The sequence below is a fragment of the Oncorhynchus tshawytscha genome, linkage group LG01, assembly GCF_018296145.1.
Source record: "Oncorhynchus tshawytscha isolate Ot180627B linkage group LG01, Otsh_v2.0, whole genome shotgun sequence".
In the NCBI taxonomy this organism is placed as follows: Eukaryota; Metazoa; Chordata; class Actinopteri; order Salmoniformes; family Salmonidae; genus Oncorhynchus; species Oncorhynchus tshawytscha.
Window position 1 is genome coordinate 38,038,814 of NC_056429.1, and position 144,179 is coordinate 38,182,992.

At 41.5% G+C, this 144,179-nt stretch overlaps 3 protein-coding genes across 6 annotated transcripts; 2 read left to right on the forward strand and 1 right to left on the reverse strand.

Annotated features, from left to right (window-relative positions):
- Positions 1-14,811: 14,811 nt before the first annotated feature.
- LOC112260434 (pituitary adenylate cyclase-activating polypeptide type I receptor-like) lies at positions 14,812-68,574 on the forward strand. The gene is made up of 14 exons (XM_042327950.1): positions 14,812-14,846; positions 14,965-15,154; positions 16,758-16,866; positions 35,850-35,954; positions 57,586-57,686; positions 62,944-63,041; positions 63,262-63,394; positions 64,464-64,617; positions 64,860-64,920; positions 65,073-65,142; positions 65,307-65,398; positions 65,600-65,729; positions 67,260-67,301; positions 67,693-68,574. Exons 1-14 carry the CDS (start codon positions 14,812-14,814, stop codon positions 67,978-67,980), a joined length of 1,608 nt encoding a protein of 535 aa, XP_042183884.1. The 3' UTR covers positions 67,981-68,574.
- Positions 68,575-80,855: 12,281 nt separating this feature from the next.
- On the forward strand, positions 80,856-97,839 carry LOC112250281 (cytochrome P450 2J2). 3 transcript variants are annotated; one of them, XM_024420311.2, is made up of 10 exons: positions 80,856-81,176; positions 81,390-81,582; positions 83,175-83,219; positions 83,457-83,606; positions 87,518-87,678; positions 93,672-93,848; positions 94,293-94,434; positions 94,682-94,869; positions 95,197-95,338; positions 97,154-97,839. In XM_024420311.2, exons 1-10 carry the CDS (start codon positions 80,976-80,978, stop codon positions 97,327-97,329), a joined length of 1,575 nt encoding a protein of 524 aa, XP_024276079.1. In that variant the 5' UTR covers positions 80,856-80,975; the 3' UTR covers positions 97,330-97,839. The 3 variants fall into 3 exon arrangements, with proteins under 3 accessions (XP_024276079.1, XP_024276087.1, XP_042176916.1); XM_024420319.2 differs by lacking the exon at positions 83,175-83,219; XM_042320982.1 differs by lacking the exons at positions 80,856-81,176; positions 81,390-81,582 and adding an exon at positions 82,818-82,941.
- Positions 97,840-105,936: 8,097 nt separating this feature from the next.
- LOC112250292 (terminal uridylyltransferase 4) lies at positions 105,937-126,944 on the reverse strand. Of its 2 annotated transcripts, none has more exons than XM_024420343.2 (29): positions 126,802-126,944; positions 124,943-125,491; positions 124,622-124,773; positions 121,848-121,964; positions 121,373-121,550; positions 119,804-119,892; positions 119,272-119,323; positions 118,820-118,889; positions 118,450-118,576; positions 118,026-118,145; positions 117,645-117,830; positions 117,125-117,299; positions 116,206-116,777; positions 115,778-115,928; positions 115,448-115,534; positions 115,214-115,317; positions 115,037-115,094; positions 114,796-114,899; positions 111,802-112,005; positions 111,556-111,633; positions 111,219-111,396; positions 111,082-111,129; positions 110,890-110,972; positions 110,518-110,633; positions 110,089-110,249; positions 109,654-109,751; positions 107,059-107,665; positions 106,535-106,711; positions 105,937-106,348 (listed from the first exon to the last, which is right to left on the reverse strand). In XM_024420343.2, exons 2-29 carry the CDS (start codon positions 125,403-125,405, stop codon positions 106,260-106,262), a joined length of 4,644 nt encoding a protein of 1,547 aa, XP_024276111.1. In that variant the 5' UTR covers positions 125,406-125,491; positions 126,802-126,944; the 3' UTR covers positions 105,937-106,259. The 2 variants fall into 2 exon arrangements, with proteins under 2 accessions (XP_024276111.1, XP_024276101.1); XM_024420333.2 differs by having other exon boundaries at positions 110,497-110,633.
- Positions 126,945-144,179: the final 17,235 nt, after the last annotated feature.

Here is a 144,179-nt window from a genome sequence, read left to right on the forward strand (position 1 = left end):
TTCGTTTAATATTAAAATACATGCAATACGCTAGGCTCTGCTCCTTCAGGGGGTGGGGGGAGCTCACTGCCAGAGCATGCATAATGTTAAGATAATAATAATTACAGGCAGAGGAAGGTATGCTACACCAACCCCCTGCAGGAAGGAAACACATATGCATGCGAGTAACGACATTACAGCAATAGCATGTCACCAAAAACACCAAAACATACTGTAGCTTGCACCCAGCAGCCACCAGAGAAGTGTTTCCAGAACCTGGTGGACTAAGTAGACCGCCATAGAGTGATGATCTAATTGGTGCAACATCAGCTTATGCTATCAGGTGACGCAACACTCAGGTTTTCTGTCTGAACCAGCTGTGCTTGATTTTCTGTTTGCTTCCTCCACCTTTTTATTGACCTTTTAAACGGTTGGGTATATTTGCTAATACAACACATTTCCTGAAAGCTAAAACAATCAGGAACACATCCGTTTCATCTATTTCCCTCTACAACCCAAGCTCTGCAAGATACGCTTGAAGGGACTGTGGCAATAATCGCAACTGAAAACAATGCAGATCTTTTTTTCTACACACACAATTATCTAAGAGCACATCTTCCCAGCTTCCCACTGCACTGAGGCTAGGTAACACTATCACCACCGATAAATCCACGATAATCGAGAATTTTAATAAGCATTTCTCTACGGCTGGCCATGCTTTCCTCCTGGCTACCCTAACACCGGTCAATAGCTCCGCACTCCCCGCAGCTACTCGCCCAAGCCTCCCCAGCTTCCCCTTCACCCAAATCCAGATAGCGGATCTTCTGAAAGAGCGGCAAAACCTGGACCCATACAAATCAGCTGGGCTAGACAATCTGAACCCTCTCTTCCTAAAATTACCTGCCGTCATTGTTGCAACCCCTATTACCAGTCTGTTCAAAATCTCTTTGCTATCGTCTGAGATCCCTAAAGATTGGAAAGCTACCGCAGTCATCCCCTTCTTCAAAGGGGGTGACACTCTAGACCCAAACTGTTATAGACCTATATCCATCCTGCCCTGCCTTTCTAAAGTCTTTGAAAGCCAAGTTAATAAACAGATCACTGACCATTTCGAATCTCACTGTACCTTCACCACTGTGCAATCCAGTTTCCGAGCTGGTCACAGGTGCACCTCAGACACGCTCAAGGTACTAAACGATATCATAACCGCCATCGATAAAAGACACTACTGTGCAGCTGTCTTCATCGATCTGGCCAAGGCTTTCGACTCACCACATTCTTATCGGCAGACTCAACAGCCTTGGTTTCTCAAATGACTGCCTCGCCTGGTTCACCAACTGCTTCCCAGATAGAGATCAATGTGTCAAATAGGAAGGCCTGTTGTCCGGACCTCTGGCAGTCTCTATGGGCGTACCACAGGGTTCAATTCTCAGGCAGACTCTTTTCTCTGTATATATCAGCGATGTAGCTCTTGCTGCGGGTGATTCCCTGATCCACCTCTACGCAGACGACACCATTCTGTATACATTTGGCCCTTCTTTGGCCACTGTGTTAACTAACCTCCAAAGAGCTTCAATGCCATACAACAACTCCTTCTGTGGCCTCCAACGGCTCTTAAACACTAGTAAAACCAAATGCATGCTTTTCAACCGTTCGCTACCCGACTAGTATCACTACTCTGGACGGTTCTGACTCAGAATATGTGGACAACTACAAATACCTAGGTGTCTGGCTAGAGTGTAAACTCTCCTTCCAGACGCATTTTAAACAAATCCAATCCAAAATCAAATCAAATCACTCGTGCTGCCAAACATACCCTCGTAAAACTGACTATCCTATCGATCCTCAACTTCGGCGATGTCATTTACAAAATAACTTCCAATACTCTACTCAGCAAACTGGATGCAGTCTATCACAGTGCCATCCATTTTGTCACCAAAGCCCCATATACCACCCACCACCGCGACCTGTATGCTCTAGTCGGCTGGCCCTCGCTACATATTCCTCGCCAGACCCACTGGCTCCAGGCTCCGCCTTATCTCAGCTCACTGGTCACGATAACAACACCCACCCGTAGCATGCGCTCCAGCAGGTATATCTCACTGGTCATCCCCAAAGCCAACACCTCCTTTGGCCGCCTTTGCTTCCAATTCTCTGCTGCCAATGACTGGAACGAATTGCAAAAATCGGTGAAGCTGGAGACTTATATTTCCCTCACTAACTTTAAACAATAGATATCTGAGCAGCTAACCAATCGCTGCACCTGTACATAGCCCATCTGTAAATATCCCACCCTTACTACTTCATCTCCATATTGTTTTTATTTACTTCTCTGCTCTTTTGCACACCAGTATTTCTAATTCCACATCGTCATCTGCTCATCTATCACTCCAGTGTTAATTTGCTAAACTGTAATTACTTCGCTACTATGGCCTATTTATTGCTTTACCTCCTCACGCCATTTGCACACTGTATATAGACTTTCTTTTTTGTTCTATTGAGTTATTGACTGTACGCTTGTTTATTCCATGTGTAACTCTGTGTTGTTGTTTGTGTCGCACTGCTTTGCTTATTCTTGGCCAGGTCGCAGTTGTGAATGAGAAATTGTTCTCAACGAGCTTACCTGGTTAAATAAAGGTGAAATATATTTTTAAAAATAACAACTAAAACCAGGTATAAAGTATGTAGAAAACAGCCCATTATCAGCCTCATAATGTCATCCTGTGACAATTTTGGATAAAAAAGTTAAGGGTCACAACATGATCCTCATGTCAATACACTGCAGTCAATGGAAAATAAGAGCGTCAACATAGTATAAAAAAAGCCATGCATGTTTAATGGCCGTCAATCATTACGTAGGCTATACCTGTACCTGGATTATCGAGCACGGAGATTGACAAAGCAATGAGCAGACAAGTCATGGAGAAATAATTAAGCCATAGCTAAACCTTGTTCTATAGAATAGTCGGACAGTAAACAAAATAATAATCATGCAAGATCTGGAAGACCGCAGTCTATAACATACACTGTAAACAGAAAACACATCCACTTCATTTCGATATTGCTTTCTGTAGTCGGACACAACAAGCAACTGAATCCCATGTGCCTGTTTGGTTATAGTTCAAACTATAATCTTATATAGAATAGACTACTTTTGCTTTCAGATGCCATTTACAAACAAGTTACAGGAAAGAACACTACAGTAAGCCTACTCACCAAACACATGTGTTTTGTCATGGGGTGAAATGTAATTAATCATTCTCAGTGGGCATGGCAATTCTATTGTCGTGGAAATTCTACACATGGGACACTCAAAGTCAATCTTAAATGAATCATTGTTTATTAACAGCAAGCTGGAGAAGTCACAGTCAACTTTAGGAGAATATAAGAATGTATTTTCTGCTGAATTAACAAGCAAGGGCAAGGCTAGGACATTGCAATTGCATATAACCATAATCACCAGCATCCAACCAGGAGTGCAACACCAGGGTATGGCGACAGACACAGACATTGCTTAATAAAATAGGCAACAACAGCTCAGACCAATTCCAGGATTTAATCATATGGATATCAAGTATATATACACGGTACATTTGCCATGTTTTATAATGTTATGGGAATGTTTTTGGTACATTGTCAAAATAAATACTAATATTCAAAAACTCCAGGAACAGGGGGACCTAAGGTGGTCGCACCCACAGGCTTAGCGCTACCTCCACTTCTGTCCAACCATTACCCTAGCATCATGTCCACACCCGGCTCAACCCTAACCCTTTCAACATCAGCGTGTTTTTTTTCAATCTCCAGGAACTGTGGGATGCAGGTATACAGGGAACACAGGAGAGGACTGAAGATGCACCCTTGTGGGGCCCCCATGCTGAGAATTTGTGTCGGAGGTAATGTTGCCGAACCTTCATCACCTGAGGGTGGCCCGTCAGGAAGTCCAGGACCCAATTACATTGGGAGGAGTTCAGTCCCAGGGCCGTGAGCTTTGTAATGAGCTTATAGGACACTATGGTATTAAAGGCTGAGTTGTAATTGACGAACAGCATTGTCACGAACCGGATCGTAGCCCGTAACAAAAAGGGAGACAACGTGGAGATCAAGGAATAACAAAAATATATTTATAAACAAGCCAGTAAAGTAAGTGGTTTGCTTGCATAGATGTGACAATGAAGGGTGTCGGAGGTGCCAAAGCAGACAAACAAAACGGCCACAAAAATGCCACAACCAAAATCCAACAGTGTGTCTGTGTGGAGAGTCTCCTCAAATCATGGGGGAAAGATGTATTCATCCACAGGACACACAGCCCAGGTGTATCCCATTTCGCTGACAACCCTCCCGGCTCCGCCCACAAACATCCTAATAAGGAAAACAAGAGCAAAGAGAAAGAATTCGGCAGACAGAGTGGGAGGGTCATCACACCCCCCTCCATAAAACCGGGACCACCAAGGAACACCACACCAACCATAAATTCAAACAAAATACTGGCCAGGAAGCAACCTTTAAGAGGAAAGAAGAAAACGAGAACAAAAGGGAACAGACAGGAGCAACAGGACAATACAAAACATTCGATAAACAGTGGCCGGTCACGTGGACGACACCGTACACTCAGACAATGTATATGAGAGAACGCGTGTCCACCAATCAATGGGACCTGACAACTCCGGAACATGGCACACGAGAGAGTGTGTCAGCAAAGACATTATCAGTCCCCCTGATGTGCCGCACATCGAGATGGAATGCCTGTAAAAACAAACACCATTTCATTATCCTCTGGTTAGGACACATCATAGACCTCAAGAAGGTAACAGGGTTACGGTCAGTGTAGACCACAATAGGTACTACACCCTACCCAACAAAGACCTCGAAATGTTGTAGCGCCCGTATGAGTGCTAGCGCTTCTTTTTCCACCATGGAGTAGTTCAACTGATAAGGGTTAAACTTCTTGGAAAAGAAACTAACAGGCTTCTCAACACCGGACACATCTGCTTGCAGCAGTACTGCACCTGCCCCCAAGTCACTCGCATCCACCTGCAAGGTGAATGACATATCCACACGAGGAGGAACCAGCACTGGAGTTGCGGTAAGCAACATCTTTGCATCCTCAAAAGCCTGTTGACAAAGAGGAGACCCGACGTAAACCGCCTTATCTTTCAGCAAATCTGTCAGGGGAGCGACTACGGTAGAGAAGTTCCTACAGAAACGACGGTAATAATCAATCATTCCCAAGAACCGTATCGGTTCCTTTTTAGTAGTTGGCGGTGGAAAAGCATCAATAGCTACCACTTTATCCCAAACAGGATGCACTTCACCCTGCCCAACCACCTGGTGGTTCATGTTCTAGGTACGCAATGGTCGAACAAGGCTTGAATACGGGACACTGTGCTCCTCCCAAGTATCTGCATAAACCACTACATCGTCCAGATAAACAGCACACCCGACCAGACTGGAGACAACCCTATTCATAAGGCACTGAAAAGTGACAGGTGCATTATTCAGGCCGAAACTCATAACCGAATAAGAGTACAGACTGAAGGGTGTAATAAATAAGACTCTGCAATATTACTCTCCATGTACCGCTCAGCATTCAGACAACGCAGTTTCCCTAAAGAAACTCTATGGAACCGCTGACAGACGGGGTCAGCATCCCCAATTTCAAGTTTGTGTTCTATTCTACAAAACCAATTTGACCGCAGTGGCAAGTCTACTGAAAAACAAACCAACAAAGGCACCCAACACTGGCCTACCAAACAGCACAAAAGATGTCACAAAATATGCAAACAAGCACCGACAGAGTTTTCAAACACTAACTACACGTTTTCTCCCAAACAAAATACTCATACCAGTTAGCTCAACAACACTACTGTTAGGCCTACTGGCCCTTTTAATTCCATGCAACTCATAATTTAATGACGTCACAGGACAACCAAAAACACTGATACATCTCTAAGGCATTATACCGAACACATACGACTATGCAGTGAATACAAACCAAAGCACATCCCAAAATAGCATCAACGCATCATAATACTATACGCCAAAATGTCTAGGAACCAACCTTATATTCCCAGATGAGCTCCCACTTGTCACGAACCGGCTCGTAGCCCATAACAAGAAGGGAGACAATGTGGATATCAAGAAATAACAAAAAATATATTTCTTAACTAAAGTAACAGTAGTGTAAGAGGTTGCGTGCAAATATATGATAATGAAGTGTTCTGAAGGGTGCCAAAGCAAGCTGCCACGACCAAAATCCAACAGTGTGTCTGCATGGAGAGTCTCTTCAATGAATGGGGGTGGGTGAAGGTGTATTTATCCCTAGGACACACCCGAACGCAGGTGTACCATTTTGCTGACAACTTTCTACCCACCGACGTCGTAATAAGTCAAACAAGAGCAAAAATAAAGAATTTGGCAGACAGAGTGAGAGGGTTGTCACAGCATCCTCACATACACATTCCTTTGGTCCAGGCCCACTCAGCCAACTAGCTCCCTGTCCACTCAGTCGGTTTTTTCAGACTTCCTGGTAGTTTGACATGAGAGAAACATTTTGAGCAGTTTTATCTGGAAATAATATCATGGGTAATCTTTTGATTAGAATCAGAAGGACAGTTCGGGACCTTTTAAGAAGTCACAATTTGGTTACAATATCGTGGCCAATAAATTAGAACATTTTATGTAAAGATCAGTTTGGAGTCACTATTTCACGTTATTGAACCAGAGTAATTTCTTGAGTAAAAGTTTAAAATCTACTAGAATTTTAAAAAGTGGGTGTACTTACATGAAATATTAGTTTGCATTTATGTTATTTATTTGATTTTAACCTCCAACTTGAAATATAGTTTTTTTTAAATAATCACATAATAAAGTTGGCATTGAATCATATATTTGGTTTCAACAAGTATAGTATTTTACCATCGAGAAAACCTAACTCTTATGTGTAATCACTTGAATTATTTGTATTTTTAAGTTGATCCAAAGAGTTGTTATTTTTATAGTGTAGGTCCCTATATACTCCCCATGCTAATGTCCTGGCATGGCGACTAAGCCTAAAGATAATCCAGTTCATTAAATGTCTACGGTTGAGGACTGCCTGTGTTTGGACTCTATGGAAAAACAATGAATTAACGTGAATGGAAAATCAGTAACTAACAATCATATGTTAAAGATACAGATCATGTTGAGTTGCCAAATTAGAGCTATGGGGGCCTCATATCGTTTGTAGCCTATATACTTGATGAAGTATGTAGTGTATACGCACATAGTTTTTTTAGTTTTTTAAAAATGTATTTGACCTGTAAGCCTGTTTGAGGTGGGGGGTTGTCTGTTAAATAGACCTCAAGGTCATTTTCTGACACCTACAGAAGTATCTCTCCGGTCTCCAGCACTGTACCAGCAGAATGCACAAGCCTCACGGGACAATAAAATGCATGTATGCTTAGGTCTACTGCAATTATGCTTACCATGGTTTCCCTAATGTTTTAGTATTTAACATTAACAGTGGATATAAAACACTTTTATAACGTAAGAAGCCAGTGGGCAAACTACGGTCGTTCTTTATCTCCAAGGAGGACAAGCACGTCTACTACTCCGAGTGTGCGTGTGCGCTGCGCTGTACTGTACAGTAGCTGGCTTTTGAGTAGGAGGCGCGCCTCATTCACTCAGTCGAGTCCTGTCTCTTGTACGAGTATGGCGAAGTCTTGCTAGGAACTAAGCCCAGCATAACTGCGCTGGAGAAACCCCGCAAAACTTCTGAATAACGGCGACAAGAAGGGTTACAAACAGGCAAATGCCAAATCTGTGGATAATAGACTGAAAGAGAATCAAACAATACTAGTTTTCGTTCATGAGGTAGAGAAACAACTAACCAGTGTTTCATTAAATAATTAGGATACTTATTTAGAGTTATGTCAATGCATTGTACTGTTCTTTGAACCATCTGTTATACTAAGAAAAGGGGAAATTAATTATAAAGGACAATGTTACTCACTAAAACTTCGTCGTTGAAATGGATACGCACGTTATTTGCTATTTGGATGCATCAGATTGTATGGGGAACGGTAAGTAAAGATGCTTTTATAAAATTCAAAACATTATTTCGACCTCTTGCAAATCAATTTAATCATCAATATAGCATATTTATACAATGCTCTATAACACACTCTCCAAACTATACATTATTTCTATAGGTTAAATGAGAAAGAATTCTAAAAAGTTTGGGACTTAATTTCCCTGATTATTAGGCTGCAACACTGAATCTTTCATCCAGTCTTACAGATCATTGTCCTTCCAATTGCCATCATAGTCCCAGGATCCGGCTGGTTATTGTTAAGTTAATTTCCCTTGAGAAAGGATCGTGCTGAGTCTGGTGTGTTCCTGTGCCAACCATGGAGACCGGGACACAGCGACTGTGTCTAACAGTACTCCGTGCGGTCCTCGTACAGTATCACTTTTCTGAAGGCGTAAATGAGCAGCAAGAGTCCCGTTCTCCGGTGCTGACTGTGAAAGACTTGAGTGTCTCCCGTGTCTCCCGTGTCTCTATTAGGACACATGTCCTTGGCATCTCCCTGTAGTGTTCAAAGTCAAGCAAAAAGAAAGTGTAAACATATTAATGTTATCTTTCAATAGGGGAAAGACCCACAACTAGGGTAACTTGGGGGAAACGCCCCCCCACCCCCACCCCTTAAGGGAAATATTTGGTCAAATTTAAATATGTACATATTGGCGATCCCCAGAACACATTTTGAAGGGAAATAATTGGGCAGAATTTTGGTTGTTGTTTTTCAATAAAAAATTAAAACTTGCCCTTTAGGATTGTGTTCAAATCAATTGTATACCTTTTTATTTTTGAATTTGAGTAATTGACTCTTAAAAGCTAAAGTCTATGTATCTTATTTTCATTAAATTAATCAAATATCGGAGCAAAATGACATTGGACATTCTCACTAAGATGAAGTTTTGATGTATGGACCCTTTATTTTCACCCTTCCTGTAAAAAATCATCTTAAAGTGTCTCCAAATGGATTGTGTACATCAAATAAGTTACTTTTAGATGATTTGGAAAATGTTAATATAACTAACAAATTGCTGTAAATTTACAGCAACACTTTAACAGTTATCTACTGTAATTCTATATTACAGTACTGCAAAGGGCAATGCATTATAGGGGCTCAATGGCGTTCCGCTACGCTGTGAAAATTACAACACAATTGTACAGTAAAGTAATGTATTACCTTTTTTGCTATATATTTACAGCAGCATACTGTGAATTATGGTGCATTGTGGGAAAATGTTCTTGGTTGCTAAATAATCTCTGGCTCATTAACATATTTTGAAGCATGCCTTGTAAAGAGGCTAGATTTGTTGCACCCATTAGAGAGAACGCTATATCCCACAGAATACAGTACCATACCCTTTTTTGGGACTCTAAAAACCTTTTTCCTTTTTCTGTAAAAAAATGAGTTTGGTCTGTTTGCAGTATGCATGTTGAAGGGGAGGTGTCATTTACGGTCATTCACTTCCCTTCATTCCCTTCCGGAAGTTTACCCGAAAGATGAGTGACCCATTTCTTTACCTCATTATAACATCTTTGGTCTGACAGATGTTTTACGTGACACCCAGAATGCATTGTATAGTGTCAACAAACATGGTGCCACACATAGCTGGCAAATAGCTTAGCATTAGCTCATTATAATCAGTACAACCTTCAAAAAATTATTTTACACACATAGGTGTCCATTACAATCTATGCAATAATCGGAATGCATTATTTGACACCAGTACTTGAAAACATGTGAATAAAACAGTAAATACATTATGCTGCATACATATATACTGTATGCACCTACAGTAGAAACGACAACACAATATAAGGAACTTACTTTTATAGGAACGCACACATGTCTAAAGTTATTATTTGTAAGGAAAACGACAGGCACAGCAATGCGAGCGCCAGCCAGAACATTTTCCAAGATTGCACAAATGTCTGCATACTTGATCTGCACAAACATTGGTGAAGTGTGTAGGCTCTCCTCGAAGAGAGAACCCATGAAGAGATACGTTTCTCCGGCTCAGTAAAGCCTCAAACATAAATTGCCCGCAATGGGCTGAAATGGGCTAATTCTATGTGAATTAATGTGGAGGCGGATCACACCTCAATTCAAACTGTTAGAAAATACAATTTGTTAGAAAATAAGTTGAAATTGACAAGTTGAAACATATCTAGCCTATAGATAATTAGCTGTAGCGCGTATTATATGTCCTGTTGTGTAATAATCATGTTTTGGAAAAGTGAGTGCATTCTGACATCACGTGCATAAATCAACTCTTGCTGGGGCGACCATTAGAGATATTTGGAACTCGCATATGAAAAGGTTAATACATTTTGAGGGTTGCCTATACTTGTTGCACCCGTTAGTGAGATTGCTGTACCAATTTAAGTGGCATGTGGTAGTAGTTCCCTAACACTGAGAAGTGTCCAAGGGGGCATGAGACGAAGGAATGTGAGTGTGAGTGTGAGTGTGAGTGTGAGTGTGAGTGTGTGTGTGTGTGTGTGTGTGTGTGTGTGTGTGTGTGTGTGTGTGGTGCAGGCGGAGCTGAAGAAGCGTCTGTGGAAGTCGTACACGTGCCCGCCTGCGGGGCTGGAGATCGAAGGTGTCTGGCATGAGAAAGGCCGGTTGAGGTTGCCAAGGTCAGAGTAGTACAGAAAGTGTTGAATGATGAAGCTGTGAAGAGTGGTAGAAGATGGTAAAGGGTGAGGGATCCTGAGAAGATTCCTGTGAGTAGGCAGAGACCAATAGAGTGTTGGGAATAATATGTGCTTCCGTAAGGTGGGTTTCTTAGCATTCATAGCCATGGTTGTCAACTGTACTGCAGAAATGGAACTTAAATCACAGAAAATAAAGGTTGTGGTGGCAGATGCAAAGAAGTACTTGGTATTGCGAGGTTTTACTGCAGAAGAGTTGCAGGGGGTGTTGAGTAGGATTAGATGGGGTTATAGTGGAATGGGGTGGTGCTTTTTGTTTTGTTGTGAGGGCTAATAGTTGGCAGGGTAATTTTCCTTTTTCTCAATTTTGTATTACCGGAATGTTATGTAGGTAGGCCTTGACAGGCCTCACACTCCAGTACAGTAGGTGGTGGTGTATGCACCTAAAAGTTGGATGAACTGTTAGCAATTGTTGTAATTATTTTACAATACAATTTAACACTATCTTGCCATATATTTACCGCAGCATTCTGTAAATTAGAGAGAACACATTTTTAGACGTGCCCCATGTAAGAGGCGAAATTTGTTGCACCCGTTAGTGAGTGCTGTACCAATTGAAGTGATATGTGGTAGTAGTGTCTTAACAACTTAATATATTCAGGAGACAGGTCAGAGTGACAGTGTCTTAAACCTGTAGTGGTTGAATAGAGGTTAAGCTGTGTCCTTTTGATCTGTTCTGCCTTGTAATCAAAGCCAGTTTGGAAGCCTTTGTTTAAGGGTTCTAGAAGTGCAGGTGATATGAAACACCAAATACTCATACATATGCTGCAGTACACAAATACCTAGCAGCCAACTTGCTTGAGCTAAATCCCAAGTAATTAGTGAAATACTAACATGATTACAGTAGAATTGACTTCATTACAGTATATTAGGATCATTTCACAGTAACTCACAGTAACTTACAGTAACTCACAGTAACTCACAGTAACTCACAGTAACTTACAGTAACTCACAGTAACTCACAGTAACTCACAGTAACTCACAGTAACTTACAGAAAGATGGTGCAAAGATACATCCAAAAGATATCCTATAACAATTACATTATAGTTTGAAGACCAATGTATTCTAAACTACAACAACATTCCTAGTAACGGTTGCAGAAACATTGTCCTTGCTATAACTGTTGATATATATTATTAATTATTTCATTTGATTTTTTATCAACCTTAGATGAATGCAGTGACTAAGTCAATCTGGACAAGAGCATCTGGTTATGATAAATTAATGTTATGTTTTAAAAAAAAAATGTTAAAAATAAGCTTTTGCAAAGCACACTGTTGGGTAATTATTCTAATGAGCTCCGCACTCAAACGATTTGTATTTTCATCACATTTGGCGTTGGAGGTCATTAAATGATACCCGGCAGTGTGCTTTTGCATTTACGTTTTGTTCATTTATCATGCACTATTATCCAGAGTGAATTACAGTCAGTGTATTAAACTAAGGTAATCAATAATATACCACAGTCGTCATAGCAAGTAAAACTATTGTGCTGTCCTTACTGAAAATGTTGTAGTTAAGCGGGCTACTTGCAAGTCTATATTTATATTAGAAAATACATGTATTCTAATTAAACTGTTTTAACTGGTCATATGCAGTCAAAATGATGTTTTTCATGAAATTGGATGAAACCAGGTGAAAGTATGATGACCAAAGTATGACAAATGACTTTTGCTTCCACATTGATAAAGTATTATCATGAAGTTACTAGTCCCCTTCCCAATGTCAAACACTTAGATTTACTATTAAGGGATAAGGTGACATCGCCTTAACTCTCCTTAGAATACACCAAGAGTAAAATAGTATTCTCTTACCTAGTTTAAATAAGTAACGTCTTGTAACCAACATCGGAGAAGGCATGTTGCAGAGGGGCGTGGTTTATATAGCTCGATAGCTACTCTATTGATGGCAAAATTTGACTGTAGGGTTATCAACTGTAACGCAGAAATGGAATGAAAATCACAGAAAATATATATTGTGGTGGCAGCTGCAGAGAAGTACTTGGGTGTACAAGATTTTGTTGCATAAGAGCTACAAAGTGTATTAAACGATAGTGTCCCATCCTCCCAGACGGCTGGCCTAGTGTAGGGTCAGATAGGGCCAAAGTGGTGGAATAGTGGTGAGGTTTTAATGAGTGCAGGGTTAGTTGCTAGGGCAACTCTCTCCCCTTTTCCCCCATCCTAGTTTCCTTCCCCTTTATGCGTCACAAAGTTGAATGAATTTACTGAATTTACCCAGAACAGTAGGCGGACACAGCCCACACAGAAGGTGGCAGCATACACCTCTAACGTATGCTTGCGGCGAACCATAATGCCATAGAAGAAGAGGGAAAAAACTGTTTTGTTTACGGTAACATACTGGCAGTTACTGTAAAATAATAATAATGATTATTATGCGTTAACGCAGATACATTTAAACATTTTTTTTAAATATCTGTTTTTTGCATGTACATTGACTGAATGATTGATCTTATACTACACAAAAATAAATAACATACATTTTCTAAACTAATCCAATCATTTAGTTAGATTTTTGCACCTGTTACTGAAATGCTTGTTCCAGTCTAAGTGGCTTAGGTAGTATCCTCAGACTGTTTCCAACTCTGACAGTCATTATGAATGCAGGTTGCAGGTGAAGAAAAATGTCAACAGTTGGATATTCTAACTCTCGCTGGATAACTTGCAGGTGGGATTGCAAAATTCTGGTAAATTTCCCGGGTTTTACAGAATTTGTGGTTGGTTCAGGAAATCCTTCAACTGGTCCAGTGTGGCTCAGTTGGTAGAGCATGGCACTTGAAATGCCTGGGTTGTGAGTTTTTTCCTATGGGGGAACAATATGTGAAAATATACACTACTGTTCAAAAGTTTGGGGTCACTTAGAAATGTCCTTGTTTTTAGAAGAAAAGCATTTTTTTGTCCATTAAAATAACGTTAAATTGATCAGAAATACAGTGTAGACATTGTTAATTTTGTAAATGATTATTGTTGCTGGAAATGGCTGCTTTTTAATGGAATATCTACATAGGCGTACAGAGTGTCACGACTTCTGCCGGGGTCGGTCCCTCTCCTTGTTCGAGCGGCGTTCGGCGGTCGACGTCACCGGCCTTCTAGCCATCGCCGATCCACTTTTCATTTTCCATTTGTTTTGTTTTTGTTTTCTACACACCTGGTTTCAATTCCCCCATTACATACATGTTCATTATTTAACCCTCTGGTTTCCTCCATGTTTGTGTGCGTGTTTGTTTTATTGTTCAGGCTGTTTCTGACGGCTGGTATTTTGTTGCCGGGTTTTGTTATTACGCCCGTTTATTTCGTGGTACCAGTATTTTCCCGCACCGTAGTATTGTGTTTATATTGGTGTATCTTGTATTACATACCTTGTCCACGCATCTCAGCTCTCCTGCGCCTGACTCCTTTCACCAGTTGCCCACAGCCTTGACACAGAGGCCCATTATCAGCAATCATCATTCCTGTGTTCCAGTGGCACATTGTGTTAGCTAATCTAAGTTTATCATTTAAAAGGCTAATTGATCATTAGAAAACCATTTTGCAATTAGAAGGCCAGCATCCCAGCATCTTCACTGTTGATATGAGACTGGTGTTTTGCTGGTACTATTTAATGAAGCTGCCAGTTGAGGACTTGTGAGGTGTCTGTTTCTCAAACTAGACACTTTAATGTGCTTGTCCTCTTGCTTGTGCACTGGGGCCTCCCACTCTTCTTTCCATTCTGGTTAGAGACAGTTTGCGCTGTCTTGTGAAGGGAGTAGTATAAAGCGTTGTATGAGATCTTCAGTTTCTTGGCAATTTCTCTCATTGAATAGCCTTAATTCATCAGAACAAGAATAGACTGATGAGTTTCAGAAGAAAGTGCTTTGTTTCTGGACATTTTGAGCCAGAAACAAAGAACCCGGAAGTCAGTGATGGTACTCTCATGTGGTCTACTCGTTCCGAGCGCAGGTCTAAATCTTTGGTCCTTCCGTCACACCTCTTCTGATGTGGTGATGAATGGTTTCTGGTCTAGTTCTGTGAGAGTGATAGGTGTAGTGGGGGGAGGGGGAAGAGCGATGGAGAGGGAGAAGGTGGGTGGGAGTAGTGGAGGGTATGTCTATCGGGCTGGTGCTGGAGGATAGAGTGAACAAACAGGACTCAGATCCACCTGGCTTTGGTGCACTCACCAACAGTATGTGTGTTCATTGTGAGTGACTCCATGGGGGCAGATCTCTGTACGTACCTTGTGCTGTCTATGTGGAGGCAGCCATATATCTGCTGCTACCAGGGCTGGAAAACCAGGGGTTGGTGCTGCGTCTGGTGCTGGGACTGTGGGCCTGGAAGCAACAGGAACCGGGAACGAGGAGGAAAGACAACTTGAAGAGCAAGCAGACACACAAGGGAGCTCTAGACCCAGGGGTCAGGGATGGCCCTCCACTGGGGTCCGCTTGCTCCGGGTCAAGGTGTGATGTTTGGTTTCCCCTCCATCCTCTTTTGGTGGTGGAGGGTTCCGGGTTGGTTCCGTGAGTGTGATAGTGGGAGGTAGGTGTAGGTAGAAATCGAGAGAGACAGAAACGGTGGATGGTAGTAGAAAATGTGTTCATCGGCCTTTGCTGGTGCTGGAGCCTTGGTTGTCGCGTAAAAAGCAAAGTGACGCGGCAGCCAGGCTGAAGGCTAAAAACCGGGTCTGAGTTTTGTCTTGGTCTGGGCAGCTCGGGGGGCAGTGAAGATTTCGACTTCCATCTTGTCACCCTCCTCCTCAGTCGTTCATTCCACCGTTTGTTGATGGTAGATCCTGATGTTCCTTGTCTCCCACATATATAACATTTACTTAGAAATTCACTTGATGAAAGCGACAGGACTAAAAATGAACGAATTCAGCAACATTGTCTCTGTCACTAACAAATACAGTCATGGGTATTAACTCTGCAATTCACTTGAAAAGGCAAGGCGACCTGGGAAATTATATTGGAGGCGTGGCTTGGTGGGGGCAATGTTCAAGATGATACCACTCAAATTTGGACCCCTACAGGGTCGCAGTGACTCTATCGGTTTGAGAAATGACAACAAAATCACTTTACGTAACTGTACTCATATGTTACGTGCAACGGGTTTCCTTAAAAGTTTTGAGTAATGACAGCACATTGGCTTTTACAGTGCAGCCTCCACCTCCAGTCTGTTCACGTGTTCTTATAAAGTTATTGCGCAATCACGTGTGAAAACAGAGTTTTGACTGGCCACTATTGAAAAAAGGATCCCAGCTTTCTTGGACTGCGACATGTATTGCTCAACTCTTAAAATTAAGCACATGAATCTAGACAACCAGTGTAGCCTATCTGGCAAATTAAAAACATATCCACAGGAAGAGCTTCCTCCATTCACTATTCACTGTCTTGATGAATATGAGGTTGAATGAATATGTTGATGAATATGAGGTTGAAAAGTGGTGGAATTTCCCTTTAAAGACATTGGCTTTACTGTAATATATCTCAAAGATATAGACCTATCTCACTATGTACACTTCTTCCACTGTCATTAATAATACTTTCATCCAGTTGAGCAAGCACACAAAGTTTCTACCGAAACTTCAGTTTCTACTGTAGTTATAGATACTGTCACTGTCTTTGGAGAACTGTCACCCTCTCCCGTGGGTGTGTGGGTGTGGGTATATAAACAGAGCCCTAACCCAAACAGCATCAGTAGCAGATGGTGTCTATAATGAAGTAAACAAGTCGTTTTGGTGGGACTGTTTTTCACTGCCCTACAGATGGGACAGGAGGGGAGAGATGGTTGGAAGACAGGGTGATAATGAGTGTGTAACTCTCTACAGTATGTTTTGAATAAGTTAATGATACAGTGTGCGTAAAGGGACAATGTTGTATGGTGGCACTTGTCGTCTCGGTAAAGATGCAGGAATATGTTTTCACATTACACAAGTTCTGTGCTTTTTCATAGATAAAAAAAAATCTCCCCTTCCTTCCCTCCCTCTCTCTCATACTCCCTCCCTCCCTCCCACCTCCAGGTGGAGGCCATCCATCCAGACTGTGCCTTGGTGTCCCAACACATGAAGGCCCAGCAGAGCTGTATCCACACACGCAGACAGGAGGGTCGCAACCGTTCTGCCAGGACAGGTACTGTAAACCCAAACAGTACTATTAATTTATTGGATTAAGTTCTGTAAACATAATCGATGTGAAAACTTTGTAGTCACAAATGTTTTAGGTTCCCTTAACATGCATATTCAGTCTTGATTTTGTGAGACTATTTTTGATTCAGATGAAATTTACCAGAGGTTTTAGGTGAACAGGCCTTGTGGTGATAGATTTACAAATACGTCTTTCAAGTTTGACCTTGATTACATCTGACCTCCTAAACGATGACTGCACGTTTATGTTCAGAAATAAAAAATAAAAAAAATGGTGGCACAAATTGGAATTATCTACGTAGCAAGCTTTTATCTATTGTTCGCGTAAACTTTCTTAATGTTAAAATGTTTAAATCTGTTAGTGACCATTTCTTATTTGAAAAGATAATCCATTCACCTGACAGGTGTGTCATATCAAGAAGCTGATTAAACAGCATGAATATTACACAGGTGCACCTGTGCTGGGAACAATAAAAGGCCACTCTAAAGTGTTCAGTTTTGTCACATAATGCCACAGATGTCTCAAATTTTGAGGGAGCATGCAATTAGCATGCTGACTGCAGGAATGTCCACCAGAGCTGTTGCCAGATAATTTACAGTTTTTCTCAATTGCTAAAACACCATTTCTGAAACCTTGCTCCATTTCCTGAAAACATTCAACACAAAACCTCATCTTCAAGCACTATTTACATAACCTCTGACTCCTCTTGCAAAATGAAACATTCGCCTCAAAACAGTTTTACCTGTGTTCAAAATCAAACACTGCTCTCAAATCATAAACAAAGTTATCAAAATGATATACACTCTCAAGCAGTCAGTAAACAAAAATAGAAAACACACAAAATATAAAAAACACATTGTTCAAAACATACAATTCTCAGGGAGAATTACATTTTTAATTTAAAAAAAAAATCCTATTTTTCCATCATTGTCTTTTGATGAACGAAAACATGTTCTATCATAGTAGCTCAAAATTGATCAGAAATTACTACTCTGCTTTACTCTTTGCAATTTTGTTTTTTGTTCTTCCTCCTCCTTGTACCCCTATTTTTACAGTACTGTACCCTGCATCTCACAAACTTGTCCTTTGTCTCTGTGATACTGTAATTCTTGTTCTTTGTTGATATGAACCTGCAACCAGTCAAAATCTATTGAGCAGTCAGTACTGTTAATAAATGAAAAGCACAATGTTCAGGGCCATACAATTTGTCCATTGTACAGTATACAGCCTACAATGCACTGTACTACAGTATCCATTCTCAGACTTTCTCCTTCCCACCTTCAACAACCTGTTTACTCTCTGAACTGGCTTATATTGGTTGTGTTGCATCATTTGAAACAGGTTAAATCAGTTTTGAGTGGTTGTTCAATCAATGACACATGTTCTCTATTTGAATTTGATTGTTGCCACTTGTGTTTACCAGTATGGATGACGTGCATTAGAGTGCAGAATGTGTTTTGAGAATGAGAATGTGTGAGATCTGCAAATTGTGTTTTACCATGTGAAATTGTTTAACGTATTGACAACAGACTGCATAATTAGCTAAATGAGTCCTGGTAACTGAGAACTTTGTTCAGCCAATGGGTTTTTAGTGTTTTAGCAATTGAGAAAAACTATAATGTTAATTTCTCTACCATAAGCCATCTCCAACGTCGTTATAGAGAATTTAGCAGTACGTCCAACTGGCCTTACAACCACAGACCACATGTGGGTGAGCGGTTAGCTGATGTCAATGTTGTGAATAGAGTGCCCCATTGTGGCGGTGGGGTTATGGTGTGGGCAGGCATAAGCTACGAACACAATTGCATTTTTATCCATGGCAATTTGAATGCACAGAGATTCCTGAGGCTCATTGTGAGGTCCATTTTGTTAAAGGTATCTGTGACCAACAGGTGCATATCTGTATTCCCAGTCATGTGAAATGTTGTATGTATTTTATTTAACCTTTATTTTGACAGGGAAGACATGTTTATACCAAGGTCTCTTTTCTTAATGCACCCTGAATAATTAAGTGATAATGCCCTCGAAGCCAATGTTTGGAGGATATATTGGCACGATACAACAGGTTACCAACATATTCAAATAAAAACATTATTTTGATGAATTTCTTCATACTATTTCATCCTTCCAACAAATATAGTCCCTACACTAATCTTTGTATATATCTATAAAAATGATGCCAGCTGATTCATGATTTCGACTGAGAAACGCTGTCTGTCTTGTCCGGACTCTGGACATGTTCATTACTATGGGACAGCTTGAGATCGAATTTTAATATTGAAACAATGTTGCAAATGTCAGAGAGACAGACAGCAAGGTTTATACAAATATCTCCTGTTGAAAACTAAATGTTAGTCTAAAAGAAATGTGACATAATGTGTAGATGCTTTTTTATAGTGGAGATCCAGTTTTTAAATTGCCTGGCTGGGCTGATGAGACAGTGAATTTCGCAGAGATGGAACAGAGTAAATAGGCATTTTAACATCATAAATTTATCCGGGGTAACTTGTGGAATAGACTCTGGCTGGAATGCGGTTTTAACCAATCAGGATTAGAACCTCCCGTTGTATAATACAATATATATATATATATATATATATATATATATATATATATATATATATATATATATATATATACATGTGTATTACTACCTTACAAAAGTTTGGGATAACTTAGAAATGTCCTTGTTTTCCATTAAAACATACATGAAATGAGTTGCAAAATGAATAGGAAATATAGTGAAGACGTTGACATGGTTATAAATAATTATGTATAATTGAAATAATAATTGGGTCCTTCAAACTTTGCTTTTGTCAAATAATCCTCCATTTGCAGCAATTACAGCCTTGCAGAGCTTTGGCATTCTAGTTTTCACCCCATGCTTTCTGAAGCACCTCCCACAAGTTGGATTGGCTTGATGGGCACCTCTTACGTACTATACGGTCAAGCTGCTCCCACAACAGCTCAATAGGGTTGATCTGGTGAATGTGCTGGCCACTCTATTATAGACAGAATACCAGGTTACTGCTTCTTCCCTGAATAGTTAATGCATAGTTTGGAGTTGTGCTTTGGGTCATTGTCCTGTTGAAGGAAGAAATTGGCTCCAATTAAGCGCCATCCACATGGCATGGCATTGCAAAATTGAGTGATAGCCTTCCTTCTTCAAGATACATTTTACCCTGTACAAATCTCCCACTTTACCACCACCAAAGCACCCCCAGACCATCACGTTGCCTCCACCATGCTTGACAGATGGCGTCAAGCATTCCTCCAGCATCTATTTGTTTTTTCTGCACCTCACAAATGTTCTTCTTTGTGACATGAACACCTCAAATTTAGATTTGTATGTCCATAACACTTTCCCGATCTTCCTCTGTCCAGTGTCTGTGTTCTTTTGCCCATCTCAATCTTTTATTATTTTTTGGCAAGTCTGAGATATGACTTTTTCTTTGCAACTCAGCCTCCCGGAGTCACCTCTTCACTGTTGATGTTGAGACTGGTGTTTTGCGGATACTATTTAATGAAGCTGCCATTTGAGGACTTGTGAGGCATCGGTTTCTCAAACTAGACACTCTAATGTACTTGTCCTCTTGCTCAGATGTGCACCGGGGCCTCCCACTCCTCTTTCTATTATGGTTAGAGCCAGTTTGCGCTGTTCAGTGAAGGGAGTAGTACACAGCGTTGTACGAGATCTTCAGTTTCTTGGCAATTTCTCGCATGGAATAGCCTTCATTTCTCAGAACAAGAACAGACTGACGGGTTTCAGAGGAAAGTTCTTTGTTTCTGGCCATTTTGAGTCTGTAGTTGAACCCATAAATGCTGATGCTCCAGATACTCAACTTGTCTAAAGAAGGCCAGTTTTATTGCTTCTATAATCAGCACAACAGTTTTCAGCTGTACTAACATAATTGCAAAAGGGTTGCCAATAGTGAAGACATCAAAACTATGAAATAACACATATGGAATCATGTAGTAACCAAAAAAGTGTTAAACAAATCAAAATAGATTTTATATTTGAGATTCTTAAAAGTAGCCACCCTTTGCGTTGAAGACAGCTTTGCACACTCTTGGCATTCTCTCAACCAGCTTCATGAGGTAGTCACGTGGAATGCATTTCAATTAACAGGTGTGTCTTTGTTAAGTTAATTTGTGGAATTTCTTTCCGTAATGCGTTTGAGCCAATCAGTTGTGAAGTGACAATGTAGGGTTGGTATACAGAAGATCACCCTATTTGGTAAAAGACCAAGTCCATATTATGGCAAGAACAGCTCAGATTAGCAAAGAGAAACAACAGTCTTCAAATTTCAAGAACTGAAAGTTTCTTCAAGCGCCATGATGAAACTAGCTCTCATGAGGACCTCCACAGGAAAGGTAGACCCAGAGTTACCTCTTCTGCAGAGGATAAGTTCATTAGAGTTAACTGCACCCCAAATAAATGCTTCAGAGACTGTGTGAATCAGGCCTTCATGGTCGAATTGCTGCAAAGAAACAAGTACTAAAGGACACCAATAAGAAGAGACTTGCTTGGGCCAAGAAATACGAGCAATTGACATTAGACTGGTGGAAATCTTTCCATTGGTTTAAGATGTTTGATTCCAACTGCCGTGTCTTTGTGAGACGCAGAGTATTTGAATGGATGATCTCCACATGTGTAGTTCCCACTGTGAAGCATGGAGATGGTGTGGGGGTGCTTCGCTAGTGACACGGTCTGTGATTTATTTAGAATTCAAGGCACACTTAACCAGCATGGCTACCACAGCATTCTGCAGCGATACCCCATACCATCTGGTTTGCACATAGTCCCACTATAATTTGTTTTTCAACAGGACAATGACCCAAAACACACCTCCAGGCTGTGTAAGGGCTATTTGACCAAGGAGAGTGATGGCGCTGCATCAGATGACCTGGCCTCCACAATCACCCGACCTCAACCCAATTGAGATGGTTTGGGAGGAGTTGGACCGCAGAGTGAAGGAAAAGCAGTGTGCAAAGCCGTTATCAAGGCAAAGGTTGGCTACTTTGAAGAAACTAAAATATATATTTGGATTTGTTTAACATTTTTTTGGTTACAACATGATTCCAATGTCATTGTGTTACCACAATTTTGATATTGCAAGTGCACCCTCTTAAAATGTTTTATTCTTCCACAGAGCAATGGCAGCCTCAGACCCTCAAGCAATGTTACTTTGCATTGTTAATGCTGACCATACAAGGAAGATAAATCTCATCTCCCGTCCAGCAGCCGCTGTTGACGTAAACATTTTGAAGGAACATTTTGAGTTGAACCACGACTTCCTCTTGCAGTATGAAGACCCTGACATTGATGGACAACTTACCTGCTTGATGATCATTGAAGAGTTCCCACAAAAAGCAACACTGCACATTTCAGTGGAAGAAGGAGATTCAAGTTCTACTCCAACCACTGACAGAATTACGGGGACCATGTCTGTTCCCTCAGCAACGTGTTGTATCAGTTCCCACAGCCCTATATTTCCTCAGCCCTATTTTCCCTCAGCTGGTCCTTCAGCTGGTCCTTCAGTTCTATCAGTTCAGCTGGTCCTTCAGTTCTATCTTCTAAACCATGGATCGGCAACCCAAATGAGAGATACTTTTTTCAAATTCTCTCAATAGCTAGTATTTTTGGAGCTGCACTGAATGTATCCCTGTTTAAGAGGGGGGAAGCAGAAAATATGGGCATTATAGACAACTGGATGTTATGTGATAACAAATATTTCACATGGCGTATATTTTTTACACCATTGATGTACACTCTAAAAAATGCTAGGCTGCCCCAACTGCTGGTTTGCAGACGTTGTACGATTATTTTCTTAAACACAATACCAGACGTATTTCATAAGGCCTTATTTTGAGGGCCTAGTTTTACCCTAATACAGGATCTTGAAACTCATACACATCACTTTCAACCAAACCACTCCCATCATTATCATATTTCCCAGCATACTCTGCAACAGCAAGTTGCAAGTGAATAAAAATGTTAAATTGGAAATACGGTTTATGTGTCTTTCTGTTGGGGAAGGGGTGACGTATGGGCTGGCAGTTCCTGGATTGAGGTGGCAGTTGTTTGATCGGTGTTGTGTCCAAATCAAATCATATTGTATTAGTCACATGCGCCGAATACAACAAGTGCAGACTTAACAGTTAAATGCTTACTAACCAACAATGCAGCAAAAATAAATAAGAATACGAATAATAGATAAAAGTAACAAGTAATTAAAGAGAAACTGTAAAATAACAATAGCGAGACTATATACAGGGGGGTAATGATACAGAGTCAATGTGCGGAGGCACCGGTAAGTTGAGGTAGTATGTACATGTAGGTAGTGTTATTAAAGTGACTGCATAGATGACAAGAGTAGCAGTGGTGTAAAGAGGGGGTGAGGAGGTGGTGGGGGTCACTGCAAATAGTCTGGGTAACCATTTGACTAGATGTTCAGGAGTCTTATGGCTTGGGGATAGAAGCTGTTTAGAAGCCTCTTGGACTTAGACTTGGTGCTCCAGTACCACTTGCCGTGCAATAGCAGAGAGAACAGTCTATGACTAGGGTGGCTGGAGTCTTTGACAATTTTTAGGGCCTTCCTCTGACACCGCCTGGTATAGAGGTCCTGGATGGCAGGAAGCTTGGCCCCAGTGATGAACTGGGTCGTAGGCACAACCCTCTGTCATGCCTTGCGTTTGGAGGCCGAGCAGTTTCCATACCAGGCTGTGATGCAACCAGTCAGGATGCTCTCGATGGTGCAGCTGTAGAATCTTTTGAGGATTTGAGGACCCATGCAAAATATTTTCAGTCTCCTGAGGGGGAATAGGTTTTGTCATGCCCTCTTCATGACTGTCTTGGTGTGCTTGGACCATGTTAGTTTGTTGGTGATGTGGACACCAAGGAACTTGAAGCTGTCAACCTGCTCCACTGCTGCCCGTTGATGAGAATGGGGGCTTACTCGGTCCTCTTTTTCCTGTCGTCCACAATCATCTCCTTTGTCTTGATTACTTTGAGGTAGAGGTGGTTGTCCTGGCACCACATGGCCAGGTCTCTGACCTCCTCCCTATAGGCTGTCTCGTCATTGTCGGTGATCAGGCCTACCACTTGTGTCCTCTGCAAATTTATTGATGGTATTGGAGTCGTGCCTGGCCGTGCAGTCATGAGTGAACACGGAGTACAGGAGGGGACCGAGCACACACTCCTGAGGGGCCCCTGTGTTGAGGATCAGCGCGGCGGATGTGTTATTACCTACCCTTACCACCTATGGGGCAGCCCATCAGGAAGTCCAGGATCCAGTTGCAGAGGGAGGTGTTTATTCCCAGGGTCCTTAGCTTATTGATGAGCTTTGAGGGCACTATGGTGTTAAATGCTGAGCTGTAGTCAATGAATAGCATTCTCACAAAGGTGTGGATCTGTTGGGGCGGTATGCAAATTGGAGTGGGTCTAGGGTTTCTGGGATGATGGTGTTGATGTGAGCCATGACCCGCCTTTCAAAGCACTTCATAGCTACAGACGTGAGTGCTACGGGTCGGTAGTCATTTAGGCAGGTTACCTTAGTGTTCTTGGGCACAGGGACTATGGTGGTCTGCTTAAAACATGTTGGTATTACAGACTCGGACAGGGAGAGGTTGAAAATGTCAGTGAAGACACTTGCCATTTGGTCAGTGCATGCTCGCAGTACACGTCCTGGTAATCCATCTTGCCCTGCGGCCTTGTGAATGTTGACCTGTTTAAAGGTCTTACTCACATCGGCTGCGGAGAGCATGATTAGTCTTCCGGAACAGCTGGTGCTCTCTTGTATGTTTCAGTGTTATTTGCCTCGAAGCAAAAGTATCGATTCTTTCCATTAAATCTTTGACCAATCTCTGTCATGCTCACAGACCTGGTGGAGTAGCATGAATTTCAAGTAATTAGCAACCAAGCAGTTGTGATTTCAAATCCCAAGTGAAATATAGTCACAATTAACCAGCATTCAGCAGCATACTGTCCTTTTACAGCAATAACACCTTAATTCAGTAACTTGTTGTTGTTTACCGTACTTCCACTGCAACCAGTAGCCTGTAGTGTACCGTCAAATTACAGGATTTAAAAAAAAGTGCTGGTAAATTGTTGGTTATCTGCATGAACCCAGTCTTCACTATGAGTCATCCATACATCAATTGTCTTAAATTTTTTAGGTAGTTAGTAAATAAATGATCACAGAAATGCATAAACAAACGAACAGTAGATATAGTTACAAGGAAATGATAGCGGAGTTTCCTTAGTGGGATAAACCGGTATCGCGGCTTGGTGGACAAAAAAGACACTACAATGTTGATAATTATAACAATTGAAATGCTAACCCTTTGCACATGAACGCTCACTCATTCGGGAATAATTGCAATCAATATATATATTTACGCTCTGTGTGTCGTCGTGGTCTCTGTTGGAAAGTTTGTTTCTGTTGGAGAGTTTGTCCACCCTCTCACTCTCTGGCGTGGTTAGAATGGATAGTTCAGAGTAACATTCAGCAATGTTGTTATAGATAGATGTTTCAGCGGTTGACGGTCTTCGCGTTCAATGATACTGAATTCCTAGCTGCAGAATAGTAATTTGTATCAAAGATCTGTTCTTATTCTGTCTGTTCGATAGTCTCAGAGTTTAACCACGTGGTATGGTTAAGAATTCAGCAATCGTCTGAAACCTTAGCCCTCTCGTGGTTATCGAGGTAAGCTGGTCTCTACTCAAACCTTAGCCCTCTCGCAATTGAGAGAAGCATGGTCTGAAGATAAATTCCCAAGGTGGGGGTTATATTCATAAGAGCAGAAAGGGGCTGTCCCATGACACCAGATCAATGTATATGCTCATGGGGCAGACCTATGATTTAGTTAACTCCAATTCCCTTTGGAGTTTTCCTTCATTAAACTCGCTGTACCCAAAGAGTGCAACGTCATGACTGTGTATTTCATGGCATAAAAGGAAACATGTCAGAGAGGTAAAGAACAGGATGGTTCTTCACAACCATCACAGCTGTCCCGCCCTGACCGTAGAGAGTGTTTTATGTCTCAATTTTGGTTTGGTCAGTGTGTGATTTGGGTGGGTAGTCTATGTTCTATGATTTTCTATTTCTATGTGTTTGGCCGTTGTGTGGTTCTCAATCAGAGGCAGCTGTCTATCGTTGTCTCTGATTGAGAACCATACTTAGGTACCCTTTTCCCCCACCTGTTTTGTGGGAAGTTAACTTTGACTTTGTTCAGGGCACATAGCCTAAAGCTTCACGGTTTGGCTTTGTTTTTTGTTTTGTCGCCGTCATTTTTAATAAAGAGAAAATGTACGCTTACCATGCTGCACCTTGGTCCAGTCCTTCAGCCAGCCGTGACAGAACTTCCCACCACCAACGGACCAATCAGCATGGTAAGGTGGACTCCTGGACATGGGAGGACGATCTGGACGGCAAGGGAGTCTACACATGGGAGGAGATCCTGGCGGGAAGAGATCACCTTCCATGGGAACAGGTGGAGGCAGCTAGGAGAGCAGAGGCAGTCGGAGAAAGGAACCAGCGGTATGTGGGAACACGGCTGGCAAGGAAGCCCAAGAGGCAGCCCCAAAGAATTTTGGGGGGGGACACACGGGGAGTGTGGCAGAGTCAGGAAGCAGACCTGAGCTGCCAGAGTCTCCCTCCTGTCCGGAGCTGCCAGAGTCTCCCTCTTGTCCGGAGCTGCCACTGCCAGAGTCTCCCTCCTGTCCGGAGCTGCCAGAGTAAAAAAAAACAAATACAGTAGAAGATAAATAAATAGGTTTGTCCTTGCCCTCGTCCCCTTCTTACTCTCACTCCTCTTCCTCTAACTCTCTCTCCAAAATTGGCTTCCATTGTTGCCTATTTATAGTGCTCAAGCTCTGATTTCTAAGTGAAGAAATTAGCTAGGTGTTGTCACACGTCAGCACTGGGTGTAGGTAATCTGTAAATGAGTGTGGCATTTGGAATGGCAGTGTTTTCCAAACGAAACACAAGAACTGTTAGTTTTGAATGATGTGTCTAATGTAGAGAACTGTGTTTAGTGTTTTGCAAAAGTGTGTTTTACAATTGCAAACTGAGTGTAAAGCAGATAATGTGCTTGCAGTTTTGCAGACTTGGTTTGAAGATCAGGACATGAGTTAATGGTTTCACTGAGTGTGCCTCAAGTACCACTTTTAGTGTGTAAGCGATTGTGAAAAACTGCAATCTGAGAGTGGTTACATTTCTCCAGGCCCATCCCTCAGCTTTTTACCAAAACAGAGGCGGCGTGGCTGTTTTGTTATTGTCTCATCTGTGTATTTTCCCTTTAAACAGCTGTAATGTATTATTATATGTAGTTGAAAGCGATGGGTTAGAAGAAGCCTACATAACCAACCCTTGAAGTAAAACGTAGCATCCATATGTCAATTTTGATATTGATTTATCCTGCAATAGATGTCGCTCAATTGGTAACATACATGTTTGTGTTCTTCTACTGTCTCTTAAGTAATCTAAAAGTAACTGAATGTAATCAGATTACATTACTGAGTTTGGGTAATCCAAAAGTTACGTTACTAATAAAAAAAATGGACAGGTAACTAGTAACTACAACGGATTACATTTAGAAAGTAACCTACCCAACCCCGGTCTGTTACCTGTGTGAAGGAGGATATGATATCTGACACCACTTGAAGCTGGGATGTCAATCTTATCATTTAATTCGCTCTTCCGACTGTCCATCAACTCATGGCTGAACCTTATATCACAGCCACTAAAAGCAAATATGCCTGGAATCCATACATCATAATGCAGCAGGAGAGAGTGGTTTTGTTACTGTAGCACATATAGAGATTGATTTATAGCCAGTAATTTAAATATTTCACAGATTTTAAACAAAACAACACTTTCTCTTTGTTAAAGACGGACAAGATTAATGAGATTTCAGGAAGCCAAGCTAGAGCTCTGTGAGACGTTCACAGCGATCGGGGCAGAAGTTTTGATCAAGAGAGACGTTTAGAAAATATGCACATTTTCTCTAACAATAAATAAACAAAGATGTATTTTACAATTATAAGGAAGGTGAAATCTTATACTTAGTAATTTTATAAATACTATATTTAGACAAAAATGTCACTTCAAGCCTTATTCATGCCGTTTTGTTAAAAAGGAAATACGTCATATAAAATATTTAATATTTTTATCATATTTGTACTGTGCACTTGAGCTTGTGTCCTCAAATGTCCTCAAATGTGACTACACCTCTGCAAAAAACTAATTTTACCAGAAAGGTGAGATGTTAACCTTTCTTGGACTATTACTAGTTATTATTACTAATAACTAGCATTACTAGTTATTGTTTAAATAATTACTTTTGGAAATTAGGTAGATTACATTTTCAATTACATTATATTACATTTAAGAGTTCAATTCGATTCTTTGTAAGTCTGTTTCTCTATAGTGACCCGTTTGTGTTTCAAAATAATCCATTTTTATAGAGAGCTTTGTGAGACATATGATAACGTCGAAAGGTCATCAAATTCCTCCAGTTTCCTTTGACAGCCGCCTTGGAAAAGGTGAACATGAAAGGTGGCTTATCTGTGAGGTAGGAGTCTGTTTGTTTGTCAGGGCTCTTCAACCCTGTTCTTGGAGTCCTACCATCCTGTAGATTTTCAGTCCAACCCTAATCTACCGCACCTGATTCTAATAATTAGTTCGTTTATAAGCTGAATCGGGTTAGTTATAACTGGGGTAGGTAAGAAAATCTGAAGTGCCGACGACAGTTTACTGTGTGTGTGTGTCTTCATCCTGGCTGACACCATTACAGACGCACAAGGGGAGATGAAGCCTGAGCTCCTACTCGTCCTGGGCCTCCTAAGTGCCCCCATATCCCCTCATCCAGGTGTGTGTGTGTCTATGGGCATCCTAAGTGTGCCCATATCTCCTCTAGAGTAGGGATGAAAGATGATAACATTGAGTTCCATCAACATAGAAAACATGTTAGATTGGTGCGTTAAAATCAAAAATGATTCAGTCAAAAAGAGGGCAGTTCACAGTTCACACACAAAACAGACAAACTCCAAAATGTTATTTTCTTGTTTGGAGGCGCATGGTGAAATATATTTATTTCAGTCTAAGCCAAACTTGGCCTACGGAACCCCAAGGATTGAGTTGTTTTTTTGCCCTAACACACACACACAAAAAAGATCAGCTTTGTAGTGCTAGGTCAAAAACCAAAATGGGGTTCAGAGGACTGAATTTGGGAAACCTTGGTGTAAGCCTTCTACAGTGTGTGTGAAGGAGTGCTCAACCATTATTTAGATACAAATATACTGATCAATAATATAAACACAACATGCAACAATTGAAACAATTTTACTGAGTTACAGTTCATATCAGGAAATCAGTCAATTAAAATAAATTAGCCCTAATCTAGGGATTTCACATGACTGGGCAGGGGCGCAGCCATGGGTGGGCCTGGGAGGGCATAGACCCACCCACTGGGGAGCCAGACCCACCCACTGGGGAGCCAGGCCCAGCCAATCAGAATGAGTTTCACCACCTGTCCGGGTGGCTGGTCTCCGACCATCCCACAATTGAGGAAGCTGGATGTGGAGGTCCTGGGCTGGTGTGGTTACATGTGGTCTGCGGTTGTGAGGCTGGTTGAACGTACTGCCAAGTTCTCTAAAATGACGTTAGAGGCAGCTTATGGTAGAGAAAATCACATTAAATTATCTGGCAAAAGCTCTGGTGGACATTCCTGCAGTCAGAATGCCAATTGCACGCTCCCTCAACATCTGTTGCATTGTGTTGTGTGACAAAATATGAACATTTTAGAGTGGCCTTTTATTGTACCCAGCACAAGGTGCTACTGTGTAATGATCTTGCTGTTTAATCTGCTTCTTGATATGCCACATTTGTCAGATGGATGGATTGTCTTGGCAAAGGAGAAATGCCCACTAACAGGGATGTAAACAAATTTGTCCATAACGTTTTAGAGAAATAAGCTTTTTGTGCGTATGGAACATTTCTGGGATCTTTTATTTCAGCTCATGAAACATGGGACCAACACTTTACATGTTGAGTTTATACACCCTGTTTTGCAATGAAGGTCTACAGTAGCCTTGACAGCATTTTGTCAGAGGTCGGCTAACTTTGTCCTCCTCTGGGTGTTTTTGACTTCAATACAAAACCTAGGACACTCGTGGTTCTCACCCCCTTCCATAGACTTACAGTACACAGTAATTATGACAACTTCCGGAGGATGTTCTCCAACCTATCAGAGCACTTGCATCATGAACTGACATGTTGTCCACCCAATCAAAGGATCATAGAATGAGTCTAATACTGAATGCATAACCTACAGCTAGCTAGCACTGCAATGCATAAAATGTGGTGAGTAGTTTACTCAAAGCGAGAGCAAGATTATAGTTGAACAGTTTTGACAAATTCATTTCTTCAAACATGAAGGAGATGCAAGAGAGAGAGAGAAACACAGAGAGAGAGCTGTATGTGTTACGGCTTTCTTCCGTTGAAAGAGAGTCGGACCAAAATGCAGCGTGGTAAGTTAGATACATATTTAATGAAAAAGTGAAAACCTAAACAGTCTATCTTGTGCTAACACACACAGAGACATGAACAATCACCCACAAACACACAGTGAAACCCGGGCTACCTAAATATGGTTCCCAATCAGAGACAACGATAATCACCTGCCTCTGATTGAGAACCGCCTCAGGCAACCATAGACTTTACTAGACAACCCTACTCAGCCACAATCCCAATACCTACTAAAACCCCAATGCAAAAACACAACACAAAATAAACCCATGTCACACCCTGGCCTGACCAAATAAATATATAAACACAAAATACTAAGACCAGGGCGTGACAGTATGTTGTCATTTTTTCCACTTTCACTTACTTTGCTAGCGAATGCAGGTAGCTAGTCTAGTTTACACAAACAGCCAGCGCAAACCGAGGGATGCTATGTTAGCTAGCTGGTTATGACTATCCAACACTGGAACTCTTCCAAGTCAAGGTATGTTTTGGGTTTTACTAATGAACTGCTAAATTGCTTACTGACTGTACACTGTACTGCATGATTGTAGCGGGTTTACTAACGCATTAGTTCTATTAGCTATGTTGACTATGACGTTACTTTAGCTAATATGGTGACAATGATGTAGGCTGTGTGTTGAGGTTAGTGGTTATGATATGAAGGTTTTGCTTGGAAAGTTTTTTTTATCTGGTCACAACTGTGTTGTGCATTGAAGTCTACAAGTGAAGGGAAAAGGTGAGTGGAGGAGAGCTTGTAGATGCGAGAAGGAATACAATGAGCTGTTTGTATGTGGCTATGAAAGTGAACTGTTTGTGTGTGATCAGGGGTGTATTAATTCTGCTGATTATGTTGAAAAACGTTTCTTAAACGGAAAAAAAACGGAACAAAACGGGGATAAACACACCTGAATTCGTACAATAGAAACTCTCGTTTGCAATTGTTGAAATAATTATTGCACCCTAGATCAGCTAGATGCAGGCAAGAGTGTGCAAGGCGGTATTGAATGTGTCACTATCTGTACATGTCACTTAACTTTCACCTCATCTTTCTCTCGACCTATGTGCACCTACGTTGTAAACTTTCATTCATAGGCTAGTTCGTAGCAACCTCATGATGGGTATAGGGAAAATTCAAATATCATAGTAGCCTCAACCTATCGATGTTACATTGAACAGCCGCATATATTCCCCCCCCCCCATTTGACTCTATGCAAACTGGAAACCACATATCCTGAGGCTGCATTTATTGTAGCTGGGGATTTTAACAAGGCTAATCTGGAGAGAAAAAAATCTATCAGCATATAGATTGTGCAACCAGGGCTGGTAAAACCCTAGATCATTGTAATTCTAACTTCCGCGACGCATATAAGGCCCTCCCCCTCCATTCGGAAAAGCTGACCACGACTCCATTTGGTTGCTCCCTGCATATAGACAGAGACTTAAACAGGAAGCTCCCACAGGTCTGTTCAGCGCTGGTCCGACCAATCTGATTCCACGATATAAACACTCACTCATGCACACCACATTGACACAAAACTCACACACATTCACATACACTACATACGCACCAATGGCGGTCAGTGCTGTTTAAGGTGAGGAAGGATGATACTTTCTTTTATGAACATGACCTTATTTCTATTGCAGCATACTGTCATTCATATTATATTCACCCAGCTTAATGTAACATCGACAGGTTTAGGCTACTACATGATGCTCAAATTTTCCCTGAACTCATCATGAGGTTGCTACAACCTAGCCTATTATTAAAAGAAAGTTTACAATGCAGGTGCACACAGGTCGAGAGAAAGATTTGAGGTGACAGACAGTGACACATTGACAGATAGTGACACATTAAATATTACACTCTTGCCTGCATCTAGCTGATCTAGAGTGTAATCACTAGTCCAGTTGCAAACAAGATATTTTATTGAACATCTTCTAGGTATATACAGTATTTTGCCCCCTCTTAATTTCTTTCTTTCTTCCCTATTGGCCAGATGTTCACAACAAATCAGCATCTTGTATCACATAATGTCAATTCTGGAATGCCATAAGTGTAGAAATACAGTATAGTAAATCCAGACTGAACAATATTGTAAACAGCGTTACAAACAAAACTGGAGGTATCTGTGTATGACAAATGGAGAAATGGAAAACAAATGTAACCACTAAACATCTGAAAGTAAAGCCTGAGGGGAAAAGTGCATGCCAGAGAGGAGTGAGAGAAGGAAAGATTGAAACCTATGGAAAGTGAAAAGAAAGAAGAACAGCTTCTTATTAACAGCTCGTAAGATCTTAATTGGATCCCCCTGTTGCAGAACATTTTTTACTGTATTTGAAGTTTAAAAAGGCTTCTGAGGGCCTCCCGGGTGGCGCAGTGGTTAAGGGCGCTGTACTGCAGCGCCAGCTGTGCCATCAGAGTCCCTGGGTTCGTGCCCAGGCTCTGTTGTAACCGGCTGCGACCGGGAGGTCCGTGGGGCGACGCACAATTGGCCTAGCGTCGTCCGGGTTAGGGAGTGCTTGGTCGGTAGGGATGTCCTTGTCTCATCGTGCACCAGGGACTCCTGTGGCGGGCCGGGCGCAGTGCGCGCTAACCAAGGTTGCCAGGTGCACGGTGTATCCTCCGACACATTGGTGCGGCTGGCTTCCGGGTTGGATGTGCGCTGTGTTAAGAAGCAGTGCGGCTGGTTGGGTTGTGTATCTGAGGATGCGACTCCCGAGCCCGTACGGGAGTTGTAGCGATGAGACAAGATAGTAGCTACTACAACAATTGGATACCACGAAATTGGGGAGAAAAAGGGGTCAAATTCAAAAAAAAGAAAAAAAAGGCTAAAAAAAAAAAGGCTATCTAATTCCACCACTCTCTCAAACCAGATCAGGTGCACTGTAAACCCCAACGTGCTGATAAAACATGTTGCACTTAATATATAGTACAGTTACTTAAAGTGATTTTGTACTCATTACTCTAACCTATAGAGTCACTGTGACCCTGTAGGTGGTTCTGATTTGAGTTGTGTCAGTTCCTGTGTCAGTTCATCAAGTTCCGAGGCGAATGTTCCATGAGCACGCATTCGCATCTTATATTGACGCCTCCCACGTTCACACTTCATGTACGCTGTTGCTACTCTGTTTATTATATATCCTGATTGCCTAATCACTTTTACGCTTACCCACATATGTGTACTGTATTACCTTAATTACCTCAACTACTGTACTGTACCTTGTACCCCTGCACATTGACTCAGTACCGGTACTCCTTGTAAATAGCCTCATTATTGTTTTTTATTGTGTTACTATTTCCTTTTTTATTTAGCAAATATTTGTCTTCCTTTCAACTCAACGTTTTTCAGAAAGTCTACAGATGTAGTATTCCGCGAATCTGACTAATAACATTTGATTTGATGCACATCTCTCTCTCTCTTCTGTCTCATGCATATGGGTCTTTCTATAAACTAGGATACCAGTGAGGATTTCCTACACTGGACAACTTGTAACAGCTGTTGATAAGTCATTGATAATAATCTGCCAATTTGTTCACGTCATTACATTAAAATATAAGGGGGAATCATAACTATATTCAATTAAAATTCACCAATTCATAAGTTCTCCAGCTCCCTTATAATTATTTGTGATTATATTTTTTTATCCGTTTTTGCAAGAGATGTGTCCACTTTCATTTGTTTCCCACCTCTTCAATTGAAGGGTGTTGTGCTACTCTGCTGCAGTAAAACCATGTGTGGTTATTATGAGGACGATAACGTCTAATGTTGGCTTCAACTGGGCTTTCCAAACAAATCCTTCCATTGTAAAAGGAACCTGGTTTTTGGTCACTTTCTCATAATAAAAACAACGATGGTGAGATTAATGATACAGCTATTCATGTCTTTATTATGTGTGCCTGTGTTGGCCAAATAATGTAGATTACAGAAATATCTCCATGCAAGCATCCAATCTATGTATTTAGTCAGGCAATATCCACATTCTTTGCACATATTTTAGAATGTAAAAATAATTTCAACATCAAGGCTTAAAAAATGCATTATTCTTAAAGTGGTGAAGTGGTACACTTCATGCAGGCTTTTTGGGGAGGTGGGTTCTACAGTATATTAGGCCCTATATGTACAATTATATAAATTATACAATTGTATTACATTGAGGTCCTTGAAAATTACAATTAAGTGCTTGAAAAAGTCCTGAAAGTCCTTGAATTTGACTTGCCAATGTCTGTATGAACCCTGCTTAAAGGATGTATAATCCTAGGTCTATGTTGTTGTACAGGTGGAGCTATGGGCTAATTTGCATATATTCACTTTTATTTCTTTAAGTACACATGAAGAACTGCATTTAAAAACTTTTTTTATTTTTTTAAAACCATTTTGAAATGTTTACCCCAATGTCACACATTGGCCCCATTTATGTATAGAAAGACCCATATGCACACATGATATTAGTGTTCTGTTTATAAAAGGGACTTTGTGTCTCATGGCCAGGAGTTGGTTATGATTACACACTGTCCTTACTTTCCCTGTTCCTCCAGTCCCACTGTGATCTACATTCTGATCTACTGGTTGCATCACCACCTGGTATGGAAACTGCTCAGCCTCAGACCGCAAGGCACTATAGAGCGTAGTGCGTATGGCCCAGTAAATTGCTGGGGACAAGCTTCCTGCCATCCAGGACCTCTATACCAGGCGGTGTCAGAGGAAGGCCCTAAAAATTGTCCAATTCCAACCACTCTCTTCTACGGCAAGTGGTACCGGAGCAGCAAGTCTAGGTCCAAAAGGCTTCTTATTAACAGCTTCTACCCCCAAGCCATAAGACTCCTGAACAGCTAATCAAAGGGCTACCCAGACCCCTCTTCTACGCTGCTGCTACTCTCTGTTTATTATCTATCCATGATCACTTTTACTCTGCCTGCATGTGCCATATTACCTCAATTACCTCGACTAACCGGTGCCCCCGCATATTGACTCTGTACTGGTACCCCCTGTATATAGCCTCCCTATTGCTATTGTTATTTGAATGCTTTTTGTTATTTTAAATGTTTTTTTTGCTTATCTATTTTTTACTTAACACATTTTTCTTCTTAACTTCTTAAAGCATTGTTGGTTAAGGGCTTCTAAGTAAGCATTTCACTGTAAGGTCTACACCTGTTGTATTCGGCGCATGTGACAAAACATTTGATTTGATTTGATTGTTAGAGTTTACAGTGGACCCATCAAACCCGGCACAAATCTGCTGTCCGTCTACAGCTTGCTGGCAGGAAGTGACAAACTGTGTTCATATCCTTTCCTCCTTCCTCCTGTGTGTGTTATGCGTGCGTGCATGCATGCATGTGTGTGTCTCTCAGGGTGTCGTATTGAGTGGGATGAAGTGAGGTGCTAACATCCATTCTTTCTGTGTGTGTGCATGCATGCCTCTGTGTGCATTTCTCAGGGTGTCGTACGGAGTGGGATGAGGTCAGGTGCTGGTACCGGGCTGATGTGGGCCAGATTGTCAATGTGTCTTGCTCAGACATCTCCCAGCTCTTCGCCAACAAAGGTAATGATGTCCAACCTTTCACCTTTAACTTTGGCACTATCCTTTGACCTTTGAGAGATTGGTCCCTGAGCAGTTTTTCCTAGACAATATGCCTCTGCTTCTGCTTCCCCTTTAGGGTCTATAGGCTGGGTAATGGCATATGCATTGTGTGACAACTGCTGATGTAAAAAAAACTTTATCAATACTTTTCATAGATGGATTGATTGACCTTTAAACCTGGCCTTAACTCACACATCACAGTGGGGAGAAGTTTATATAAGCAGAACCAATGTAGCTTCTGTAGAGGTGTAAGGAAGGATGTCAGTATGTGTGTGTTTCCTGATCAATCCACTGATGTATATCGAAAGATCAGAGGTGAAAGCTTCTACTGTTGCTATTAGTTGGGTCATTAATAGCGCATGCAAACACTAAAGATATTAATCAGTTGGCGAATAAAGGCTTCTGCATGCTTCAGTCCGACGGGCGCATACCCAAACTCGTATAGGTTAACCGCCTGAGCATTTCTTTATGCTCCTTTGGCACAAAACTACCTCCATACTTCCATTGGTTTGTACGGGTTACCGTCAGACGAGTCCCGTGACACTTGTGGGGGTTGTAGAGAAAAATGGAGAACACCATCATGTTTGTGAGAGTCTCCGCTTTCCATAGTGGTGTTTCCATCAAGCTGACTTTTTGCGGTTGAAAGACTGTGCGTGATAACATATTGCACATAAAAATTACTTTTGCCGTTAAATTCAATGGAAAATGATCAAATCAAATTTGATTGGTTACATACACATGGTTAGCAGATGTTATTGTGGGTGTTGCGAAATGCTTGTGCTTCTAGTTCCGACAGTGCGGCAATATCTAACAAGTAATCTAACAATTCCACAACAACTACCTAATACACACAAATCTAAGTGAAGGATTGGAATAAGAATATATGAATATAAATATGAGAATGAGCAATGACAGAGCGACATAGGCAAGATGCAATAGATGGTATAAAATACAGTATATAGCCTCCCGGGTGGCGCAGTGGTTATGGGTGCTGTACTGCAGCGCCAGCTGTGCCAACAGAGACTCGCGCCCAGGCTCTGTCGTAACCGGCCGCGACCGGGAGGGATATCCTTGTCTCATCGCGCACCAGCGACTCCTGTGGCAGGCCGGGTGCAGTGCGCGCTAACCAAGGTTGCCAGGTGCACCAGAGACTCTGTGTTTCCTCCGACACATTGGTGCGGCTGGCTTCTGGGTTCAAATCAAATCAAATTTATTTATATAGCCCTTCGTACATCAGCTGATATCTCAAAGTGCTGTACAGAAACCCAGCCCAAAACCCCAAACAGCAAGCAATGCAGGTGTAGAAGCACGGTGGCTAGGAAAAACTCCATAGAAAGGTCAAAACCTAGGAAGAAACCTAGAGAGGAACCAGGCTATGTGGGGTGGCCAGTCCTCTTCTGGCTGTGCTGGGTGGAGATTATAACAGAACATGGCCAAGATGTTCAAATGTTCATAAATGACCAGCATGGTCGAATAATAATAAGGCAGAACAGTTGAAACTGGAGCAGCAGCACGGTCAGGTGGACTGGGGACAGCAAGGAGTCATCATGTCAGGTAGTCCTGGGGCATGGTCCTAGGGCTCAGGTCCTCCGAGAGAAAGAAAGAAAGAGAGAATTAGAGAGAGCATATGTGGGGTGGCCAGTCCTCTTCTGGCTGTGCCGGGTGGAGATTATAACAGAACATGGCCAAGATGTTCAAATGTTCATAAATGACCAGCATGGACGAATAATAATAAGGCAGAACAGTTGAAACTGGAGCAGCAGCACGGCCAGGTGGACTGGGGACAGCAAGGAGTCATCATGTCAGGTAGTCCTGGGGCATGGTCCTAGGGCTCAGGTCCTCCGAGAGAGAGAAAGAAAGAGAGAAGGAGAGAATTAGAGAACGCACACTTAGATTCACACAGGACACCGAATAGGACAGGAGAAGTACTCCAGATATAACAAACTGACCTTAGCCCCCCGACACAAACTACTGCAGCATAAATACTGGAGGCTGAGACAGGAGGGGTCAGGAGACACTGTGGCCCCATCCGAGGACACCCCCGGACAGGGCCAAACAGGAAGGATATAACCCCACCCACTTTGCCAAAGCACAGCCCCCACACCACTAGAGGGATACCTTCAACCACCAACTTACCATCCTGAGACAAGGCTGAGCATAGCCCACAAAGATCTCCGCCATGGCACAACCCAAGGGGGGGCGTCAACCCAGACAGGATGACCACATCAGTGAATCAACCCACTCAGGTGACGTACCCCTTCCAGGGACGGCATGAGAGAGCCCCAGCAAGCCAGTGACTCAGCCCCTGTAATAAGGTTAGAGGCAGAGAATCCCAGTGGAAAGAGGGGAACCGGCCAGGCAGAGACAGCAAGGGCGGTTCGTTGCTCCAGAGCCTTTCCGTTCACCTTCCCACTCCTGGGCCAGACTACACTCAATTGTATGACCCACTGAAGAGATGAGTCTTCAGTAAAGACTTGAGACTTGAGACCGAGTTTGCGTCTCTGACATGGGTACGCAGACCGTTCCATAAAAATGGAGCTCTATAGGAGAAAGCCCTGCCTCCAGCTGTTTGCTTAGAAATTCTAGGGACAATTAGGAGGCCTGCGTCTTGTGACCGTAGCGTACGTGTAGGTATGTACGGCAGGACCAAATCAGAGAGATAGGTAGGAGCAAACCCATGTAATGCTTTGTAGGTTAGCAGTAAAACCTTGAAATCAGCCCTTGCTTTGACAGGAAGCCAGTGTAGAGAGGCTAGCACTGGAGTAATATGATAAAAAAATTTGGTTCTAGTCAGGATTCTAGCAGCCGTATTTAGCACTAACTGAAGTTTATTTAGTGCTTTATCCGGGTAGCCGGAAAGTAGAGCATTGCAGTAGTCTAACCTAGAAGTGACATTTCTGCATCATTTTTGGAAAGAAGGTTTCTGATTTTTGCAATGATACGTAGATGGAAAAAAAGCTGTCCTTGAAATGGTCTTGATATGTTCTTCAAAAGAGAGATCAGGGTCCAGAGTAACGCCGAGGTCCTTCACAGTTTTATTTGAGACGACTGTACAACCATTAAGATTAACTGTCAGATTCAACCGAAGATCTTTTTGTTTCTTGGGACCTAGAACAAGCATCTCTGTTTTGTCCGAGTTTAAAAGTAGAAAGTTTGCAGCTATCCACTTCCTTATGTCTGAAACACATGCTTCTAGCAAGGGCAATTTTGGGGCTTCACCATGTTTCATTGAAATGTACAGCTGTGTGTCATCCGCATAGCAGTGAAAGTTAACATTATGTTTTCGAATAACATCCCCAAGAGGTAAAATATATAGTGAAAACAATAGTGGTCCTAAAACGGAACCTTGAGGAACACCGAAATTTACAGTTGATTTGTCAGAGGACAAACCATTCACAGAGACAAACTGATATCTTTCCAACAGATAAGATCTAAACCAGGCCAGAACTTGTCCGTGTAGACCAATTTGGATTTCCAATCTCTTCAAAAGAATGTGGTGATCGATGGTATCAAAAGCAGCACTAAGGTCTAGGAGCACGAGGACAGATGCAGAGCCTCGGTCCGATGCCATTAAAATGTCATTTACCACCTTCACAAGTGCCGTCTCAGTGCTATGATGGGGTCTTAAACCAGACTGAAGCATTTCGTATACATTGTTTGCTGCGCAACAGCCTTTTCTAAAAATTTTGAGAGGAATGGATGATTCGATATAGGCCGATAGTTTTTCATATTTTCTGGGTCAAGGTTTGGCTTTTTCAAGAGAGGCTTTATTACTGCCACTTTAATGAGTTTGGTACACATCCGGTGGATAGAGAGACATTTATTATGTTCAACATAGGAGGGCCAAGCACAGGAAGCAGCTCTTTCAGTAGTTTAGTTGGAATAGGGTCCAGTATGCAGCTTGAAGGTTTAGAGGCCATGATTATTTTGATCATTGTGTCAAGAGATATAGTACTAAAACACTTGAGCGTCTCTCTTGATCCTAGGTCCTGGGAGAATTGTGCAGACTCAGGACAACTGAGCTTTGAAGGAATACGCAGATTTAAAGAGGAGTCCGTAATTTGCTTTCTAATAATCATAATCTTTTCCTCAAAGAAGTTCATGAATTTATCACTGCTAAAGTGAAAGTCGTCCTCTCTTGGGGAATGCTGCTTTTTAGTTAGCTTTGCGACGGTATCAAAAAGGAATTTCGGATTGTTCTTATTTTCCTCAATTAAGTTAGAAAAATAGGATGATCGAGCAGCAGTAAGGGCTCTTCGGTACTGCACGGTACTGTCTTTCCAAGCTAGTCGGAAGACTTCCAGTTTGGTGTGGCGCCATTTCCGTTCCAATTTTCTGGAAGCTTGCTTCAGAGCTCGGGTATTTTCTGTGTACCAGGGAGCTAGTTTCTTATGAGAAATGTTTTTAGTTTTTAGGGGTGCAACAGCATCTAGGGTATTGCGCAAGGTTAAATTGAGTTCCTCAGTTAGGTGGTTAACTGATTTTTGTCCTCTGGCGTCCTTGGGTAGACAGAGGGAATCTGGAAGGACATCAAGGAATCTTTGTGTTGTCTGTGAATTTATAGCACGACTTTTGATGTTCCTTGGTTGGGGTCTGAGCAGATTATTTGTTGCAATTGCAAACATAATAAAATGGTGGTCCGATAGTCCAGGATTATGAGGAAAAACATTAAGATCCACAACATTTATTCCATGGGACAAAACTAGGTCCAGAGTATGACTGTGACAGTGAGTGGGTCCAGAGACATGTTGGACAAAACCCACTGAGTCGATGATGGCTCCGAAAGCCTTTTGGAGTGGGTCTGTGGACTTTTCCATGTGAATATTAAAGTCACCAAAGATTAGAATATTATCTGCTATGACTACAAGGTCCGATAGGAATTCAGGGAACTCAGTGAGGAACGCTGTATATGGCCCAGGAGGCCTGTAAACAGTAGCTATAAAAAGTGATTGAGTAGGCTGCATAGATTTCATGACTAGAAGCTCAAAAGACGAAAATGTCTTTTTTTTTTGTAAATTGAAATTTGCTAGTGGCAGACTCCACTATGCTGGCAGGCTGGCTAACAGCCTGCTGCCTGGCCTGCACCCTATTTCATTGTGGAGCTAGAGGAATTAGAGCCCTGTCTATGTTGGTAGATAAGATGAGAGCACCCCTCCAGCTGGGATGGAGTCCGTCACTCCTCAGCAGGTCAGGCTTGGTCCTGTTTGTGGGTGAGTCCCAGAAAGAGGGCCAAATCAGAAAATCTTTTGGGAGGGGCAGAAATCAGTTTTCAACCAGCGATTGAGTTGTGAGACTCTGCTGTAGAGCTCATCACTCCCCCTAACTGGGAGGGGGCCAGAGACAATTACTCGATGCCGACACATCTTTCTAGCTGATTTACACGCAGAAGCTATGTTGCGCTTGGTGATCTCTGACTGTTTCATCCTAACATCGTTGGTGCCGACGTGGATAACAATATCTCTATACTCGCCAATTTAAGCTTTAGCCAGCACCATCTTCAGATTAGCCTTAACGTCGGTAGCCCTGCCCCCTGGTAAACAGTGTATGATCGCTGGATGATTCGTTTTAAGTCTAATACTGCGGGTGATGGAGTAGCCAATGACTAGAGTTTTCAATTTGTCAGAGCTAATGGTGGGAAGCTTCGGCGTCTCAGACTCCGTAACGGGAGGAGTAGAGACCAGAGAAGACTCGGCCTCTGACTCCGACTCGTTTCTGTCGGCTGAATGAGCGACACCGGTTGAGCGTTCCTACAGCATTTCCTTCCAGAAACCGTGAGAAAGTTGTCCGGCTGCGGGGACTGTGCCAGGGGATTTATACTACTATCTGTACTTACTGGTGGCACAGACGCTGTTTCATCCTTTCCTACACTGAAATTACCCTTGCCTAACGATTGCGTCTGAAGCTGGGCTTGTAGCACAGCTATCCTCGCCATAAGGCGAGTACAGCGACTGCAATTAGAAGGCATCATGTTAATGTTACTACTTAGCTTCGGCTGTTTGAGGTCCTGACGAATCGTGTCCAGATAAAGCATCCGGAGTGAAAAAGTTGAGGGAAAAATATATATATAAACGGTAATTAAAAAGTAAAAACCGTAAAGTTGTCAGGTAGCAAAATAGGTTGGCAACAAAACGCACAGCAACTCGAAAACAAGTCTGCAAGTTGTGACCGGAAACGACGTTTGCCTTACACAAATCTGTACAAGGGTTGGATGCGCGCTGTGTTAAGAAGCAGTGTGGCTTGGTTGGGTTGTGTATTGGAGGATGCATGACCTTCGTCTCGCCCGAGCCTGTAGCGATGAGGCAAGATAGTAGCTACTAAACAATTGGATACCACGAAATTGGGGAGTAAATGGGGTAAAATTTAAATAAATAAAAAATATATATTAAAAAAATACAGTATATACCTCCACATATGAGATAAGTAATGCAAGATATGTAAACATTGTTAAAGTGGCATTATTAAAGTGACTAGTGATCCATTTATTAAAGTGGCCAATGATTTCAAGTCTGTATGTAGGCAGCAGCCTCTCTGTGTTAGTGATGGCTGTTTAACAGTCTGATGGCCTAGAGATAAAAGCCTTTTTTCAGTCTCTCAGTCCCAGCTTTGATTCACCTGTACTGAACTTGCCTTCTGGGTGGTAGCGGGGTGAACAGGCAGTGGCTCAGGCGGTTTTTGTCCGTGATTATCTTTTTGGCCATCCTGTGACATCGGGTGCTGTAGATGTCCTGGAGGGCAGGTAGTTTATAGTTTAAATACACGTTAACCCAAAGTTGATGTCCGCACCCCGCGGAAATCTAATTGTCATAATAAAAAAATCCTCATCAAAATCCGTCGGGTGAAAGCTATAGATATCTGGGGGGGTTTTGCACTGGATGTGCGCACAAGCGTCTTGGGACTGGTCGGAAGTCGGGACAGCCGATCTGACAAACTTCTTCAGTAGTGTCTGAACAGTTTGGGCTACATACTAATATGACCCCTCTGTGGAAAGTTGTTTTGCTCTAGGACGCTCACAGGCCTCATAAGACTCTGACAGTCCCCCGGTACCAGCTGAATAAATGTATGGAAGTATATATGGAGTCCCAAATATAAGAGGTTCAATACATGTAAAATAAATACATTAAATAAAATGTTTCCTGATCTTTTATCTCTCAGATATAGGACAGACACTTCAGAAACAACTTTTTGGAGATTTTTTTTGGGGGGGGTGGGGGGGGTGGGACTATCTGTTGTTCCATGTAGTGAATCTGTCATTCCATTCATTTGTATGGGATAATAGCAATAAGGACCAACATATTATTTTATATAATAATTTTTGTAGACATTTTTTATACTTCAAGGGGTCTTAATAATCTAAATCAAATTGCTAAATGATCCTTGGTATGACCTTCGTAAAACAAGTAGAACCACCCCGGCTTAGACAGGGCTTAGACTGTTTTGGGTTAATTGGGTTTCCATCGCATTTTCAACTATACTGATGGTTTTGTCATAAAAACTGTTGCATTGTCAAGCAAATGTGCCCACTCTGGTCATGGCACATGCACTCTAGCAAACAGCTAGCATCATACAGTGCGGGTAGGCTACCTACATTATGAGATTGTTATGGATAAGAGGGATATCATTTGTTTTTGTCAAACGTCAGCCAAGCATCGATCATCATATCACCAGAATAAGAATAAGAATTTTGGAAAGGAGCATCAAGCTCATCACCTTGCAAATTCACCACCCTGTGAAGTTCATCATATCGTATTGAATCTGTTCCCTAATAAACTGCATGCTTTCCCAAGTCATAGTGGGAGGACCACACACAGCTTGACATAGGCGTTTCAAAGGGCTGTCAGTCAAGGTGAGCTCATGAATATAAGTTCCCGCCCACTCACCCTTTCTTTTCAAACTTTCTGGTAGTTAGCAATGAGAGAACAAAATATTTTCAGAATGACTGTTCAGGACCTTTAATATTATACTGTAGAGGTGGAAGCCTATCATATTATTGAAGGTGTGGCTTATTGGAGACCAGGCTTTCAGATAGTTTATTTTGGCCACCCGTTAGATTTAATCTCATCATGTCAAGTTTGTACACGGCAAAATTTCAATTTACCTTAAATATTAAAGCATTTTACAATTGCTGATTATATATAGTAATAAAGGGACTCGAGGAACTCATACACCACTGTAAGCCTCACCAAAACGACAAAACTGATAGCATTCAATCATACAGTGGGATGAAAATGCAACCGAACATATGAACAGGAATGACATTTACTCCCACAGGTCGGGTAAAAAGATCTAGCTGAAAACCACACCCTTACTAAGCCACGCCTCCAGTCCAGGGTTCCTCTAAGAACCTTTTGCTACATCGAAATGTTAAAGGTTTCTCAAAGAATGCCACAACTAACCAAAGATGCCAATATGAATCCATTGACTGCAGGGGTTCCTTGAGTGACACACCAAAGAAAACAAACACTGTTATGGCATCTCTCATGGCTCCTAAAATGGTTGACATTGGATAAGGTGTTTAAACATGATACATTCATCACTGTGTGTGTGTTGTATGTTCTTAAAACGACTACACTGAGAACGTCTCCATGGAGTCAGAAACACACTCTGTGGAAGTATGTGTGTGTTGTATGTTCTTAAAACGACTACACTGAGAACGTCTCCATGGAGTCAGAAACACACTCTGTGGAAGTATGTGTGTATTGTATGTTCTTAAAACGACTACACTGAGAACGTCTCCATGGAGTCAGAAACACACTCTGTGGAAGTATGTGTGTGTTGTATGTTCTTAAAACGACTACACTGAGAACGTCTCCATGGAGTCAGAAACACACTCTGTGGAAGTATGTGTGTGTTGACCAAAATTAATGTGTGAATGCAGGGAAATATGTAGTCTGTATTGGTTTGATATGTGTTAACCAACATTAATGGGTAAGTTTAGGGAAATATTCAGTGTTTTTGGTGTGGAGGTTTGTGTATATTGCTTGTACTTCTCAATGACAGGAAGAGCAAAAGACAGAGAGTGTGTGTGTGTGTGAGAGAGGGAGATAAATATAAAAAATAAAAATGTAAAGAACAAGAGAAAGGGAAAAACCCCTTGAAGCATTATCTCAGTGAAACTTGAGCTTGGACTTAAACTTTAAGAGTGAGTGGGAGTAAAGGGCGGGGGTTGTCAATGTGAACGATGACCTCATAACTCAATTAAGAGTGGGAGCTAGCCTACAGAGCACTCCCTGGATCCCCTCCCCCGCAGACTCAGTCAACGATAAGTACACCAGAGGCACTTAGAGCCACGGAGGGAAAAATAAAGAAATAATCAAAAATCAAAGGGTTCAACTGTGAGAGTGAGGAGGAGTGTGAGGATGAGCATTATTGAAGCTTGTTAGCCACAGTTGTTCAGTCTCTACTGTCCCTGGAGTTTTAGCCTTAGCCCTCAGTTATGCTATGCTACCGCTAGGCTAGATAGTACTGCTGAGCCATCCACTCACCCACCAACCCTGTCTTACCATGGCTGCAGGGCTACAGGCCTCCATGCTATGGCCACTAGCCACTTTATGCTAATGCTAATACAATATCTAAAATCTCACTGGCATCTTATCAGTCAAGCCGCCCACTCTTCACTATACTGTTCAATACCCCACATTCATTCTCCTACCGCTCACCGTCTCACTGTGGAGCAAGGTACTGGATGGGTGCAGTTGTAATTTATTATCCATAACAGCCAATAGACAGCTTCACGGTCCCATTGTGTTAAACCCTCTTTAACCTCCTTTTCTCAGTAAGCTGCTGTGTTGATACAGGGCTACTGAGCTGTTATGAAGGTGTCATTAGTGGATAGTAATTCACTACTTCTACAGTGGGAGGCCAGAGGCAGGAGAGAGGGGGCAAGGAGATAGCATAGTGGAAGATGCTTAGTCTACAAAATAAACACAACACCTATTCTCAAAGCCATAATCAAATCTCATGCGTGGGTAAATAGCAACATCAACGCAAAACTGGGAGTGTGGACCAAGGCATTCAACTCTGGTCAGATTTCTGGGGATATGAATGAATACAAAACTACCCAAATTCAATCAACTGTAGCTCTCGTAGTTCATTGTTATACAATGGGTGGTGCTAATCCTGAATGCTGATTGGTTAAAACCACATTCCAGCCGGTGTCTATTCTACAAGTTACCACTGGCTAAATCTAAAACGTTAAAATGCCTATTTACTCTGTTCCATCTGATTGCGCAATCCACTTTTTCATCAGCCCTGCCAGACAATTTATAAACTTGATCTCCACTATAAAAAGCATCGAGACATTAACTCACATTTCTTTTAGACTAACATTGTCATGCCCTGACCATAGTTTGCTTTGTATGTGTATAGGTTTTGTTTGGTCAGGGTGTGATCTGAGTGGGCATTCTATGTTGTATGTCTAGTTTGTCTCTGTGTTTGGCCTGATATGGTTCTCTGATTGGGAACCATATTTATGTAGCCTGTTTTGTCATTGGGGATTGTGGGTGATTGTCTATGTTAGATGCTTGTGTCAGCACATTTGGTATATAGCTTCACGGTCGTTGTTCATTTTATTGTTTTGTTTAGTTTACTTCGTGTTTTCCTCATCCATTAAAATGATGCATTCACACCACGCTGCGCTTTGGTCCGCTTCTTACGACGATCGTGACAACCATTTAGTTTTTAACAGCGGAGATTTGTATAAACCTCGCTGCCTGTCTCTCTGATATTTGCAACATTGTTTCAATATTCAAATTCGATCTCTGGCTGTCCCATAGTAATGAATGTGTCGGGAGTCGGAACGAGAGACAGGCAGGCAGCATTTCTCAGCCAGTCAAAATCATGAGTCAGCTGGTATCCTTTTTATGGATACATTCAAAGAAATGTAAATTGAAAAAAGTCCAACGAAAAGAAGTGCAGCTAGTTTGCAGTCTTTCCAGCTTCAGTTTGAAGTGATTGTGTTAGCTTTGTTAGGGCTCCTCTGAATAACAGTGTCCTAAAGAGAGAGCACATTTTCTATGCCAGGTGAAATCGTGCCTCATTAGCTCATTGTTATGGATGTATCCAAATAAATGTCACTAGAAAACAGCTTAAACAAATGCAAATCAAATCAAACTGTATGTGTCACATGCACCGAATACAAGTGTAGACCTTACCGTGAAATGCTTACTTACAAGCCCTTAACCAACAGTGCAGTTCAAGAAGAGTTAAGAAAATATTTGCCAAAAAAACTAAAGTAAAAAAACAATAAAAAGTAACACAATAACATAACAATAATGACGCTATATACAGAGGGTACCAGTACCGAGTGTGTGGGGGTACAGGTTAGAGGGAATTTTTCAAATCAAATTTTATTTGTCACATACACATGGTTAGCAGATGTTAATGCGAGTGTAGCGAAATGCTTGTGCTTCTAGTTCCGACAATGCAGTAATAACCAACAAGTAATCTAGCTAACAATTCCAAAACTACTACCTTATAGACACAAGTGTAAGGGGATAAAGAATATGTACATAAAGATATATGAGTGAGTGATGGTACAGAGCGGCATAGGCAAGATACAGTAGATGGTATTGAGTGCAGTATATACATATGAGATGAGTATGTAAACAAAGTGGCATAGTTAAAGTGGCTATTGATACATGTATTACATAAAGATGCAGTAGATAATATAGAGTACAGTATATACATATACATATGAGATGAATAATGTAGGGTATGTAAACATTATATTAGGCAGCATTGTTTAAAGTGGCTAGTGATATATTTTACATCATTTCCCATCAATTCCCATTATTAAAGTGGCTGGAGTTGAGTCAGTGTGTTGGCAGCAGCCACTCAATGTTAGTGGTGGCTGTTTAACAGTCTGATGGCCTTGAGATAGAAGCTGTTTTTCAGTCTCTCGGTCCCAGCTTTGATGCACCTGTACTGACCTCGCCTTCTGGATGATAGCGGGGTGAATAGGCAGTGGCTCGGGTGGTTGTTGTCCTTGATGATCTTTATGGCCTTCCTGTGACATCGGGTGGTGTAGGTGTCATGGAGGGCAGGTAGTTTGCCCCCGGTGATGCGTTGTGCAGACCTGCGGAGCAGTTGCCGTACCAGGCGGTGATACAGCCCGACAGGATGCTCTCGATTGTGCATCTGTAGAAGTTTGTGAGTGCTTTTGGTGACAAGCCGAATTTCTTCAGCCTCCTGAGGTTGAAGAGGCGCTGCTGTGCCTTCTTCACGATGCTGTCTGTGTGGGTGGACCAATTCAGTTTGTCTGTGATGTGTACACCGAGGAACTTAAAATAGGGGGGTGTTCCCTCTGCTGTTTCCTGAAGTCCACAATAATCTCCTTAGTTTTGTTGACGTTGAGTGTGAGGTTATTTTCCTGACACCACACTCCGAGGGCCCTCACCTCCTCCCTGTAGGCCGTCTCGTCGTTGTTGGTAATCAAGCCTACCACTGTTGTGTCGTCCGCAAACTTGATGATTGAGTTGGAGGTGTGCGTGGCCACGCAGTCGTGGGTGAACAGGGAGTACAGGAGAGGGCTCAGAACGCACCCTTGTGGGGCCCCAGTGTTGAGGATCAGCGGGGTGGAAATGTTGTTGCCTACCCTCACCACCTGGGGGCGGCCCGTCAGGAAGTCCAGTACCCAGTTCCACAGGGCGGGGTCGAGACTGAATTTGTACATGTATTTAGGGGTGAAGTGACTTTGCATAGATAATAAACAGCGAGTAGCAGCAGTGTACAATACAAATGTAATAGTCCTGTGGCCATTTGATTAATTCTTCAGCAGTCTAATGGCTTGGGGGTAGAAGCTGTTAAGGAATCTTTTGGTCCTAGACTTGGCGCTCCAGTATTGCTTTGCTGTGCGGTAGCAGAGAAAAGACTCTTTGACTTGGGTGCTTGGAGTCTCTGACAGTTTTATGGGCTTTCCTTATTCATTATTATTAATTATTCATTTAACCCTGATGTCCTTACACAGCTCTCTGGTCTTGGCCATTGTGGAGAGGTTGGAGTCTGTTTGAGTGTGTGGACAGGTATCTTTTATACAGGTAACGAGTTCAAACCAGTGCAGTTAATACAGGTAATGAGTGGGGAAGAGGAGGGCTTGAAAAAGAAAAACTAACAGGTCTGTGAGAGCTGGAATTCTTACTGGTTGGTAGGTGATCAAATACTTATGTCATGCAATAAAATGCAAATGAATTACTTAAAAATCATCCAATGTGATTTTCTGGATTTTTGTTTTAGATTCCGTCTCTCACAGTTGAAGTGTACCTATGACAAAAATTACAGACCTCTACATGCTTTGTAAGTAGGAAAACCTGCAAAATCGGCAGTGTATCAAATACTTGTTCTCCCCACTGTATGTGCTTAAATAACAGAGGACATTTTACAGAGAGAAGACCATACAGTAGACTGCTGCAGAGCGGCACAACTCAGCCATGACATACCATCACATAGCATAAAACATACAGTATTACTAACAATCCCCCAAAACCGCAACTAACATTAGCTATGGATCTACCTCATCTAAACAGCCTATTGTCTTACTGAAATTGCTCAACAGTCGCTGATGCATGTCTGCAGCATGCACAGTGTGCACAGGGAGAGTGACCTGATAATCAAAATCTAGACCTACAAATAGTTTACCTGAGCTGATAGCTAATGTCTAATGGTATACGCTGGTAAGCCATGAGAGTAGAATAAAATGATGACCTGACAACGACAGAAACAGACCCCATAGATTACTATATCAGCCTGCATTTCCTGAATAACCGTTAACAGACCTTCCCGTTAGAGGCAATGAACGCTTGATCGTCAACACTGATCACCATGTGGGTGTTTAGCAAGCACAGCACATGCTAGATAATGGTAGTATCAACAGCCCATCCCAACACGCTGAAACTAAAGCAAGCCTTGATTAGTCATCGCACAGCTATACGCGTCAGCTTCCCCACCAAGGTCCAGGGTGATAACTTAAAATCTGAGGAAGAGAGGTGAGGATTAGGCAGAAGTATCCATTTAAAATGAGGCTGTACCTCTTTGAATATACTGAAAAGACCCAGTAATGTTTAGCCGATGGCAGACTAAACACCATTCAAGTAGCACAAGAGATCCTGCTACTTGACTGCTGAACAGTTCATGTAGAACCCACACATTTGGAACAGCACAAGTTGGTAGATATGAGTCACGCTCAGTGAGCTGCATCAGGGTATACGATGCCTGCATACGCACTACGCACATAAAATGGCTTACTATTATCCCGAAATGATGTGTCATCGTACTGCAATGCTCCAGCAGATGCCATGGAAGGAGTAGCTAGTGTTCACCTCTAGGCAACCACAACCTCACTGTGTGCTCTTGCAATAATAGCAACCATGCCATAACACTATGTGCAGATGATACAGAACATACAGCCAGGCATGAATAACACAACATCCACCTACTGTAGATGATGTTTACGGAGCCTAACCAGCACGCACTCCCATAATGCAATATTGGCAGCCATGCCATGTGCTTACTGTGTGTAGAAAACGAAGCAAAGAATATCAGCTAACATCTGAATGTACGAGTATTCACACCCAAATAAGAGTTGCAGCATAAACACATAATATAACTAATACATAAAACATGAGAATAACAAAATGCACAGAAATTGAATTTAAAAAAATTCTGATTGCTTAGGCACTATCTTTGAAACTATAGGCTATTTTTTGCAAAACTCTACACACTAACCACAAAACCTTACACCAAACCAGCAAAACAGTATACATCTCTGGCAAAAGCAAACAATTATTGCAAAACTCTTAACTCTTTTAAAAATGATGTTTTTGCATCAATACAGTACACACAAACCATTTGAATAAGCACACGAAGCACCAACTACTCACTGATAGTTTAAATGAAAAACACTTAACTGTGTGCAGGGTATAGCAGTTTGCAATAAAGTATAGTCATACAAACACACATAGGTATCCAAATGTGTAAAGTATGGATGTGTTTTCCGAACATAACACACTATCAATACAAATGTCACGACTCCTTCCGAAGGTGGCTCCCCTTCCTGTTCGGGTGGCGCTCCGCGGTCGTCGTCACCTGCCTACTAGCTGCCACTGATCCCCCCCCCCCTTGTCTGTTTATTGGTTAAACCTGTTGTTTATTTGGTGATTAGTTGGGCTTTATTAGCCAGCCGGCCCGCCTGCTCTTTGTGCAGGATTGTTTGTGTGACACGTTAGAGGTTAACGTGGTTTCCTGTTCGTGGGTTTTTTGCTGGACTGTTTTAGTCCCCGTGTTTGGGGCATTTGGTTTTGTGTGCGCCCTGTGTTTGTGGTGTGGCTTATGTTCGCCGTTTGTGCATTAAATAGCACTACCCCGAACTCTCTGTTTCCTGCGCCTGACTTCGCACCCACTACACCCAGATCGTTACAACAAATAAGAGGGAAAAGTTGTTGTTTTTTATTCTCAAAATGTTCTAACACTTCTCAAACAAAAAAAAGCAGTAGAAAAAAACTAAAACATTTGTGCTAGAAAAAAAGACAATCCACATCACATGCGATGTTGTCTTGAGCTAGGCAGTGTGGAAAGTATCGCCTGGAGTGCCTTATCCAGGCCTGGCATGACCCCTGACCGATGTCTCCACAAGCCTCCTCCATTGCCTGTAGAAAGGGTATGCGTTGGTGGGGCTGGAGATCATACACATTCCAACGCCATGCAGAGAAGAATTCTTCAATAGGATTCAAGAACGGAGAGTATGGGGGGGGGGGTTGAGTGCAATGAAAAGTGGGTGACCTGTGAACCAATTGCGGGCCACAGCAGCCCGGTGGAAACTAACATTGTCCCAGATGATAACGTATCTGGGATGCTCTGGCCCCTGGTCGTTAGGGATTAGTCTGTTGTGGAGGGTGTCCAGAAATGTGATAATGTGTGCAGTGTTGTATGGGCCTAAGATTGCATGATGGTGAAGGACGCCGTTTTGACTAATAGCCGCACACATTGTTCTGTTGCCACCACGTTGTCCCGGGACGTTGATGATGGCACGGTGTCCGATGATATTTCTGCCGCGGCCCCTTGTTTTTGCAAGGTTGAAACCTGCCTCGCCACTTATATTAGCTCATTATGCACTTCTAGCTCCATGACACTCTGAAAGAGACAAAACAATGTAGCACAGTACGAAAAGACAAGGATCAGTCAATATGTTGTAGCACCATACACTTCCAGAACCAGTACCAATGATAGGATAGTATAGCTTACCTGCACATATTCATATCTCTGTTGTTTTACACGGTCTGTGTTTCCTTCGAAATGGACTCTGTACAGCTGCTTCATCCTAATTATGTTGCGTTTCAGTAGACGAGACAGTGCAGAGAGACTCACTCTGTTAACGTTTTGGAATATGGTGCTATCTGCCATTATGTGGTCCTGCAGTTCTCTGAGTCTGATGCAGTTATTTGCAATGACCATATTTACAATGTGGGTCTCCTGCTCTGGGGTAAACACTCTTGCAGCAGATACTGGTTTTCTTGCAGTTCTGTAAAAACATTTGAATGGTTTTAGTGATCCTTCCCATTATGAAAGAACGGTACATATTACTGTACCAGTAAGACTACAGCACTTACAGTTACTTACCGGTTCTCAATATCCGGATGATACCTGCAACAGTATACTAGCTCATATTTGGTTGAACCCATTGCCCAGCCCCCCTCGTGCTCATCCCATGGTACATAGGAATCAGAATGACAGTTTGCGACCTTTGTTTCCCTTTTTGCACATGTCACAGTGGGGCCGAACAATTCCTTGTGTGTCCCTGGGGCATCCAGGAGGTCCACACTCTAAAAAGAAAAGGTTCCTGGAGTACCCTTTAGGGGTTCTTCAAATTGAAACTGTGGGGGAACCCCTATAAATTCTTCAAATAACCTCTTTTAATGGATCCTCAAAGAACCTTTTGAATTACTTTTTGGGGTACATTTTTTGAAATACCCCTGATATTATTATTTTTAATGATAATAATATGCATAACAATAACACAATATTTTATTTTTATTTTTTTATGATTTTAGTGGCAATGTAGAATAAAAAATCCTAATCTGCAGAGCCCCAAGTCCAGTGGGTATTTCCTCTGGTGTGTTGATGTTAATGTGTTGATGTTCTCCGTATCCATAGCCAGAATGATTTTGCAGTGCGTGGTGATTGAACAGGTTGTTTGTTATATTGTGAGGTTCTAATTCTCAGAGTATAAAATACAACGGACACTACGAAAGCTCAAACCAAGTTTACTCTTCCCAGAGGGTCAATACAGCTGCATCAGACAACAACATTTTACACAACCCCTGATATTTAACCCTTCCTCCTTGGCTGAGTCTCCTCCTACTCAGCTGTACAAGCACTGATATTTAACCCTTCCTCCTTGGCTGAGTCTCCTCCTACTCATCTGTACAAGCACTGATATTTAACCCTTCCTCCTTGGCTGAGTCTCCTCCTACTCATCTGAACAAGCACTGATATTTAACCCTTCCTCCTTGGCTGAGTCTCCTCCTACTCATCTGAACAAGCACTGATATTTAACCCTTCCTCCTTGGCTGAGTCTCCTCCTACTCATCTGAACAAGCACTGATATTTAACTCTTCCTCCTTGGTTGAGTCTCCTCCTACTCATCTGAACAAACATTGTATCTTCATGTATCGTATCGTTATAAGTGATATGGGCCATAGACTTTTCTTTGTCCCTTAACGTGACCTGACCTCGACCCCCTTCATCACTAATCCATGGCTCTCTCCCCTTATCAATGTCTGCCATATGTGATCACTTTCCCAACACTCAGTACATTCCAAGCTTAATTCCCCCACCATACACTTTCCTCCTACAGATAACCATTAACGTCTGATGTAGACCCTCTAAACCCAAGCACTCAATATTTAAATATGATACCTGATAATTAACCCTATCCCAAGTTTAAGAGTTAGTACCCAGAATCCATCAATATTCAGAGAGGTTGGAAGGGTGAAGTCTGTGAATCCCCAAAACTGTATAAGATTAACAGAACACACAACATTATTCATACCTTGGTTTTTGTGGTGAATGTGAATGAAAAAAATCTGTTTTGATAATGGTTTTCATACACATACCTTCTCCATAATGTAGAGGCCTATGGGATATTAATTGAAGAGGTAAGGGAGGAGGTTGGTAAATGTGATCTGCGAAACATACCAATACCAATTGACATACCTTTGTATGCATCCTCGTCTGTATACCTGCAGACACAAACGTGAGCAGTTCAGTCATCTGCAGCCAATACAGCTAGCCTTCAACATATTCTTATAGCCTACATATTCTTACCTCTTTGTTGAGTGATATCCATTGAAATGTGTCCAGTCTCTGTTTTAGAAAAATTTGCACAAATATGAAAAGATAGGTGGTATCATCATTAAACAATATCAATTTAGATCATATAAGGGACAAACCTTAACTGAAAAATGTAAAGATCTACTCAATTTAAGGTAAGTGCCTTAACCTGCTGTCCTTTCAAATTCAAATCAAAATGTTTCATTTCGGCAGTTAGGTGCCTGCACGAACCCCTACCAGCTAAGGAGGTTCCTTGATGAATCCCATTCAGTTATACAACTGACTAGGTATCCCCCTTTCCCTTCTTGGTTGAACCTTTTGGGGTCCATTTTTCGGTGCCAAGAACCCTTAGATTCTTCAAAGAACTTTGAGGATCTTAGAAGAACCCTTGTTGAACCCATAATTTGTATAGTGCACTTTCTCTTTGAGGCTGGATAAGCTTAGCCAAAGTACCCTTTCCCCCACCTCCACTAGGCTCATGATATGACCACAGCCTTGGATGGTACTATGGGAGGAACGGAGGCTCAGGTCTGTAATCATACAGGTCTCCTCCCAAGCATCCGGATCTAGGGTGTCCGAGTCCAGATGCTTCCCCACCTCCTCCAGTAACTCAGCCTGATAAGCCAACAATAAAGAGGTCATGTTGAGGTCTCTACTTACTTGGGCTGAGTCTTTGTACATTTCTGAAAAATGGAAGCAGTAAAGCCCTCTGCCTTTCCAGGGATTGAAGCGCTGGTGTTGTTAGTGACACGACACGAGGGGCTGAGAAGTGAGCACAGTATAACTCTATAGACGTGAGGCTAGTGGGGCGTTAGCTAGCAAGCAGCTACCTCATGGTGAAGGCGTGCCGTGGCTAGCTCAGTGCTGGAGGCCCTGGGAGGCACTGGGCTTTTACCAGTATTTCCAACATTATCCACTACTGTAGCTACAGGTAGAAAATCAATGGTAAATGTTCTGTAATTGACATAAGCTGTCTCCAATCAATCAATGTTTGGTTGTGCGTGTGTGTTTGCCAGGGGGATCGCCTGTGCCAGGAGAGGTGTAGCTCTGCGAATCTTAATCACACAAAACCTATTATTTGGCAAGGAATCGTATTTGTAGATTTTTTATTTAACCTTTATTTAACTAGTCAAGTCAGTTAAGAAAAAATCTTATTTACAATGACCTCCTTCCCTGGCCGAAACCTAATGGCGCTGGGCCAATTGTGTGCCGCGCTATGGGGCTCCCAATTACAGCTGGTTGTAAAACAGACTGGAATCGAACCAGGGTCTCTAGTGACACCTCTAACACTGAGATGCAGTGCCTTAGACCACTGTGACACTCGGGAGTCCCTTGATAGATCAGTGATAATACACCTCAAGCTGATCATCTCCAAGAAGTTGTCGTCAAAAATGGGTCAATTAGGGGCCGTTAAAGGGAAGAGTCAATGAAATCAACCATGCAAGTATATTGTTGGGAGTTCTGTGAGTAGCCCTGGCCAGGAGTTGAACCCTAGTCTCTATGTGTTTGGTGTGTGTTTCATTGTGTTCATTATTTCCTGCCACTATGGCCCTTATCTCTCTCTCTCCTCTTCTGTCATTGCACTCTGTGGTGCATCTAATCCTCTATCTAATCAGTCTGTAGAAATAATAACACACAGCCTTCTGATCCCTTAGCCCATAACAACATGACAAAACACACACACACACACACACACACACACACACACACACACACACACACACACACACACACACACACACACACACAGATGCACAGGCACGCACATATGCACACACACACCAACAGCACCAACACATGCAATCATATACATGAGTATGATCATAAAGAAATAAACAGAACAGAGAGAAGACAGGTCCCTAGGCAATTAATTAGCCTGCTGCATTCTGAACTACAGTATTTCACTGTCTAGTATGATAAAGTATTGAACACTGTTTTACTGTAAACTTTCATTGCTTTGTGTCTTTGTTCTTTAACTATTGCAACGCACTGTATCAGGGGCATCATTGCAACCCAAAAATCTGAACAGGCACAAAGTACGTGAGGATGGCTGGGGGCTGTTCTGGAGGGTGCTCATGCTACCCGTCCGTAAGTTGGAGAATTTTGCGTTCTAGAGCCATAATTATTATGCTTAAATCTTTGTAAAAAATATCTGTACTTTTTTTCCTGCATATCTAAGCATACCTCTTGAGCTGTCTATCCTCCTGACTGGTGGTTATTTTTAAAGAAACTAAATATGCTTCTCTGCATCTCTGCTCAAATCTGGGTAACATATTGAAAGGAATGTGAGTCTTATTCAGTACATTTAGTTATTACTTGCTTTTCTAAAGTCTACCAACCTGGCCAGCAGGAATGTCAGCTAAAATAGTTAGACAAGCTAGCTACTATAACTTGATTGATAGCCTGAAATGGCTCCTTGGTAGCTAGTTATGAGGTTAGGAGATTGTGAACCAATCTGGGCCAGCTAAGCCAACTTCATGAAATTGCTAAGTGGCTAGTGGTATTACAGAGAAAAAACAAACACATTTTTTTGTTCAAAATAAAAAACAGGACGATTCTAAGGGGGCAAGAGCCCCTGTGCCCCATATGGGACTGATGCCTATGATCTGGAGAACTGAAGGAATTCTGCAATTTTTCAATGCTGTAGGTCTGTCTGATTATTCTACTGTATGTGAGGGGAGAATGAACTGGCGACCCTCCTGTGTTCTGCCTGGGATAAGGAATTTGGGTAAAAGTCTCTCCTCTCTCCTCCATGACCCGGAAACCGATAAGTGGTTGAGTGGTCGAGGACTGTCATATCGTTAGTAGGCGAACAGAATACGGTCCTCCCCTCCTCGATAGCCTCCTTTTGGCTTGGAAGCACCAGTGTATCATACTGCGGAAGAGTTTTGATATCTTCCACACCCTCTTTGAATCAGCTGTTGTATTGTCAGAGAGCAATATGCTACAAATGGTTTTATCTACAAAATGTTCTTAATTTGTTTTTATCACTGTACACAGTTATTTTGGGATTCCATCATTGTAAATGTAATTTGCCTGACAGAGTGCGTGTGGAGAAGGATCGTCTCATTTCAAACAAGTGCATTTCCGTCCACGTTCCCTCTCCTCGATTACCTTTGATCCTTTTCAAAAGGAGGCGAGAGATGACGGAGGAGAGAGGACGCAGGAGGTGAGCAAATCTAGTTGAGAAAATACCTGCAGGCTACCAGCTCTGGTGGCTCCTCCTTCACACCCTCAGGGCTGGCCTATGATTGGTTGATCTGTTTCTCAGGTTACATCTTCAGGAACTGTACGATGGGTGGCTGGACAGAGCTGTACCCTACATATGAGGAGGCCTGTGAGTTCGCAGAGGAGTCAGAGACAGGATCAGAGGTTAGAGATATCACATCACTCACATACTGTACATTCTCTTTTAATCACTCTGTTATTCAGTCACTCATTGAAATGTTCCACTTTCAATTTTGTTCTGTGGGAGAAGGAATGTGATTGGTTGAGGACAGAAGCAATGTCACGTTGATTCTGCCATTAGAAACAAATTGAACGAGGAAACCTCTAATGAACTATTCAGTCATGTGCTTGTTTGAATTATCTGGGCTGTACTGTACTCTCATTGTAACAGACCCATTTCCCAGGCGCATCATGAAAAGTTACGCTTGCAGTTCAGAATCAGAAACCGGTCTGTTTACATATAAGTAAATGCGATCAAGTCCGACTTCAGATGCAGCTCGTGCAAGTAAGCAAACACGTAATCCAATGGATATCGTCTAACAACAATTGCAGATGTCATTGATTACCTGGGTCGTTCCACCGATTCGGTGCCTTTAGAGAAGTGTAAAAGAAGTGAGAAATATAATTATCATTTTTTTTAAACATCTCAAGAGGGAAAAAAAATATTACTATTAGTAAGTGCCTATTACGTGTCAAAGGAAGTAACAGGGTTGATCATACCAGGGTTGACGATTTCTTCATAAATGAGCCATACATCCTCTTGTGACAAGGGGAATGAAAGCTTGTGTGCAACAGGGTGTTGAAACTGAATGCTAATTCACAAAATAAATGAAATTAAAACATTTCTAGCCTGTCTATCTACGGGTAACAGGGTTGGCGTGTTATGCTCGACCTGCTCAGTTTTCCACCACAAAACACCAGAAAATGTCCAAAAAAGTTAGAACCAGCTCACCTGCTTTCACTCTATGATTTGACTATTAGATGTACAATGTTTCTTTTCCTTTGAAAAATGGGAATCGTCTCACCGTAACGAGAGTTCAGTTCATGTAACAGTCTTGACCTTAAAATGAGGGACAGACATACATGAATCACTCATCAAAGAAATGACTGTCAACTAACAAAATAACTTAGCCTTTACAATGATGGTGAAACGTGGATAAATGTTGGGATTAAGTGGGTTAAAATCTTCCTCGAAGTGACACAGGGATGACGGAGGAACATGTCAAAATAATGAATTTTGGCACTTTAATCAATCCTTTATTCATATAAAAAAATGTTTTATTGAATTCTCTGTGGTCTATATTAAAGCACAATTCATTTAATATAACAGGATTTAAAATTAAATATCGGTGCACAAGTTCTACTTAAAACTTTAACGGATGGCTTTTCATGGGACAACCCACCTAGGACGCTAACAAGCCAGTGAGGCAAGGTAAAGTATTACAAAAAGTGCTAGATAAAGCCAGAAGAATAATATACTTGTTGAGCAAGCTATAGCAATCGGCCTTGTGTGTTTTCCTCGGTCATCATTCATTCTCTGCAAAGTTTTTCCAGGTCCAGAGATCAGTGTATAGCTACAGTGCCTTTTGAAAGTATTAACACCCCTTGACTTTTTCCACATGTTGTTGTTACAAAGTGGGATAAAATGGATTAAATTTTTGTCAATGATCTATCTACACAAAATACTCTGTATTTTAAAAATGGAGGAACAATTATATTTATTGTTTTAATTAATTGAAAATAAAACACAAATATATATTGATGTGACCGAATCAGTTTTTCCCTGTGATTAGCTCTATTCCTTTTCTTTTTATCCTAAAAAAATCCCTTGCCGATGACAAGCATACCCATAATATGATGCAACCACCATCATCCTTGAAAATGTTGTGTTGGAACAATGTTGTGTACAAACATAACGCTTTGTATTCAGGACAAAAGGTTTACTTTGCAGCATTCATTTATGTTAGTATTGTGGAGTAACTGCAATGTTGTTGATCCATCCTCAGTTATCTCCTATCACAAACATTAAACTGTGTAACTGTTTAAAAATCCCCACTGGCCTCTTGGTGAAATCGCTGAGTGGTTTCCTTCCTCTCCGGCAACTTATTTAGGAAGGGCTCCTCTATCTTTGTAGTGACTGGATGTAATAATACACCATCCAAAGTGTAAGATGAATAACTGCATTATGTTCAAAGGGATATACAATGGCTGCTTTATTTACCCATCTACCAATAGGTGCCCTTCTTTGCGATCCATAGGAAAGTTCCCTCATCTTTGTGGTTGAATCATTGCTTGAAATTCACTGCTCGACGCAGGGACCTTACAGATAGTTGTATGTGTGGAGTACAGAGATGGGGTAGTCATTTAAAATGTTAAACACTATTATTGCACTCAGAGTGAGTCCATGCAACTTATTACAGTGCATTTGGAAAGTATACAGACCCCTTTACTTTTTCCACATTTTGTTACGTTACTGCCTTATTCTAAAATAGATGAATTCGTTTTTTCCCCCTTATCAACCTACACACAATACCCCATAATGACAAAGTGAAAACAGGTTTTTATACTTTTTGAATGCACTGTATGTGACTTGTTAACGGCATTTTTACTCCTGAACTTGTTTAGGCTTGCCATAACAAAATAGTTGAATTCGTATTGTCTCAAGACATTTCAGCTTTTCATTTTTTTATGAATTTGAAAAAAATTACTGTTTTCTAAAACATTTTTCCAATCTGACGTTATGGGGTATTGTGTGTTGATCAGTGACACAAAATCTCAATTTAATCCATTTTAAATTCAGGCTGTAACACAACAAAATTAGAACGTTTTCCCGTCGATTGTGGACTTCTGTGCACAACACAACTGCTGTCTGTGACCAGGCAAAAAAACTCTCCAAGCCAAACCTTCATACCATAACTGCTAACCGCTACACAGCTCAGATCTAGCTACTAGAACTAACGTGTTAATAAACACACAATCCAAGTGTACAACCACATAGTACAGTGTACAGCAAGGCCTGTTACACCAGCAGGCCATATGTTGGATCTCTCTCTCTCTCTCTCTCTCTCTCTCTCTCTCTCTCTCTCTCTCTCTCTCTCTCTCTCTCTCTCTCTCTCTCTCTCTCTCTCTCTCTCTCTCTCTCTCTCTCTCTCTCTCTCTCTCTCTCTCTCTCTCTCTCTCTCTCTCTCTCTCTCTCTCAATGTACCCACAGATGGGGAAAAAAGCTGTCCTCAGGCTGCTCCATTGTGTTACGTTAGAGAGTGCTCCTGGGGCTCCTGTAGACCATTGCAAAAAAGTGTTTTAATCAGCTATGTCGTGACATGTGAATATATTTAGTATTGTTTTATCTAAAAAGGATTAACTTTTTTAATGTGTCACTATTTAAACTTTTATGAAATTCACTGAGTAGGTTGATCCTCCCCTTCCTCCTCCGAGGAGCCTCCACTGCCCCACACACCCTCTGTCATCTACATAATAGAAGACCCAGACACACGCACACACACTTGCCAAGGCCATGACAAAGGTGTGTGATCGTGCCATGCATGTGAAAGTGCCATACATAAGTATTCAGACCTTTTGTTATGAGACTCAAAAATGGAGCTCAGGTGCATCCTGTTACCATTGATCATCCTTTAACTCTTTATACAACTTGATTGGAGTCCACCTGTGGTAAATTCTATTGATTGCACATGATTTGGAAAGGCACACACCTGTCTATATAAGGTTCCACAGTTGACAGTGCATGTTAGAGCAAAAAACCAAGCCATGAGGTCGAAGAAATTGTCCTAGAGCTCCGAGACAGGATTGTGTTGAGGCACAGATCTGGGGATGGGTACCAAAATATTTATGCAGGCTTGAAGGTCCCCAAGAACACAGTAGACGCCATCATTCTTAAACGGAAGAAGCTTGGAACAACCAAGACTCTTCCTTGAGCTGGCCACCCGGCCAAACTGAGCAATTGGGGGAGATGAGCCTTGGTCAGCGAGGGGACCAAGATCCCGATGGTCACTCTGACAATGCTCTAGAGTTCCTCTGTGGAGATGAGAGAACCTTCCAGAAGGACAACCTTCTCTGCAGCACTCTACCAATCAGGCCTGTATGGTAAAGTGGCCAGACGGAAGCCACTCCTTAGTAAAAGGCACATGACAACCCGTTTGGAGTTTGCCAAAAAGCACCTAAAGGACTCTCAGACCATGAAAAAAAAGATTCTCTGGTCTGATGAAACCACGTTCGCCTGAATGCAAAATGTCACATCTGGAGGAAACATGGCACCATCCCTACGGTGAAGCATGGTGGTGGAAGCATCATGCTGTGGGGATGTTTTTCAGCGGCATGGACTGGGAGACTAGTCAGGATCGAGGGAAAGATGAACGGAGCAATTTACAGAGAGATACTTGATGAAAACCTGCTCCAGAGCGATCAGGACCTCAGACTGGTGCGAAGGTTCACCTTCCAACAGGACAACGACCCTAAGCATACAGCCAAGACAACACAGGAGTGGCTTCGAGGTAAGTCTCTGAATGTCCTTGAGTGGCCCAGCCAGAGCCCGGACTTGAACCCGATTTAACATCTCTGGAGAGACCTGAAAATGGCTGTGCAGCGACGCTCCCCATCCAACCTGACAGAACTTTAGAGGATCTGCAGAGAAGAATGGGAGAAACTCCCCAAATACAGGTATGCCAAGTTTGTAACATCATACCCATGAAGACTCAAGACTGTAATCGCTGCAAAAGGTGCTTCAATAATGTATTGAGTAAAGATTCTGAATACTTATGTAAATATGATATTTCTTAAACCTGTTTTTTATTTGTCATTATGGCGTATTGTGTATAGATTGATGAGGGATTTTGTTTTTTACCTCTTGGGTAGGGGGCAGTATTTTCGTGGTGCACCTGCCTGGATGAAATGTGTTTTTCATGCTTTTGTATGCGGGGCGCTGTCCTCAGATAATCGCAGGGTGTGCTTTCGCCGTAAAGCCTTTTTGAAATCTGACACAGTGGCTGGATTAACAAGAAGTTAAGCTTTATTTTGATGTTTTACACTTGTGATTTTATGAAAGTTAAATATTTATAATTCTGTAGTTTGAATTTCACGCTCTGCAATTTCACCGGATGTTGGCCAGGTGGGACGCTACCATCCTGCCCATAAGAAGTTAATCCATTTTAGAATAAGGCTGTAACGTAACAACATGTGGATAAAGTCAAGGGGTCTGAATACTTTCCAAATGCACCGTAAGCCCTTTTTGGTTTCCAACTTCTCTTGGACACCATTTTCACCATTTTTCTATCTGTACTGTTTTGTCTTTCACTAGTTTTATTTGGTGCAAATAAATGAAACCCCCCCCAAATACTAAAACCAGTACTTCATGTTTCTTTTTGACCTTTCTCCTGTTGATTTCCAGACAACATACTTTTTGACCATCAGTCAGGTGTACACTGCTGGATACGCCACCTCCCTCATCTCCCTCATATCAGCCATTTTTGTCTTCGCTGTGTTCAGGTAACACTAGGACATACTCAGTCCAATATTAGTTCCTAAGAGATACACAGATACATGATAAATAGATAACACTGTAAGAATGGACTGCATTCATATAGGTATTATAGTTTATAATGGTACATTATATATTGTGTGGGAATACATTTGCAAACATGGACCCTCTAAACTCGCCTGACAGGAAATGAGGTCAGTTTAATAAGAAGTTAACTCACCCGTACAGGAAGTTCCACTGTACCAGGAACTACATCCACATCAACCTCTTCTCCTCGTTCATCCTGAGAGCCAGTGCCGTCTTCATCAAGGATGGGGTTCTTTTTGCTGATGAGAACTTCGACCACTGCTTCATGTCCACTGTGAGTGCCATGATGTCATCAACAAAGGACACTTACTACACAGGATTTAATGTCCCAAAACTGTCTCTAACTCCCTGTGACTTCTACCTCTTACACCACCATATACAGTATTTAGATATTCTATACCGTATCTACATTAACTTCATGTAAGTTCATAGAGTATTCCATCGATCTATACTAAGTTCCTGAAACTTTATAAGTCTTCATCCTAGCACTTTCCTCCTTTGAATGTCATTTCCTTCAGAGTGTATGACTCATCTTGTTGTATGGGAACAGTGTGAGATGGTGAACACAATCTCACTGGAACACATTTTAAGTTATTGAAACGAGACTGTGAGAGAGCGAGTCGAGACTTTCTCCTCAGTATATTTTATGCTGATACATGCTTCTAAACAGAGCGTGTCATCCAGATGAGAGAAAAGGGCTGTGTGTACAGACAAGGCGATGGGGTATTCTATACTTAGAAAGTAAATCCACAGCACAGAGAGGAGATCGAGGCAATAGAGAGTCAACTATAGAAAGGTGTGAAAGTGTGATTGTGTCTCAGGGAGTCATTGGCATGGTGGATGGGGAACCCGAGGGTGAAGGGGAGGGGTGGCGGTGGCAGTGTGCAGGTAATTTGCTAATTTAAAATTTCCTTGAATATTGTTGCACATTGCGTATTCTAATATAAAGTTAATAACATTATTATTTACATATTGTAACAAAGTGCTAACTATCCCAAAATTGGGATACGCATGGGTTTTTGTGGAACTCATACACTTGTGTAAGCCTCATTAAAACTACAAAAGTGTCAGTGAACCGGAACAGATGAACCGGAATGACATTTACTCTCACGGCTGGCCAAAAATAACTATGTGGGAGCCACGCCCCTACTAAGCCACACCTCCAGTCTTCTGATCTGACTCACTGGGTCATATCTCAATATCCCAGCATCAACAACACAACATTTTCCTTTTTAAAGAAAACAATTCAACAACTAAGTGACCCAATGCCAGTTACCCAGCAATTGGGTCAGCCAAACAACACAGCATTTTTTTTAGTGTGTGTATATTGTCTTCTCCTGCAGACGGCGTGTAAATCAGCAGTGGGGTTCTTCCAGTTCAGCATCCTGGCTAACTACTTCTGGTTGCTGGTCGAGGGCATGTACCTCCAGACGCTCCTTGCCCTCACCTTTGTCTCACACAATAAGTACTTCTGGTGGTACACACTCATCGGCTGGGGTAGGTGACCTTTCTCAATCTGTCCTCTTTCTTTCTATCTCTCTCCCTCTTTCTTTCTTTCTTTCTTTCTTTCTTTCTTTCTTTCTTTCTTTCTTTCTTTCTTTCTTTCTTTCTCTCTCCCTCTTTCTGTCTTTCGCACACATACCTATCTCTCTTTCCTTCTCCCTCTCTCCTCAACAACTCAGAGGCATGGCTTTGTTACAAAATCTTGCTGATGTTTATTCATTCTCTGTGTCTGTTAGGTCTCCCAACCACAGTATTGTTGGTGTGGGTTCTGACACGAAACTTCTATGATAACAGAGGGTAAGTATGGAAACTAGCATTTGCTTTGAATTTACTCTGAATTGATATGGTCATGTAGCCTAAAAATTCATACATGAATCCTAATGTAATACCATTGGAGATTGGTTATAATACGGTACTGTCTGATATCATCTTGTTCTGTCCCAATGTAGTTGCTGGGACGACACCGATGTGGCCTTCATTTGGTGGATTATCAAAGGGCCTATAACTGCATCACTGCTGGTGAATAGCCTAACACTCACCTAAACTTACCTAACCCTAACCTCAAATGTAACCCTGACTGTGGTCTCCACCCTAAACCTACCCTTAGCCTCAACTCCAAACCTAACCCACCCTGTGTTGTAAAGTATTCAGCCCTAACTCATCCTCTTTCTCCACTGCTTAAGGTCAACTTCATCATCTTCATTAATGTGATCCGTATTCTGGTCCAGAAGCTAAAATCTCCCGGTGTCAGGGGACACAACACAGGCCACTTCATGTGAGCCCCCCCCCCTCCTCCTCTCACACACACACTCACATACACACCCACACATATAACGATGATGGTTCAGTAACCACGCTTGCGTGATTAGTAAATCTCAGACCAGAACAGTTGTAATGGCTCGCATCAACAAATGCCTACGCATTGGCCTAGAGTGTTAATTGCTGTTTGTGTGTGCGCGTGTGTGTGTGTGCGCAGGAGGCTAGCTAAGTCCACCCTGTTCCTGATCCCTCTGTTTGGGATGCATTACATGGTGTTTGCCTTCCTACCAGAGAACACAGGAGAGGAGGCACGCATCTTCATAGAGCTGGGTCTGGGATCCTTCCAGGTAGATGTGTGTGTGCGTGAGTGCCCGTATCGCGTGCCTGCTCACTGTGTGTGTGTGTGTGTGTGTGTGTGTGTGTGTGTGTGTGTGTGTGTGTGTGTGTGTGTGTGTGTGTGTGTGTGTGTGTGTGTGTGTGTGTGTGTGTGTGTTTATGCAACATACAGAATATGGCGTGCAACGTGTGTTGGGGATGACGCTGTCTGAATAAGTGTATTTTGACGCAATACAGTTGAAGTCGGAAGTTTACATAAACTTAGGTTGGAGTCATTAAAGCTAGTTTTTCATCAATGGGAGCAACGTTCATCTGTACAAACAATAGTACCCAAGTATAAACACCATGGAGCCATGGGGCCATGCAGCCGTCATACCGCTCAGGAAGGAGACGTGTTCTGTCTCCTGGAAATGAATGTACTTTGGTGCAAAAAGTGCAAATCAATCCCAGAACAACAGCAAAGGACCTTGTGAAGATACTGGAGGAAACAGGTACAAAAGTATCTATATCCACAGTAAAACAAGTCCTTTATTGACATAACCTGAAAGGCCGCTCAGCAAGGAAGAAGCCACTGCTCCAAAACCGCCATAAAAAAGCCAGACTACGGTTTGCAACGGCACATGGGGACAAAGATGGTATTTTTTGGAGAAATGTCCTCTGGTCTGATGAAACAAAAATAGAACTGTTTGGCCATAATGACCATCGTGATGTTTGGAGGAACAAAGGGGAGGCTTGCAAGCCGAAGAACATCATCCCAACCGTGAAACACGGGGGTGGCTGCATCATGTTGTGGGGGTGCTTTGCTGCAGGAGAGACTGGTGCACTTCACAAAATAGATGGCATCATGAGGAGGAAAATTATGTGGATAGCTTGAAGCAACATCTCAAAACATCAGTCAGGAAGTTAAAGCTTGGTCGCAAATTGATCTTCCAAATGGACAATGACCCCAAGAATACTTCCAAACTTGTGGCAAAATGGCTTAAGGACAACAAAGTCAAGGTATTGGAGTGGCCATCACAAAGCCCTGACCTCAATCCTATAGAACATTTGTGGGTAGAACTGAAAAAGCGTGTGCGAGCAAGGAGGCCTACAAACCTGACTCAGTTACACCAGCTCTGTCAGGAGGAATGGGCCAAAATTCACACAACTTATTGTGGGAAGCTTGTGGAAGGCTACCTGAAACGTTTGACCCAAGTTAAACAATTGAAAGTCAATGCTACCCAAATACTAATTGAGTGTATGTAAACTTCTGACCCACTGGGAATGTGATGAAAGAAATAAAAGTTGAAATAAATCAGTCTCTCTACTATTATTCTGACATTTCACATTCTTAAAATGAAGTGGTGATCCTAACCGACCTAAGACAGGGAATTTTTACTTGGATGGATTAAATGTCAGGAATTGTGAAAAACTGAGTTTAAATGTATTTGGCTGAGGTGGATGTAAACTTCCGACTTCAGCTGTATATGATCTTGTAATGACGTAGCTAGTCAAAATGGCCTGATGTACAGTACAACTCACTTTCTATTCCTTCTTTTTAGGGCTTTTTTGTGGCTCTGCTCTACTGTTTCCTGAATGGAGAAGTAAGCAGGGGGGTTACCAACATAATTAGAATGACAGAATTAGAACTTTGATTGAATAACACTCAGTGTTCTTACTGCGGAGACGAAGATGAAAAAACAAAATTCTTATAATAGACTGCTTTCTCAAGTCTCTAATGTCCAGATTATTTTAAGTACTGTACGCCATGTACAGACCTCTCAATGTGCTTTTAAATGAGAGCTATTCTCTCTCGCTCTCTCTCTCTCCACCCATCAATTCTCTCCCCCAACTACTGTATCACTCTCTCTGACTGTGTGTGTGTGTGTGTGTGTGTGTGTGTGTGTGTGTGTGTGTGTGTGTGTGTGTGTGTGTGTGTGTGTGTGTGTGTGTGTGTGTGTGTGTGTGTGCGTGTGTGTGTGTGTGTAGGTGCAGGTGCAGGCGGAGCTGAAGAAGCGTCTGTGGAAGTGGCAGACCCAGGGCTATATGAGCTACAGTAGGAGAAGACGCACCCTATTCACAGAGAGCTCCACCGTCACACAGATCTCTGTGCTGGAGAAGTCTTCCCCCAAGGAACTGCCCTGCATCAGTGACACATACACACTCTCACACACCGACACACACACACTCACACACAGCTCTGTCTCAATCTGTGATGACACACACACCCTAACACACAACTCTGATTCAACCTGCACTGACACACTCACACACACTGTCTGAGTGAACAAAAATTAAATGTCTCTCTTTTCCTTCTCCTTCTCCTGCAATCCCCAAATATCAGATAGAACTGTCTCTAGAGAGGTCTCTCTTTGAATGTTGTTCTATAGATTGTGGTACCTGTTGTGTTGACTGATTGGCTTGGCTGGAGGGTTCCATAGACTGACGAAGAACTCTACAGGAAAATCCTTGAGTCCCTATATCGCAATTGCCACAGTTTGACCAGATTCCCAACTGAAGCAACCCTTATAGTATCTACAATATACAGTATATTTCATAGTACAATGATATACACAGCCTTGTGTGTCAGGGCATTTCGAACTGTGCTCTGTTTGGGTTGTTTGCTGGTATTTTTGCCAGACATGGGCTTTGCTGGCTGTGTGCTCTAGTCACTACAGTAGACTCTAGTGGACTGTGCTTGTATCCAGAGTAGTAAGAAATCAAACAGTGCCTGCATCTGAAATGGCAAATTATTCCCTATATCATCCATGTTCAACTGACCTCTCTCCCCTCATCAACCTGAAGTGTACAGAGAAGAACAACCACTTATCAGTGGTGGAAAAAGTACCCAATTTTCATACTTGAGTAAAAGTAAACGATACCTTAATAGAAAACTACTCAAGTAAATTTGAAAGTCACCCAGTAAAATAATACTTGAGTAAAAGTCTAAAAGTATTTGGTTTTAAATATACTTAAGTATGAAAAGTCAATTTAATTGCTAAAATATATTTAAGTATCAAAAGTAAAAGTATAAATTATTTCAAATTCCTTATATAAAGCAAACAAGACAGCATCATTAAAACATTTTTTTTTTACTGATAGTCAGGGGCATGCTCCAACACTCAGACATCATTTACAAACGAAGCATGTGTTTAGTGAGTCCGCCAGATCAGAGGCAGTAGGGATGACCAGGGATGTTCTCTTGATAAGTGTGTGAATTAGACAATTTTCCTGTCCTGCAAAGCATAAAAACTGTAACGAGTACTTTTGGGTGTCAGGGAAAATGCATGGAGTAAAAAGTACATCATTTTCTGTAGGAATGCAGTGAAGTAAAAGTAAAAGATGTGAAAAATATAAATGGTACAGTAAAGTACAGATGCCCCAAAAAACGACTTAAGTAGTACTTTCAAGTATATTTACTTAAGTACATTACACCACTGCCACTTCTACCTTATGGATTGTATTGCAACATGTTGCACAGTGCACTAGCACATCTGGAGCACTACACTGTACAATTCTTTATTTAGACCCTCTTGTTTTTTGTGATCAACAATAGATGTGTAAATCGCCATGAATGAATGAATTACAGTGCCTTGCGAAAGTATTCGGCCCCCTTGAACTTTGCGACCTTTTGCCACATTTCAGGCTTCAAACATAAAGATATAAAACTGTATTTTTTTGTGAAGAATAAACAACAAGTGGGACACAATCATGAAGTGGAACGACATTTATTGGATATTTCAAACTTTTTTAACAAATCATAAACTGAAAAATTGGGCGTGCAAAATTATTCAGCCCCCTTAAGTTAATACTTTGTAGCGCCACCTTTTGCTGCGATTACAGCTGTAAGTCACTTGGGGTATGTCTCTATCAGTTTTGCACATCGAGAGACTAACATTTTTTTCCCATTCCCAATTGCAAAACAGCTCGAGCTCAGTGAGGTTGGATGGAGAGCATTTGTGAACAGCAGTTTTCAGTTCTTTCCACAGATTCTCGATTGGATTCAGGTCTGGACTTTGACTTGGCCATTCTAACACCTGGATATGTTTATTTTTGAACCATTCCATTGTAGATTTTGCTTTATGTTTTGGATCATTGTCTTGTTGGAAGACAAATCTCCGTCCCAGTCTCAGGTCTTTTGCAGACTCCATCAGGTTTTCTTCCAGAATGGTCCTGTATTTGGCTCCATCCATCTTCCCATCAATTTTAACCATCTTCCCTGTCCCTGCTGAAGAAAAGCAGGCCCAAACCATGATGCTGCCACCACCATGTTTGACAGTGGGGATGATGTGTTCAGGGTGATGAGCTGTGTTGCTTTTACGCCAAACATAACGTTTTGCATTGTTGCCAAAAAGTTCAATTTTGGTTTCATCTGACCAGAGCACCTTCTTCCACATGTTTGGTGTGTCTCCCAGGTGGCTTGTGGCAAACTTTAAACAACACTTTTTATGGATATCTTTAAGAAATGGCTTTCTTCTTGCCACTCTTCCATAAAGGCCAGATTTGTGCAATATACGACTGATTGTTGTCCTATGGACAGAGTCTCTCACCTCAGCTGTAGATCTCTGCAGTTCATCCAGAGTGATCATGGGCCTCTTGGCTGCATCTCTGATCAGTCTTCTCCTTGTATGAGCTGAAAGTTTAGAGGGACGGCCAAGTCTTGGTAGATTTGCAGTGGTCTGATACTCCTTCCATTTCAATATTATCGCTTGCACAGTGCTCCTTGGGATGTTTAATGCTTGGGAAATCTTTTTGTATCCAAATCCGGCTTTAAACTTCTTCACAACAGTATCTCGGACCTGCCTGGTGTGTTCCTTGTTCTTCATGATGCTCTCTGCGCTTTTAACGGACCTCTGAGACTATCACAGTGCAGGTGCATTTATACGGAGACTTGATTACACACAGGTGGATTGTATTTATCATCATTAGTCATTTAGGTCAACATTGGATCATTCAGAGATCCTCACTGAACTTCTGGAGAGAGTTTGCTGCACTGAAAGTAAAGGGGCTGAATAATTTTGCACGCCCAATTTTTCAGTTTTTGATTTGTTAAAAAAGTTTGAAATATCCAATAAATGTCGTTCCACTTCATGATTGTGTCCCACTTGTTGTTGATTCTTCACAAAAAAATACAGTTTTATATCTTTATGTTTGAAGCCTGAAATGTGGGGTTCAAGGGGGCCGAATACTTTCGCAAGGCACTGTATATAGTCTAGTATGGGTTGTGTTTTTGAAACGGTGCACTCCTGTTTTCTTGGATTACATTGCATTTATTTAGAGATACAGAACCAGATTTTATAAATACCAATTTCAACTTATTTATATAAAATATCATATTTGAGCAATCTATACAATACGGTGCCATGAAAAAGTATTTGCCCCCTTTCTACATTTTAGATTTTTTTTTAATACTGAATGTTATCAGATCTTCAACCAAAAACAAATATTAAATAAAGGGAACCTGAGTTTTAAAAAATGGTATACTTGTTATTATCATTTAAAAAAAGTTTTACCCCTTTTTTGTGGTATCCAATTGGTAGTTACAGTCTTGTCTCATCGCTACAACTCCTATACGGAGTCAACATGAAAATGCCTAAAAAGCAACACATTTCAAGTTTTGGAATGGCCTAGTCAAAATCCAGACCTAATCCGAATTGAGGTGTTGTGGCAGGACTTGAAACGAGCAGTTCATGCTTGAAAACTCATAAATGTCGGTGAGTTACAGCAGTTCTGCATGGAACAGTGGGCCAAAATACCTCCACAGCAACTTGAGAGACTGATCAACAACTACAGGAAGTGCAGAAAAGGTGACGCAAACAGCTATTGAGTGTAAGGGGGCAATTACTTTTTCACAATTACTTCTTGAGTGTTGCATAACTTTGTTTATGAAATAAATATGTAATTGTCGTGTTATTGTTCACTCAGGTTCCCTTTATCTAATATTAGGTTTGGTTGAAGTTCTGATTCAGTATCACAAATATGGGGCAAATACTTTTTCATGGCGCTGTATATACCTAGACAACACATCTTAATGATTTCATTGTGATCAATCAAATATTTTTGTATCATATATGTAACTGTACTGTAGGTAATAGGTTTATATAATTAAATGAGTAGGTTAATCAAATAAAATATGACATACTTGAAATAGAAATATATACATTTTATATTTAAACAATTGCAAAGATGTGTTACATACTTTGTGTTATTACATTTGAGAGAATGGTTATTGTATTAACATATTTATTTGACTATACGTTAAAACTGTACAGTATGCGTATGTTTTCAGATATTTGTATTGTGTAGTTGAGAAAATGTACAGTTCTTTGGATTAACGTTTAACGATTAACGTTTATTTCTTGCTGTCAATAATTGCATTTCCTCACAAGGGAGCACTGTAGAGCCATATTTTATTTTTGTCAATGAAATATATATACAAAAGTATGTGGACACCCCTTCAAATTAATGGATTCGGCTATTTCAGCCACACCCTTAGCTGACAGGTGTATAAAATTGATCACACAGCCATGCAATCTCCATAAACAAACATTAGCAGTAGAATGGCCTTACTGAAGAGCTCAGTGACTTTCAACATGGCACCGTCATAGGATGCCACCTTTCCAACAAGTCAATTCGTCAAATTTCTGCCCTGCTAGAGCTGCCCCGATCATCTGTAAGTGCTGTTATTGTGAAGTGGAAATGTCTAGGAGCAACAACGGCTCAGCCGCGAAGTGGTAGGCCACACAAGCTCACAGAACGGGACCGGTGAGTGCTGAAACGCGTAATGCGTGAAAATCGTCTATCCTCGGTTGCAAAACTCACTCCCGTGTTCCAAACTACCTCTGGAAGTAACATCAGCACAACAACTGTTTGTCGGGAGTGTCACGATCGTCTGAGGAGGAGTAGTTGGAAGGATCGGTGGACCAAAAGGCAGCGTGGTATGTGCTCATCGTGAATTTAATGAACAGAGAACACTTGAACAAACCAATAAACGACCGTGGCGCTATACTAAGAACTGTGCTGACACAAGCAACTAAACATAGACAATCACCCACAACCCACGATGACAAAACAGGCTACCTAAATATGCTTCCCAATCAGAGACAATGACTAACACCTGCCTCTGATTGAGAACCATATCAGGCCAAACAAGAAACCCAACCTAGAAACAAAAAACATAGAATACCCATCCAACTCACCTCCTGACCAACTAAAACGAAGAAATAACACAAGAACTAGGGTCAGAACGTGACAGGGAGCTTCATGGCCGAGCAGTCGCACAACAAGCCTAAGATCACTAAGCGCAATGCCAAGCGTTGGCTGGAGTGGTGTAAAGCTCACCGCCATTAGACTCTGGAGCAGTGGAAACGCATTCTCTGGAGTGATGAATCACACTTCACCATCTGGCAGTCCAAAGGACAACTCTGGGATGCCAGGAGAACGTGTCCTGCCCAAATGCATAGTGCCAACTGTAAAGTTTGATGGCTAAGCTCCTTAACTCTACAGCATACAACAAATTCTAGACAATTCTGTGCATCCAACATTGTGGCAAAAGTTTGGGGAAGGCCCTTTCCTGTTTCAGCATAACAATGCCCCCGTGCACAAAGCAAGGTCCATACAGAAATGGTTTGTCGAGATTGGTGTGGAAAAACTTGACTGGCCTGTACAGATCCCTGACCTCAACCCCATCGAACACCTTTGGAATGAATTGGAACCAGGCTTAATGGCCCAACATCAGTGCCCAACCTCACTAATGCTCTTGTGGCTGAATGTCCCTGCAGCAATGTTTCAACATCTAGTGGAAAACGTTCCCAGAAGAGTGGAGGCTGTTATAGCAGCAAAAGGGGGACCAGCTTCATATTAAAGCCCATGATTTTGGAATGAGATGTTCGACGAGCAGGTGTCCACATACTTTTGGTCATGTAGTGTACATTTTCTGAACAAGAACAAAGTCAGAAGTATTGGTACTGTAAAATGTGACAAGAAAATAGAACTGATCTGATTGACTGAGAAATTGTTACCTCTTGAAAGGATCAATGGATTTATCACTTGAACTTGAGCTCCTGTGTAAACAGCTTTTTTGTTATTTAGGAGTTTAAATTGTATAATATTTCTGAATGTATCTGGTGAGATTTGGGATGAGGGATAGAGGGCTAGCCGTGTGCCAGATCTGTTTGTGCTGTCTTACCAACTTCTATTGGCATGTTCATCTTAGGCGAGAGAGTGGCCATAAATTGGTAAGAATGCACAAACATTTACGTCCTAAACATTTAATGCGACTTAAAGTCAATAATGCAATAATATTATACAACACCTCTTAAATATGTACATCAAAACAAGAAGACACGTTAACACTGCAGCAGTGAAAGCAGTGGCATGTATTCATGAATGTCAAAGGAAGCCAGGCGTCCCTTAAAAATGTGTTGCAGAATTGTCCTTCAATTCGCAAGAGGCTGAATGTATCTCAGAAGGAGAAAGCATCCGAGCGACTAAAACAGCACCCCTCTATCTCTCTACGTGTAGGCCATCTATCTGATGCTGTCTGGTTCAAACGAGTATGACATTTACAAGATACTGCAATAGTAGCTTAATTCTGTGTCTTACACTATTCACATCTCATGTATTGCCTGACTACAGTATTGTATATTGTATCTTGATATGTTAATAAATGCATGCTGTGTTCATTTTGACATGGTTACCTGCCTACTATACCCACTGTAGTGTGCGTAGGTCGCAATCCCATAGTAAGTAAATAGAGCTAACTGGCTAGCTACTATTGTTAGCTAGCCAGATAGCCACAAATAATTGTTAGCATTTTTGCCTGTTATACTATCTGGTTAGCTACATTATTACGATCAGTGGCGAACCATCATTCAGGGCAGAGCCCCACCTGTATTGAGCCCCACTTTCTTTGCTAAAAAAAACCTAAACAAACTAAAACAGTTTGGCATGTTATTTTGGCATTAATACATGTCACATATGAGTTTGCAAACAATGTAAAAAAAAATGCTATAATAATCGTTGAGTTAATAAAGCTGCAGTTGCGCCATGATTAGCTCAGTGTTCTGTCAATCATGAGGAGAGTACGTCACTGTCAAGTCTAACGGTAGACTTTGAAAATTCAAGCCCCTTGGGTGCTGCCATAGAGTTAAATTAGAAGTGCCCATCCAAGAAGGCTCAAGGTCATTGGCCACAGATAAAATGATGTCAAATCACGTTATATCTATTTTAGCTTTGATTGGACTGATCATGTCAACATCATACTTTCAAAATCTTAGCAAGCAGTCATCATCATGAATCAAGCCGACAATCTACTGGCAAATCCTTTTTAATCCATGTCATATGAAGAGAAATTATAGACCAAATGTATCGGTGCTCATTGGACATAAACATTACACAACAAGTTGGAATTCGCAAATTCAACAATGAGTGGTTTGGAAACAATCATTGGCAGTAGCTAACTGCAAGCATTGTAAAGCAATCACTAGCCTGATATTCAGTGGAGTGGCTGTGTGGTCCCAAATCTGGGATTAAGTATCTCTTTTCCAAGTTTAAAATGGTAAACATTAAACAATGGCCATGATGTCAATGAAGCATGATTTGTGCCATACTCAAAACAACTCTTAACTCGGAACGGCTGAAAACCTGACTTCAGTAAGTTCAAGACAACTGGGAATTCTGGAAAAAAACTAGCTCCAACTGGGAAATACGTTTTGAACGGTCATCCAACTCCGAATTCTCCGAAGTCAGGAACTCGGGCCTCTTTCTAGAGCTACAGTATGACCTGAAGATTAATGACGTCATCATGATTCAACCTCGTTTTTTTACGAGTTCCCCGTCGTCTTGAAAGCACAGAGAATGCCAGACTTGATGACAAAATTGGCCCACGGAGGACCGCCAAGCCACCTTCCTGTTCAAGTGAGCACAACAAGGTGAGTCCAAACATGTCTTGTATGCTGCTGCATAAGTTAACTGTAGAAAATATAACTTAAATACTGGCTGCTGCATAAGTTAACTGTAGAAAATATATCTTAAATACTGGTTTAACTCCTGTCACCTGTCTTCCTCAAAATAATCCTGCGTTCAAAACAACTGGGATCTCAGAACTTCTGATGTCAGTACGTTCAAGACAACTGGGAATTTAGGGGGAAAACGAGCTCCGACTGGGAAAAATCCATTTTAATCAGTCATCCAACTCAGAATTCCATGTCGGGCATCTTTCTAGAGCTTCGACCTTCCGACCTGAAGTTCACTGATGGTACATGCCTATGGAGCAGCGAGATTAGCAGCCTCCTCTTGAAGCTAGGACAGCAGAGTCCCGTTCCATCTTTCGAAAACATCTGAAAGACTACCTCTTCAAAGAGTATTTGAATATTATTTTTACATTGGATTCTCACTGACCTGTTGGCACAGCAGGAAATTCAAGTAGTTAATAACCAACAGTTTTTGAGTTCAAATCCCAATGAATTAGCATACAGCAAAAACACCTTAATTTAGTAGAAAAAAACACAGTAATTTATTGTATATTTATCGTATTTTCACGGCAACCAGTAGCTGGTAGTGTACCATAAAATTATAGGATATTTTTAACAGTGAAGTTACCTGAGGTTTGTGTCTCTTTGTTAACAACAACTGGTGCGCGATCTCTAATGTTAAGGATGTCTCGAGTTTTTGCTCACTTGAGTTAGAATACCTCATGATAAGCTGCAGACCATACTATTTACCAAGAGAGTTTTCATCTACATTATTCGTAGCTGTCTATTTACCACAACACACCAATGCTGGCACTAAGACCGCACTCAACGAGTTGTATATGGCCATAAGCAAACAATAAAATGCACATCCAGAGGGGGCATTTCTCGTGACCGGTGATTTTAATGCAGGGAAATGTAATGCAGGGGGAAAAAAATCATTTTTTTACCAGCATGCCACCTTTGCAACTAGAGGTGAAAAACTCATAGATCGCCTTTACTTCACACACAAAGATACATACTGTACAAGGCCCTACCTCGCCCTACCTTTGGAAAATCACACGATAACTCTATCCTCCTGCTTCCAGCTTACAAGCAAAAACTAAAACAGGAAGTACTAGTGACACACTCATTATGGAAGTGGTCCGATGAAGCAGATGCTAAGGTACATGACTGTTTCGCATAAGACATAGTCACTTCAGCCCCACCTACATGTACAGATGACCTCAACTAGCCTGTACCCCTGCACACTGACTAAGTACCAGTGCCCCCTGTATATAGCCTTGTTAATGTTATTCTTGTGTGACTTTTTATTTGCCTACTTGGTAAAAAAATTTGCCTACTTGGTAAATATTTTCTTCTTCTTGAACTGCACTGTTGGTTAATGGGCTTGTAAGTAAACATTTCACAGTAAAGTCTGCACTTTATTTGCATGTGGCAAATAAAGTTTGATTTGATTTGACATTGGTGAGCAGGATTTCAAAGTGAGGAGAGACACATGAGTAGGTCTACCAACGGAAAACATCTGAAAACACAAATGATTATGCAATTCAGACCAGAGAAATCCAATGTTTACAGTATATACGTCTGCCTTTTCCCCTACATTTTAACAGTCTAATAAGTACATTTAATATAGGACAACATCACAAACATTTCATTTAGCCTCATCATGATATGGAATATGTGGGCTATTTCAAAAGAACAGATTACCATATCTTGAGTTGACTGTATAGGCTAGTATACAAGCAATCTATGAAAGGTTCAACTTTAACGCAAGGGCATCTTTTGAGAATGTTGTCCATTTTGTTTTGAAATCAGTATTTGTCCATCTCTCCCATTTTTTACCTGTTTTAAAATGATAGGCCTTTTTCTGCCTATGTGAACTTATTGCAGTATTATAGACATTATGTCCTGGGATTTCCTATGATCTTCTAACGACTCCTGTGTAGCTTGTGAGCATCATAGAGCAAAACATGTTACACGTGGGTGCTCGTGAGAGTCTCAGCTATTTGAAATAGTTTGTAGCTCAAACAACTGATGTTTTTGTAAAAAAAAGACTCTGCCAAAGGCCCCTTCGGGATCCGCCCTTGTCTCACTAACACTTCTCTAGCTCAGCCCCCGTCAATCACACAAACTATTTGTTGGTACAAAGAAATAAACAAATCCAATGATACAACCCATAATTCTGTCGCTCAAACATACAATGTTTAAAAGGGGTTAGAAGTCCTAAATCACGCCGCCGCAATGGTGGGACTCAATGGGTTAACAAACCTATGTTTGAAGTTGCAACCTATTTCTTTCAACGCTCAATTTTCTTTTTATCTTTAGTTAAACCTAACAAATAACTAATATATACAACATTTTGTCATGTTATACCAAGAAGATTTGTCACTTTGGAAAAACATATGCACATTTCTACAATTGGGTTACAAGCAATTCAATACATTTCTTGGTAATCAATATACTAACTTGGTTCCATAACATGAAATAATGATTCCAAAAACTCTTTACATAAGACTTAAAATATGGTTACAATATTGGCACCAAATCATAACCATCTCATCAACGTAAATCTTCCCTGCTCTTTAGTATCACAGTACTTACAACAATATAATTTTAGATTTAGTGCTATCAGTGAACATCGTTAAAACATTTTTTTTAAAGATGAACTGCAATGACATATATACTCACGGGTGGCCAAAAATAACAAACTGAATGTCACGCTCTCAATAGGCCACGCCTCCAACTCTTCTGATAGGCTTCCACAGCTGTCACACCCACCGCTATGCAAAGCAAATATGAATGAGGTGTTGAAAGCAATTTAGAAACTTTCATTCAATAAAAAAAATCACATTGATCTGTCAAATTCGTTACTTGATTCCAGACAAATTTAAGAGAATAGGTTGAATGAGCCAAAGCATAATTTTTTATCATACCAATCAGAAAAAGCATTTCAGATAAACAACAGTACCATCCCACTTTTTATAGTGCTGTATTAACTGTAAAGAGAAAAACATCCATTTGTCATAGACTATATGCAATATAACAATTTAGAGGAGAGTGAAAGCCAATTACATTTTCATGCAGTATAGGCAGCCTAGTATTGTTTCAGAAGGAGTGGAAACTTGACAATAAATCTTACCATCTCAGCGGTGATGTCCATAAAACAACAACACAATTTCAGTGACAACTCCTTCTTGGTTTTATGTGCTGGTGGCTTTGATAGGAGCTGGAGGTCCACTCCGAAACAGAAGGGGAGAGGAGGAGGACCGTACCACTGCACACACTTTCGTGGTGCAAAGCAATTCCCTCAGGGCGCAGACAGATGGCCAGGGACCTTGTGAGTCTTAAACAGGTTCTCATCACTCAACACCGTTCAAGAGGCTACCCCCCCGTCTCTCTCACACTCACACTCACACTCAAACACTAAGACAATGTGCTGTGCATGCACCAACACACCCCCAGAACAGCTGTTTTGAGCTATGATGGTAGTCAGTGAAACCTAACTAGCCACACACACACACAAGGGGTAACTATGATGTAGCTCTGTTATCTGAGTGGTTCAACGTGTCAAAAAGACGGACAGCAGTCTGGATGGCAAGAACAACTGCCCGAGTTACACCAGGAATGCACAATCCCTCCATCAGTGCTCAGACTGCCCGCAATAGGCTGAGAGAGGCTGGACTGAGAGCTTGTAGGCCTGTTGTAAGGCAGGTCCTCACCAAACATCACCGGCAAAAACGTCGCCTATGGGCACAATCCCACCGCCGCTGGAACAGACAGGACTGGCAAAAAGTGCTCTTCACTGACAAGTCGCAGTTTTGTTTCACCAGGGGTGATGGTCGGATTCGCGTTAATCGTGAAAGGAATGAGCGTTACACCGAGGCCTGTACTCTGAAGCGGGATCGATTTGGAGGTGGAGGGTCCATCATGGTCTGGGGCAGTGTGTCACAGCATCATCGGACTGAGCTTGTTGTCATTGCAGGCAATCTCAATGCTGTGCATTACAGGCAAGACATCCTCCTCCCTCATGTGGTACCCTTCCTGCAGTCTCATCCTGACATGACCCTCCAGCATGACAATGCCACCAGCCATACTGCTCGTTCTGTGTGTGATTTCCTGCAAAACAGTATTGTCAGTGTTCTGCCATGGCCAGCGAAGAGCCCGGATCTCAATCCCATTGAGCACGTCTCGGACCTGTTGGATCGGAGGGTGAGGGCTAGGGCCATTCCCCCCAGAAATGTCCGGGAACTTGCAGATGCCTTGGTGGAAGAGTGGGGTAACATCTCACAGCAAGAACTGTAAAATCTGGTGCAGTCTATGAGGGGGAGATGCACTGCAGGACATACAGTTTTTCTCAATTGCTAAAACACAATTTCTGAAACCTTGCTCCATTTCCTGAAAACATTTAACACAAATGTCATCTTCAAGCACTATTTGCATAACCTCTGACTCCTCTTGCAAAATGAAACATTCGCCTCAGAACAGTTTTACCTGTGTTCAAAATCAAACACTGCTCTCATATCATAAACAAAGTGATCAAAATGATATACACTCTCAAACAGTCAGTAAACAATACACCAAAAAATAGAAAACACATTGTTCAAAACATACAATCCTCAGGGAGAAGTACATTTTTTATCAAAAAAAATGTTCAAATTTCTCCGTCATTGTCTTTTGATGAACGAAAACATGTTCTATCATAGTAGCTCAAAATTGATCAGAAATGACTACTCTGCTTTGCTCTTTTCAATTTTGTTTTTTGTTCTTCCTCCTCCTTGTACCACTATTTTTTACAGTACTGTACCCTGCATCTCACAAACTTGTCCTTTGTCTCTGTGATACTGTAAATCTTGTTCTTTGTTGATATGAACCTGCAACCAGTCAAAATCTATTGAGCAGTCAGTACTGTTAATAAATGGAAAGCACAATGTTCAGGGCCATACAATTTTTCCATTTTACAGTATACAGCCTACAATGCACTGTACTACAGTAAAGTAATATTGCAAAGGACTTAGCAACAAAGCTGAAATCTACCTCTATAGGAGGAATTATGTGTAGTCATTGTGCAACCATGGTTTTCTGAGGAGAGAAAAAAACTCTGTACAAAGGGGAAATGCATGAACTCTGAGTTGTTATGGTAATAGCACACGCCCAGTCCCAAGTCTGAACACACACAACAGTGGTTATTATGACATTACTTTGGAAGCAGAGAGATAGGGAGCAGGTTACAGAGAAATCACTGGCACGTCATTCCTCTGTTTAGTTTCTGTGTGCTTTTTTTGAGTCAGTTCCACTTGTAGTGAGATGAGCAAATTACTTCATTATTCTGTTTTGGAATGGTTGGACATAAAGACTTTTTTGATTTTCCTCTGTGTTTTCTTGGTACTTGCCGACCTCCTGAAGAACAAAACTCCAAAGAATTTTCCTCCTGGACCTTGGTCATGGCCTTTCATTGGCAACATGTTTCAATTTGATCCTGCTAAGATACATCTTCAGTTTGAAGAGGTGGGTTTACTAAACGCTAGCCTGAGTATCATTCTGTTTGTGCTATCATTCCAACTCCTTGTCAATCATTGTCATGCCAGACAAATGTTTGGCTTGTACTGTAATGGAGCAATGGAGTTGGCAAGAGCACAATCAGATATGGCACCAGGCTAACTTAATGCTGCTTAGCACTCTTTTGATGACAAACTTTATTTGTTGTTGTTCTTCTTGTAGTGTGAAAAAAAATATGGAAAGATCTTCAGCCTTCGAATTCCTTCAGCAAACCAAGGGCCAAAGTGGGTTATTCTGAGTGGATACGAGATGGTGAAAGAGGCCTTGGTCCACAATGGCGACAGTTTTGTAGATCGTCCCTCCATTCCCTTATTTGAAGATATATATTTTGGAAGTCAAGCAATGGGAAGTAAAGGTAACGTTCACATACTTTATACTTGTTACGACCTGATCTGTTTCACCTGTCCTTGTGCTTGTCTCCACCCCCCCCCTCCAAGTGTCGCCCATCTTCTCCACTTATCCCCTGGGTATTTATACCTGTGTTTTCTGTCTGTCTGTGCCAGTGTTTCTTGTTTGTTCAAGTCAACTAGTGTTTTGTCTCAGCTCCTGCCTTTCCCCAGTCACTCTATTTCTCGTCCTCCTGGTTTTGACCCTTGCCTGTCCTGACTCTGAGCCTGCCTGCTGTCCTGTGTCTTTGCCACTACTCTGGATTACCGACCTCTGCCTGACCTGACCCTGGGCTTGCAGGACATTGTCATCATCCTACAGTTATTAACTGATAATTGATTATGGATCATAATAATTTATTATTGTAGAAATATTACATATTTAGTGTATTAGTGTCAATCCTTAAAAATGGAAAGGTTGGGGGTTCGATCCCCATTCAAGTCCTACCAAAGACTCCAAAATGGGACCTCATGCCTCTTTGCTTGGCCATCAGTATTAAGGAGATGGATAGGGGGTAAGGCCCTGACAGGCTAGAATCCTGTCCAGGGTGTGTACTTTTACATCAAGCTGCCTCACGCTTGAGAAACAGAAGATGCACCTGCCCTTATTGGCTCTTCTGCCTCTGAAAAGGCTACTTTTCAAGGCTTACTTGCATCTTTGAGTGTATGGTACAAGTTAAGGCTTCTTCACTGAAAACTGTTCTTATACTTACAGTGGGGCAAAAAAGTATTTAGTCAGCCACCAATTGAGCAAGTTCTCCCACTTAAAAAGATGAGAGAGGCCTGTAATTTTCATCATAGGTACACTTCAACTATGACAGACAAAATGAGAAAAATCCAGAAAATCACATTGTAGGATTTTTTATGAATTTATTTGCAAATTATGGTGGAAAATAAGTATTTGGTCAATAACAAAAGTTTATCTCAATACTTTGTTATATACCCTTTGCTGGCAATGACAGAGGTCAAACGTTTTCTGTAAGTCTTCAAGGTTTTCACACACTTTGCTGGTATTTTGGCCCATTCCTCCATGCAGATCTCCTCTAGAGCAGTGATGTTTTGGGGCTCTCTAGCAAACTTCAGACGGGCCTGGACATGTACTGGCTAATGCAGGGGGACACGTCTGGCACTGCAGGATTTGAGTCCCTGGCGGCGTAGTGTGTTACTGATGGTAGGCTTTGTTTCTTTGGTCCCAGCTCTCTGCAGGTCATTCACTAGGTCCCCCGTGTGGTTCTGGGATTTTTGCTCACCGTTCTTGTGATCATTTTGACCCCTCGGGATGAGATCGTGCGTGGAGCCCCAGAACAAGGGAGATTATCAGTGGTCTTGTATGTCTTCCATTTCCTAATAATTGCTACCACAGTTGATTTCTTCAAACCAAGCTGCTTACCTATTGCAGATTCAGTCTTCCCAGCCTGGTGCAGGTCTACAATTTTGTTTCTGGTGTCCTTTGACAGCTCTTTGGTCTTGGCCATAGTGGAGTTTGGAGTGTGACTGTTTTAGGTTGTGGACAGGTGTCTTTTATACTGATAACAAGTTCAAACAGGTGCCATTAATACAGGTAACGAGTGGACGACAGAGGAGCCTCTTAAAGAAGAAGTTACAGGTCTGTGAGAGCCAGAAATCTTGCTTGTTTGTAGGTGACCAAATACTTATTTTCCACCATAATTTACAAATAAATTCATTAAAAATCCTACAATGTGATTTTCTGGATTTTTTTTCTCATTTTGTCTGTCATAGTTGAAGTGTACCTATGATGAAAATTACAGGCCTCTCTCATCTTTTTAAGTGGGAGAACTTGCACAATTGGTGGCTGACTAAATACTTTTTTGTCCCACTGTAGGTGTGGTTATGTCGAACGGGTATCCATGGAAGCAACAGAGGAGGTTTGCTCTCTCTACACTGAGGAACTTTGGAGTGGGCAAGAAGAGTCTGGAGCCATCCATCCAGATTGAAGCGCAGTGTTTGAATGAAGCCATTCAGAGTGAACAAGGTACAGTGGAAACTTGATATGGTTACAGTTCAATTCAAACTTTATTGTCCCTGCAAGGAAATTGATATACTTGTCAAAACAGATTTGGGTAGACACATGAGTTGCCTCTGTTTTGGATGCAACAGACATACAGCGATTAAAAACAGTTTAGATTTTCACGGTGAAAACAGATTCAGTTCAGATCAGGAGTCCAAGCACCAAGCAAAAAACATACAACAAAGCTGTATATGAGCTGTGGTGCTTACAGAGAAGTTTTGCAGACTGAAGTTCAGTGTAGCGATATAAAGCATTTTTAGATGCCCCTACCTGAGGTATTACAAAACACTAGCGTTTTTCCATATCTTTAAGGTCTCCCATATATGAAATGGAGGGTTCTGTAAAAATATTTTACTGAAAAAGTGGTTGCATATATAGATGTTGTGACACACACACCCTTTACCCCCTAAGGTCGATGTCAGCGCCCCCATGGAAATCTAATCATCATAATAAAAGAATTGGCCTAAAATATCCGCACACCTGTGGAAATCAATTGAACATAATACTAAAAAATCTCCATCAAAATCCATTTGTTTAAGCTAGTTTGTTTTGTATGGGCTGCTTCTCAAATACCGCTTCCGCCGATATCTGCCTTCCGCATCTGCAGTGAAAGGTTGCAGAGCCAGAGTGGTGTTTGTCAGACCATAAGATGTCCTGAAAATCGGTCTTCTCATGAAAACATCTAAGGAAATGTGAGACACTCATGAACAAGATGGTCTTACCGCACAAGCGTCTTGGGACTCGTCTGAAGTCGGTACAGCCGATCTGCCAGCTTCTGTCTGTAGTGTCCGAACAGTTTGGGCTACACACTAACATTATTATTTAAACATATTTTACCCCCTTTTTCTCCCCAATTTTGTGATATCCAATTGGTAGTTATGATCTTGTCTCAACGCTGCAACTCCCCAATGGACTCGGGAGAGGTGACGGTTGAGAGCCATGCGTCCTCTGAAACATTACCTGCCAAGCCGCACTGCTTCTTGACATACTGCACAATGGGACTCCTGGTCACGGCCGGCTGTGACACAGTCTGGGATTGAACCCGGGGCTGTAGTGGTGCCTCAGCACTTCAATGCTTTCAAGACTGCTGCTTCACTCGGGAGGCCAGGCTAAATATTAATATGACCCCTATGCGGAAAGGTATTCTCACGAACAAGTACATGTCGGTTGTTTTCCTCTAGGATGCTTACAAGACTCATCTGAAGGTTCCCGGTACCAGTTTAAAAAATGTTATGGTATTATGTATGAAGATAGTTTAGTGCCTAAAATAAGGGGATAACTACATTTATGGTGATCTTTCTTATATCTCTCAGATAGTACCAAAACAAATCAAATCAAAAGGAAGTTTGTTCTGAAGTGTCTCCTATCTGTTCCATGTAGGGAACCCTGTATAGGCCACGAAAGCACTTCCCCACTTTCTTTATTGACTTCCCTGAACTGTTGTCCTTGAGAACTATGATAAAACTCATTGTGTGATTTTAATATTCACTCCAAGGCCATTGAATATATTAATCTTTTGAGCTCTATTGACTTTATCCAACATGTCACTGGACCCACCCATTACCGGGACCATTCTCTGGACCTGGTTATTACCAAGGGCCTTCCAATTGACATATCCTCTACTGTTGATGTTGCTTTATCTGAATACCATCTTGTATTTTTTACTACCTTTTTGCCCATAGCAGAGGGTCATCTTGAACACATTATTAAGAAATGCTGTCTTACCTCTGAAGTTGCTACAGATTTTACTGTATGAACAATGCTCCATCACCTATTCTTCCTTCCTCTTGTCATGATTTAGTTGATAACTTTAATAGCAAAAATGAATAGTTCCAGTAAAGTTGATAAAGGCCAGATCCAAACGGAGAGCCCCTTGGATTAGTGAGGAAATGTATGAATTAAAGAGATATTGCAGAAAGGCAGAGCAGAAGTTGCAGGTCCATTATGATGTTCTAAGAGAGCAACTTGGCATATATAACAAGTCAATTAGAAATGCCAGATGACCTCATTTTTCTAACTCGATCACTAATAATCAGAATAATTTGAGAGCTCTTTTCGAGCAGTGGTGGCCTGATAAATCCTACCCCCGCAAATGTAGGTGAACTTTCCTCCACATCTAAATGTGATGAGTTTACAGCATATTTCAAAGATAAGATAACAAACATTAGGCTGGGTATCAGTGAAGCAAGACCTGATGAGAAGTTTATGTGCCCTAGCCTACCACGCAAATGCACTATGGGTTTATTTTCCCTGGTTGACACAGATATGCTCAGGAAAGTGATATCACAATTTAAGCCTTCTACCCGCCTTCTCGATTCTATACCAACCACCTTGCAAATTCAACACAACTAGTTTTTCAATGTGTGTTCATGTTTTGATCTCATTCACACACTTACAGTATATCAACAAGGACATGCGTGTGTCCTTAAATGGTGAGGAGACAAAGTAGCCAATCGTTGTTGTAGTTCTGTGGCCAAATTTCGGCCCTGCTAGAGCTGCCCCGGTTAACTGTGAGTGCTGTTATTGTGAAGTCAAAACATCTGGGAGCAACAACGGCTCAGCTGCGAAGTGGTAGGCTACACAAGCTCACAGAATGGGACCTCCGAGTGTCTTGAAGCGTGTAGCACTATAAAGTTTGGTTTGAGGAATAATGGTCTGGGACTGTTTTTCATGGTTCCACTAAAGGGAAATCTTAACGCTACAGCATACAATGACATTCTAGATGATTCTGGGCTCCCAACTTTGTGGCAACAGTTTGGGGAAGGCCCTTTCCTCTCAGCTTGACAATGCCCCGTGCACAAAGTGAGGTCCATCCAGAAATGGTTTGTTGAGATTGATGTGGAAGAACTTGACTGGCCTGCACAGAGCCCTGACCTCAACCCCATCAGGCTGAATTGAGATGAGAACTGCAAGCCAGGCCTAATTGCCCAACATCAGTGCCCGACCTCATTAATGTTCTTGTGGCTGAATGGAAGCCAGTTCCTGCAGCAATGTTCCAACAGCTAGTGGAAAGCCTTCCCAGAAGAGTGAAGGCAGTTAAGGTAGCAAAGGGGGGGACCAACTTCATACTAATGCCCATTATTTTGGAATGAGATGTTTGATGAGCACATACTTTTGGTCATGTAATGTAGTTGAAGTTCAAAAAAATTGTCTTGAGTACAGGTCATAAGTACAGTACACAAATCTGAAAAATATCTCTCATTTAAAACATGTACAGAGGTAATTGAACCACCAGTTAATGGTGATGTTGCAGGCATATTGGATATTGGACACCATATTGGATTTGGGTGGGGGGGGGCACATCATGTATAAAGTCCACAGAGGAACCTTTGAAATAACTGAGCGTTCAGTGTCTGGACCCACTTGCCTTTGAGCTGATTGCAATAGCCACAACATCAAAAAAACATAACTTTATGCACTTTTGTCAGGCAGGACCATACAGCACTGAATGAGAGCAAATTTGACCTGGAAGTTGTCTATTGAACAGCTATCAGAAAGTTACATTTGTATTCATAGTTAATATTTCCTCCTATTGTATCTGTTTACAGGTCTATATTTCCAAAATCCTTTAAGATATCCTAATGCTGTTTGTTTGTATATGTAGGGGATACAATTGACTACTTGTATTCAACATTTTTGCAATATCAGAGTTTGCGATATTGGGCCACATGAGCTTATGTATACAACCATCAATTTCATATATTGGAGACCTCAGAGGGGAAAAAACATGGTTGTGCTTTGTTATACCTCTGGTAGGGGTATCTCAAACAAATGCCCTTTTTGAGGATTGGCCACTAGCCTATATGGTGACATTTTACTTTTGATGTAAGCCATATTGCTTTTGTGGGGAATAAAGTTTCTTTTGGCCCATGCAGGAAAACCCTTCAGCCCCCAGATACTGATGAACAATGCTGTTTCCAATGTGATCTGCTGTCTTGTGTTTGGTGACCGCTTTGAATACAGCGATGACCAATTCCAAACCCTCCTGAAAACAATGAACGAGATTATTTACTTGGAAGGGGGCTTTTGGGCTGGGGTAAGTCTCTCTCTCTCTTATTCTATTTGTAGACTGCACATCATGTATTCAGTCCACCTTCTGTGGTTACTTACTTTGACTTGTTGACTACAATTGTCTACCCTAGAGGATAAAACCATATTAAATGCACTAATAGGTTTTTTAAATGTAAATATTATGGCCATCCATGAATTCAAGAATGATCAGGAAATCTGACTGGACTGAAGTTTTCCATTGAATCTAACTTTGTCAGAAACATACTGGCCATAGCTCTTTTTGCCCCAAATAAATGTAACTGCTCAGATAATTTCATATATAACGAGCTTTATAGATTCAATGTATTCAAATTGAAGGCACATAATATAAACTACACCCTTTAAAAATTGTATTTACAAAGAAAATAGTAGCCTAGTGGTTAGAGCGTTGGACTAGCAACCGAAAGGTTGCAATATTGAATCCCTGAGCTGACAAGGTAAAAATCTGTTGTTCTGCCCCTGAACAAGGCAGTTAACCCACTGTTCCTAGGCCGTCATTGAAAATAAAAATGTGTAAGTCTAGGCGTCCTGCTAGAAGAACAACTTCCGGTGAAACTGGAGGGCGCGCAATTCAAATAAAAAATCATAACAATTACGGATATTAAACATTTAGGTACATACAAGTGTCTTATATCGGTTGAAAGCTTAAATTCTTGTTAATCTAACGGCACTGTCCGATTTACAGTAGCCGTTACAGCGGCAGCATGCCATGCGATTGTTTGAGGACGGCGCCCCACATCAAAATATTTTTCCACAGGCACAGGTTTCATAAATTCACAAATAGCGATTTAAATATTCACTTACTTTTTGAAAATCTTCTTCTCATTTGTCATCCAAAGGGTCCCAGATATAACATGTAGTGTCGTTTTGTTAGATAAAATCCTTCTTTATATCCCAAAAAGTCAGTTTAGTTGGCGCCATCAATTTGATTAATCCCCTCGTTCAACATGCAGAGAAAGGAATCTGAAAATCTACCCCTAAACTTTGTTTCAACAAGTCAAAATACATTTCTATCTACTCCTCAGATACCCTCAAATGTAATGAAACTATAATATTTCTTACGGAAAGAAGTATGTTCAATAGGAACCGATTTTTAGCAGGTGCGTTCTGTCTTCATCGCGCGCATACACACATTTCCAAGACTGTCCCTGTACTAAAACTGATCTTTCTTATTAGTTTTGGAAGTTACAAGCCTGAAACCTTGAACATAGACTGCTGAAACCCTGTGGAAGAATTGCATCCTGAGCACTAGAATTTAGTATGCCTCTAATACATTCCATTGTAAGAGCATGGGCTCTCAATTTCCAGTTGGATTTTCTTTGGATTTTCTCCTACCATATCTATTGTGTTAAATTCTCCTACATTATTTAAACATTTCTACAAACGTCAGTGTTTTCTTTCCAATGGTACCAATTATATGCACATCCTGGCTTCAAGGACTGAGCAACTGGCAGTTTACTTTGGGCACGTCAAAAGGTGGAAATTGAGACTTGCCTAGTTAAATAAAAATGACATACCTCTGGTGCCAAATTCATCTGTAAAAGCACATCTTGGAGATTTATGGTTGTGGTCTTGTGACTATTTTGAGAAATCATTTGAAACTTCTAAGAATCATACTAGACAGCTTAATAATGCATGATATATGATTTATTTGTTGATAAGTACAACTTTTTTAATGGTTGAGTGGCTACCTTTTGATCTTTTTTTGCCCTGTAGTTAATGTCATTTTAGAAGCCTTTGTTAAGTGCAAGTGATATAAAACACCAACTATCAGTTGGTATGCTGTAATATATAATTACATATTCACTAATAGCAATTGCTGAATTGTTGTTCAATCTAATTCAACAAAATACTGTATTGCTGTTTGCTGTATATTTAATGCAGCATTCTGTACATTATGGTGCATTGTGGAAAAATATTGTGGGAGTGGAAAGAATCGCTTGCTCATTAACATATTTTAAGGCTTCAGTGGCTATATTTGTAGCACCAGTTAGTGAGAGTCATGTACAAATTGAAGTTTTATCTGGAAGTAGTTCCCTAACAATTGAATGTACAGTGGGGAGAACAAGTATTTGATACACTGCCGATTTTGCAGGTTTTCCTACATACAAAGCATATAGAGGTCTGTAATTTTTGTCATAGGTACACTTCAACTGTGAGAGACAGAATCTAAAACAAAATCCAGAAAATCACATTGTATCATTTTTAAGTAATTAATTTGCATTTTATTGCATGACATAAGTATTTGATCACCTACAAACCAGTAAGAATTCCGGCTCTCACAGACCTGTTAGTTTTTCTTTAAGAAGCCCTCCTGTTCTCCACTCATTACCTGTATTAACTGCACCTGTTTGAACTCGTTACCTGTATAAAAGACACCTGTCCACACACTCAATCAAACAGACTCCAACCTCTCCACAATGGCCAAGACCAGAGAGCTGTGTAAGGACATCAGGGATAAAATTGTAGACCTGCACAAGGCTGGGATGGGCTACAGGACAATAGGCAAGCAGCTTGGTGAGAAGGCAACAACTGTTGGTCAATCACCCTCGGTCTGGGGCTCCATGCAAGATCTCATCTCGTGGGGCATCAATGATCATGAGGAAGGTGAGGGATCAGTACAGAACTACAGGGCAGGACCTGGTCAATGACCTGAAGAGAGCTGGGACCACAGTCTCAAAGAAAACCATTAGCAACACACTACGCCGTCATGGATTCAAATCCTGCAGCGCACGCAAGGTCCCCCTGCTAAAGCCAGCGCATGTCCAGGCCCATCTGAAGTTTGCCAATGACCATCTGTATGATCCAGAGGAGGAATGGTCTGATGAGACAAAAATAGAGCTTTTTGGTCTAAACTCCACTCGCCGTGTTTGGAGATAGTAGAAGGATGAGTACAACCCCAAGAACACCATCCCAACCGTGAAGCATGGAGGTGGAAACATCATTCTTTGGGGATGATTTTCTGCAAAGGGGACAGGACGACTGCACCGTATTGAGGGGAGGATGGATGGAGCCATGTATTGCGAGATCTTGGCCAACAACCTCCTTCCCTCAGTAAGAGCATTGAAGATGGGTCGTGGCTCGGTCTTCCAGCATGACAACGACCCGAAACACACAGCCAGGTCAACTAAGGAGTGGCTCCGTAAGAAGCATCTCAAGGTCCTGGAGTGGCCTAGCCAGTCTCCAGACCTGAACCCAATATAAATCTTTGGAGGGAGCTGAAAGTCCGTATTGCCCAGCGACAGCCCCGAAACCTGAAGGATCTGGAGAAGGTCTGTATGGAGGAGTGGGCCAAAATCCCTGCTGCAGTGTGTGCAAACCTGGTCAAGAACTACAGGAAACGTATGATCTCTGTAATTGAAACCAAAGGTTTCTGTACCAAATATTAAGTTCTGCTTTTCTGATGTATCAAATACTTATGTCATGCAATAAAATGCACATGAATTACTTAAAAATCATACAATGTGATTTTCCTGATTTTTGTTTTAAATTCCGGCTCTCACAGTTGACGTGTACCTATGATAAAAATGACAGACTTCTACATGCTTTGTAAGTAGGAAAACCTGCAAAATCGGCAGTGTATCAAATACTTTTTCTCCCCACTGTATATAGGGAACAGATCAGAGTTAGTGATGGGAATTCTTAATCACTTCTTTGAGCCGGCTCATTGTAAAAGAGACGGCTCATTTTGTTCCCAATGTAAAGCCCAAAAGGTGGGCTACAATTATGTCAGATCATGAAAAGCGAGTTCAAATACATTTTTTACCTGCCCACATAATTTTTTTTAACGCACTGAAAAATTCAGAGTGGACCAGATTGAAATGCTCTCTCCACTATTTATTGTTTCAGCAGTGAGGAGTCACTCTCTTTCAATAATTATTAATTAATAATTATTATTACAGAAAAACGTTGTTGAGTTGAAAAAGCAGCAAGAGCTGTTCGTTCGCAAACAACCCATCGCTAATCAGATTGGCAATGGGCCTTAACCCTCTAATGGTTGAAATTGTAACCATGACCATTTGATTTGTTTTGCCCTGTAATCATGGCCTGGTTGGAAGTTTTTGTTTCGGCCTCTGATAGTGCAAGTAATATAAATCAAGTTTTCATTAAAATGCGTCAACATACAAATGCCTAGCAGCCAACCTGCTTTTTCCAACCCCTTGTAAAATATGGTAAGAACTTTTTTACAGTTACCTTGTCACTTTGACAGTATTTTACTGTTTCGTTGCTTGACATTACAGTAATGTACAGGAAGTTGGCATCAAGTTACCTTGAATATCTCAGCAATGTATTGGCACTATCCAGAGTGATATATACAGTGCCTTGCGAAAGTATTCGGCCCCCTTGAACTTTGCGACCTTTTGCCACATTTCAGGCTTCAAACATAAAGATATAAAACTGTATTTTTTTGTGAAGAATCAACAACAAGTGGGACACAATCATGAAGTGGAACGACATTTATTGGATATTTCAAACTTTTTTAACAAATCAAAAACTGAAAAATTGGGCGTGCAAAATTATTCAGCCCCTTTACTTTCAGTGCAGCAAACTCTCTCCAGAAGTTCAGTGAGGATCTCTGAATGATCCAATGTTGACCTAAATGACGATAAATTACAATCCACCTGTGTGTAATCAAGTCTCCATATAAATGCACCTGCACTGTGATAGTCTCAGAGGTCCGTTAAAAGCGCAGAGAGCATCATGAAGAACAAGGAACACACCAGGCAGGTCCGAGATACTGTTGTGAAGAAGTTTAAAGCCGGATTTGGATACAAAAAGATTTCCCAAGCTTTAAACATCCCAAGGAGCACTGTGCAAGCGATAATATTGAAATGGAAGGAGTATCAGACCACTGCAAATCTACCAAGACCTGGCCGTCCCTCTAAACTTTCAGCTCATACAAGGAGAAGACTGATCAGAGATGCAGCCAAGAGGCCCATGATCACTCTGGATGAACTGCAGAGATCTACAGCTGAGGTGGGAGACTCTGTCCATAGGACAACAATCACTCGTATATTGCACAAATCTGGCCTTTATGGAAGAGTGGCAAGAAGAAAGCCATTTCTTAAAGATATCCATAAAAAGTGTTGTTTAAAGTTTGCCACAAGCCACCTGGGAGACACACTAAACATGTGGAAGAAGGTGCTCTGGTCAGATGAAACCAAAATTTAACTTTTTGGCAACAATGCAAAACGTTATGTTTGGTGTAAAAGCAACACAGCTCATCACACCATCCCCACTGTCAAACATGGTGGTGGCAGCATCATGGTTTGGGCCTGCTTTTCTTCAGCAGGGACAGGGAAGATGGTTAAAATTGATGGGAAGATGGATGGAGCCAAATACAGGACCATTCTGGAATAAAACCTGATGGAGTCTGCAAAAGACCTGAGACTGGGACGGAGATTTGTCTTCCAACAAGACAATGATCCAAAACATAAAGCAAAATCTACAATGGAATGGTTCAAAAATAAACATATCCAGGTGTTAGAATGGCCAAGTCAAAGTCCAGACCTGAATCCAATCGAGAATCTGTGGAAAGAACTGAAAACTGCTGATTCTCACTGAGCTCGAGCTGTTTTGCAAGGAGGAATGGGAAAAATTTCCATCCAACCTCACTGAGCTCGAGCTGTTTTGCAAGGAGGAATGGGAAAAATTAATTAATTTGCAAATAAATTCATTAAAAATCCTACAATGTGATTTTCTGGATTTTTTTCTCATTTTGTCTATCATAGTTGAAGTGTACCTATGATGAAAATTACAGGCCTCTCTCGTCTTTTTAAGTGGGAGTACTTGCACAATTGGTGGCAGACTAAATACTTTTTTGCCCCACTGAATATCATAATCATGCTGCCAGGAACTATGTTTTTGTCAGAATTATCATTATTTTACTAGAAATTAGGGCCTTGAGGGGCTGCTGTGTTTGTAATTCCCTGGCCGAATTCTGGTTTCAGTCCATCCCTGCCCTAACTCTGTCCTCAGATGTATAACATGATGCCGTGGGTCATGCGTCGGGTTCCTGGTCCTCACAGAAGGATCTTCACTGGCTGGAAGGAGGTCATCTCCTTCATCAACATCAGGATTCAGGAGCACATGAAGGACAACGACCCCTCCTCACCAAGAGACTTCATCGACTGCTTCCTCAACGAGATAGAGAAGGTGACGATGATAATGACAATGAATATCAGTGATGTAGTTGTAAAAAAAAAGTAGTTGAGTAAAAAGTGATTGCCATTCGCAGTGAATATAGTTATGCTCCCTATAGTATTTTTCCGCAGTAGGTAGGTAAGTGGTGTTTACGTACAGTATATGTTTACCCTCCTCTACGCTGATGATGATGAAGTCGGACTGGAGAATAGTATTAGGGAGTGGTTCTACATAATCAAGTAGTTTTTAAAGAAAGTGGTGGGTGCAGAGCACACTTACCATCCAAATGAATGTGGATTCAGAGCTATTATTTGTATTGCAACACATGTAAACATTTTTTATCCCATTTTCTTGACACATTGGTAATTTAGCTACAGCATCATCAATTCGTTAGATTGTCAAATATTTTTAAGTCTCTAGCATGTTGAGGTTGTTTTGCTGTGTTTTGTTCCACAGTGTGAAGATGACACAAGGGCTGGGTTTAACTTGGAGAACTTGTCCTTCTGCACTCTGGATCTATTTGTGGCTGGGACAGAGACCACCTCTACCACCCTCCATTGGGGCCTTCTCTTTATGATCAACTACCCGGAGATACAAGGTAAGTGCTTCCACCGCAATGACCCCTAGAGCATTTAATCAGTTCGTCAAAGCGATTGATCTTGATTGATTAATAAAAGGTCATTCTCTTACATGGAGGCACGCTTAGACCACACACACACACACACACACACACACACACACACACACACACACACACACACACACACACACACACACACACACACAATCCGTTTGCATGAAGACTTATTTGTGTTGTGTCTTTATATCTTGTATCCCTGTTGTAGCCAAGGTGCAGGCAGAGATCGATGCAGTTGTTAGGTCGTCGCGGCAGCCCTCCATGGAAGACAGGAACCGCATGCCCTACACTGACGCAGTCATCCATGAGACACAGAGGATGGGGAATATCATACCGCTCAACGTATCCCGCATGGCCACTAAAGACACTGAGGTTGGAGGATACACCATCCCTAAGGTCAGTCATCTCATCTCAAGCATAGAGATCATACACTTGTTCTACTTAATCATGTGATCTCACGGCGCATCCACTGCATGATTCAGCGCTTTATAAAGATGTATTCCTTATAACTACATTCATGTGTAGTATGTTGTCACCATGTGGTGTTTGTACATTTAGAAGAAGAATTAAATGTGTTTGGTTATCGTATAGGGACATCCTACACTTAAAAGTATATGCTTTTTTCCTTTTTCCGTATTATTTCAACTACACATAAAAGATTGATGCCATAACATTGTGTACTTGTTGATGAGATAATGTCTGTTGTTTTTTTCCCCCCCTCAGAACACCATTGTGCTTGGCACCCTCCAGTCGATCCTGTTTGATGAGTCAGAGTGGGAGACCCCTCACACCTTCAACCCTGGACACTTTCTGGATCAGGAGGGCAAGTTCAGGAAGAGAGACGCATTCCTTCCATTCTCTTTAGGTAATACTGTGCTACGTTTGTTCCATATCAGTTGACCCCCAAATTGGTGCCAAATAAAGCTGCCCTATAGGAAATAGTACATGCACAACTCATCTTCTTTACATAGTAATACTTGACTCGGTTTAATTGGTTTAACTGATTGACTTGAAGTTGAATCATTGACTTGCCTATATAGTTAGAGTACACCGTTAGACTTTTATTTGATCAATTACTTACTGTATACATTAATGGTATGATACTGTATTGTTATGTTCTAAATTCTGGTACAATAATCCAGATGGACCCAGAGAAACTGAAAACTGCAAAAAGTGCCAATGTATCCTCTAAGCATCGAGTTCGAGGGCATTATCACCTTTATACAACGGGTTACGAACATATTCAAACAATGATTTACATACACTAATGTTCAAAAGTTTGTCCTTGATTTTGAATGAAAAGCTAATGTTTTGACCATGAAAATAACATCAAATTGATCAGAATACAGTGTAAATATTGTTAATGTTGTAAATGACTATTGTTGCTGGAACACCAGTCTCAACGTCAACAGTGAAGAGGCGACTCTGGGATGCTGGCCTTCTAGGCAGTTCCTCTGTCCAGTGTCTGTTCTTTTGCCCATCTTAATCTTTTCTTTTTATTGGCCAGTCTGAGATACGGCTTATTCTTTGCAACTCTGCCTAGAAGACGAGCATCCCGGAGTCGCCTCTTTACTGTTGACCTTGACTGGTCTTTTGCAGGTACTTTTTAATGAAGCTGCCAGTTGAGGACTGGTGAGGCATCTGTTTCTCAAACTATTCACTCTAATGTACTTGTCCTCTTGCTCAGTTGTCCCCTGGGGCCTCCCACTCCTCTTTCTATTCTGGTTAGAGCCAGTTTGCACTGTTCTGTGAAGGGAGTAGTACACAGCGCTGTACGAGATCTTCAGTTTCTTGGCAATTTCTCACGTGGAATAGCCTTCATTTCTCAGAACAAGAACAGACTAACGAGTTTCAGAAGAAACTGTCAAATATATCAAAAAGAGTTCCAACGAAAAGCAGGTGTCTCCAGGCCTTCTGCAGGGATATGGGTCAGGGAGCACCAGCAGGTGTCTCCAGGCCTTCTGCAGGGATATGGGGAGCGAGCACCAGCAGGTGTTTCCAGGCCTTCTGCAGGGATATGGGGAGCAAGTACCAACAGGTGCTTTATCATGCAGAGGTCCGCTGGCTTTCCGGGGGTAAACTGTTGGGCCGCTTTTATGAGCTTCGAACATTTCGATTGTTAGGAATGGCTCACCCATGTTGCCTATCTGGCGGTTATGTTTGATCATCTGAATTTGCTCAATGTGTCAATGCAAGTGAGGGGGTACAATAGATTTGAACGGACCAAAATGAAGAACTTGCTAAGAACATTGTGTAATATGTCACTGCATGGGTAATTGGATTTCAGTAACATTTTTGGTACTTATAAAATGGATTACCGTCAAATGGATTACAGTAGCTGTACTGCTAAATAAATTGAGGCCAGTAAGTTATTTTACAGGAAATATTTTACAGTGTACGTTAGTGTTAGTATCCCAATCCAAAGTAATTGTTCTGTACTTTACAGCATGTGTCAAGTTCATTCCAATGGATGGCCGAGTGTCTGCAGGTTTTTGCTTCTCTCTTGTACTTGATTGCTGAATTAAGGTCATAATTAATAAAGAACTCTCCTCACCTGGTTGTCTAGTTGAAAGGAAAAAACAAAAACCTGCAGGCACTGGGCCCTCCATGGAATGAGTTTGACACCCCTGCTTTACAGTGTCAGTTAGAGAAGGTTTACTGTGATTGGTTCCCTCCCCAGGTAAGAGGGTGTGTCCTGGGGAGCAGCTAGCCAAGATGGAACTCTTCCTGTTCTTCACCTCCCTGCTGCAGAGGTTCACCTTCTTCTCTCCCCCAGGGGTGGAACCCAGCCTGGACTTTCAGATGGGGGTTACACACAGTCCCAAGCCTTACCAGCTGTGTGCAACACCTCGATGAGTCTTCCACAGCTGCCCTATTCATTATGTTGCTGGGGTTTAAAAATTAATTATTGGAGGGCCAAGTGTCTGAAGGTTTTCACACCTCCCTTGTACTTGATTGATCAACTAAGGTAATTGATTGAAACTTCCTTTGCCTGGTTGCTTAGGTTTTAAATTGACACAAATGAAAAGGAAATGAAGTATTTCTTAACACCAAACAACTGAAAAGGCTGCAGATGGAGAAAACACACTCACGTAATGACACTACACATACCAATAATACTCTACATATCAAGATCTCAAACCATATGTTGTAGTCCTAGATTAAACTTGAATAAGAAGGACATTTTTGATAATGTAGGAGTGTTTTAGATTTTCAATGTAAATGTACATGATTTACAATGTAAACATACTACATGTCTTTCATGTATATGGCATATCTGAATGTATTTGACCCATGGTCTGGTGGATTGTGATTTCTTATGTACCTTTTTATTTTCTATCAAGGCAATATACACTACAATATACACTTCGTGTTTTTCTTTATTTTTACTATTTTCTACATTGTAGAATAATAGTGATGACATCAAAACTATAAAATAACACATATGGAATCATGTAGTAACCAAACGAGTGTTAAACAAATATTATTTAATTTTTCAGATTCTTCAAATAGCCACCCTTTGCCTTGATGACAGCGTTGCACACTCTTGGCATTCTCACAACCAGCTTAATGAGGTAGTCACCTGGAATGCATTTCAATTAACAGGTGTTCCTTCTTAAAAGTTAATTTGTGGAATTTATTTCCTTCCTATTACTTTAACAGAACGTTTCCTAAAAGTTCAAACATGATTACATTTCATTTCAATTTTGGTAATGTTCTATGAATGTTCTCCAACTGTTTTGACATTGGGAATGTTCTCAAATAGTTCAGAGAATGTTATCAATGTTCTTCTGTGGGAATTTCAGTAATGTTTCCATGTGGTTCTATTTAAAGTCATGTTCTTAAATTGTTCCGAGAATGTTAAGAAAACATTCCATAAAATGGAAACGTGGAGGCAATTATTTTAAGTAAGACTTTCTCATGCCATTAACCAGCATTTCTCTCATGTTCTATTGGTTTTAATATCACCTTTATTTTGTTATACACAAGCCAAAAGGCACAATCCTAGTCAGCCAACCCATCATAGTAGTTGCTATTATATTCCACCTATTGCTACATTTCTAACAGATATTGTTCTGTCACGTATGAAACTACCCATTAGGTGTGTGCTTTAGAACTATGTTTTCCGCGATTTGCATTTGGGCAAATGTTTGAAAATGATGTTTTATTAGCTGCTTCATTACAGGAATATTGCATGTTCAATAATAGACTACAGCCTTTTGACTGTAAGACGATAAGCTTGCCATTGTTGCATGTTTCCATTAAGCTCTTAATGAAAAATGTCCGGTCCTTGTATGTACGCATAGTATCAGAGGTTTCACTCGCCAAAATATGTTCAATATAAGTCCAATGCGTTTCTATGGGCTTATTTTGGGCATAAACTTGTTTCCTGTCTTCCCGCCTTGGGACGACTCCAATTGTTAGGGTGGAAACATATGCATCTCGTCATTATATACAGATCTCTGATAGTACATTCTGTTGGTCACATCAATTTACATTTTAGAAAAAATTAACTGTTTGTTGACCGGTTTATTAGGGTCAGTTAGTCAGCAGCAAAATTGACTGAAATTTGCATCCCTCACTTCTACACAATCTAATATGACCCATGACCCTTCAAGCCAGCAAAAAGTAGAACAAAAAAGTAAGCAAAAATGCTCAGTCATCAAGCTAGGTAAGAGATCATTATTAAATATGTGAGAAGACAGAACTAGATCAGTGATCAGTGATAATTCAATCATCAATATTGAGTTGCAACTTTAACCAATAGCCTAACAAATTAACACATCTTACAAATAAAGTACAAATACTTTTGATTGTCTTATTAAGACATCCTCTATATTAAATTTCAGCCAGACTGCCAAGCCAGCCCGAGCCGACTGCACGCCCGACCCCCACCATTTTAGTCAATACTTCAACTCTCTCCCCATCATAACTTCCTTCCAATCTTTTTTTTATGTCTCAAGGGAAAGGTTTTGGAAAACAAAAGTTGAATGAAAACACATACACATGAACACACAGAAACAGTACGCCCTCCATATACAGTGCATTCGGAAAGCATTCAGAGCCTTTGACTTTCTACAAATTGTTACATTACAGCCTTATTCTAAAATGGATTCAAATCATCGATCTACACATAATGACAAAGCAAAAACATGTTTTTAGAAAATTTTGCAAAATTACAAATATGTATGTTATATTTACATACCCTTTCCTCAGTACTTTGTTGAAGAACCTTTGGCAGTGATTACAGCCTTGAGTCTTGGGTATGATGCTACAAGCTTGGCACACCTGTATTTGGGGAGTTTCTCCCATTCATCTCTGAAGATCCTCTCAGGCTCTGTCAGGTTGGATGGGGAGCATTGCTGCACAGCTATTTTCAGGTCTTTCCAAAGATGTTCAATCAGGTTCAAATCCGGCCTCTAAATGGGCCACTCAAGGACATTCAGAGACTTGTCCTGAAGCCACTCCTGTGTTGTCTTGGCTGTGTGCTTAGGGTCGTTGTCCTGTTGGAAGGTAAACCTTCGCCCCAGTCTGACGTCCTGAGCGCTCAGGAACAATAGGTCTACACGATCTTCATAACGCATTTCCTATACAGATTTCTTTTTTTCTTGTATCGATGATGGTATTTGATTGGGGAATGGGGATACATTTTTATGATGGAAAATTATACTACACACACTGTTTGTACTCATGTTATAGTCAATTCTTTACTTAACTTGTATGTATTATTTGTAATAAAATATGACTAGTTATAATGTATGTATTTTCTTTAACTGGTAAAAGGTTTGTAGTTTGCATGTTTCAGTAATTATTAACATGTTTAAATAGTTGTAAATCTCTTGATTTAGCTTTTGGTATATTTGGCTTTTTTTTTTTTAATTTTTAAACATTATTTCCATTGAAGAAAGCAATAATTCATCAACACACTACTGTAAATAAATGTATACTACCTGTTATAAAAACAGAAATTGCTCCCCATAAATAAATGGTGATAAATGTCATTCGGCTTTCACAGCCCATAGGGGTTTCACAGCCCATAAGATTTGGATCATTATCAGGTTATTAGATATATAAGCTTCAGTAACAAAATAAAACCATGGTTGTAATAACACTTTAAACCGGTAGCTTGTAAATGTGTGAAATGTGTTTGTTTTGGGTCCACACTGGTAAGTTAACTTATGTAAATTAGACAGTCACGTCTTCTGAAACACTGGTTAGGGAATAACACTTTCCATTCAGCTTCAGGCAACTTTGATGTTAGGCTTGATCACAGCTGTAGTGACTACTTCTATCCGTCATGCCCATTGTTCACTAGATATATCAATGTAATTACACCCAACACAATGTTGAAAAACGGAATGCTTCCCACCACTAGATCACATAACTAGACGTGAGCTGGATGTGATCCCAACGCTGCCTCCAATGTAGCGAAAGAAATTGAAAGCTGCAACAGGGACTCTAACCAGGGCTCATACGTGGGCTCTAATAGCCTAGTACGCCTCTGGGCAGAGACAGTAGGTCAACAATGCTGGTATATGTTACATGATTTACCCGACCGTAATAATCATCATGAAACAGCCTTGGAAGTGCCATTAGTACAAGCCAACAATGTTATTTTACCTGTTTAACTGCATTGATATGGCTTAATTGATTATAGTGCAGACTCGTTACAGTGGCAAATACCATGCAGTTGCAGTTTCCCGTAATTAAAATGTATCCCCAATCAAATACCTTCATCGATACCACAAAAAAAAAAAAATACAGCTTTTTACTCCAATCTGGCAACCCTCATAATATCCAACATAGCACCAGTATCCCAAAGTATTAAGCGAAAATCAGCATAGAAAACAGCATTGACATTAATAGTCAAATATAATATAATAGTAGCCTTATGTTTTTATTTTAAGTATTTCGGTGACAACCTGGTTGATTAACAACATTGGGTTGTAAACACATTTGTTTTTTGACATAAATGTGGGACACAAAAACCAAAAGCAGTGTAGAACACTATTGCACAAAATGCATTGCTCCAATAACTTTCCTAAGATTGTCCCCCCCGCCCCCAAAATGTATTTTTCTATGAATGAAGTCTCACAAAAAGTGTATTTTCCTACAAATTCAGTCACACAGAAATGTGCTTTCTGTCACACGAATTAAGCCACAATCTGCTGAAATCCGTTTTGTAAATATTTGCAGGAATTGAGTGTGAGATTGTGTTGTTTCTATGGATGGATTTTTACAAGGCTACTTTGAAGCAAGGTAAGACTTGCCTCATTATTTGAAGTAAAGTTGAGATTGAGTTGAGACTGAGAAATAACTCCTTTTTAAATCATAGCCACAGAAGTTAACACAGGATTGCATTTAGAATTATTATTTGTTGCACAATGACTGTGCTTACAAAAGCAGGTTTCACTCCAATAGCCCACAGGCTTTTTAAGGAGCTACTCTCGCTCTGTCTGCACGTGGTAGGCTATTCCACTCATCAAACAAGGCTCTTTATGCTGTGCCTGTGTGATAAATAAAAATTGCAACCAACGAAAATACAAACATGCCAATTCCACACAATTATGAAAATTAACCTATAGACCAACAATGCAATAGAATGACTCGCAAATAAACTCAGTAAAAAAAGAAACATCTTTTTTTCAGGATCCTGTCATTCAAAGATAATTCGTAAAAATCCAAATAACTTCAGATCTTCATTGTAAAAGGTTTTAAACACTGTTTCCCATGCTTGTTCAATGAACCATTAATGAACATGCACCTGTGGAACGGTCATTAAGACACTAACAGCTTACAGACGGTAGGCAATTAAGGTCATTAATTAAGGTCTGAAAACTTAGGACACTAAAGAGGCCTTTCTACTGACTCTGACATACACCAAAAGAAGGATACCCAGGGCCCCTTCTCATCTGCGTGAACGTTCCTTAGGCATGCTGCAAGGAGGCATGAGGACTGCAGATGTGGCCAGGGCAATAAATTGAAATGTCCGTACTGTGAGATGCCTAAGACAGCGCTTTAGGGAAACAGGACGGGCAGCTGATCATCTTCGCAGTGGAAGACCACGTGTAACAACACCTGCACAGGATCGGTACATCCGAACAGCACACCTGCAGGACAGGTATAGGATGGCAACAACAACTGCCCGAGTTACACCAGGATCACACAATCCCTCCATCAGTGCTCAGACAATCCGCAATAGGCTGAGAGAGGCTAGATCGAGGGCTTGTAAGCCTGTTGTAAGGCAGGTCCACACCAGACATCATCGGAAACAATTTCATTGAGCACGTCTGGGACCTGTTGGATTGGAGGGTGAGGACTAGGGCCATTCCCCCCAGAAATGTCCTGAAACATGCAAGTGCCTTGGTGGAAGAGTGGACTAATATCTCACAGCATATCTCAAAACTGGCAAAACTGGTGCAGTCCATGGGGAGGAGATGCACTGCAGTACTTAATGCAGCTGCAGGCCACACCAGATACTGTTACTTTTGAGTACAGTACAGTTATGGATAAAATACTAGATTGCCATAGCAAATTCCTTATATTAAGCAAACAAGACAGCACCATTTCTAAAATTGTATTTATTTACAGACAGCCGGGGCATACTCCATTATTCAGACATCATGTATAAACAGTATTTGTGTTTAGTGAGTCCACCAGATCAGAGGCATGACATCTCATTATATTGACAAGGTGTGTGAATTGGACAATATTGCTGTCCTTCCAAAGCATTAGCTTTTGTGTGTCGGGGAAAATGGGGTAAAAAGTCTGTTTTCTTTACGAATGTAGTAGAATAAGTTGTTAAAAATACAAATAGTAAAGTACAGATACCCCCAAAAACTACTAAAGTAGTACTTCAAAGCATTTTTACTTAGTTACTTCACACCACTGCCTCAGCAAAAGTTGGTGCAGGTTTGTTCAGTAGCTGGGGCATGTTCCCCACCAGAAGACAGGGTGTAGGGACCGGCCAGTGGAGAGGTTGCCTACCTGTACACCTCATAGAAGACCAGACCAAACAGTAAGGTTGGGCCCACACTCACAACCTTCATGCCTGTGTGTAGTATAGTTTTGAAATTGCAATAACTAGACTTTTAGTAGTTATCATGAGCACTTATTCAGTCCACCTATTCATAAGCATACATTCTTACTTGCATCCTTCCTTTCCTACCTCTGTCCCCTACTGTTCTGGTTTACCTGAGACTAACAGGGAATGTTCTACCAGACTGTATACATTACTGCTACTGCCTTTCACATTGTCCATCCAACACAAAGGCTATGGGCTAGGCAAAGGTGGGAGAGCACAAACCTAATGCAACGTGGATTGCTGTGACAGCTTCTTTCATTGATTTGAGAGAAAAACATTCCTCAGGAGGCATTTCTAGGAAAATGTTCACTTGGGTGACAACCACTACCATTATGTAATAACTGAAATCTGTAACTTTAGAATCAACAAATGTATGAATCAATAATATAACAGTGACATTGTATGCAATACATGCCAATACCAGTGTCCTGCTGATTAAATCCATGTTCTAGTATAGCAGCTGCAGTTATGTAAATCATTACCGAAGATGATCGTGAAAAACATACTGCACTGCATTGTACGTAGAGCGACAACAATTTGCTGTCCCAATCGGCTATTTAAAAAAAAAAAAAAAAAAAAAAAAAAAAAACAAGGCAGTGGTTTCCAGGACAGATTAAGAATCTCTATTAAAAATTATTTTAGTCCAGGATTTAAAAAAAAAAAAAAATTTGACCTTTATTTAACTAGGCAAGTCAGTTAATTCTTATTTACAATGACGGCCTACACCGGCCAAACCCAGACGACGCTGGGCCAATTGTGCGCACAATCACGGCCGGTTGAGATACAGCCTGGATTTTAATCTGTCTGGGAAACTGGCCAAATTGTCTGCAGTCAACAAATAGTCACCAAAAAGAAAGTGTTTGTGTTTAAAGTATTTTTGGGGGACTTTGTTATTAATTTTAAAATGTTGCCACTTACTATAGGTATTTTTGGCACTACATACAGTGCCTTAATTGTGCCTTAATAATTCACACCCCTAGACTTTTTCCACATTTTGTTGTTACAACCTACATTTAAAATTGAGATTTTTTGGGTCACTGGCCTACACACACACACACACACAATACCCCATAATTCCAAAGTGGAATTATGTTTGTAGAAATGTTTAATTAATAAAAAATGAAAAGCTGAAATATTCACATAATAAATTACATGGATTCACTAGGTGGGCAATAGTGTTTAACATGATTTTTGAATGACTACCTCATCTCTGTACCCCACACATACCTTACAGATAATTGTCTCAGTCGAGCAGTGAATTTCAAACAAAGACCAGGAAGGTTTACCAACGCCTCGCAAAGAAGGGCACCTATTGGTAGATGGGTAAAACTAATAAAAAAAACAGACATTGAATATCCCTTTGAGCATGGCAACATTATTAATTAGACTTTAGATGGTGTATTAATACACCCAGTCACTACAAAAATACAGTCATCTTTCCTAACTCCGGAGAGGAAGGAAACCGCTCAGGGATTTCAACATGAGGCCAATGGTGACTTTAAAACAGTTTCAGAATTGAATGGATGTGGTAGGAGAAAACTGAGGATAGATCAACAACATTGTAGTTACTCCACAATACTAACCTAAATTGACAGAATGTAAAGAAGGAAGCCTGTACAAAATTAAATTATTCCGAAACATTCATCCTGTTTGCAACAAAGTCCTGAAAAAAAGTGTTATGTTTGGGGCAAATCCAATACAACACATTACTGAGTACCACTCTCCAAATTTTCAAGTATAGTGGTAGCAGCATTGCGTTATGGGTATGCTTGTAATCGTTAAGGACGGGGGAGTTTCAGATAGTTCCGTTCTGTTTCTTAGTGTTGATGACTAAGCAGAGGAAAAATCCTATAGCGGAAAACCTAGTTCAGTCTGCTTTCCACCAGACACTGGGAGATGAATTCACCTTTCAGCAGGACAATAAACTAAAACACAAGGCCAAATCTACACTGGAGTTGCTTACCAAGACGACAGTGAATGTTCGAGTGGCCGAGTTACAGTTTTGACATAAATCTATGGCAAGACCTGAAAATGGTTGTCTAGCAGTGATCAACAACCAATTTGACAGAGATTGAGGATTTTTTTTAACAACAATGGGCAAATGTTACACAATCCAGGTGTGGATTACAGACATACACAGAAAGACTAAGCTGTCATCACTGCCAAAGGTGCTTCTACAAAGTATTGAGTCAGGGGTGTGAATACTTATGTAAATTCAATGCATGTGTAATTCAGAGTGAATTGTAACAATTGAATCCATTTTCAATTCAGGCTGTCACAACAAAATGTGGAATAAGTCAGGGTGTATGAATACTTTCTAAAGGCACTGTAACTATCTGATAGGGGTGGGCATGATATATATATATTTTACAAATATCTATTCAAAGCTTTTATCCTTAATAAGCAAGCAAAGTATGAGTACAGCTAATATTTTACCTACTTCCTTTACACAATAAAATAAACACTTTTTGGACCCCTTCAAAAATGGGGGTATTAAAATATGACATTTGTATCACAAATCAATGTAAGGAGACCAAAGGAAAAATGTAAAAAATGTACAAAAATGATCAAATTCATTTAAAAAGTAGTGTGACCAAATGATGCAAATTTTCAATTATATCGTTTTTGTTTTGTCATGGTGATGGACCATAAAACCTAATTCAATGGATATGCTATGTGAGCAGAGTTTAGAATTCAAAGTTCATTTCTTCTGTTGGATGTAATTGAGGTTGACATGTCGTCGTCCGTGGGGGAGGAGCGGGAAATGCTGACTGGGGTGCACCACAGAACCTGGGGCGGAGTCAAGACAAACAAGGAAGTAAAGTTAACTGCTGTAGGGGCATTTTTCTAAGATTGAAGGGGTAAATTATTTAGATTACATTTAGTAAAAAAGTATACTAAATGAGAGGTGGCATCCTAGCAGTACATCTCTTGACCCTGTGTCCATCTCTCGCTCTCCCTTTCTGAGCCTCTTACTTTGGGACATGATGGGCTTGCCGGGTTGTGGGTAGCACCCGTTGCCCTGCTGGATGAATTTCTGTGGCATGCGGTAGGGCCAGGACGGGGACTGGGAGTAGTGGGCTGCGTTGCTGTGCTCCCAATTCCTAGAGCCCTGCTGACTCACCCCCCCAAACTGGGTCTGGTAGCCCGGATCTGTGGGGGGAGGGAGGGAGGAATGGAGAGGTCTTCAAATTCGGTACAGCAAAACATCCTTGGAATTTAAAACAAACAAACTAAGCCAACTACAATAATTTGATAATATCCTTCTGTCCTAGCACCAGTTTTTTGTGAACAGTAAATTAAGTGTGTAGCCAAAACCACTGGTGTCTCTTACCTGACCACACAATCAGCACCGTTAACAGGGAAACAGACAGTTACTGCTAAAGACTCCCGGAACAAGGACAGAATCTGACCACAGTCAGTCAAATAAACAAAGACGTGGACAGAATGACACAGACAGTCAGACCTAACACAGACAGACAGTGCCACCCAGTGTGTACCTGACTTGCCCACAGTGCCATTAGCCACCAGTGCCCCTTGCTGTGCCAGGTGGTTGTGCCAGTGCCCGTCCAGTCCCGGCCCTCCTCCCAACCCCATGGGCCTCCCCGCCGGCTGGGCGAAGATGATGCTGGGGTCATTGAGGTTCATGGGGCTGCCACCCACCGAAGACCCCCCTGGGCCTGTGTTCCCATTCCCTTGCCCGGGGGCCTGGCATAAGGGGAATTTTAGGCCGGGCGGGGAGGGCCCTTCAGGGCCACTGGAGGTCTGGAGGATGGGGCCATGGATGGGCCAGGAGGTGGAGGGGTGGTGAGGTTGGTGATGGGCCTGGTGTCCCTGGGACAGGTGTGATTGGTGCTGGTTGTGGTGGGACGGCAGTAGCCCCAGAGCAGTGAGAGCTCCAGGGTGGTGGTACTGGCTTGGGTGGGAGGGAGGGAAGCTAAAGAGAGAGAGGGGAACCTGGGGATGTTGGGGCTGCTTGTGGGGTACCCCTCCAGCGGAGGTGGAGGTCTTGGAAGAGGAGGGCTGGGGGGAGCTGGAGGATTGGCTCGAACCCTGGGAGAACAGGGTGGGCTGAGGGGAATAGGGCGGAGTCTGGCGGGAATCAGACTGGACAGAGAGACCGAGAGAGCAGAGTTGGAGAGACAGCAAGGGAGCAGGTAGTGGGAAAGACAGAAAAAAAGAAAATAAATGTAACATACATACATACATACATACATACATACATACATACATACATACATACATACATACATACATACATACATACATACATACATACATACATACATACATACATACATACATACATACATACATACATACATACATACATACATACATACATACATACATACATACATACATACATACATACATACATACATACATACATACATACATACATACATACATACATACATACATACATACATACATACATACATACATACATACATACATACATACATACATACATACATACATACATACATACATACATACATACATACATACATACATACATACATACATACATACATACATACATACATACATACATACATACATACATACATACATACATACATACATACATACATACATACATACATACATACATACATACATACATACATACATACATACATACATACATACATACATACATACATACATACATACATACATACATACATACATACATACATACATACATACATACATACATACATACATACATACATACATACATACATACATACATACATACATACATACATACATACATACATACATACATACATACATACATACATACATACATACATACATACATACATACATACATACATACATACATACATACATACATACATACATACATACATACATACATACATACATACATACATACATACATACATACATACATACATACATACATACATACATACATACATACATACATACATACATACATACATACATACATACATACATACATACATACATACATACATACATACATACATACATACATACATACATACATACATACATACATACATACATACATACATACATACATACATACATACATACATACATACATACATACATACATACATACATACATACATACATACATACATACATACATACATACATACATACATACATACATACATACATACATACATACATACATACATACATACATACATACATACATACATACATACATACATACATACATACATACATACATACATACATACATACATACATACATACATACATACATACATACATACATACATACATACATACATACATACATACATACATACATACATACATACATACATACATACATACATACATACATACATACATACATACATACATACATACATACATACATACATACATACATACATACATACATACATACATATACATACATACATACATACATACATACATACATACATACATACATACATACATACATACATACATACATACATACATACATACATACATACATACATACATACATACATACATACATACATACATACATACATACATACATACATACATACATACATACATACATACATACATACATACATACATACATACATACATACATACATACATACATACATACATACATACATACATACATACATACATACATACATACATACATACATACATACATACATACATACATACATACATACATACATACATACATACATACATACATACATACATACATACATACATACATACATACATACATACATACATACATACATACATACATACATACATACATACATACATACATACATACATACATACATACATACATACATACATACATACATACATACATACATACATACATACATACATACATACATACATACATACATACATACATACATACATACATACATACATACATACATACATGTATTGATAGATAAAGAAGCTAGCTGCAACAGTACTCAATGCATTACATTTGAACATGGTTAGGGTGGCTAAGGGAGAGAGAGACAATTCCCTGTTGTACTCACACATTCGGAAGGTTGTCTGGTGCGTCCAGGGAGGTCCTGGGGAGGTTGGGGGATGGGGATGGACTGGGAGCTTACCATGGCTCGCACTATGTGGGAAACTGGAAGAAACAGAGAAACCAACCACCACATACATCACTCTGTCCCACTGCTGCCCTGTGTTGGGCAGTACTAGTAATGAGAAAATACAGGTCTTCAAATCATGAATTAGTTACTGTATACATAGCTGGTAAATACTCTTGCTGTGATTCACTAGCTCAGATAATAAATAAATAAATCAAACATTGTGGACCACTCAAATAAAGTTGAGCTTCTAAACACAATCATAGTCAAGCTTGGTACAGTATTTTCTTTGGTATCAGTTAATATACATTATGTCACCTGTACCCATTAAAAAGTAGTGCAAATAAAAGGACATTGAGGTGTGTGAGTGTGTACCTGGTCCCCCTGCGGCTTTCTGTCTAAGGTGGCGGTGCTCTGGGCAGTCCCGCCGTACATGACCAATTTCACCACACTGGAAACAGCGACGCTCCCGTGGCTCATGATCGTCTCCATCCTTGACATCCTCCTCTTTTTCGTTCTCCTTCTTCTTCATCCCCCTTTTTGGACAAATGACACACACACGCACAGAAACAGAGGATTAGTTCAATCAAACATGGAAACACCACCCAACATAGGTTCAAATAATATATACTATGCCTGTTGCAATAGAACCAACAGACAAAAGTGCAAACCGGTGACACCTGGCACTGCAAGCATGCTAAAGCAAATGTTCAAAGTATTGAAAATGTTTTAAATAGTATTTGAACCCAGGTCTGCACACACACACGTTCCAAAAAAACTCACTGATGTTCTCTCCCTGTGTACCTGCGTCTTTTGGGGCAGTCCTTCATGTAATGACCGATCTTGCCACAGATCCGACAGCACCTGTCATTAGGTGCAAGTTCCCCGTCCGTGAGCACCTTGGAGTCAAAGAAGTAGTTCTGTACCACAGAAGAAAACATTGTTAGACATGAGAACAGACTTTACTTAGACAAATGGAACCATTTGATACGTGTTCATAAATGCAACTCCGTGTCAGGGCAACAATGCCCATTCTTACAATGTGTTTCAGAGTGCCGATCTTGGATCAGGTCCCATTCTTACTCGTTGTCATTTAAAAAGGCAAAAATGAACCTATACCAGCACTCATACTCGAACACTCTGTTAATACAGTCCTATATCTAATGTGTGTCATACCGCCTCTATACCAGGCTGGGGGTAGAAAGGAGTACCAAACAGCTTCCTGCCGTTGATAAAGGCCTTCATGATGAAGTTAGTCACTGAGGAGAGAGAGAGGGGAGGTGTGTTAGGGACCATGATCACAGAAATACTAGAGACAACACAGAATTGGCCTCCTAAGGATGACTTTAGGAGACATAGTTCACTTACTTTTGCGAGAAACTCCAGCACCAAGATTGTGATTCAAGTCGAAGGGATCTAAGGAAAACAAAAAAAGTCCGTCATCAGTGATCAAATTGGTCCTTTCATCATCACAACCATGTGACTGAGAAGGATAGTTTCACTACCTTCGATGGCGATGCACTTGGAGGTCCACTGCTTCTCGAAGGTGGTGAGACGTTTCCTCTGGCGGATGCTGATGACGAGCTCCTTAAAGTCAAACTCTTCAGTGTAGAACCTGAGCAGGCCCAGCCACAGCTCCCCCACAGTCTCACGGTTCTGCGGAAGCTCTGGCAGACGCTGACGCTACGGGGGACGTCAACAGATAGTGAGCTTTATTATATTCAGAACTTTTAGAGAACGCTTTTGACTACAATGACTAGTAAGCAACAACAAAAACATAATTTAGGAAAAGCAGGCATGTAGGACGTTACATTCAGTAGTGTTGATGACCAAACAACTCACCAGTTCCTCAATGTCATCAAAGAAGAAGGCATTCCAACCATCCACCATCCTCTGTGGTACAGAATGTCCATCAAAGACCTAAGAAAAAGATCAACATTGGGTTATTTCCTTAAGTTTTTTTATAAATCCTTTTACAAAAGTCTTTCAGCATGTTCTATTGGTGTGGGCTACGTCCATACAGACAAGCTGTATAAGTAACCACTTTGGGGTTGTAAAAAGGGTTAACAGAGGGTAAGTGAACAGTACCTCTTGGAGAACAGGGATGACAGGGGGCTCTCTCTGCTGCAGGAAGTAGAGCACCATGAGGATGTAGGCATAGGATGACAGACTTCCTCTGGAAGCGTCACCTATGTCACAGCGCTTCGCAAACACCTTCATGGTGTATCCCAGGAACTGCACGCGAGGGTCCAGGGCAGCGTAGGTAGCCAGCATTCTGGTGTTGTGTTGAGCCTGGAAGAGGACTGATGCCAATGAATCCTTACAGATGCATGCATTTAATTGCTTAACCTCTTGGGTAGGGGGCAGTATTTTCACCTCTAGATGAAAAGCGTGCCCAAAGTAAACTGCTTGTTGTTACTCAGGCCCAGAAGCTAGGATATGCATATACAGTGCCTTGCGAAAGTATTCGGCCCCCTTGAACTTTCCGACCTTTTGCCACATTTCAGGCTTCAAACAAAGATATAAAACTGTATTTTTTTGTGAAGAATCAACAACAAGTGGGACACAATCATGAAGTGGAACAACATTTATAGGATATTTCAAACTTTTTTAACAAATCAAAAACTGAAATATTAGGAGTGCAAAATTATTCAGCCCCCTTAAGTTAATACTTTGTAGCGCCACCTTTTGTTGAGATTACAGCTGTAAGTCGCTTGGGGTATGTCTCTATCAGTTTTGCACATCGAGAGACTGACATTTTTTCCCATTCCTCCTTGCAAAACAGCTCGAGCTCAGTGAGGTTGGATGGAGAGCATTTGTGAACAGCAGTTTTCAGTTCTTTCCACAGATTCTCGATTGGATTCAGGTCTGGACTTTGACTTGGCCATTCTAACACCTGGATATGTTTATTTTTGAACCATTCCATTGTAGATTTTGCTTTATGTTTTGGATCATTGTCTTGTTGGAAGACAAATCTCCGTCCCAGTCTCAGGTCTTTTGCAGACTCCATCAGGTTTTCTTCCAGAATGGTCCTGTATTTGGCTCCATCCATCTTCCCATCAATTTTAACCATCTTCCCTGTCCCTGCTGAAGAAAAGCAGGCCCAAACCATGATGCTGCCACCACCATGTTTGACAGTGGGGATGGTGTGGTCAGGGTGATGAGCTGTGTTGCTTTTACACCAAACACAACGTTTTGCATTGTTGCCAAAAGGTTCAATTTTGGTTTCATCTGACCAGAGCACCTTCTTCCACATGTTTGGTGTGTCTCCCAGGTGGCTTGTGGCAAACTTTAAACGACACTTTTTATGTATATCTTTAAGAAATGGCTTTCTTCTTGCCACTCTTCCATAAAGGTCAGATTTGTGCAATATACGACTGATTGTTGTCCTATGGACAGAGTCTCCCACCTCAGCTGTAGATCTCTGCAGTTCATCCAGAGTGATCATGGGCCTCTTGGCTGCATCTCTGATCAGTCTTCTCCTTGTATGAGCTGAAAGTTTAGAGGGACGGCCAGGTCTTGGTAGATTTGCAGTGGTCTGATACTCCTTCCATTTCAATATTATCGCTTGCACAGTGCTCCTTGGGATGTTTAAAGCTTGGGAAATCTTTTTGTATCCAAATCCGGCTTTAAACTTCTTCACAACAGTATCTCGGACCTGCCTGGTGTATTCCTTGTTCTTCATGATGCTCTCTGCGCTTTTAACGGACCTCTGAGACTATCACAGTGCAGGTGCATTTATACGGAGACTTGATTACACACAGGTGGATTGTATTTATAATCATTAGTCATTTAGGTCAACATTGGATCATTCAGAGATCCTCACTGAACTTCTGGAGAGAGTTTGCTGCACTGAAAGTAAAGGGGCTGAATAATTTTACACGCCCAATTTTTCAGTTTATGATTTGTTAAAAAAGTTTGAAATATCCAATAAATGTCGTTCCACTTCATGATTGTGTCCCACTTGTTGTTGATTCTTCACAAAAAAAATACAGTTTTATATCTTTATGTTTGAAGCCTGAAATGTGGCAAAAGGTCGCAAAGTTCAAGGGGGCTGAATACTTTCGCAAGGCACTGTAATTGGTAGATTTGGAGAGAAAACACTAAAGTTTCTAAAACTGTTAAAATAATGTCTGTGAGTATAACAGATGTGGAAACCCCAAGGAAAACCCAAGGACAAACCATCCAGGGAAAAAAAATTGAGGTCATAGGATTTTCCAATTGTTTTCTATGGGATACCCTTATTATTAGGAACCTGGTTGCAATTCCTATGGATTCCACTAGATGTCAACAGTCTTTAGAAATTGTTCAATGTTTTGTTTTTGAGAAATGAAGAAGTAGTGCTATTCATTCTAAGTGTCACTCCAGGTGGACTCTACTGTTTTGATGCGCATGAACTGGAGTGCGCTTCATGTTGTTTTTGTCCGGTATTAATCTATTATTTACGTTTTAGGGTACCTGAGGTTGGATTAGGGGCATTGTTTGAAATGTTTGGACCAAGTTCATAGGTAACTTATTAGATACTTTGTGGGCGAGTTGAAACCGGTGTATTTCTGAATCAAACTCGACAAATAAATTGACATTTTTGGGACATAAAGAAGGACATTATCGAACAAAAAGGACCATTTGTGATGTTTCTGGGACATTTCGGAGTGCCAACAGAAGAAGATCTTCAAAGGTAAGGCATGAATTATATCGCTATTTCTGACTTTTGTGGCACACCTGCCTGGTTGAAATATGATTTATGTGTTTGTATGCGGGGTGTTGTCCTCAGATAATCGTATGGTTTGCTTTCGCTGTAAAGCCTTTTTGAAATCTGAGACAGCGGCTGGATTAACAATAAATTAAGCTTAATTTGGATGTATAACACATATTTTCAAGAATGTTAAATATTTGAATTTGGTATTTTTGAATTTCACGCTCTGCAATGTCACCGGATGTTGGCTAGGTGGGACACTACTGTCCCACCTGCCCATAAGAAGTTTTAATCTAGTTAGCAATTATGTAGATAATAGTAATTTAGCTTGAGTTACCAAAGGACCTGTTAACCAGTGACTGACCCTTACCAGTCCGTTTACTCACCAGAGTGTTGTAGAGGCTTATGTCTGCCTCCAGTCCGCTCTGTCTGTGTTCAAACTTCACAATAGGCACTTTGGCTGTTGTGATAGGCAGGATGTTCCTCAGACCTGACATGGGAAAGCACAGGTTAATCAATCACCAAGTCACAAAATATGACTGTCTACTCTGTACTCATAGCAAGCAGTCAAACCTTGCATTCTGAAAGGAGTCAATGTAATGTGCTGTGGACAAACTGGTCTCTTACCTGTGTGTTTCTTTAGCACCTTGGCTAGGCCTTCGATGATCTCTTTGCAGTTCAACTTCTGTTGGTAGAGGTAGACATATTTACATCTCAGAATGACTAGGGAGATGAGATCAGACAAAGAACTGAAGGCTTAGTTTAAAATGTCAAAATGGGTGCCGGTCCAGTGAGTTAATGTACCTCTGCTGTATCATGGCCCTCCAGGGTCATGCAGATGTCCAGGTCGCTGTCACGGAAACCAAAGCCGTTCTTGGAGGAGCCAAACAAACACAGCTGGGCATTGTCTGTAGAATGATATCACAGATGTTTTATAGTAACACACTGAAGTGGTAACACTGTATAGGAAGTTCCGTATTCCTTTACACTGCTGTTCTCAGCCGTTACATATGCAACTCAGTTGTTATCTGTACGTACCATTGTACTCCTTTTGTATGAACCTCTCCAGACTACCCAGGATCTGCTCTCTCTTCTGCTGCTCTCCAGAGGAAGGGGACAGCTCATCTACAAACACAACAGACATTTAACACAAAAAAAACAGGAAAATAAAAATGATATTTAGCGTGCTTGAGTATTCCTATGTGTGTTATTTAAGTATATATATTGTTTTTACCAGTGTATGGTTAAAGACACCTGTCTTCGCTCCATAATATAGAAGATATGCTCGGACAAAATCTGGACAAAAAAAATAAATCACTCAAACTCCTTCCAAGATGGCACAAGAATGTTGAACAGCGGACGACTTACGGTAGCAGAGTCGACAAAGGCCATCCAGGATGTCTCTGAAGCGGTCGGTCATGGGGGGCAGCGGTTTGAGCTCGATCTTCTTGAAGTCCTCAGGACACTCGTCCTTCAGATGGCCATCTCTCTTACATGTGCTGCACACGACTGTAGGAGGCTGCAGGGGGGATAATCAAATAATAAAGAGGATTGACCTGTTGGAAAGCAGAACCTGTGAACATCCAAATGACCAGAAACTCATTAAGATAATACCTGAAAACTATGGTAAAGACCTGCTTTTTCCCTAAACTTTAAGCCAAATCCATGAGTCAAACTATTACAATTATGGCAAAGGAGTTCTGGAACGTACATAAAGATATACAAAATGTGCTGTCAAATCAGTTATAGAATTTACATTGTCCATTGGAAAACAAGTTTGATGAGTAAGGTGTTACCTTTCCGCCAGTGAAGATCATTCTGTCAAAGATATAGTGCAGGTCTTCTGGTGCAATGTGTCCCTGCTTCTCTGACACATGGTTCTCCTCCTCTTCATCCCTATCCAGTAGGCCGTTATGGGTTGAGGCGGAGGAAGGCTCCAGAGTGGTGCCAGGCTCCGCTACAGCCCCATCCGTAGAAGTCCCCCCCCCACCAAGGACCAAGTCCATAAGCCCGCCATTCAATGCCCTCTCCTCCTTCTCCTGAGTCCGCTCAGCCCGTTCCTCTTCATCACTCACACCATCCTCCTTCTGACCTGTCTCAGAGCTCTGACTTTTCCCTTCATTCCCATCGCCCTGTCCACCTCCACTCTTCTCAGACCCATCTTCTCCACCCTTTCTCTCGCCTTCCTCCTGCTTCATTCCCCCATGTTTGGTTGTATTCTTGCCTCTCTGCTGCTCCACGGTGTTTCGGTCCTTGCTCTGCGGGCAGGCAAAGTATTTGTAGGCGGTGCGGAAGCGCTCCTGGATATACTCAAAGACCATTTGACTGTTGAGGCTGCGTGCGACGTTCCTCTTCAGGGCAAACGGATCTGTTAGAAGAGGAAATGGAGGATGACGACTTGAAAGGTGGTAGTGGGGTGTAGAAACTCACTGAGAAATCTAAAAAAATAAGAGGTCCTTCTGACCTTTCCAACCCCAACCTATTAACCCCTGGTACTTCAGCAGGCTCATTGAGGGAGACAAATAGTAATGACAAAATAGGTAACAAAGGAGGAAAGCTAGTCACACATAAAAATGTATTGTGTAAAACAAACCTGATTGTCTGTCATGTAGAATACAATGACATGTCAGCTCTATTCAGTACGTTTCTATCGTTTCACCTCTCCGAATACACCCCCATTCAGCGGTCTCTCCCCTCCCCCTCTCTGTCACTTACCCTCGATTGCCAGCCTGCGTCGGGGCCAGTTCTTCATCTCTCGAGAGAGAAGTTCTTTGAGGCGGATGCTGATGATGTGTTCCTCCAGGGCAAACTCCAGCGTGTAGAACCTCAGCAGCTCTAGCCACAGCTGGCCCAGGGAAACACCCTTACCCAGGTCCAGGGATAGACGCGTCTGGGAGGGACAGAGTGGGAAATACACTATGTCAATGACATAGGCTTAGTTCAGGAAGTGCCATAAAAATAAAAAAAGATTCTTGAAAGCCATAGTAATGGTCACATTCTCTCCTCGTTCACTTCCCTTCATGGACTTATGAAAGTTGTCATTAAGTGTTACCAAAAGACTGGTGTCAGATTTCTCTCGAGCTAGCTTATGCAAAACAATCTAATAAATCCATAAAGGGGAGAGTGAGCAAGTGTACACTTTTTGGGAAAAGTGAAGAAATTCAGGACTCGACCACAGTCTGAGTGTGCTGTTTGCAGAGCCGGTGAGTAGTCCCTCCCCTCCCGGACTACTCACCTTCCCCGCTACATGCCGGTTCTTCACATCAGGTTTCTTTTGCTCAGACTTGGCCTTCCGTCCTTCCCCCCTGCCGTCCCCCCGTCCCTCTGTGCTGGGGGATCTGTGCTCCCACCCCACAAATATATCCATCTCTATCCCCGTCAGATAATACTCGTCCACATGCTTCACGTCAAAGCCTTCAATCTGAAACAGAACACAACATAGCTTAGCTATCAACAACAGAAAAGCCAGCAACATGTTATGACTTGTCACTTGAAAGTAATTTATTACCTTCAAATGTGCCTGTCATAATGGTGACCAGTTCTATTAAAATGATCAAATGCATGACAAAGAGAACAATGTCCACTCTAGTTATTATATTTCTGTGGTGTCACCTACCCAGTAGCCCAAGTAGACAGGGAGGATGGGCTCCCTGCGTTGTTGGAGGAAGAAGATGACCATGAGAGAGAAGGAGTAGGAGGGGATACCCCCTTCCGCCTGGCAGTCAATGTGGCACAACTAGATGAACAGAAACAACCAAATATATAATTGTCTCTGGTCAGGGGCTGTTGGTGTCATCAAAACAACTAAAGCTACAGTATGCAAAGGTATGTCGAGCCATCATATCATTGACTCATTACAATGAAACCCACAGACAAATACAGTAAACTTTAAGAACTGTTGGCATGAAGAGGTTTAGGTTTAATCAGCAAAGGCCTGAACATTGAAAAAGTGTAATCATCAAAAGCACTAGATAGATACCATTTACATCATATGATGGCATACTATCCATTAAAGAGAATGTCCCCCAGGCCAGCCTTACCTTAGCCCAGAGGCGGAAGGCCAGGACCAGAGGCACCAGTCTGGGTTCCAGTCTAGCCAGGGCAGCCAGGTGGTTGGTAGTGAGGCAGGCTACATCATTACCTGCACTCACCGTGCACAACAACCTACTGTGGAGACAACAAACTCATCAGGGTTGTATTCATTAGGCACCAAACGGAAGAAAACTGACTGAAACAGAGAGGGGCTACCTGAAAAAAACTCATTTTTGTTTTCTGTTGCAAAATGTATTGCTATAATGTGCCCAGGAATGAAAACCATCCAGCAACTCAGAGGATATTTCAAACAGTAGTATGTTGTAAATAGATAAAAGTAGAGCTAATAGAAAGCAGTAGAGTTGACATTCCACTGACCTGTTGACATCTCTGCAAAACACTACCGGAACTTTGGCGTGAAAGTCAGACTCCACCTCAGAATATTCAGCTGTAAAGAGAAAGGTGAACATTCTTTGACTGCTCCCAAACTCAAAGACAACAACATTATCTCCTAGGCTGGCTCCCCAATTGACATACTGTAACTTCTGAAAAAAAGAGGGGTTGTATTAAAACTAACGTGCATTAGTTATCAGGTTTTCTATAAATGTTCTCGTTTCATAACAACATTCTTCATTCAAAGAGGTTAATATGGACTCTCCAGTCTAACACAGAACTCAGTACAGCTCTACTCTTCCCTGCACTGGCGTGTGGGCTGGAACAAAGAGCTCACTGACTCTGTCTGGTGCCACAACACAATCCTCCTTGTGCTGAATCTACAGTCGCTCTCTACACTGACAGTGTTTATTCATGCAGGGCTGTTCAACACTCACTGCTGTTCTTCAGGATTTCCAGTACTAGTATCAGCACATCTGGTTGGGTCATCTGGAGAGACAACAACAGCATGTCATTTGTTAGTCAGGGTCGGCATCAAAGTTGATCATATCAAATTCAATCAAATGCATTCATTAGGGGTGTCAATTTGGTTAACTCGGTTCGGTCCGCACTGTTAAATGTGTTTTGTTTTACAGTGTCCTGTTTAGAAGTCCTATTATTCACAGGTACTTGGATCCTCTTAACTAATAAGCACTACCCAAATCAGTTAAATCCTATCCAAGACAATCATGTTGAAGAGCAATCGCTGATCATCCGATACAGACTGACATTGAGGTGATGATGCAAACCAAGGCCATGTCCCAATAGTCTTCAATAGCCTCCTTCCCTTGTTTGCCATGTATTGATTAACCCTGATGTAACTGTTAACTCCAAAGATACGTGTTAACACTAACAACAATTTGATGTGCACCCACTTAACATTTATATAACTTCCATTAGTGGTTAGGTGAGAACACAACAAAGACTTACAGTGGAGGGGTAGGTGACGTCAATGTTAATGTCACTTGTCTTGAAGGCAAATCGGGTGAGACAGGAGCCGTAGAGCCGAAGGGAGCAAACTGGATAAGAAACAACACCAAAAGCCATACATTAAACAGCATTATACATGATTCAGATCATATAATCTCCCTACTAGGTTGTCACGATACCAACATCTCACTCATCATATGATAGCAGGACAAGTATCACGATACCGTGTAGTATCGCGATACCACTAGGAAAAATGTCAGTAGCCTAGCGTCCTGTTCGCGCTGTTCCCTTTTTCAAAATGTTTTGCGGATTTGCTACACGAAATCCAGTCACCGATATTCACACTTCTAACTCAATACAACACATTGGGTTGAACCTTACTGTTCAGTGTATCATTTAATACTACATTGGTTTGGTCCAACAGAATCAGGCATATGGACACCGAAACCAATAGAGACATTATTTTACTGTAATAGAGGAGAAGTTAGCCTTTCTAACCATACCCTGTTTATGTTTCAACTCCTCAAATTTCGAGGACAACAGACACTACTAAAATGGATGTACCAATGAACAATCATTCTGAAGAATTAATGCTCAGTTTGTCACATGCACATTACCGTACCACGTATCGCTAGCAGCATTTTTATCAAATAATGATTGTTATACTAGCTGTTTAGGGAAAGAAAGAAAAAATAAAATACTAGCTGTTTAGGCTTATAAACTTGTGCAATAAACATAAAACTATTTATATAAGGAATTGGCAACTCATTCTCATTCTGAGAAATAAGGTAGCCAACTTGATTTCAACATCTGAACAAAGTGGAAAGACTAGCATGCTGTTCAAACAGTAGGAGATGGACGGTTGTGCTCATAACAATTGAACTGCTTTTCCTTTCAGAGCTTGTGAAATTATACCATGATCTAAGTTGACTAAACTTGAAATATAAATATTAGCTGGCTACTCACTAGCACCTGGGATTGTGCCTGAGAGATTGTTCATGAGTCGGGTGTTTATTTTATTTTATGCCTGTTGGTTCTGTATAAATGTGTAACAAAAAGGGCATTTGTATAGACAGACCTGAAAGCCAGATCAGTGATTATTGCAACAACAACAAAAAAGCAGGTACAACTATTTTGATAAAATATTTAAATTATTAGTGGGTCTTATGGTTGTGGAAAGCATATAATTCGGCCTAGGTATAAATTCAGTGTATTTGACCTTTAAATTGTACAGAAAAAAAGCTTCTTTAGAGAGAATATTTTGTTTGTTGATATATATCGTGAACCGCCCATAAGCTAAAAAAAATATTTAAAAAAAAGAGATGAGTTTTAGGCCATATCGCCCAGCCCTAATATCAATGCATAATGATCTGCATGTCATTGTGGCAGTAAGGGGAAAACACTGCCACAGCTGCCACATGTGACATGCGCATGAAAGTGAAGTGGACATTATTGGACACGCACATTCAAGAGAAAGACCAGCTGCAGTTGCACAGCTTTCACCCATTCAGACTTTGTAGATCAGAGGCCTAGATGACAGGGATAGGAAGGATAGGAAGAGTTGGTTACCTGAGAGGTGCTGCTGGATGATCTCCTCCATCCTGTCGACCACTTCCTGTCGCACCAGGAAGTCCTGGTCTGAGATGCCGTGTTGGTTGGCCGCCCGGAGGACGGCTGCGTCAACGGCTCCGAGCTGGGCTGGGAAGGGGGCAGGCAGCGCCCGCAGCTCATTCTCTTCCTGCTTATCCTAAAACAGTTACAGCACAGGGGAGAGGAACAAAGGCATGGTGAATCCAAATATCCAATGGCCCTGTCTAATTGACTAGGGAAAATGCTGGGGGGGATACAGAGGAAGGAAAAAGAGGAAAAATAAACAGACACACACATCAATAAGCTCCACCTCAAGTAAACATTTCCACTTCTAGAATGTCATAAAAATGGAAATAACCGCCTAGGTTTCCCTTCTAAGTTACAATACACATCCGTTGTCGTTGGAGAACATGATAATTATGACAATTTAAATAAAAGTAGCTTTTTCTCTCACCATGATGTTCTTCTTGTGTCTTTTCTCCTTGATGTGTTTGTGTGCCCCCTGTATGTTCTCAATGTGTACAGAACACAGCTTGCATAGATACTGGAAGTTAGGGTATTCAGGAGACTGCTGTAGAGGCGGAGATAGAGCAGTGAAACCAATCACATGTAAGAGATGATGATATGATAGTGCCCCACCCCTCTGCCCTGTAGACATGGAAACCTTAACTCTACGTCTTGAGCTGCTGACTATTAGCATTGAAACAGTTTTACCTGGTGATAATTCTAATTAACCAATTACAAGTTGATAAGACTTAAACATGAAATGCACTATGCATTGGGGTTTGAATACTGCAACACAGAATAAAACCATAAATAGAAATCCCATGATGGTAGTGACTGACCATTACTGCTTATCCCTTAGCCATAATTGATTCGCATTACTTTAATAAAATATTTAATTGGATGACTATTTATTCCAAGTCCTCATCTCTATAGAGCTGCTGCCTATGCTGTCAGACAAAATCACAATTTGATTAGTTCTTCAAAGTAAATACAGCCTACTTTTATGACTGCTGAACAGGCTACCAACTATGTCAAATCACTTAGATCATGCATTTTCAAGTACACCTTGCAAAGCAACTGCTTTCTACCCCTCTCACGTGTTCTTTTCTCTGTGTGTCAACTAGGTCTCTGTCTGTTCCACATAGACAAGTAAGCAGGCGTGCAATGGATTATGCTCATTGTAGTTAATTACCCAATTTTCTCTGCTAAACTATGTTAAATATTGGGCCGTTGGAAACTACAACTCCCTACCATATTGCACAGTTCGGCTTAATCTGATTTATCTCTACAGAAACGGAACATCGAGCTGACAGGAAAAAAACTAAATGGAATTCAAATAATTGACCTTCTTGGATGAATAAGGTGCCCAGAGTAAACTGCCTGCTACTCTATCACAGATGCTAATATATGCATATTATTAGTGGCATTGGATAGAAAACCCTCTGAAGTTTCTAAAACTGTTTGAATGATGTCTGTGAGTATAACAGAACTCATATGGCAGGCAAAACCCTGAGACAAATCCAACCAAGTGGGAAATCTGAGGTTTGTAGTTTCATTTAAGTGATTGCCTATCCAATATGATGTGTCTATGGGGCCAGATTGCACTTCCCAAGGCTTCCAGCAGATGTCAACAGTCTTTAGAAAGTTGTTTGAGGCATCTATTGTGGAAGGGTGTCGAATAAGAGCTGTTTCAACAAGTGGACTAGGCTGAGGCCAATCAGTTGTTTACTGCCGGTCATATGGGCGCGCCGTTCCTTCTTTTTCCTCTGTAATGAATACGCGATTGTCAAGTTGGAATATTATTGAAGATGTATTATAAAAAGACCCTAAGGATTGGTTTTAAACATCGTTTGACATGTTTCTACAAACTGTAATGGAACACAACCCTTCGTCTGGATTTTGCGCTCGCGCATTGTGCCTTTGGAATAGTGAACTAAACGCGTGAACAAAATGGAGGTATTTGGACATAAATATGGACGTAATCGAACAAAACAAATATTTCTTGTGGGAGTACATTCCAACGAAGATCAGCAAAGGTAAGTGAAGATTTATAATGCTATTTATGACTTTTGTTGACTCCACAATTTGGGGGGTAACTGTATGGCTTGTTTTTGTGGCTGAACACTTCTCAGAATATTCAATATTGTGCTTTTGCCATAAAGCATTTTTGAAATCTGACACAGCGGTTGCATTAAAGATAAACTTGTTCTTAACTTCTTGACGCTACCCATCCCTTTAACAAAACATTATGAACACCTAGCATCAAAGTAGCTTGGTCACGAAAATCAGAAAAGCAATAAAATTAATCGCTTACCTTTGATGATCTTCGGATGTTTTCACTCACAAGACTCCCAGTTACACAATAAATGTTCATTTTGTTCCATAAAGATTATTTTTATATCCAAAATAACTCAGTTTATTTGGCGCGTTATGTTCAGAAATCCACAGGCTCGAGCGGTCACGAAAACGCAGACGAAAATTCCAAATAGTATCCGTAATGTCCACAGAAACATGTCTTTTATAATCAATCCTCAGGTTGTTTTTAAAATAAATAATCGATAATATATCAACCGGCACTGTCTCTTTTTCAGTAGGAGAGGGAGAGTCAATGGCTGCCCCACTGTGTTATGCAAGCAAAACTCATGGGAACACCCAGCTATCCACCGACGCGATGTTATCATTCTCGCTCATTTTTCAAAATAAAAGCCTGAAACTATGTCTAAAGACTGTCGACACCTTGAGGAAGCGATAGGAAAAGGAATCTGGTTGATATCCCTTTAAATGGAGCGAAGGCAGGCTATGGAACATTGAGCTTTCAAAATAGAGGCCACTTCCTGGTTTGATTTTCCTCAGGTTTCGCCTGCAATATCAGTTCTATTATACTCACAGACAATATTTTGACAATTTTGGAAACTTTAGAGTGTTTTCTATCCTAATCTGTCAATTATATGCATATTCTAGCATATGGGCCTATTTTTAAAAACAGAAAAATAGTGCCCCCTAGCTGAAAGAGGTTAACCGATGCGGGTCAGGTAGCTGCTTAAATAATGAAAAATAACAAATGTTGGTTAATCGCTCAGCACCATCAGATCGATCTAACTTGAGACTGAAGCTGCCTTAAAATGTGCAATTGTGTACATAAATTCCAGTAACTAATACAGACAATACATACAGACAACAGTTGACTGATACAAACTGAGGCAACTTATTTTCTCTCCTCACCTTGACCAGTCTGTGTATGTAGTCTCTGTAGAGGCGCTCCTCAGCCTGTCTGAGACCCAGCTTCTGCTCAGAGGTCATGTTTCTACCCTGACCACGCTCGTTGACCTCCAATGCAGGCTGCCCTGTGCCCACCACAGCACCAGCCTTCTCACCTGCAAACACAGACAGGCAGAATTTCGAAACAGCTGTAGGTAACAAATATTTTGACCAAGAATAGTTTCCATGGCAAAACAACAACAAGAGGTCTCTAACAGAGACATATTATAGTGGCTAATGGCTCAAACATTAACCTATAGTTATGTAAAGTATAGAATAACTCACCCGGTGACATCTCCTTCAATGGACTTGTCTTGGTCTGTAAAGTAAGGCCTTCTTCAGATGAAGTGGCCACCATACCTGTGGCTCCTGTGTCTCTGTCTCCACCTACACCAGCCGGGCTGCGTCCTGTAACCAACGAGGGCCTAGCATCACCCCTCTGCTGCCGCTGGCCTTCAAGTCTCACCTTCCCCCTCTCCCCAGAGTTGGTCCTACCAGTTGGCCTACGAGGCTTCCCTCTCCCTGGGCCCTGAGGGATGGCAGTGGAGGCGCTGCCTTGGTCCTTATGGTCTTCCCTGGCTGTGGTGATGTTCTCCTTGCTCCGACAGGCAGTGGCAGGCTTGGGGCACTCTCTCTGGGCTGGAGCCTCTTTCAGGGGCCTGGAGCTGGCAGAGGATGAAGCTTTGGCTCCCTTGGCCTCGTTGCGAGAGGGCTTGACTGATTTGAATGGGCTTTTTGATTCCTCCATGCCTCGATCCTGTCCTCTCCCACTCTAACTGCTACTCTGTATTGAGGATGATCAGGGTCTAGTGAGGCAGCTAGTCCAACGAAAACCTGGAGAGATGAAATGCATTAATTGTTGGCATTACCTACATTTACCTTAGAAGAGCAATAGCCTAAACTATTATTATATACTAAATAGTAATACTATCAAATCATATATTGAAGTAATTGGGTATTGATAAGAGGAACTGAGAAAGTAGCCAACGGACAGTGGCAAAACCTTTGCTGCAATGAAGTCCCAAAGGCCTGATTAAACAAGAGTGCATCTAAGCTAGGAAAATATATGGTTAGTTGGACCAGTTCAGAAAAAGGTAAAATTATAACTAGCTATGTTCATTGCAAAGACACATTATTACAATATAACAAAGGGCGTAGTTAACGCTAGTTGGTTACTAGCTGCTTTTAGCAACGCTTTGCGTTTACATACTCTAGCATTGCTTCCAATAGTATTGGGTAGCCCAAAAAGCCAGAAGTTAACAAAACATCTAGTTAAAGACATGTATTATTAAACAGTTTCCAAAACGTGGGTCTGTTGTAGACATACTAACCTCATATCAAAATAAAAGTCCTGCACTATTACATGTACGAAAAAGGAATAACTTGTGGGGGACTTTTATATTGACATGAGGTAACCAGAGAGGAAGTGGTTCTACAATAGTCCCACGTTTGGAAAGTCCGTTTAATAATACTGTAATGAAACAGCAGGGAGCAGGTCTCGAACCCTCGACCCGGCGCGCTATCGACTTTGCGGCACAGTCGATAGCGCGCCGGACCTCGGGCTCGAGACCTGCTCCCTGCTGTTTCATTACATTCCTATAACTTATATTTTGTTTCAAATTCAATGTTTTCATAATGTCCAACCAGCACAGTAAGTTGAAATTATTATTTATTTTATTTAACTACGGGCTTCCCGCGGACAGTTTTCTGTGCAACCCAATACAATTCGGAGCAACGCTAGTGTATGTAAATACACCCGCGTTGCTAAAAGCATCTAGCTGAACAAAACCATGGCTGAAGCACTTGTTTATTAAGAAACCAAACCACATCGCGAAATGGCCTTCTCGCACAGCGAGACACCGTGCAGAAGCAGCAAACTAAAATGTATTAAAAACGTCTCGAGACAAATACATATCCGCAAGCTCGCGCACGGACTTCCTAGCTAGCTAGCAAATGATTTTGCTAACGACAGCTACATCAATCAAAGTAGCTAATAAATGGCTGGCTAGCTAGTTCGCAAACTAGGCATATCTCCGCTGGCGGCTTAGCGTTTCTATTGACAATTGTTTTACGAGCTAGGTACTCTATAAAACTGATGCACGACAAAATCGTCAAACGTCCACAAATAATATCTAATGCCTTACTGTAATATGTAGGTTTTTAGCTGAAAATGGACCTAGACCGTATTTATGTTCCTGTTCAGTATATTGTTTTTCTCATCCACGGCCCCGATCAACACAGCAACCATAGACGCCATGTTAATCCCTCTACACTTTGTCTTCTTCCATGAGGTTTAACGGCGGTTGTCATCCAATAAATGTTGCATTACCGCCACCTACTAGACTGGAGTATAACTCCCTTATTATTTGCTTAAAAAACAATACCCTACCATTTAACACTACACTCACTAAACAAATAAAACACCACCCTACTCCACTATCTAAATATATTTAGTCCTACTTCAGGCCAACAACCTGAAAGGATGGGACACCACCTCTTAACACACCATGTAACTCTTCTGAGGTAAAATCTCATATACTCAAATACCTCTCTGCAGCTGCCACCACAACCTCAATTTCTCTGCCACTTACGTTCCATCCCTGCAGTACAGTTGATAACCATTGCTATAAATGCTAAAAATCCAATCTTACTGAAACATACAGTACCAGTCAAACATTTGGACACCCCTACTCATTATTTTTTACTATGTTCTACATTGTAGAATAATAGTGAAGACATCAGAACTATGAAATAACACATGGAATCATGTAGTAACCAAAAAAAGTGTTAAACAATTCTGAATATTTTTTATATTTTGGGTTCTTCAAAGTAGCCACCCTTTGCCTTGATGACAGCTTTGCACGCTCTTGGCCTTCTCTCAATCAGCTTCACAAGGAATGCTTTTCCAACAGTCTTGAAGGAGTTCCCACATATGCTGAGCACTATTTGGCAGATTTTCCTTCACTCTGCAGTCCAACTCATCCCAAACCATCTCAATTGGGTTGAGGTCGGGAGGCCAGGTCATCTGATTGTGGAGGCCAGGTCATCTGATGCAGCCCTCCATCACTCTCATTGTTGGTCAAATAGCCCTTACACAGCCTGGAGGTGTTTTGGGTCATTGTCCTGTTGAAAAACAAATTATAGTTCCACTAAGCGCAAACCAGATGGGATGGCATATCACTGCAGAATGCTGTGGTAGCCATGCTGGTTAAGTGTGCCTTGAATTCTGAATAAATCACAGGCAGTGTCACCAGCAAAGCACCATCACACCTCCTCCTCCATGCTTCATGGTGGGAACCACACATGGAGAGATCATCCGTTCACCTACTCTGCGTCTCACAAAGAGACAGCGTTTGGAACTAAAAATCTCTCATTTGGACTCATCAGACCAAAGGACAGATTTCCACTGGTCTAATGTCCATTGCTTGTGTTTCCTGGCCCAAGCAAGTCTCTTCTTCTTATTGGTGTCCTTTAGTAGTGGTTTCTTTGCAGCAATTCAACCATGAAGGCCTGATACACGTACTCTCCTCTGAACAGTTGATGTTGACATGTGTCTGTTACTTGAACTCTGAAGCATTTATTTGGGCTGCAATTTCTGAGTCTGGTAACTCTAATTAACTTATCCTCTGGGAACTCTGGATCTTCCTTTCCTGTGGCAGTCCACATTCGAGCCAGTTTCATCATAGCGCTTGATGGTTTTTGTGACTGCACTTGAAGAAACTTTTAAAGTTCTTGACATTTTCCAGATTGACTGACCTTCATATCTTAAAGTAATGATGGACTGTCGTTTCTCTTTACTTATTTGAGCTGTTTGTGGAAATTTGTAGAGTGGTTGAAAAACAAGTTTTAATGACTCCAACCTAAGTGTATGTAAACTTCAGACTTTAACTGTATATACAGTCATTAAAACTCATTTTTCAACCACTCCACAAATTTCTTAACAAACTATAGTTTTGGCAAGTCGATTAGGACATCTACTTTGTGCATGACACAAGTCATTTTTCCAACAATTGTTTGCAGACAGATTATTTCACTTATAATTCACTGTATCACAATTCCAGTAGTCAGAAGTTTACATACACTAAGTTGACTGTGCCTTTAAACAGCTTGGAAAATTCCAGAAAATGATGGCATGGCTTTAGAAGCTTCTGATAGGCTATTTGACATCATTTGAGTCAATTGGAAGTGTACCTCTGGATGTACTGCAAGGCCTACCTTCAAACTTGGTGCCTCTTTGCTTGACATCATGGGAAAATCAAAAGAAATCAGCCAAGATCTCAGAAAAAAAATTGTAGACCTCCACAAGTCTGGTTCATCCTTGGGAGCAATTTACAAACGTTCATCTGAACAAACAATAGTACGCAAGTATAAACACCATGGGACCACGCAGCCGTCATACCGCCCAGGAAGGAGACACATTCTCTCTCCTAGAGATGAACGTACTTTGGTGCGAAAACTGCAAATCAATTCCAAAACAACAGCAAAGGACCTTGTGGAGATGCTGGAGGAAACAGGTAAAAAATGATCTATATCCACAGTAAAATGAGTTCTATATCGACATAACCTGAAAGGCCGCTCAGCAAGGAAGAAACCACTGCTCCAAAACAGTTTGCAACTGCACATGGGGACAAAGATCCTAATATTTGGAGAAATGCCCTCTGGTCTGATGAAACAAAAATAGAACTGTTTGGCCATAATGACCATCGTTATGTTTTGAGGAAAAAGGGGGAGACTTGCAAGCCGAAGAACACCATCCCAACCGTGAAGCACAGGGGTGGCAGCATCATGTTGTGGGGGTGCTTTGCTGCATGAGGGACTGGTGCTGTCACGCCCTGGTCAAAGTATTTTGTGTTCATCTTTATGTATTTGGTCAGGCCAGGGTGTGGCATGGGGTTTTTGTAATTGTGGTGTGTTTGTCTTGGGGTTTTGGTGGTGGTATTGGGATTGTAGCTTAGTGGGTTGTCTAGCAAAGTCTATGGCTGTCTGGAGTGGTTCTCAATCAGAGGCAGATGCTTATCGTTGTCTCTGATTGGGAACCATATTTAGGCAGCCATATTCTTTGAGTTTGTCGTGGGTGATTGTCCTTAGTGTCTTACTTGTACTCTCTGTTAGTTTGCACTAGATAGGCTGTTTTCGGTTTTCATTTACGTTTATTGTTTTGTAGTGTTTAGTGTTTAGTCGTATTTACGTTTTGTTTAATAAATATGGATCGCAATCGACACGCTGCAGTTTGGTCCGACTCTCCTTCATCACCACTAGAAAACCGTTACAGAATCACCCACCACCAACGGACCAAGCGGCGTGTCAACAGGCAGGAGCAGCCGAAAGAGGAGAGGCAACAAAGGCAGCAACAGCGGCGCAATGAGGATTGGACATGGGACGATATATTGGATGGCAAGGGTTGCTACACATGGGAGGAGATCCTGGCGGGAAGGGATCGCCTTCCATGGGAACAGGTGGAGGCACTTAGGAGAGCAGAGGCAGCCGGAGAGAGGAGCCGGCGATACGAGGGAACACGGTTGGCAAGAAAGCCCGGGAGTCAGCCCCAAAAAATTCTTGGGGGCTTACAGGGAGTATAGCTATGCCAGGTAGGAGACCTGCGCAAACTCCCTGTGCTTACCGGGGCTGGAGAGACCGGGCAGGCACCGTGTTATGCTGTGGAGCGCACGGTGTCTCCAGTGCGGGTGCACAGCCCGGTTCGGTATATTCCAGCTCCGCGTATCGGCCGGGCTAGATTGAGCGTCGAGCCAAATGCCATGAAGCCGGCTCTACGCATCTGGTCCCCAGTGCGTCTCTTTGGGCCGGCTTACATGGCACCAGCCTTGCGCTCGGTGTCTCCGGTTCGCCTGCATAGCCCAGTGCAGGCTATTCCACCTCGCCGCACTGGCAGGGCAACCGGGAGCATTCAACCAGGTAAGGTTGGGCAGGCTCGGTGCTCAAGAGCTCCAGTGCGCCTGCACGGTCCGGTCTATCCAGTACCACCTCCACACCCCAGCCCTCCGGTAGCAGCTCCCCGCACCAGGCTTCCTGTGCGTGTCCTCGGTCCAGTACCACCAGTACCAGCACCACGCATCAGGCCTACAGTGCGCCTCGCCTCTCAGCGCTGTCGGAGCCTTTCTCCTCTCCTGCGCTGCCGAAGTCTCCCGCCTATCTAGCGCTGTCGGAGCTTTCCTCATCTCCAGCGCTGCCGGAGTCTCCCGCCTGTTCAGCGCAGCCAGAGCTGCCAGTCTGCATGAAGCAGCCAGAGCTGTCAGTCTACATGAAGCAGCCCGCGCTGCCAGTCTGCATGAAGCAGCCAGTCTACATGGAGCAGCCAGAGCTGTCAGTCTGCATGGAGCAGCCAGAGCTGTCAGTCCGCATGGAGCAGCCAGAGCTGTCAGTCCGCATGGAGCAGCCAGAGCTGTCAGTCCGCATGGAGCAGCCAGAGCTGTCAGTCCGCATGGAGCAGCCAGAGCTGTCAGTCCGCATGGAGCAGCCAGAGCTGTCAGTCTACATGAAGCAGCCCGAGCTGCCAGTCTGCATGAAGCAGTCAGTCTACATGGAGCAGCCAGAGCTGTCAGTCCGCATGGAGCAGCCAGAGCTGTCAGTCTACATGAAGCAGCCCGAGCTGCCAGTCTGCATGAAGCAGCCAGTCTACATGGAGCAGCCAGAGCTGTCAGTCTGCATGAAGCAGCCAGAGATGTCAGTCTGCATAGAGCAGCCAGTCTGCATGGAGCAGCCAGTCTGCATGGAGCTGCCAGTCTGCATGGAGCTGCCAGTCTGCACGGAGCTGTCAGTCTGCACGGAGCTGTCAGTCTGCACGGAGCTGTCAGTCTGCACGGAGCTGTCAGTCTGTAAGGAGCTGCCAGTCTGCAAGGAGCTGCCAGTCAGCACGGAGCCGCCAGAGCGGTCAGTCTGTAAGAAGCCGCCAGAGCTGTCAGCCTATATGGGGCAGCTAGTGCCGCCAGTCTGCCCAGCGCCGCCAGTGCCCCCAGTCTGCCCAGCGCCGCCAGTCTGTCCAGCGTCGCCAGTCTGCCCAGCGTCGCCAGTCTGCCCAGCGTCGCCAGTCTGCCCAGCGTCGCCAGTCTGCCCAGCACCGCCAGTCTGCCCAGCACCGCCAGTCTGCCCAGCGCCGCCAGTCTGCCCAGCGTCGTCAGTCTGCCCAGCGCCGCCAGTCTGCCCAGCGCCGCCAGTCTGCCCAGCGCCGCCAGTCTGCCCAGCATCGCCAGTCTGCCCAGCGCCGCCAGTCTGCCCAGCGCCGCCAGATCTGCCAGTCTGCCCAGCGCCGCCAGATCTGCCAGTCAGCCAGACTCTTCCAGATCTGCCAGTCAACCAGACTCTTCCAGATCTGCCAGTCAACCAGACTCTTCCAGATCTGCCAGTCAGCCAGACTCTTCCAGATCTGCCAGTCAGCCAGACTCTTCCAGATCTGCCAGTCAACCAGACTCTTCCAGATCTGCCAGTCAACCAGACTCTTCCAGATCTGCCAGTCAACCAGACTCTTCCAGATCTGCCAGTCAGCCAGGATCTGCCAGTCAGCCAGGATCTGCCAGTCAGCCAGGATCTGCTGAGACCACCAGCCAGCCAGGAGCTGGTAGATCTATTTACCGGCCTGAGCTTCCTCTCACTCCTGAGCTTCCTCTCACTCCTGAGCTTCCTCTCACTCCTGAGCTTCCTCTCACTCCTGAGCTTTCTCTCACTCCTGAGCTTTCTCTCACTCCCGAGCTTCCCCTCAGTCCCGAGCTGCCTCGGTCCCGAGCTGTCCTTCAGTCCCGATCTGCTCCTCAGTCCAGTGGGGTTCTGGGTGAGGACTACTAGGCCATGGTCGGCGGCGAGGGTGGACTATCCAGGGACGAAGGGAGAGGGGACTAAGACATTAAAGGAGTGGGGTCCACGTCCCCGCGCCGGAGCCGCCACCATGGACAGACGCCCACCCGGACCCTCCCTATTGTTTTGAGGTGCGTTCGGGAGTCCGCACCTTAGGGGGGTTCTGTCACGCCCTGGTCAAAGTATTTTGTGTTCATCTTTATGTATTTGGTCAGGCCAGGGTGTGGCATGGGGTTTTTGTAATTGTGGTGTGTTTGTCTTGGGGTTTTGGTGGTGGTATTGGGATTGTAGCTTAGTGGGTTGTCTAGCAAAGTCTATGGCTGTCTGGAGTGGTTCTCAATCAGAGGCAGATGCTTATCGTTGTCTCTGATTGGGAACCATATTTAGGCAGCCATATTCTTTGAGTTTGTCGTGGGTGATTGTCCTTAGTGTCTTACTTGTACTCTCTGTTAGTTTGCACTAGATAGGCTGTTTTCGGTTTTCATTTACGTTTATTGTTTTGTAGTGTTTAGTGTTTAGTCGTATTTACGTTTTGTTTAATAAATATGGATCGCAATCGACACGCTGCAGTTTGGTCCGACTCTCCTTCATCACCACTAGAAAACCGTTACAGGTGCACTTCAGAAAATAGATGGCATCATGACGCAATAAAATGTTGTGCATATATTGAAGCAACATCTCAAGACATCAGTCAGGAAGTTAAAGCTTGGTCGCAAATGGGTCTTCCAAATGGACAATGACCCCAAGCATACTTCCAAAGTTGTGGCAAAATGGCTTAAGGACAAAAAAGTCAAGGTATTGGAGTGTCCATCACAAAGCCCTGACCTCAATCCTATAGAAAATATGCGGGCAGAACTGAAAAAGCGTGTGCAAGCAAGGATGACTTCAAACCTGACTTAGTTACACCAGCTATGTCAGGAGGAATGGGCCAAAATTCAACCAACTTATTGTGGGAAGCTTGTGGATGGCTACCTGAAACATTTGGCCCAAGTTAAACAATTTTAAGGCAATGCTACCAAATACTTGAGTGTATGTAAACTTCTGACCCACTGGGAATGTGATGAACGAAATAAAAGCTGAAATAAATCATTATCTCTACTATTATTCTGACATTTCACATTCTTAAAATGAAGTGGTGATCCTAACTGACCTAAGACAGGGAATTTTTACTAGGATTAAATGTCAGGAATTGTGAAAAACTGAGTTAAAATGTATTTGGCTGAGGTGTATGTAAACTTCTGACTTCAACTGTATATGTTTGAAATCACTTGTGAAAACAGAATCCTAATTATTACTCCTATTATTACTCCTAATCGCGCCTATCCAGGCACCTGGGCCAGATTCATTGATTCCCCTCAATGACACAGTTTGCCTTTGGTACAGCTTTTGTCACTCAGACTCAATCATTCTCATTGGTTGAATTTGGAATCCTCTGATGTTGTCATGGGGAAAGTAAAGAAGGAGGTGGTGAAAAAAAATTCAGGACAGGAACTAGGAAGAGTGCTGGAGGGAATATGGCGGTTACAGAATCTCTGTATGAAACTGATTGGGGGTCAGGTGAAGATGAGATTACAGAGAGAGAGAATGATTGAGCTACAGTCCTGAAAATGAAAGGAAACTAAATAAGTAAAGTTGTGGAGGAAACTAAGAAATCCCTGGATTAGTTTATAGTGGGAGTGAGGGTTTGGATCAGTGTTACCTGGGGGATCCGTTTGAAGTCACGAGTAGTGTCATGGATGCATTTAGCCCTTGATTATGACTTTCAGTTCCATTACACTACACATAAGAGTCATTGGATGAAGGTGTCTTCTTCTGTATGGGGGGGGTGTTTTGTTAAGATCCCCAACGCTCAGTCTGAACATTAACATGCATCGCTTGCGGTACGGTTTTGGGAGCATAAGGACCTAATCTTTCATATCAGCGAGAAATCATTTTCAAAAAACAAAAGGTTATATTTTTACACACGATAGTGTTCCCACACGGCCATATCTCCATGGTACAGTGCTTGTTTACGAAAAAAAGAGGAAGATGAGGCGACCACCTGTGCTAATTAGCTATTAGCTATATATAAGCGTAACTCGGGAAGTGTAGTGGAAGTGTAGTTTTGTCGGATGGAGGATGAAGTATTTTTCGTTGCTGATGAAAGATAAGGGCCACATGTTTTTCGAAAGCCGTATCGGAATCGATGATTATTGACGTTTCTAAACGTTACAACACAGCGTCGGGATTGTAATTCAATGGGGCAGTCATGGGCAAAGCTAATTGCTGAGAACTGTAGGGAAATGCAGAATGCCACATAGAGTTTTAGAGAGCTAGGAGGCGTTTGATGAGGTGGTGTCGGTGAGAGTCACAAGAGCTGTTCTTATTATGATTTTTTTGTGTCCACGTAACAGAAGAAGCATACTTCGTGCCTCAATAAGATTTTTTTCTGTTTTGTGTATAGATTTCTGAAGCAGGACGCCTTTCAAGGGGATTACTTCTGGGGTTGCACACGAAGTGGATGCAGATGATATACCTGAAGAAATAGATGAAGTGACTGGTGCACGTCAACTGACCTGTATTGTGGATGGAGTAAGGAAACCCACTTCGCCCATATTATTGTTTTTTGATGTCTCTCCCTTCTCATGTAAGGCTAGGCTTTATGAGATACCCTTTAAGAGCTTTTGTGCACAAGCCCTCCAGTGTTATAAATGCAAAAGATTTGGGCAAGTGTAGAGACGGGAAGAATATTGTATGCCAGCTGAGGTTATATGCTGCAGCTGTGGTAGCGAACATGTACCTGAGTCCCCGGATTGCCCTGTTAGGGTGAAGGAGACAGAGGTGGCGAGAATAAGGGCTGTCCAGCGTGTCTCCTATCTGGAGACGGTGAGAAGAGTGGAAGGAGTGACTGGCGTTGAAGATGCACTGGTAATTGACACTGCACCAGTGAATGTTTCTCAGCAATCAAGGTATCCTGATATATTACATGTGAAAAAGGTGGACTTTGTAGCATTTATTGCAATGGTCATAAACTACACAGCACAAACAAACAATACATCTGTTTTATTTTAATTGTGAGTGCAGCAGAATGCTTTTTGGGAATCTTAGTTTACAGCTGAAGCATTACAAGAAATCCTGTCAAGGGTGTTCCGCCTTCACTGACCCCTGAACCTGTGAAGGGATGTTACTTCAATTGGAATGTGAGTGAAGGAGTGGGATGTTTTTTGTATTTTGTATGATGTTGGTTTTTCCCTCTTTTTTCCTCCAATGGATATTTTTCTATAGTTTCGCAGCCGAATAGTAGGTAGCGGCATGCACCTCTAATGCTTCGACCGCCATAATAGCATAGAAGAAGACAGTTCAGCACATGAAAGCTTCTACAGTATCCAACACTGTGCATCAATAAATCAGTATAAATGCTTCTCTCTGTCCTCAAATTGCTATTTATCCTTGTAACGTAGATGCAGGGAGTCAGGAAGCAGGTGCAGTTAGTGAGTTTAATAATAGCGAACATGGAGCGATACAAAACAAGAGAAGCGTCTGACATAGAAACATAAACAATACTACCTGATGACTGATAACAAAAGAGTGCTTAATAAAGTGTAAGTAATCAAGGGAGAAAATTAAGTCCAGGTGTGACTGATGAGGAGACGCAGGTGTGCTTAATGATGGTGTCGTGGAAATACTTACACAGGGACACTCAAAGTAAATCTTAAATGAATCATTGTTTATTGTCAGCGCACTGGAAAGGTTCCAACAAACTTAATGCACGATAGTGGACATCTGTCAGAAGCTCTGCTGGGGAAAAGCACAAACATTACACATTTCCAACATAATCCATCCTCTTAACACTTAATATGTGATAATCATCAATACATTTTAATGTAAGCATTTAGCTTTGAGCTTCGATATCAAAATACATCATTAGAATAAATCATAATTAAGGTTAAACTTCTATGAACGGGAGTGAAATCAACACATAAAACCAGACACTTCATCATTGCAAGCCCTTCATTCTGGGTTATCATCAACAGTGGCAATGTATTCGGCGAGATCAGTCATATTAGAAGAGTGATCTAGGACAAAAGTACAACGTTCATTGCCAATGATTGCACAAGTGTCCCCTTGACCTGCTAAAAGATGGTCAAGAGCCTCTCTGTTTTGCAGAGCCAATTTACACAATTATTTTAGCATTCCCAATTTTCTCTAGAGATCTCCCGAATTTGGTCTAGGGCACATGCATATTGACTTGCACAGGGAAGAAAAAGAGAGAACATGTGTTATAAGTTTCATACCAACCTTGCTAAGAATGAGATTTGGGCAAGGCTAGCCTACACTACAATGTGGTGGCTCTCCTCACAATTTAGGGGCATAGCTCTGTCTCTAGAAGCTTCGCCTTTCCAAATCATAATTATAACTATTGATAAATCATCCAACCCAAATTTAGAATGACAGTCATTAGTGCTTCATGTTGGTTCTATCACTTTAATTTAAGACCCTCAACTTAGCACACACTGATACTGGCAGAATGTACATTTACATTCACATGCACAATATTAATCTTATATTTCTAGCGTTAACTATTTTCATCACTTGTGGTAATGACAGATTTGTATCTCAATGCATTCTTAGTCTAAATTACTATCAATTTCGCAGTGTGCAGACCTCCACAACCAATTTGATACCCCAAATATACAAATTTGGATAAGCCTAAATCAATTACGGACATGGTTGACCCCCCCCCCTTCTTCAGGTAGTGTTTCAGTTCATGTTTTTAATGGCACATGTTCAAAGTGGATGGCCCTTGATAATGTCACTGTCCTTTACAGTTCATTATGTCTTGTCCATTTTCCTACCAGTACACCAGCAGCATGAGAAGTTTTGGACAGGATCTCTCTCCATGCTCACCCCACATTGAGTGATTTCACACTCCTGGGAGAAAAGGCAGTTGATCGCTTCGACTGGATGCTGTGTACAGGTTGTTGGCTCGGACTCAGGTCTCACGGTAAAAGTGGTGAAGAATAATCCTGAATGCCATTTTCACCATTATTTCACCCGGTTAGAGGGGGTGAAGTTCACACTCTTCTCGGATTAATTATCTTTCATGCATCTAGATACTATCTGTGGTCACCTTCGCCATAACCACGAGAGAGGACAGACCAGAACAACAGTTTAGTTTAGGACATTTCTGATTCAGAAAATCCAGACAAATTATTTACTGTACAACAAATGATTACTACTACCTGATTCTTAATACAGATTTCAAATGTCAAAGAAAATAAGGACACACAGTTGAAACCATAATTTTAAAAAACAAATGGCTTATGCTCCCCTATCATCTTGGCGATCTCACTGCAGAGTTACAGGTCAAGGAGTTAGAGGGCAAATCCTTAGGGAGAAATCCCGACCATCCGGCAGACCCAATCTGGTGAGATTTGTTATTGAAGCAAGACAAAAACAAAGAAAAGGAAGAAAACAACAACAACAATACACGTATCACTTGATGTGGGGAAAAATTCTATACAGTTGGAGTAACTGTCAACCATTACCAACATATATTTTTTTCCTTTTACAGGCAGGCATGTGAAGAAAATCTATTTGCATATTTACCAAAAAGCCACAAGGGACTGGTAATTCCCCCCTTTGGACGCATGACACACATCGTGATTCATATGTCCAAAAAAACAACACTGCCTGTTAAATCAAGTATAAACAAATTAGAATTACATCTCTTGATGAATCCATAAGGAAATAATTGTATCCCGTAAGGTAATGGTAAAATAGACTAGAGACGGGTGTCCCTCATTCAGGGGCAGCGCTCTCTATGTCCTTCTCGTGGGGCGAATCACACATTGGACTAATGATCAATTATAAACATTTTCTAATTATTAGTGTTTACATAGCCCATCTAAATCTCACCCAATGTCTCTAGTCTTAATCGTGAGGGTGATCAGGCCTCACAAGAAAGTCAGAACAGAGGTCAGAGGTCAGTCAGCTCCATTAAGTGAGTGTTTGTTTCCCTGTACCTCAGACATTATTTAATGATATTTTAAACATTTCAAACATGTTGTGTATCAGGCTTACATTGGGATTATCAGTACATTTCTTTTCAAGAGAATTTACATGTTTTGCAACCAAAACTCTGACAATAGAAACTTCAAAAAATGGCATTTGTGCATCCTTTCTAACCCGTGAAAAACCACTAAAACAAAAAAAGAAAGACCCCACCAATAAATCAAACAGAGTATTAACCACTAACACATTTTCATTAACTGGTGGGTTGTGTGTGGGTGGTAAAAATCTTAGGGTAAAAACAAACAAAATGGCCAGGCCTTACATAATTTTGGAGCTCCCTTAATAGCTGGATCTGGGTACCTTTTAGCTGCTCCTCCAAGGCACTTGGCTTAGGAAGCCTTTCAAAGAGAGAGATACAGAATCATTGATAAACATGGGAAAAAAACTTGGTAGCAGACATTCCATCAGTCGTATACAGAATTATACAAATGAGATGATACAGTGTCTCGTCAAGCTGAATATGCACCTTCTAAATTAAACAATCCCAGTGCCCCTCTCTTGTAATCATTGTTATTTTCACCTGTTGCGTTGACATACAATTCTGTACAAACTGTCCCAGGGACATAAACTTGGTGAAAATATAAAACCTGTTGTTTAACAAATCTGCTAGGACCTTCAAAATGTTGGTGCTGGCTTATCAGCTCAATATTCTGTCACAAACAACAGATGACTTAAACAAGAAAGCAGTGGATATTAAAGCCTCTAATTTAATATCAGTACCAATGCTCAATCTTCTTCAAATTACTCAAATATTGCATTATTAGAATGCTATCTGATAGCCAATTACCATTCACTTTGTTACTTTCACTAGTCTCCACAACCTGTTTCCTTCAACGAAAACCCTTCTACTCCATCCAGTAGGGAACAAAAATCTCAATCACTACTCCTAATACACTCGGATCACTCTCAAACAATGTTCTGCTTTTATCCCTATTGCAAGGTTTAAAACAAAACAAAACAAACATGATAACTTTCTCTATTGGAAGGCATTGTTTTCATTTTAGCCCACCCTAACAATGTTACTCTATATATTTATTTCAATTTCTGTTGGATATTCACTTTCTGCTTCACACTTATTAAATGTCTATTATTTTAAGATTCATATGTAATGTGCCAAATTTACAACATACATCGGTCAATTCAGAAGGGGAGAGGTAAACAGTTAATATAACTGGGCTAGCACTGCCTATCAGTCAACTGGAATGTTCTATATATAAGATTTCTGGCACCCGAGACCCCCACTCCTCCTCGGGGAGTGGTTCAGTTTGGCTGCTTTCTCATTGGTTTAATATCTCATCAGGACTACAATAAATTGTGGGGTTAAGTTTAGTTAACAGAAAATCATGTTCAACATTCATTGGTTATAATTATAGTTTTATTGGTTAGGGCTAAGTCAAGTCCCGTCCAATGCTTTAACCTCAAATTATCCAGAAAGGGACCACTCTGAACATTCCTCAGAATACTTTTTACACCACGTACGTACATCTACGTTTCGGTGTGCAAGTTGTATTTTATTATGTTTCTATTCTTACTTCATCAGATCATCATAATAACCCATTATACTCAATATTATGTTACTTTATTTCTAATAACCCATTTTACATCACAAATTCCTCATCTACACTAGTGTTCTATTCATACAGGGGTTTAAATATTCACACCATTGTTCTATTTAACAGCATATTCGGGAATAATACTCTCTTTTTTTCCTTTATAACATTAGAAATCTTTAGGTTTGTACCTCCACACCGCAGCAACGATCACAGCGCAGCAGCCCGAGAGGTACACATCTCTTTCATATTGAGGAAATCAGTGTCCGGGGGCTGTTACCCTCTCAAATATTTCAACGGCTTCTCCTGTCAGTGCTCACTACCTGAAGATCGATGGGCGTTGGTGGACAGAACCCAAGATAACATTATAGATCGAAAAACTCAGTTAAAACAGAACTGGTTGGGGGTATTTATTATTTTCCCTATATAGCTATACCTAGGTATTCACATCCCCGTCACCCCATGTGCATCTATGCACCATATGTATCGTCAACGTTTCTAGCCTCGAAGAGACAGTGGTCCCAGACCACATAGACAATTCAGAAATGCCTATAGACCGCTACATCTATACATATAAAACAAAACACTGTGTTCAAAAACACCACGTGCTATTATTAGTAGTCCCAGACTACGATGGGTGGTGGTGGACGGAATGCTTACATAGCGTTATAGATGGAAAAACTCTCATACAGAACTGGAATGAGGTGCAATCAATTACAGCCTAATTGCTAAATGATCTGTTTCTCCCCATCGTTTGAAGCTAAGAGGAGGATGAATGACTTGGATACAGTAGGTCTAAGCTCATTCACCCAGTATGTTATAGCTACATTTCAATCTCTTATCCAAATTCCAATCAGCTTCATTTCCAAATTTCAATCAATCTTATTATCCACATTTCAATCTTAATAGTAATAATTTCAATCCATTTATTATCCAAAATTCTAACTTTCACAGCCACATTCACTTAGTACTATTCCCAAACAAACTTGGCATCTTCAACGATTCTCTGTCGTTACTTCCTATACACCATATTTATCTTCACTATACGTATAGAATAGGACCTAGTGCACTTTATACTATTCTCTACCAGTGGCTGCAGACCACTTAAATATTTCTCTTATAAATGCCTACAGACAGCTGTCTGCGGGGCATGGTACCGTTACCACTCAGAAGTATGAGATGGGGAGGGGTGCGGGCGTAGGTTGACCTCAGGTCTCCCCACTGGCAGTCCGGGGTAGAGGGAGAGGGGGGAATCTATCAAGTAGCGCACCTCTAATGTATTGATGCTCGAGTGCCAAATCAACACAAATTTGTTTCTATTTGTCTCTGTTTTAAACGTTATGATTATTTATTTGTGTTGTTCCAAATGTCTGAATAAAACTTACAGTTAGTGTGCAGAATGGTGTTGTGAAGTCAGGTATAGTTTTTGACGTTGCTATGCGCAGGATTGCTGAGAGGTGAGAGTCAGTAAGAGATGATCTTTGTCTTGACTTCACTGAAAATGTCTGTTCACATACATAGGTTGACCCAAACAATACAAACATCTTCTGAGCATGACTCCTAATCTTTGGAAAGTTTTGTACATCGAGAGATGCATAGAACCTTGTCAGTGACATTGTTTTGAATAGTTCTCCAATCACTGCATCAGACTGAAGATGGATAAGCTCAAGTTGCAGGTCAGTGGGAGCATTATCCACGTTGAAGGTGAAAGGAGAGGAAACCAACAGTATGTCATTTTCCAACACTTTGAAATCCTCAAAATGACGAGAAAACTCACAGTTCAAAGCACGTAGCAGTAATGTATACTTCTCCCACTGGTCATCTGTAGTGTCCGAAGATGGGAGAGATTGTTGGCTTGGGTCAGGAAGAGTAATTTTCCCTTGAAGGCTTTGACAAGGCTGTTGTGGCCAAAAGTTTTGAGAATGACACAAATATTAATTTTAACAATGTTTGCTGCTTCAGTGTCATTAGATATTTTTGTCAGATGTTACTATGGAATACTGAAGTATAATTACAAGCATTAAATAAGTGTCAAAGGCTTTTATTGACAAGTGTTTAAATACATTATTTGGTGAGGTGAATATATTTAGTATAGTTTTATCTAAAAAGGATAAGGGGCCTCCACTGCCTGACATATTCCACCAGACTTCCCCCATTGGTTTCAGATTATCAGAGACAGCTCACCTATACCCTCTCCATCATCCTCATTTTCAAATGGCATAACAAGACGTAGACTGCGAGCCTTGTAAGTAATTAGTTGGACTGTAACGTCCATATGTATTAATGCGCTTCAACATGAGGGTTTTGATAGCATGGTAAAACAAGGCCCCTACCATCAAGATCCCAATTACGTCATTGCCCAAGCTGAATTATCAACATAATTTGTCCACCTGTGTCTGATTCTAACACACCATAAGATTGTATATCTGCTTCTAGGTTGTTCCATTTGCATTAAATAACCATCTGTTCCATAATTACACCGGCAGTATTGTTTTGCTCGCTCATATTGGTCAAGTTGATTTCACTTCAATTTAAGTTTTGTTAGCATATTTGTTGGTTAACATCTGTCTCAAGAGTCGTGTTATCCCAGCACAGAATTTTATCAGGTATGTGAAGCTTTCCCCCAAAGAGAGTTTGTGTTTCTATCTTTAACTTGATACACAATTTGCATTTTGGAAACAAACATTATTTTACTGTACTCAACCCTGAGCTACTCTCAGAAAGCTAAACTGAGACATGTCTAGGGCGAGTTTCCTGCTCCCCTCCCTCTGGGAGGATGTGAAAGTATATGGTTTCGAGAGTGTAGTTTCCGCTGCTTCCTCCACACAGGGGCAGTGTTGGCGCAGGCATGAGGGACTGTCTCGTAAGATTCTTCAGACTTGAAGTGCCGTTCTGCCCTCTCCCTTCCTGCAACACAATACACCACGTACGTACATTGTGCCCAGGGCACAACCCACCCACAGAGTACTGGTTATCTCCCGGGACAACGCTCACAACATGCCCATGGTGATGAATCCTTTGCTTCATTCTACAGTGGTCTCTGCAGCGTACTCTCAAACCGATGTGATTAGAATACTTCATTAGAAGGTGTAGTTATGACTGATGGAACAGTAAGTAAGCTGGCCACACTGTTTTTTCACAGAAACACTTTGCACAAACACAGTCTTCACAACGTTATGTCCTCAATGTGAACAGTATATTTTTGGATGCAAGATGAGTTGGGTTTGTTTGCAGTATGCATGTTGAAGGCGAAGGGTGTGTGTCATCTACCATCATTCACTTCTTATCATTAATTTACGGAGGTTTACAAGAAAGATGAGTGGAACATCCACCTCGTTTTGCTATAAAAACTGACAGACGTTCACCTGACACCCAGAATACATTGATTGATGTCAACAAACACGGTTCCACACAAGCAGCAAATAGCTTAGCATTAGCTCATCATAATCAGTACAACCTTCAAAAAAGTATTTTACACACATCATGTGTCCATTAGAATCTATGCAAAAATTGGAATGCATGATTTGTCACCAGTACTTGAAAACATGTGGTTGAAACAGTAAATAAAGAAATGATTACCACACAAACCATTTTCTGATAGAGATGTATTGAAACAATTGGCATGTGTCAGTGTTGTGATACTGATGATTTGTCACCACACATTGGTTTGTTTACGTTTCTACCGTTGTGGCTAGATGGAGTAGCTACGCCTACATCAGCTCTAGCCAGTTGTCAACAGCTGTATAGCATTGTAGCTAAGCCTAACCTTTTTCCTTACCTTAACCTCATTCTCTTAACCTCCTTTGTTAATTTACCTAACCTGCTGCGTCAGTTCTCCTAACCTGCCATGTTAATTATCCTAAACTGTTATGTAAACAAACAAAACATCTGTGGAGACATTTCATCAGTATCACCACACCGGCAGCCAATCATGTCATCCCTGACACTCACCTGGAGCCATTCATTGTTGTTGTTTATGTATGTAGTTAGTGGGCTAAGCTGTAGCATTAGCCATGTCTTTCAAAAGGAGACAACTCGCAAATGCAGAAATTCTGAGAATGACTCTGAGAATGACAGTGAGGAATCAGATTCTGACAGTGACAGTGATGCGC

Coding starts and splice junctions, on each gene's coding strand:
- LOC112250281 (XM_024420311.2), top strand. CDS start 80,976: ATGAGCAAATTACTTCATTATTCTGTTTTGGAATGGTTGGACATAAAG. Junction 83,220..83,456: donor TCTTAAAGAAGAAGTTACAG/GTCTGTGAGAGC, acceptor GTCCCACTGTAG/GTGTGGTTATGTCGAACGGG. Junction 94,435..94,681: donor CAACTACCCGGAGATACAAG/GTAAGTGCTTCC, acceptor TCCCTGTTGTAG/CCAAGGTGCAGGCAGAGATC.
- LOC112250292 (XM_024420333.2), bottom strand. CDS start 125,405: ATGGAGGAATCAAAAAGCCCATTCAAATCAGTCAAGCCCTCTCGCAAC. Junction 118,890..119,271: donor GGAAATCCTGAAGAACAGCA/GTGAGTGTTGAA, acceptor TTCTCTTTACAG/CTGAATATTCTGAGGTGGAG. Junction 114,900..115,036: donor GGTGCTAAAGAAACACACAG/GTAAGAGACCAG, acceptor TTCCCATGTCAG/GTCTGAGGAACATCCTGCCT.
- LOC112260434 (XM_042327950.1), top strand. CDS start 14,812: ATGGAGAGGGAGAAGGTGGGTGGGAGTAGTGGAGG. Junction 15,155..16,757: donor AGGGAGCTCTAGACCCAGGG/GTCAGGGATGGC, acceptor TCCCACCTCCAG/GTGGAGGCCATCCATCCAGA. Junction 63,395..64,463: donor ACCACTGCTTCATGTCCACT/GTGAGTGCCATG, acceptor CTTCTCCTGCAG/ACGGCGTGTAAATCAGCAGT.